Source organism: Nicotiana attenuata, chromosome 1 (genome assembly GCF_001879085.1).
Source record: "Nicotiana attenuata strain UT chromosome 1, NIATTr2, whole genome shotgun sequence".
Taxonomy (NCBI): domain Eukaryota; kingdom Viridiplantae; phylum Streptophyta; class Magnoliopsida; order Solanales; family Solanaceae; genus Nicotiana; species Nicotiana attenuata.
In genome coordinates, this window is record NC_031989.1 from 74,194,743 (window position 1) to 74,318,527 (window position 123,785).

Genomic DNA, 123,785 nt, shown 5'->3' on the forward strand with positions numbered 1-123,785 from the left:
TTGAGCTTGTTACATGAAGGGAATGGAGGTTTATGGCTGGAGTTTTTCTGGAGGTAAAAGAGGAGAGGAAATGGATGCGTTTTTTTTGTGCTTTAGAGTTGTAGGAATTGAAAAACTTGGGTAGGGTTTCTATAATTGGATAGTTTTATATGGAGGTGGGAAGGGATAATAGCTATTTGATTAGAAGGAAAATAGATGGCTAGGATTAAATCTTGCACTTAAATGGGCTAGTGGGTTGGGAAGAATGGGCTAAGGGTAATTGGGTTGGACCATGTCTTTTTGTGTCTCAATTTTGGGCTAAGAAGAATCCAAAAATTATTATTCAAAACCATAGCTAAATTCCTTTAATATAAGATAACTATACTACATGATGCAAAAATAAATTCTAATGAATTAAACTAAACTATATTAAAACATGAAACTATTATACACATATTTTTTTTTTGTATTTTCTAAGATTATATAAAGGTAAAAATAAGGTACTATTTTTGTATTTTTTTTTTTACTTGATGAAAGGTACATAAAATAACATATTTTTTGTAATTTTCATTTTCTTGTAATAAAATAACGTAAAAGAGTAAAATTTAGTTGAAATAGCTATATTAGGCCTAGATTAAATATTTACGTGCTAAAATATAAAAAATCTTGGGGAGGGTCAAAAATCACATGTCTACAGCAGACATGATAAAGGTACCTCCGAACGAGCTTAATGCAACAAGCTCACCGTGGCCGTTCGCCGCCTGGGGAATGGACGTTATTGGACCAATCGAGCCTGCCGCTTCGAACGGACACAGGTTCATCCTAGTGGCCATCGACTATTTCACCAAATGGGTCGAAGCAGCATCTTACAAAGCAGTGACTAAGAAAGTCGTGGCAGGCTTTGTCCGCGACCGCATTGTTTGTCGATTCGAAATTCCAGAGTCAATCATTACTGACAACGGTTCCAACCTCAACATCGACTTGATGAAAGCTATGTGCAAAACTTTCTAGATCAAACACAAGAATTCCACAGCCTACAGACCTCAGGTGAGTGGAGCTATAGAAGGCGCCAACAAGAATATCAAGAAGATATTGAGGAAAATGATAGAGAAGCATAGAAAGTGGCACGAGAAGTTATCATTTGCTCTACTGGGATATCGCACCACAGTCCACACATCAACCGGGGCAACCCCCTATATGCTGGTTTACGGTACAGAGGCTGTAATTCCTACTGAGGTAGAAATTCCTTCCCTAAGGATCATGCAAGAAGCTGAGCTCGACGACGCAGAGTGGGTAAAAAGTCGTTATGAGCAACTAGCCCTTATAGACGGAAAGAGAATGAATGCAGTATGCCATGGTCAACTCTATCAGAACAGAATGTCCAGAGCCTTCAACAAAAGAGTCAAGCCAAGACAGTTCACATCGGGGCAGCTGGTGTTGAAGAAAAATTTTCTGCATCAAGATGAAGCCAAAGGGAAGTTCTCTCCCAACTGGCAGGGTCCATACATGGTCCACCAGGTTTTGACAGGAGGAGCGCTCATACTTGCAAAAATGGACGGAGAAGTCTGGCCAAAGCCGATCAATTCAGATGCAGTCAAGCGTTACTATGTATAATCTTTATGCTTTCCTTATATGATGTAAATTGAACTATGCCTGACCTGATTCCCGTTTAAGAGGGGATACGTAGGTAGCCCTGTGGGTTTGGTCACAATTCAATAAAAAATTTCATTTCCCCCCGCAATTGGAAACTGGGGCAGAATTTTGAGGAGGACCCTCAAAATTCCAAAGTGATTTCAGTCGATCGCCGCACGAGCAACAGTCAGAAACATCAACCCATCAAACTGGGGCAGAATTTTGAGGTGGACCCTCAAATTCCATAGCAGGAGAGGTTGCAATGTCCTGAACTACGTCACAGTCGTTGGTTCATCTAAAAGCTATTTTAATTATACCTTTATGTCATATTTTTACAAAATCATGCATGTTTATTATTGAAATTACTTTGTTTAGCAATGCTACCCCAATGATACAAACGGTATCACCAGATCAAAGCTGAACGAGTCAAGCAAAGCCAGCGGGGATACGAACTAACCTCCCCCCTTATAAAACTCACAATTTTTCTTTGGATGCAGGTACTAGGATTGCGAAACCCTTAAACACACTGTACGTCCAGGGGACGAACATTGTTCTCAGAACCGTTGCACTTGTGGATATTTGCTATCAGCACACACCTGTAATGCCCCGTAGTCACAATGCTCCCAGTAATCACAATGCCGCGATCTGCTATCAGCTAAGAAAACTCTACTGTCATATGTTATTTTATTTCTTGCATAAGGCTACCGTTCTGCCTTACGAGACTAAACGCTGTCTCCATCTACATTTGCATTGCATAAGGCTACTATTCTGCCTTCAAACTTGCATAAGGCTACTATTCTGCCTTTCAATTTGCATAAGGCTACCATTCTGCCTTCCGAGACTAAACGCTGTCTCCATCTGCATCTGCATTGCATAAGGCTACTATTTTGCCTTCCGAGACTAAACGATGTCTCCATCTGCATCTGTATTGCATAAGGCTACTATTCTGCCTTCCGAGACTAAACGCTGTCTCCCTCTGCATCTGCATTGCATAAGGCTACCATTCTGCCTTCCAATTTGCATAAGGCTACCATTCTACCTTCCAATTTGCATAAGGCTACCATTCTGCCTTCCGAGACTAAACGTTGTCTCCCTCTGCATTGCATAAGGCTACTATTCTGCCTTCCAANTGAGCGGAAAAGCTGCTTCCATTGATCGTGCCATGCATTTTGGATTCCAGCCTAGTCTGTCCAACCAATCAATTATCAGTTACCGCATTTGGTTGTCTCATACTTTCATGCCCGACTCTCGCCAAACTCAAACCTTGCGTGTTTTGCCATGTTTCAAACAACCTTCAACCACAGACTTCTTTCATTTGCCCAACTGAAAGATCTCACTTTCGCCTTACAGTGCCCGTGAGGGTTTTCACCAATAAGACTCTCTCATTTTAATATCTCTCCAACTCACCTCGCCTTACGGTGCCCTTGAGGGTTTTCACCAATAAGACTCTCTCATTTCCATTTCTCTCAACTCACATCGCCCTATGGTGCCCGTGAGGGTTTTCACCGATAAGACTTTCTCATTTTATCATTTCCCTTCTGTCACCAGAGTGTTGTCTCTGACTTGGGTCGCCTTACTTGCCCGTATTGACATTTCTTGAGACTGATTAGAAGGTCTTTCTTTGGACCGTAATGTGGCTTTTGGATGGGTTTTAGAAAGAAAGGTATAAAAGCTCAAAATAATTCAAATGTGGGTTCAACATTACAACTTTTGGAATCATAACTCCTGCAACAACCATAACTTCTGCCCCAGTTTCTTTCTTGGGGATTCTTGGATTTTTCCTCTGTTGTGACTGAACCTCAGTGAGGCTGCCTACGTACCCTTTCGGGATCAAGTCAAACGTAGTTCAGGCCATAGAACTACTTTACTGTGGCGATCTTTCTTTCTTCTACTTTTCCCTTTCTTTCTTTTCATTTCTTTTCTTTTCCTTCTCTTTTCTTTTATTTTTCCCTTTTTTTTCTTTTCTTTTCTTTTCTCTCTTTTTTCTTTCCTTTTCCTTTTCTTCTCTTTTTCTTTTCTTTTCTTTTGGACTGTTTTTTCCTTGTTTCTCCGCTGACTTTCCCTGCTCGTGCTTTCGAGTTTTGTTATTGATTCCGAAAAAGGGATACGAAAGGAAATATAATAAAGCTCAAAGGGATAACAAAGGATAAAGTGTTTGGGTAGCAGAACAAAACGCCTTCATCGTTTCAATCTCAAAACATGCCAAATACAACCAGGTACACAAAGATAAAGAAAATCATACATAATATCTCTTGACTGCATCAGAATTGATGGCCATTTCTACACATTTTCCTTCCACGTCCGTTAGATATAGAGCGCCATTGGACAAAACTCTGGTCACAACAAATGGACTTTGCCAGTTTGGGGCGAACTTTCCTTTTGCCTCAGCCCAATGAGGTAAGATACGTCTCAGCACCAACTGTCCTACTTCGAACTTTCGCGGACGCACTTTCTTGTTATATGCTCTTGCCATTCTCTGTTGTTACAATTGACCGTGACACACTACTGCCAGTCGCTTCTCATCAATCAAACTTAGTTGTTCCAGGCAGGCTTTAACCCATTCATCATCATCAATTTCTGCCTCTGCGATGATTCGGAGGGATGGAATTTCAACCTCTGCGGGTATTACTGCTTCGGTTCCATACACCAATGAGTAGGGAGTCGCTCCTACTGAAGTGCGGACAGTAGTGCGATATCCTAACAAGGCAAAAGGTAACTTTTCATGCCATTGCCTTGACCCTTCTACCATTTTCCGAAGTATTTTCTTGATATTCTTGTTAGCGGCCTCGACTGCCCCATTTGCCTTAGGACGATATAGAGTGGAATTGCGGTGCATGATCTTAAACTGCTGACATGTCTCGGCCATCAAATGACTATTGAGATTGGCACCATTATCTGTGATGATTACCTTCGGGATCCCAAACCGGCACAGGATGTTTGAATGTACGAAATCGACAACTGCCTTCTTAGTCACGGATTTGAAGGTTTTTGCCTCCACCCATTTAGTGAAATAATCAATAGCTACCAAAATGAATCTATGCCCATTTGAGGCTGCTGGCTCAATCGGACCAATAACATCCATTCCCCAGGCAACAAACGGCCATGGTGCTGACATTGTATGCAATTCCGATGGTGGAGAATGAATCAAATCTCCGTGTATCTGACATTGATGACATTTGCGCACGAAGCTGATGCAGTCCCGTTCCATAGTAAGCCAATAATAACCTGCTCGGAGGATTTTCTTTGCCAATATGTATCCGCTCATATGAGGTCCACAAACTCCCGCATGTACCTCAGCCATGATAACTGTAGCCTGTTTGGCATCTATGCATCTCAATAACCCAAGGTCTGGAGTTCTTTTGTACAATACTCCTCCACTGAAGAAAAATCCGCTTGCCAAGCGTCGAATTGCTCTCTTTTGATCCCCTGTAGCTTGTGTCGGGTATACTCCCATCCGGAGGTATTCTTTTATATCATGGAACCATGGCTCACCATCAAACTCTTCCTCCACCACATTACAATAGGCATGCTGATCTCGAACCTGAATCTGTAACGGATCCACGTAAGCCTTGTCCGGGTGATGCAACATCGACGCCAAAGTGGCCAAAGCGTCGGCAACCTCATTGTGCATCCTTGGAATGTGTTTGAAATCTATTGATTGAAACCGTTGACGAAGTTCATGCAAACACTGCCGGTATGGTATGAGCTTCAAATCTCGTGTCTCCCACTCTCCCTGAATCTGGTGTACAAGAAGGTCCGAGTCACCCATGACCAAGATTTCCTGGACATCCATGTTTATGGCCAACCTCAATCCCAGGATACATGCTTCGTACTCAGCCATGTTGTTGGTGCAATAGAAACGAAGTTGAGCAGTGACGGGGTAATGTTGCCCTGTCTCAGAAATCAGTACTGCTCCTATTCCGACTCCCTTGGCATTGGCGGCGCCATCAAAGAAAAGTTTCCATCCAGGCTTCTCGACCTGTCCTAATTCTTCAACATGCATTATCTCCTTGTCCGGGAAGTATGTATTCAAAGGCTCATATTCATCATCAACGGGATTCTCAGCTAGATGATCAGCCAGCGCTTGTGCTTTCATTGCAGTCCGAGTCACGTAGACAATATCAAATTCTGTAAGCAGGATTTGCCATTTTGCTAGCCTCCCTGTGGGCATGGGCTTTTGAAAAATATACTTCAAGGGGTCCAATCGAGAGATGAGATAGGTAGTATATGCTGACAAGTAATGTTTTAACTTTTGCGCTACCCAAGTTAAAGCACAACACGTCCTCTCGAGTTGAGTGTATTTTACCTCATATGATGTGAACTTTTTGCTGAGGTAGTAAATCGCCTGCTCTTTCCTTCCTGTGATGTCATGNATACCCGACCCAAACCCTAAACCCGCCTACCCGACCCAAAAAATAATTAAATCATGGCGGTTGATCTGAGAGATCAACGGCTCGTATTAGCCCTTACCATTTTAATTCCAAACGACCCCTAACCCTAGCTCATTATTCAGAGACCGCCGCCTCTGTATTCTCTCATCTCCTCTCCTTTCTCAACCACTCAACCTAACCCTAGCTCCTTCAACCGTCGACCTATCTTCTCTCGTCTTCTCCGGTGATCTCCCTTCAACTCCTAAGCCTCCAATGGTTCCTCTAATGCTATGATTGCCTTCTCTAAGGTCTTCAAGGGCCCACGGCCACGCCGACTTGCATCTGGGTTTATTCATTTGTCTGTTCTTGGCTACTTCAGTATGATTTCGAGCGAAATCATGTTGTACTTGTTACGATCCTGAGATTCTAGACAGGTTCTTTCATCTCTCTTTGGGTTTCTTCTGAAACCCTGATTTCTACCTACATCTCCTAGATCTGTACAGTTTTAAAATGATTTGAGTTTGTTTCTTTGATGTCTTACACTATCCTTGAAACTCTTTACAAGAACCATGCGATTTTAAGCGTTTTCGTCTTCTTCTAAATTAGGGTTTTCGGAACTCTTTTTAAAACTTTGTTTAAACTGATTTTTATTGTTTAAACTTCTATTTCTTGCATATTTCGACTGATTCTATGAGTTTACTACCTCTTCAACTTGCCTATGTAGAAAGCCCTAATTTTTCTATGTTTCTTCGATTGATTCTGTGACTAGCCTGTTCTTGTTTGAGTTTTTGTAACGATCTCGCTTCGAATGTGTTTCTACTGAGTTTCTTATGCCTAACTTATATCACCTCTGTATGTTTGTGCTCATCTTGACTGGTCAACACTGGCCTCTTTGCTTCCTGTGTTTGGTTATTCCTATTTCACTCTTTTTATAGGCTAAAACTCTCTCTTTGATTGACTTTGAACTCCTTGTTTCTTGGCTTGATTTGAAAACTTCCCTGTAGACTTTCGGTTTTCCTGTTTTAACTTGTTTACTTGTTAGTCTCCTTAAAACAGTGATTTCGAATCCCTTGATTCCATGATTTACTATATGATGATTTTCGATTATTTCCATATTCTCCAACTTAATTTTGTTTTCTTACCTTATTTGGTTAACCGATATTTTACTAATTCTTCATTAGTTATTTCCTTAATTGAACCCCTATGTACTTGCCCCTAATTGTCTATTCTATACCTAATGCTCTACTTGATTTCTTTCCTTAAACATTTTCTGCCTATTACCGTTGGTTGATTACCCCTTAATTAAAGGGGTACTTGCATTGATTTGATTCTGATTAGTATTTGGTTCCATAATTACTATGCTACTATGATTATTGCCTTATTTTACCTAATTTCGAACTACTATATATACACACTCACTCATTAACACAAGCACACGAACACTTGGTTCAAAAACTATCTCTCACACTTAAAAGTTTCTGCTCTCTCCCTTGTGCTACTTGCTACTGCTCTAAGTTAGCCGGCTGCAAGCCAAGGCTAACCATTTGTGTTCTCTTGTTCTTTCATTCTGCTCACTATCCTCTTTACCGGTATGTCCTAGTTTCAATTCAAAGTTCTAACAACAATATGATTCTCTTTTTGTTTCAGTTCATCTTGTTTCTAGTTTGCTTCTATTTGTGGTTTTGTTGTAAAACTTGTAGTTGAGGGGTTACATTATTAGCATGTCTCCCCCTCCCTTTAGTTCAATATATTTCCCCTTCTGTTTGTTTTTGAGCATGTCTGCACCAATCATCACTTACTTGTTATATGCTTACCACTATGAAGTCCCCAAATCCCTATTCCCCTACATGTGAGTTTGTTCTTTGTGTCTGATTTTATGATTATGCCTAGTTAGCTGCTTATGGGCATGACTATACTAATTCCCAGGTCTTTGCTTAATTATGTGTCCTATGTATTCCCAAACTCCCTTGACCCCTGTATGTGACTACTAAGTTTACTTGGTTCTGTGAATTGTCTATGTGCAAACTTGCCCTAAGGTGTTTGGACTTTTGTTCATCTCTTCAGCCCTTTTCTTTAACCAGTCTCTATTTCTTTACTAAACTACTTTCAAACAAGCCCTCTTTTATATAGTTTTTCACTAAAATCATTTTCACTCTACTCTTAGTCAAATAAGTTCTGCCCCCTCTAGTATGTGTACTGCCTTGGGATCCTCTTGAGAACCGTCTGAACTCTGGCATACTGAGGCTTGCCCTTCCACACTGCACTTGTTCAATTTTGGTTACCAAGTCTAGGTTTAAGCACTGCCCAGGATCCTTGAGATCCTTAGGGAACTTTGATGCACCTAGACTATGTCATTGTCTATGCAATTGAGGCATATGAGGTCATTGGAGGCTTTGGGGAATCTGGGCCTAATTGAAGGCCCCCTATAGAATAGCTTCTTGATTTTTATTTGCTTATGTAATTAATTCATTAGTCTGTAATAACTTGTAAACAGATATTGGGGTATTTAGTGAAAAGGGTGAGTAGATACATGCTTTATGGGGTAATATGGGTAGAAAGCCTGCTCTTAGGATCTTATTTTTAAATCTGCCCACTTTGCGCAATAGAAAACATGCTCATAGGGATTTACTCTTTAAATCTGATTGCTTCGCCTAATAGAAACCATGCCTATAGGACTTAATTCAGATTCTGGTACAATGAGTATTTATGTATGTTTCCCCGCCGACAAACCGTTAAAATCAGTATTACACTTAGATATCATGCCTATAGGGAACCATATTCGAAATTCTGCTTTTCAATCTAGTTTAGTCTAAATAAGTCAACTTGATCACGCCTAGTTCATTTCTGAATTGGTTTTATTAAGTATTAAGTATTTTCTAAAACAAGTTCTTTCAAAATTGCATTAATCTCATTAGTAACCACGCTTATAGGTATTAAAAGAGTCTATTTCGAAAATCTGTTTGTTTCTGCATTACTATAGGCACGACATCTGCATATAGGCAAGCCTTAGGGCATCTTCAAAACTGCATTACCCTGAAGCTCTCTCTGTCGTTAACGTTTCTGATTCTGATAACTTTTAAAAGAGTCCCTAGGCAACTTCTAGGTTATAACTTCTGGGTATAAAATGTGGTCTATTTTTTTGCGTAGTCACTTAGAAATCCTGCTTTAGAACTTTGATTAATAAAGGCCTTAATTGTGTTCGAGTCGTGCTGCTTGTATGTTTATTTGAGGAGAAAAATTGAGCCTTTATCTACTCCTTCCTGTTCTTGTTTGCACAAAGTCCTAATTGTTTTGCTTGTCGCCTTAGAGTTTTCACCTTTAAAAACCTTAGGGGTACGTCTAGAACCACCTATAGGTAGAGGTCCTAACTTCCTCCAGAACCATTAAGAAGGGACGGGTAGCAGCACGCGATAAGAATCCGTGACCAACACTCGCTTTGCATGACCAATAAGGGGATGAGAAGGGTAGACATGGATATCATGACCGATGCGCTAATGCCACGTGTAGCCCCTTTTTAAGGAGTGATTACCGGGCATTGTACTGATGTGATCCTATAGGCTAACCAACCTAGGACACCCCTTTACATTCACAAATATGCTTAGATTATACTTCTTTTTTTTCAAAATCTAGCTTCTCATTAACTGTTTTTCGAACATCTCTGTATTTAAACTTAAATCCCTTATTATTTGAGCCATACTTGTTTATTTGCTAATTGTACAAATCCACAAAAAACTGTTTGGCCGGGAACCACACTAGTGGATCCGGAGGGGTGCCTAACACCTTCCCCTTAGGATAATTTCAAGCCCTTACCCTGTCTCTGGTTACCAAACGTAGTTATAAATGAACCCTCTAGGTGCCCTAACGCACCCTAAATCGTTAGGTGGCGACTCTTCAAAAATGCAAATCCCTTTCCCAAAAGGAACGAGTTGTCTCAACCAAAATGTCATAAATCCGATTTCGCGAGAAAAAGGGGGCGCGACAATCCCAGTGCTGGATCGTACTGACTGTAGATCGAGGTTGCCGCCTTCAGTCCAGAGGAGACCCTAGGTAGTCCTGCAGGCGTCCGCAGGCCTTGGCGTCCCCTTCTATCCTGCTTCTATTTTTGTTTTTTCTATTTCTGAGACATTTTTGCATTTCTTTGTTCAGACCACTATTTGTAGTATTCGTAGACAGTCTGTGAAATTGTGACACCATTTCTGGGTGGAGTTTTATTTCAGATTCGTACTTGTATAAAGATAATCTGTTAAGTTCTATTTTTCCGCATTTTGTTTTCCATTGGTATTCTTATATTAACTGATAAATCGCTAAAAGAAAAGGTAAAAGTGAAATAATCTGTAACGTTGGCTTGCCTAGCGAGTACAATGTTGGCGCCATCACGGTCTCGATGGAGGGAAATTCGGGTCGTGACATCAAATCTTTCATGGAATGCCTAGGGTCCCTGAGACTCCTTTGAACTCTGACACATTGGGGTGGTTTTCCAGTCTCATATGAATTCTGTGTTGAACGTGTGGTTCCACTGTGAGCATTGCCCTGGGTTCTTGAGGCTCTTTGCGAACTTTGACACACTAAAAGCCTAGTTTAAGGTGTTATGGATCCCTGCTATTGTTTCAAAGCTGTGGTTTTTGAAGTCCTGGCTCCCAGGTTTATATTGGGCCTTCTAAGGCTCCCTATAGTGTAATAGATACTGTTATTTATTCATTCTGGGTTGTAATAATCTTTGTAATAAACAGATCTGAGTTTATTAGTAAAAGCTTGGGGAGGGGGGGTTTCCTATATCTTTGTTTGAAACTCGGGTAGAAATCCTGCCTATAGGTTTATTGATGATTATGTGAATGTTACTACTTGTTTAGAGGTCATGCCTATAGGACTTTCTGATTGCTTTGTTCTGTACTTCACTCGCATGCTATAAATCTTGTCTATAGACCTTTGTATTAGAAATCCTGTCCATAGGATCCATGCACACATTTTAATTCACATGCATTAGTAACCATGTCTATAGGATCCTATCTATTTAAACAATAACCTTTATGGCAAGTTGTTTGAAATTCTGCCCACGTATGATTAATAGATATCATGCCTATAGGAGGTAAAAATCAGTTTCAAATTAGATACCATGCCTATAGGAGATAACAGATTAGTTTCGACATCTAGAAACCATGTCTATAGGGGTTAATTAATTCTGCAAATTAGAAAGCATGCCTATAGGATCTAAAGAGATAAAATCTGTTTTCATGAGTTAAAAATCAGTAATTCGCTTAGAAATCATGTTATAGGTCTTTAATCAACCTTTAGATATTATGCCTATAGGATTCTGTTCCAGTTATCAGTAGGAAAAACTGTAGGATTATTAAGAATCCTGGGAAAAAAAACTGTGATCTCGTACTGCTTGAAACATGCCCAGATTCAGAACTTAATCAAATCAGTAGGCAAGCCCGTAGGTCCCAATGTTCGTTTTAACAAGCTGCTTTCTTATATTCTTTCTTTGCTCATCTAGATATCCTGCCTATAGGATCCTAAATCGATAAAGTTGTCTATTTAATTGCGTGCATTTGTTGTCTATTTGTGGAGGTTAATATGAGCCCTTATCTGCTCCTTACATGATGTCCTATTTGAATTTTGTTTGTCGCCTAGCTTTTTATCATTTAAGCAACATAGGTCAGTCTAGAACCACCCTAAATAGAGGCCCTAAATACCTCCAGGACCATAGGAAAGGGACGGGTAGTGCACGCATAAGGCACGAGTTAGAAGCTACTAGAACGCTTAGGTAACAACTGAAAGATAGTAATTGTGTAGTAAAGGAAATGATGACCCGTGCGATAATGCCATGTGTAGCACCCCAACTTGGGGAAAGTTACCAAGTATTGCATGGAAATGATCCTATAGGCTAAAAAACCTAGGACCCCTCTAATTCTTGTTTTAAAGTAATATCTATTTGTCTAAATTATTTTATTATCCCATAAGACTAATTCGCTTGATTTAAGTTCGGTCGGGACCCACCGTTGTGGACCTCGAGGGGTGCCTAACACCTTCCCCTCAAGGTAATTTCGAGCCCTTACCCGATCTCTGGTAATGTAAACTGGTTATATGAGTTAATTGCTTTAGGTGCCCTAACACACCTTAATCCGTTAGGTGGCGACTCTTCAAATCCCTTACCCCATCCCAAAAGGAAAGGAGTTGTCCCAGAAATGTCGAAACTTAATTTTGCAAGAAAAAGGGGGCACCACAGTCCATGCGAAGTTGTTTTTCTTTTTGAGTAGGGAAAAGAAATGATGGCTCCGATCTGATGACCTCGAGATAAATCGGCCTAAGGCAGCTATCCGTCCGGTCAATCGTTGTACGACTTTCACATTGTTCACACGGTGATTTCCTCGGTGGCTTTGATTTTATCAGGGTTGATTCGATACCCCTGTTCGACACCATGAAGCCCAAGAACTTGCCCGAGCCGACTCCAAAAGCGCATTTTTCGGGGTTGAGCTTCATGTTGTACTTTCTTAGGATATCGAACGTCACCTGCAAATGGGTCAAATGGTCCTCTGCGAGCAAGGACTTAATTAGCATGTCATCAATATAAACTTCCATGGATTTGACTATCTGATGTTCAAACATCTTATTAACTAGGCGTTGATATGTGGATCCTGTATTTTTTAGCCTGAAGGGCATTATATTATAACAATACGTACCATACTTCGTGATGAACGAAGTCTTTTCTTGGTCCTCCGGGTTCATTTGAATTTGGTTGTACCCGGAGTAGGCATCGAGAAAAGTAAGGATCTCGTGGCCGGCCATAGCATCGATTAACGATCGATGTTGGTCAAGAGGAAGGAATCTTTAGGGCATGCTTTGTTCAAATCCTTGTAGTCTACACACATTCTAAGATTATTCCTCTTTTTAGGGACTGCCACTACGTTAGCTAGCCATTCAGGATATTTTACTTCCCTAATGGATCCTATCTTTAGAAGTTTGGTTACCTCTTCTTTGATGAATGTATGCTTTACCTCGGACTGAGGTCTCCTCTTTTGCTTTACCGGTTTGAACCTAGGATTGACACTTAGTCGATGGGTAGTTATCTCTAGTGGGATCCCTGTCATATCTAAGTGGGACCAAGCGAAGCAATCGATGTTATTGATAAGAAATTGAATAAGTTTTTTCCCGAGTTAGGGGGTTAACCCCGTCCCCAGGTATACCTTTCGTTCTGGAAGATGCTCAATCAATATGGCCTGCTCGAGTTCTTCGATCGTGGACTTCGTCGCATCCGATTCCTTAGGGGGAACAAAGGCTCGGGGGGGGTGGGGTGAGGAAATCTTCTTCTTCGTCCTTGATCACCTGTTCATCGCTCACCTGTCCCTCGGGTTCAACTGAAGGTATGGTCTGTAATTGCTATTTGGCCACCTGTTTGTCTTTTGACTTTTCTGATGCGGATGGTGTCGATACCGGTGTCAAGTCGTGTACTGCAAACATCTCCTTAGCTGCATGTTGTTCTCCATATACTGTTTTCACACCCTCCTTTGTTGGGAACTTCATGATTTGGTGAAGGGTCGACGGTACCGCCCTCATGCTATGGATCCACGGCCTTTCAAGCAAAGCATTGTACCTCATGTCACCCTCGATGACATGAAATTTGGTCTCCTGTATGGTTCCGGCCACGTTGACTGGGAGGATGATTTCCCCCTTCATCGTTTCGCTAGCCATGTTGAAGCCGTTCAAGACTCGAGGTGTTGGTATGATCTGATCGAGCAACCCGAGCTGCTCCATGACCCTTGACCTGATTATATTTGCAGAGCTACCTGGATCCACGAGAGCACGTTTAACTTGAACTTTATTTAAAAGGATAGAAATTACCAGAGCATCGTTGTGAAGCTGAGATAAGGCCTCGATATCTTCTTCGCTGAATGTGAGGGTATCCTCGGGCATGTAGTCCCGAGTCCCTTTCTCCCTTGTGATGGACACTTCGTTACGTTTGAATATCGCTCCCTGTGGGACGTCAACTCCACCGATGATCATGTGAATGACATGTTGAGGTTCTTCAGGTTCATTCTTCCTATTTGCATCTCTTTCTCGAAAATGGTTCTTGGCCCGGCCGCTGAGAAATTCGCAAAGATGCCCCTCGTTGAACAACCGGGCTACCTCCTCCCTAAGCTGCCTACAATCGTCGGTCTGATGCCCGTGAGTACCATGGTATTTTCACATCAAGTTGGGGTTCCTCTGGGAAGGATCAGTCTGTATAGGCTTGGGCCATCTAGTATCTCTAATTTTGCCAATGGCTGAGACGATACATGAGGCATCGACATTGAAGTTGTACTCCGATAGTCGGAGTGCTTCTACCGGTCCCAAGTGCCTATCAAACTCGATTTTGCTCATGCGTCCCCGGGAACTCTGAACTCGATCTTCTCTTCGATCGTTCCGAGGTATATTACGCCTTGAGACGTTCCTTCGATCCTCGACGTAAGGCTGATATCTTTCCTTATTCGTCCTTGACCTCCTGCCTGTATTTCCTGACTCCTTTGCTAGTAGCCTGCTTGGATAAACTGAGCCCGAGGGGGCTCCCAACTGGTCCTCGGCCCTAATTTTTGACCGGTACCTGTTATGCACATCTACCCAAGTTACGGCGGGATATTCGATCAAGTTCTGCTTGAGCTGCTTCGAAGCTATCGAACTTCGTTCATTTAGCCCCTGTGTGAAGGCGTACGGCCCAGTCATCGGAGACCGAGGGTAACTCCATTCGTTCTGACTGGAAGCGGGACACAAACTCCCTCAGCATCTCGTTCTCCCTTTGCTTTATCTTGAATACATCGGACTTCCTTGTTGCGACTTTTATGCACCAGCATGTGCCTTTACAAATGAGTCTGCCAACATGGCAAATGAATCAATAGAGTTCGGTGGTAAGTTATGGTACCAAATCATAACACCCTTAGACAGAGTTTCCCCAAACATTTTTAGCAAAACAGACTCAATCTCATCGTCTTCCAAATCATTTCCTTTGATGCCACAAGTATACGTGGTGATGTGCTCGTTGGGATCAGTGGTCCTGTTGTATTTTGGGATGTCTAGGATCCGAACTTCTTGGGGATGGGCTTCGGAGCCGCACTCTGGGGGAATGGTTTTTGCCCGAACTTCTTTGAGTCCAGTCCTTTCAAAATCGGAGGTGCTCCCGGTATTTGGTCGACCCTTGAGTTGTATGTTTCCACCTTTTTGTCATTGCCCTCAACCCTTTTTTTCTCCTGACTCGATCCTCTTCGTGAGTTCCTCGAGCATTTTCATGACGGTGGGGTCAGTTCCTGAGCCATCGTTGCTTGATCTTTCCGAGGTTGGCTCAACACGATGAGCGGTTTCTGGCCCAGCCATGCTCGGAGTCTTTTGATGACTTTGCAGCTGAGCGATAGCAACTTGTTGCGCTTGCAACATCTCAAAAATCACTTGTAGACTACCTTCTCTTTCTCCTTGAGCCTGTGTCCTTTGAGCGTCAGGTTGATCCCCTCCGCGTACACTTCCTTCGATATCAGTGTCCAAATCGACGTTCATGGCAATGTGTGAACCAACATCGACGGGGTTTGGCGCTGGTGCAACCCCAGGGTTTAGCGGTGGCACACCAGTCCCTGCAGTTGTGGCATTGTTTTCTCCATGAGATCCGAGATCGTCGTTTCCATGCACGGGTGCGTTTGCTGAGCTAGAATATCTTAGCCTGAAATCAAAGAATCTTTGACAAGAAAAAGTGTGAAGAATATCGTGTGTTATCAGAAAACTAGCACTAAAATAATCAATATATCTTTAGCCCCACGGTGGGCGCCAAACTGTTTACCTCGAAAATCGTGAGCAACAATTAAAGATAATTTGTGGTTTTAAAGATATGTGATTTATTCTTACACTAATGAATATACAAGTTATATTAAGTTAAAGTAGGAAGAATTGATGAACCAAACCAGTGTTGATAGAGCAACGGAGTCCTCGAGCTCGATTATCTCGGGGCCTCGAGGTGAGTTAAGGGCAAAATAAAGTATGAACAATAAAGTAAAGACAATAAAGCTGAAGAACAATTGTGGAGCACGGTAAACGAGAAAAGCAGAGTAGAATATTCTATTGCAGTGAATCAGGTAATTTTTACAAAGATTGGATCCCCTTTATATAGGAGGGGAAAACCCTAATATAATACATTTCCAATTATGACAAAGAATTCTATTGGTACAGCTGTATAACAACCTAGTACGGACTTGTACCATTTCGTACAAATCTTATCCTATAACTAATACCCTGACCCACGTGTCCTTGAGAAATTCCCGCTCTTTTTTGAGTGTCATCGAAATTATACTGCCCTCGAGGTAGATCATGATGGGTCTTCGATTTGCTCCCTCGAGGTGTGCACTTTCCAGTCAGACCTGGTCTTTACTTCGTGCTACCCCGAACATGAGCCTGGGGTTCCATTCAGACCTCGAAACCGAGCCCTTTGATTTCTGCCGTATACATATGTATTTTGCTAAAAGGAAAAGCAATATAACTCCATTTTTGCAAATTATTTGCACACCACCACCATTTTGGCAGTCTCGGGCTGAAATTGCCAACATGAGGTGTACAAACCGAGGAAAATACGCCGGCAAAGCTCCTATTCGGAACCAACAACGACAACCAATTATCCGCTCTTTCCACCTCACCCAACCTAATCAAAACTCCTTTCTGAGAAACAGAAAAAAGCAAAACCACAAAACCCAAAAACCACAAACCCCAGCTATTTCATTATTCCCATCTAAAACCCTTCCGCATACAATAAACAAATCCAATGGCTTCTTCAATATGGATTTCCTCAAAAAATCCAATCTTTGACTCTTCTTCACTCTCTTTCACTTCTCAACTCCTCAATTTCCCCATTCCCAATACTAACCTAACAAACGCAAATTCCCCTTACCAATTCTGGAAATTGCCCTCAATTCACTGCGGTAATATTCGTGGACTACGAGAAAGAATCGAAACTGTAAATAACACCCAGAAAGTAACAGAAGCAATGAAACTAGTAGCAGCAGCCAAGATTCGCAGAGCCCAAGAAGCAGTCATTAGCAGCAGACCCTTTGCTGAAACGCTCGTTGATATGTTGTACAACATAACCAAACAGGTTCAATTTGAAGATGATGTTGAAATTCCCTTAATGAATATTAGGCCTGTAAAGAAAGTTGCACTTGTTATTATTACTGGTGAAAGAGGCCTTTGTGGGGGTTTTAATAATGGAATACTAAAAAAAGCAGAGACACGTATTCAAGAATTGAAGAATCTTGGTATTGAATGTAGTGTGATTAGTGTTGGTAAAAAGGGTAATGCTTATTTTCGTCGAAGGAGGGATAAGTTTTTTGTTGATAGGTTTGTTGAAGGAGAGAGTTTTCCTACAACAAAAGAGGCTCAGGTTATAGCTGATGATGTTTTTTCATTGTTTGTGAGTGAAGAAGTTGATAAAGTAGAGCTTTTGTATACTAAATTTGTTTCATTGATTAAATCTGATCCAGTAATACATACTTTGCTTCCAATTTCGTCGAAAGGAGAGGTTCTTGATGTGAATGGGAAAAGTGTTGATGTAGATGAAGATGAGTTCTTTAGGTTGACTACTAAGGAAGGGAAATTGATAGTTGAAAGGGATCATTTGAGGGTGAAAAGGGGAAGTTATTTGTGTAATTTAGAGTTTGAGCAAGATCCTGCTCAGATTCTTGATGCTTTGATGCCACTCTATTTGAATAGCCAGATTTTGAGGGCACTTCAAGAGTCATTTGCGAGTGAGCTTGCTGCTAGGATGAATGCAATGAGTAATGCCACGGATAATGCAGTTGAGTTAAAGAGGAACCTTTCGATTGCTTATAACCGGGAAAGGCAGGCGAAGATCACTGGCGAGATATTGGAGATTGTTGCTGGAGCAGATGCACTTATGTAGCTCCACTGAATCTGGTATCTGGATTCCTCATTGTTTCGTAATTTGGATATCCTTATTTCATTTTCATTGACTCCTTCTATGAAGAGAACAAGCTCGTTAGAGGCTGATGGTATGAAAAGTGTCACACTAAGGATTCTCTTGAACCATAAAACGAGATGAATCTCTTCTTTCATGAACGATTAAGCTTTTTGACTCCCGTTTTCGCTCTGAATGACTCCTTTCTCAATTGACTGGAAGAAGATTCTTCACTAGCAACAAGTAATTCTCTCTTTTTCCCCTTTTCCAAGTTTTCTACTTTTACTTAGGGTGGTTTAGGCAAGCTTGTAAGTGTAGACATGAAGGTCACAGAAGTTAGCATATGAGTTCCCAAGAGTGGTAAACTTTTACTGGCTGTAGGCATAGATGCAGAAATTTCTTTGTGCAAGGAGTCGGTGCTCAAGTTTTGTCGGGGAGATTGTTTGCTAAGGCTTTGTCCTCTACCAGAGTTCCGCACGTGATTTGGTAGATTGTGATATTTGGAATTAAGATCATTCAGCTTATGCTATTGTTGGTGGAACTGTATCTCATTGCTTTGAGTCTGGAGAACTTCAGATTGATAATCCTACTTTCCGTGATGTAAAAAACAATGGTTTTAACTGTTGCCTTATTCGTTATATCGGATTCCATTCTCCTTTTGATTAAATCCTTTCCAGCCTGTCTTAAAGAAGAGTAGATGCTGCAACTTTATTTTTTCATCTCTGTCTATGTATTCTGTGCATTTCTACAAATTGAGTCTGCTTACTACTAATGCTTATATATATGTTAACAACAACAACAACAACAACCCAGTGGGGTCTGGGAGCTTATATATTTGTTAGTGAAAAGGAAATTATCATGAACAAGAATCTTTTTGGGTATGTATACTGCACTTTCCTTATTTGCTCCTCCTCTGTACTTGAATTATCAGTTTTCTTGAGCGCACTACTAATTATATCGAGGTTAATTAGTTGACTACTCAGTTCATTGCAAGCAACAAACTGTTTTCTGTTTCTGAGGTATCTACAATTTACTTAGGATTATCTTTGCGACTTGCGTTCTTTATAAGTGTAGTCTGTAGAGATGATGGTCAGAGAGATGAGCATTGGAGTCTCTGGGAGTAGTATACATTACTAGCTGTAGGCATATGGAAAATTTGAGAAGAAAGGTTCCCTAAATAAGCGAGTTTGTTTGATGCCAATTTACTCTATATCACATGATTCAGTGTATTTGATATTAAGAAAATGCAGCTTTTGTTGTTAGCTGTGGAATTATATTCATTGCCTTTAGTCTGGAGCAGTTTAGGTTAATAATCCTACTTTTTTGATGATGAAAACAATGTGTCAAGCTGTTACCTTATTGGTTATACTGAATCCCTTTGCTTAAATTATTACCAGTATCAGTATTTGGATGTCGTATTGGAACTATCTTTATTTCAACTTTTGGAATTGGATGCACTATTTCAATTTTTATGCTCAGAGCTTTTATCAATAGTGAGTAATGGTAGAGATTGGGACTGAGCAATTAATTATGTACAGAGATGTTTATTCAATATGAATTACTGTCCTCAAAATTTTTGGCAGATGATTTGAGGTACTTTGTCTCCTCAAGACTCAGATTTACAAATTCAATTCACTTAATTTTCAACTGTGAGGCAGCAAAGGCATTAATCATATATATATANATATATATATATATATATATATATATATATATATATATATATATATATATATTTCATTCACTTAATTATCAAGAGTGTGGCCTAGTGGTCAATGGAGTGGGTTGAGAATCACGAGGTATTAGATTCAAACCTTAGTAGGCGTTTGGACATAAAATTGTAATTTTTGAAAAAAACTAGTATTTGGAGTTAAGTTGAAAAATAATATTTGAAATTATGTTTGGACATGCATTTCACTTGAAAAATATTGCAGTTTTGTGAGTGGGAAAACAAAGGACCCGTTTGTCCTTAAAAAAATTTCCTTTTTTTCGATTTTTTTTCTTCAAAAATGTGTTTGTACATGAAATTTTGCAAGTTTTTGGGAAATTTTCGGAAATGGGTTTTCCAAAAAGATCACCTACAAAAAATTTTGGAAAATTTTGAAAAGTGGTCACTTTTTTTGTTTTTGAAAAACTCTTTCCGAATTTTTTTAAAAGCTTACAAAGTTTTATGAACAAACATAATTTTTTTTTAAAAAAATTCAAAAAAAAAAAAATCTATGGATACACGGGTCCTTAGTAAAGACAAGCCTTGGGGCTTGTTTGGTATGAGGGATAAGAAATAATTAATTTCAGGACTAAATTTAAGAAGAGTTTATCCCATGTTTGGTTGGTAGAATAGTGCAGTATAATTAATTCCGGGATTAGTTATTCCGGAATTGTAGTATCTTTTTATCCTCATAAAAGGATGAAATAACTAATTCCGAAATAACTAGTCCTGAGATAATTAGTTTGGGATGACTTCATTCCAACAAACGACCCCTTAGTGGACAAAGTAAGCCGTACCTGCTTCGACAAAAGTCATACCTTCAGTTTATGGACGCGTGGCGGAGATGCTCAGCCATTGTGGACGAAATATCCCTTCTTCTTCTTCTTCTTCTTCTCCTCACTTCTTTCTCTCCCTCCTGTTATCTTCTTGTTTTTCCTTTAAATATTTTGGCTAAATTCGTAAATAGTACTCCCTCTGTTCACATCTAGTTGTTAACTCTTGATTTTGTACTTCCTTTAAAAAAATTAAATAAAGTATATATTTTATAATTTTACCCAGGATAATGATAGTATTTTCAAGAATCTTGGGAAATGATTCGGGGAATGAGTACTTAATGATAAAGGTAAAACATAAAAAAAAGATTATTTTTTTCTTGACTTAGTATGGTGGACAAGTAAAAGTAAAAATATATTTTTAGTATTGTGGATAAGTAAAAGTGATCGGAGGGAGTATATAACTATATATATATGAAATAATTCTTGAAGATATGGAGAAAATAGTAAAAATAATTATATTGAAAAGAGAACGACTTATTATCTTCTCCAGCCTAACCCATCTGGCATCCTTACACAATCCCTTGCGCCAGGATTTTTGATTTGGTTAGGTACCTTTGCCAACCTAACACAACCCTTTTCACACTCCCCAAGGTATTGTCTATTCTTAAATGTCGTACTACCATGTATATTAGTAAAGAAGAAGCCAATCATATAGTAATCATATCTGTTAGAAAATACTTTAAAATAATATACAAGATCTTAGTCATGTTGGAGTATAATTTTCACATAAAAGACTTCACATTAATATGTGGGAGTGAAATTCATAAATTATAATTCTTGTATCTTATTATATTAGTCTCCACACAAGATATCATCAACTTTAATAACTACAGTAGCAATGGATATGAGGAAGAGGATTTGCTTGCTTCATATTTGATCCCTCCAGTGTCGTGTTGTGAAGTGAATTTTGGTGCTTTGTCCTTCTTGAACCAAGTTCCCTCAACCAGGGTGTACCCCATCATAGCAAAGGCAGTCTTGTAATATGTGATAGAGATGGTTTTAGGGGCATAGAAAGAAAATCTACTTTCATAACTTGCAAGATGTGAGAGATTAGTAGCTGTTAGCAGAAAAAGAGGCATCCCTGATGCTTTTAAGCATGTACTGACGCGCCCAAGCAAAGCAGTTAATAGCCTTCCCATTCACAAGACAGTACATGACAAACACATCTCTAAGAGACAGGGTGCTAAGAGAACCAGTACGGGGTAACAAAGTGGTAGCAATAATGTGGGCTGGTATACGATGCTCAAATTCAGATTTTTGGGACCAATATCAGGGAGGATTTCATACAACACACTTTTTGGTTCTTTAAACGACACTTCAAAACTTTCAGGCCAAGAATGTTGCACAAAGAAACTATACCCAACAAACCTAGTTGCAAAGATCTTTTTAAACTGATAAGAGTCAAGAATAATGCAAGTTCTCAAAACTATGGATTCTAAGTCATCTTTGTCATTCACAAACAAATTAGCATAAAACATATGCACAGGCTCTTCATAGACAATGTCACCCACAATTGCAAATAAGGAGAGAAGTTTTTGAGTTTCAAACACTGAGATAACATCACAGTGAGAGTTTTTCATAGATTTTCAAACTTACAGTATGACCATAGGCAATCGACTTCCCTTTGTAGGCAACAAATTTTGCTTTCACTATAAAAGTTCATCTTGTCTTCTGGCCCAAATTTTATGCTTTCTGTTTTCCCTCTCTTTTGCGAAGACTATTTGGGGATGGAATCCATTGGACGTTTTCCATCCCTCTTTTGAGCAATGAGAATTTCTTCTTGAGAATCACTGGACTCATCCTCGAATTGTTGATGATCTGTACTTTCTGGCGATTGAACATCCACCGGATTATCAATTTGATGATTTTTCTTGAAGCGACGACTTCTTCTAGCCATGGAGGAAGATGAAGAGGGTTTGGTTTTGGCCATGAGCAAGAGAGAGCAGAGAGAAGCTTTCTTTGTGATAGTGGGAGATATGAACGAGAAGAGGCCGGGGTTAAAAAGAGGGTGACTGATGATGAATGGACTCCTCGATTCTGGAGAGACGTGTGAAAGGCAACTGAAAAATTATCTTCTGCAAGCCCGCCACCAGTCAGGTAATTAATGCACATTCAGAGTAATCAAATACACTTAGAGATATTTTAGGCGAAAATCACGAAGAACACTTATGGAATATTTTCTAAAATAGGCAAATTTAGAGAAATTAAACAGGAATCAAACAAATACCAATTTTGTCACGAAGAAAACAAAATCTCTCTTCAAGCAGTGATTTGTGAAAATATTTGCTAACTGATTTTCAGTATTAATAAGTTCTAACACAATGACACCTTTTGCAACATGATCACGGATAAAATGATGTTTAAGCCCAATGTGCTTAGCCCTAGAATGACGCACAAAATTTTTTGAAAGACAAATAGCACTAGTACTGTCACACATAATTGGAACGCAATTAAGACGTAAATCATAGTCTAACAGTGGATGCATAATCCATAGGACTTGTGTGCAGCAGTTGCCTACAGCCATATATTCTGCTTCAGTAGTAGATAAGGCAACACAACTTTATTTCTTGTTGTGCCAAGATATAAGGGATTTTCCAAGTAATTGGCACGTTTTACTTGTGCTTTCCTGTCAATTTTATCACCTGCAAAATATGCATCTGAAAAGCCTTTGGGATCAAAGACATTTAATCATTCGTACCATAGTCCATAGTCGATTGTCCCTATCAAATATATGATAATACGTTTAACAACATTCAAGTGGGATTCTTTGGGAGCTGACTGATATCTTGCACATTTGCAAATACTAAACATAATATCATGTCGACTAGTTGTAAGATAGAGTAGAGATCCAATCATACCTCGATACATTGTTTCATCAACACTCTTACCATCTTTTTCTTGATCAAGGGTGGTTGATGGACTCATAGGAGTCTGTATGTCCTTAGCATTAGACATGCCAAACTTCTTGATAAGCTCTTTTGTATATTTTGTCTAACTAATGAAGTCCCTTTCTGTAATTGCTTGATTTGTAGCCCAAGGAAGAATGTTAATTCTCCCATCATACTCATTTCAAATTCCTCTTTCATGATGTTTGAAAAATCCTTGCATAACACTAGGTTAGTACTTCAAAAATAATATCATCCACATAGATTTGCACAATTAAATTACCTTCAGCTAATCGTTTGATAAATAGAGTAGTATCAATATTACCTTTATCAAACCCATGTTTGACTAGGAATGAACTTGGACTTTCGTACCAAGCTCTAGGAGCTTTCTTTAACCCGTACAAAGCTTTGGATAACTTTGTAGACATGATTTGGAAATGATTCATTTACAAATTCTGGGGGTTGCTTAACGAACACTTCCTCAGTGATGAAACCATTTAAGAGCGCGTTTTTCACGTCTAACTGGAATAGTCTAAACATTTGTAAGCAGCATAATCTAATAAGATACGAATAGATTCTAACCTGGCAACATGAGCGAAAGTTTCATCATAGTCAATTCCTTCTTGTTGTGAATAACCCTGAGTAACCAATCTAGCTTTATTTTGTACCACTTGTCCTGACTCGTTCAACTTATTTTTCTAAACCTATTTTGTTCCAACAATGGATGCATTTGGAGGTTTAGGATGAATTCCCATACTTTGTTCTTCTCAAATTGGTCAAGCTCCTCCTACATTGCAGTTATCCAGCTTTCGTCCCCAAGGGCCTCATCTACCTTTTTTGGTTTGAATTGGAGATATGAGGGCAACATTTGATGTCTGCTTTTGCGATCTTCTTATTTTCATGCCTTCCTATGGATTTCCAATGATGAACTTATGTGGATATCCTGGCTCACTTTTCCCTTTATTTGGAACAACTGATGCTGGCTCCTTTTCGATAGGACTTGATTGTTTAGCTGTAGGAGACTCCTGGTTTTCTATGTGACTATCAGTCGAATGATCATGCTAATTATTCACCTCATCACGAGTGTTATCACCTGTATTGACAGACGTTGGAACTATTGAAATTTTCTTATCTTCAGGAAGTTTTTATTCCTTGGGCGAGGGTTAGTGTCCACAAATACAACATGTAAGGATTGTTCAATAGATAAAGTACGTTTATCGAAAACTCTATATGCTCTACTTGAGGGAGAGTGTCCAAGAAAAATACCTTCATCGCTTTTTGGATCAAACTTACCAAGGTTGTCTTTTCCATTATTGTGGATGAAACATTTGTAGCCAAAAGGATAGAATTAACTGATGTTGGGTCTTTTACCTTTCCACAGTTCATATAAAGTCTTTTTGAGAATAGGTCGAATGAGGCATCTATTAATGATGTGACATGCGGTGCTTATAGCTTCTGCTCGGAAGTGGTGTGGGAGGGAATTTTCAACAATCATAATTCTTGCCATATCTTGCAAGGTTCTATTTTTGTGTTATACCTCTCCATTTTGTTGAGGTAATTTGGGGACGAGAAATTGTGAGAAATCATTTGATCATTGCAGAAAATTCCGAACGCTATGCCTTCAAATCTCCTCCATGACCACTCCTTATGGAAGATATATAGTATCCCTTTTTCCGTTATACCTTCTTGCAGAAGACTTCAAAATTCCTCAATGCTTCATCTTTATGACTCAGAAAAAATCATCTACTATAACAATGACATATTTTCTACCATCAATACTAGCAGTTCTAGTTGGACCAAAAAGATCCATATGCAAAATTTGAAGAAGTTTTGTAGTAAAGACTATGTCTTTAACTTTAAAAGAAGACCTGGTTTGTTTTCCTAACTGACATGCATCACATATCTGATCTTTTGAAAAATCTAGTTTTGGAAGACCAATGACAAGATCACGTTTGGAAAGTTTTTGAATAGTATGCGTGCTAGCATGACCAAGGTTTTTATCCAAACCCAAGGATTATCAATCATAGAGGATAGAAAGATTTGATTTTCTAGACTGTCTATATTACCGAGAGTGTAGACATTCCTATCTCTATTTTCAGATAGAATAATTTTACCTGGTTCGTCTTCATTAAACCAACCATGCTTTTTAAAACGAACCCCATAGTCATTGTCACATAGTTGACTGATACTGAGTAGATTGTAGCCAAGTTCATATACCAGGTATACTTCATTTACATCACATGATGAGCTGAGAGGGACTCTTCCAACTCCAATTACGTTTCCTTTTGATTTGTCTCCAAAAGTGACTGATCCACCATCTAGCTTAGTGACATTTTTGAATAGTTGTTTGTCACCTGTCATGTGTTTGGAACACGTGCTATCAAGATACTATTTCCCTTTTTGATTCTTCTTGCGGTGTTCCTGCAAAAATAAGTTATTTATTTTTAGGTACCCAAGTCTGCTTGGGTCCTGGGTGGTTAGTACTCTGAGTATTATCTTGACTAGAGGCCTTCGGTCGTCAAACCCATCTCCTGTTGTTCTTAAACCTGCAATGGTTAGATGCATGATCGGGTTTTCCACAATAAAATCAAGAAGGGTTATTGGAACTTTTATAGACTTTCTCTCTACTATTTCTAAACCTGCAATTGTTAGAGTTGTGACCATCTTTTCCACAATGAGTGCACGCAGAGTGATTTCTTGTCCTAGATGTGAAATTACAGGAAGTTGACTGGTTGGATTTGACGGAACTATGACTGGTGGATTTTCGCAATCCATTCAGGTGAGGTTGAAGTTCATTAACTTCATCTTGAAGCAAGTCTCTTTCAATTTCACATAATTTTAATTTCAGTGCCCAGTCTTTCTTTTCTCTTTGGATCTTTCGAAGTTCGTTTAGAACTTTCTCAATGTCTACACGAGCAATATCAATAAATTCTTGAAGTTCATTACATTTAGGACATATAGGAAGACGTACCTCACTTGTTCCTTCGTCTTCCATGAGACCAAGCTCGCATGAATCTTCATCATTATCTTCTTTGATGGCCATAAAGCACATGTTGGTAATTTCCTCATGATCATATTCTTCATCATCACTCCATGCTCTAAAAGATTTCTTCTTCTGGAAATTTCTGCTTAGTTTCTTTTACAGCTCAATGCATTCAACTTGAATGTGTCCATGTTTTCCACATTCATAGCATCTTCCATCATTTTTATTATTCTCATTATTCATCTTCCCCCTTCTGAAATTCAGTTTACCTTTCTGCTGTTTCTGTTTGTCCTCATCATGTTTGTTACAACTTTAGAGAGCATGGCTATATTCTCATCTTGTTTTCCTTCTTCTTCTTCAACTACGGTTGCTTTAAATGCAACTGTCTTTTTTTTTTCTTGCTAAACTTGCCTGTCTAAATGTGTTTTCTCAAACGCAATTAGATCACCTCTGAGTTCATCATAAGACATCTTGTCAAGACCAGACATTCTAGAGCAATGACTTTGGGTTGCCAAATAGTGGGAAGACTTCTTAGAATTTTCCTGACTTGTACTCCACTTCTGATTGGTCTACCAAATGATTTTAAGTCTGAAAGGATTTTGCTGAGTCGGGAGAACATTTCTTCCACTGATTCTCCATCTTTCATTTGAAACAATTCATAGTCACGAACTAGGAGATTGATCATTGTTTCATTCACTTTGTTTGTTTCTTCATATGTGACTTCTAACTTGTCCCACATTTCTTCTGTAGTTTCACAGCTTGATATCTTTTCATACTTTTCTCCGCTTATGGCATTATACAGGAGATTTTTTGCTTTGGCATTCACTTGGATAACAACCGCTTGTTCTTCAGAGTACTCATCTAAGTCGAGAGGATCAGATGGTACTATGATCTCACCATCTTTGTCCTTCTTTAGCGGAATCAGAAGATTTCCCTTTTTGATCATATGCAACACCTTATTCTCATATGACATAGTGTAGGTTTCCATACGCACTTTCCAGTGTGAGAAGAGCTGGCCATTGAAGTAAAGAGGTCGTACCTAAGAAATTCCTTCTTGGAATAGTGCTCCGACGATTGTGTTTGATGCCATGATCTTTTTCTCACTTGTTGTTAGGCAATATTTGTGAGTCCTCGCTCTTATACCAATTGAAAGTACAAGGGGGGGGGGGGGGATAAATTGTAACCGATTTTAAAACTTAGTTGGCTAAGATAGGAATTAGTCGACTAAACTTCACAGTAGGAACAATTGCAGCAGAAGTAAATTATGCAGAATAGAAAAGTAAAGGAGCCACATCAATTTTATACTGGTTCAGTATCGGTGTGGTTACTACGTCCAGTTCCCTTGGGTCACAAGGGTTCTCTTAGATCTTCAATTAGTCTTTGCAACAGTGATGGTTTTAGTACGTTCACCACCAACGATATTAAGCAACACTGCTTGTCTAACTATGACACAACTCTTGTTTTGTTTTCTAACTCTTCCTATCTTTTGCAACACTTGTAGACTCAAGAATACAGTGTTTGTACTAAGAACTGGAAAGGTATAGAAATAGATGTTAAGTTGCGTAAGATTCCTTGTCCTTCCACTTGTTCTTTAATAGTGCTCGATGAGGCTTCTGATTTCTCTTTTCTGGGATTGCAAAAGATCATTGATTGGAGGTCTTTCCTTGCGAGGCATAGTCTTCTGAGAGTAGGACCCAAGGGTAGCCTCATGAATTGTGACGACCCGGCCAGTCGTCTCATGAGTTACCGCTCCGTTTCCCCCATTTCTGCTTCTTTATGTTTTGTTTATCCGTGTTTTGAGGTATTGGGTTGGTCGGATTGAATCCGGATTGGTTTTGGTGAAGTTTGAGACACTTAGTCTCTTTTAAGAAGGCTTAAGTTGGAAAAGTCAACCGGATGTTGACTTATGTGTTAGAGGGATCAGATGTGAGTTCCGATGGTTCGGTTAGCTTCGGGAGGTGATTTGGGACTTAGGAGTGTGATCGGAATGGGTTTTGGAGAAGATTTAGGCTTGAATTGGCGAAGTTGATATTTTGGCGATTTTCGGTTGGTAGGCGAGATTTTGATATAGGGACCGAAATGGAATTCCGAGGGTTGCAGTAGCTTCATTGTGTTATTTGGGATGTGTGTGCAAAATTTCAGGTTATTCGGATGTGGTTTGGTTGGGTTTTTGATCAAAAGCGAAATTCAGAAGTTTTTAGAAACTTAGGCTTGAATCCGAGGTGTTTTGGTTGATTTGATGTTGTTTGAAGTGTTTTGATGATTGGAACAAGTTTGAATAAGGTATTAGGATATGTTTGTGCTTTTGGTTGAGGTCCCGGGGGCCTCGGGGTGATTTCGGGTGGTTAACAGAGAAGTTGAAATGTTATTGCAGCTGCTGAAGTTGCTGCTTCTGGTGTTTTCGCACCTGCGATTTGGGGACCGCAGGTGCGGCGCTGCACGTGTGGAAGAGGAGCCGCAGAAGCGGATTGTTGGGGATTTGCCAGGAACCGCAGATGTGGTGTTGGACCGCACCTGCGGAGTCGCAGGTGCGGATGGCTTATCGCAGATGCGATTTTGGGCTCTTAAGTGAATTCCACAAAAGTGGAGGATTTAACCGCAAATGCAGTACCACAGATGCGGTTGAAGTGCCGCTGATGCGGAAAGGACTGGGCAGAACATATAAGTTATTTCATTTCGCGAAATTGAGCTATTTCACCATTTTTGACTTCGGCTTGGGAACCTTTTGGACGATTTGGAAGAGGGATTTCAAGGGAACTTCATTGAGGTAAGGATTTTGGACCTAAAACTCGTTCCTATGCTATTATTTCATGGATTAGAGCTAGAATTTGTGGAAATTGAGGGTGAAATTGGGGGAAAGCTAGGGTTTAGGATTGGAGACTTAGGATTGAGGTTTTGATGGGCCATATGAGGTCGGATTTCTGAGTTTTTGGTATGTATGAACTCGTGGGAAGATAAGGAATCTATTGGTGTAAAAATTATCGAATTTCGAGACGTGGGCCCGGGGGTCGGGTTTTGGTAATTTTGGGATTTGTACTAATTGTTGATTATTTTTGCTTGGGCTTCGTTCCCTTAGCATATTTTGACGTCCTCGTTCTGATTTTGGATAGATTCGACGCGCGTGGAGGCCGATTCGAGGGGCAAAGGCGTTGCGAGCTAGAGATTTAGCCGATTCGAGGTGAGTAATGATTGTAAATGATGTTCTGAGGGTTTGAAACCCCGGATTGCACATCGTAGTGCTATGTTGAGGTGAGGCACACGCTAGATGACGAGCGTGGGGTCGTGCACTATTGGGGATTGTGACTTGGTCCGCCCCGATTGATGATTTTACCGCGTATTTGATTAAAAAACTATTTGCTATCATCATTATTTGGGCTGAATGCCATATTTGGGCATAGTGCCAACTATTTGAACCCTTCGGGGCTTTTCATTGATATTTCCTCACTGTTTTGACTTTATACTTAAACTTAGTCCTGTTATTTTACACCGTTTTCATACTCAGCCATGTGTACTCAGTTTTAAGACTTAAAATGATATTTTAAATGATGTTTGGGTTGAGAAATACTGTTTTATTATTGCCCGAGGGGCTTGTGAGGATTTTTGACTGAGTAAGGCCGAGGGCCTATGTTGTGAGGAAACACTGGTACTGATTTGAGGCCGAGGGCCTGAGATATGTACGCCACGAGGTGGCTTGATATTGATATGAGGCCGAGAGCCTGTTTATGATGCCACGAGATGGCTTGATATTGTGCTTGGGCCGTAAGGGGCCCCTCCAAGAGTCTGCACACCCCCAGTGAGCGGGGGTACCCATTGTGATGTGAGATTGAGCCCGAGGGGCTGGTATTGTTTCTGAGATGTTGCCCGAGGGGCGGATTTGTGGATACTGTGCCCGAGGGGCGAAATTCTATTTGTTTACTTTACCTTAACTGCCTGTCAGTTACCTGTTTATTTGTTGGAAAAGGATTTTACTTGACTCTTCACTGATTTACTGTTTTTTTAAAAGGTTTTACTGCTTCATTATAGTATGCCTTGTGCCTTACGTGTTTTCTTACTTTCAGTCGTTATTTACATTTGTTACTCACTGAGTTGGAGTACTCACTTTACTCCTTGTACCCTGTGTGCAGATTTAGGCGTAGCTGGTCCTGCTCCCGAGTGCTGATTCATTCCAGCTTTAGGCGGATCTCGAGGAGTCTTTAGGTAGCTGTTGGCGTTCGCAGCCCGGAGCTCCTCCCTATCTCTTTCCTTTTTATATTCTTAGTTCAGTATTAAACTCTGTAGTTACATTTGAGTATTCAGTATTGTTAGATGCTCGTGACTTGTGACACCCCGGTTAGGGCTGTGTTTGGTTGTACTTCCGCACTTTATTGATATTATCCGCTACTTAATATTATTAAAATATATATTAGACTGCTTTATGTTGTTTAACTGTTTAAAAAGGTAAATTGGGTTTAATTGGCTGGCCTTGTCTTCACGAGGCGTCATCACGACCGGATCCGGGGAATAGGGTCGTGACATGAATCTATCTTGAGAGGTATGGCCAGATTCATTCTCAGTTTGAAGTTTGGCTCCTCCAATTAACTTCTCGCAGATTTTCCTTGACTGACTCTCTTTCCTTCCTTGCATGCTCGAGAATCTTTTGCTCGTTTGATTGATTGTCTTTTCTTCCTTATTGCTTGTTTGATTGATTCTTTTTCCATCTTGGTATTCATTTGATATGGAGTTTGAATAACATTGCCGTTGGCTCCATCTGATATGCTTATATGATTTTCTTTCATTTCTTGCATTAGAGCTATTGTGAATCTGCACGCAAAGTGAAATGGCATTCGTCAAAGCGCTTTTGATTATTGATCATTATTAAAAATTCTAAACCTAACAAAAATATTGCTTTTCATTGAAATGTTATTAATGTCTCGTTAAGGATATTTAAGAAAAAGCAAAAATGCGTATAATACTAATCTAGCAAAATCCTATATACAGAGAGGGGAGGGGGAGGTGATGAGCACCAATAGTTCTATCCTCTTCACTTCCTTTCTCTTTGGGATTCTGATAAATTAAAGTTCTACATTTATATATTTCAAGCAGAATGTTTAGCACATTCTGCCATTAATCGTAATGGGCCAAATGAAATATGACAAGGAGGCGCAATAAAACAATCAATGGAGTAGACTATCTCAATTGATGATGGAAGTTCACTCGAGCGAAAAAAATTGAATAGTGAGAAAAATCTTATTTACATAATATTAGTGTCAAATCAATAAATATACCATATGTATTTGCGCATTAACTCTTACTTATTAGTTAGTAGCCACTGTTATCGTGCAAGTCTTTTCAATCATACAATTGGCCACCAAGTTGAAGGTGGCTTTTGTATTTGTAACGTTCACCGACCGACAAAGGCAGACGAAGGACATACTACGGTCAAGGACAAAAGAAAAGAGAAACATAAATGATAAAAAATGAAAAGAAAAAGAAGGGAAGGGAAGTGTATTCCACAAAACTGTCAATACCTTCTTCTTCTTCTTCTTCTACTTCACCCCTACTGCTCATTCTCAGTTAATAGTGCAGAAATATTTCCAATAAAACTGGCAAAAGAGACAATTCAAGGATCCATAAAAAAAAATTGTTAGTCACTTCTCTTCTGACATCTTGTTTAGTAAGAGAAAAGCTGTACTAATTGGGTTGACTTGAGAGTCTAAATGGATATTGCTAATTGAATTAGCTCTATTGAGTTGGTTAAGCAATGAAGAGTACAATGAACTGGAAAAATAAAAGAGCAGAATCAGCTTTAAAAGGCGTTGCTTCTCGAAATTTGACCATATTTCTCTGTATTGTCTGCTTCTGTGCTGGAATGCTCTTCACCCACAGGTTCTTTCTTTCATCTATATATGCATTTCATTTCTGTTTTTGATTGGATTATGATGCTTTTGAATTTTATTGAAGTATTTGTCTTCCTATCTCAATCTTGCAGTTTATTACCCTCTTTGTCTCATTTGTGTGGCTATGCATGCGGCTAAAATGAAAATAAAAGGTTTAAAGTTATATTATTTTCAAAATATAGAGAGGTGTTATTATTTTTTAGACAAATTAGAAATGAAAGTATGTCACGTAAAATGAAACAAATGAAGCTTTTTGGTGTCTGTGTTTGTTATAGTTTGCTGATATGGATTATAATGGGTCTTTAGACTTTGTCTATATAATTTAGGAAATTATAGGTTCCATTTAGGCTATTGGTTTTAAGTGTTGAGATGAATACTGTAGCAATGCTTGTAATGATTTAATCTTAAAGTAACTTTGTGACTTTGTAAAATGCAAGTCAGTTGTTACGTTTATGCTTTTGTCCTTTGCATGAGGTTGTAGTTTCCTACTTGCACATGAACCGACAAAGGAGCCGATTGTGTGTATTGAGAATGTCCAAAAACAAAATCTGTTCTATTGTACATCCATTGTCGATTTCTTCACCGTTCAATGAAGCCGATTGCGTGGTATTGAGACTGATTAGAACCTGAAATTGCTAAAATCCGTTTTCCTCCCATTGCTTGCAAAACCGTTCTTGTTGCTGTTGGTCTCATCGCTGGTGCATTAGAAGGTAAGCTTATTTCTTAATGGACATTTTCTCTTCCGTGGTCTGACTAGTTGGAGGTGAATGCTTTTCAAGTTCAAGAAAATTTACTGATATGGGTGTTTAAAAACACCACAGCTGTCATTGTCGTTAGCCTAGATTTTTTGCCTCGTAACAGAGACTTTTTATTCCTTGATTTGAATATTGTGATGTCGAAGTTAGAATATTTTTTCCAGCTGTGCGCTTCTCCGTTGCAACTCTGTCCAATTTATTCTTTATGCCATGAGCATATGTGCGTTCACTGTTAATTGCGTTATTATGGTTGTAGAATGTGGAAAGTGCCTGAAGCTAAAAGCATATCAAGGACAACACAGGTTGATGATCAAAAGGTAGGGTTAGTGCGTGCGGACTGTGATCCTACAACTGTGAATTTCATGCAAGAAAAGTGGACAGCAATGTAATCTTAGGTACTCTGATATTCAAGCTTATTGGGAATTAATGACTTTGGTCTTGTTGTTTCTAGTGGAAGGATGTAAAAAGTGAATCCAAGGATATTCTTGGGGAAGTTTCAAAGACGGATCATGCTATACAGTAAGTTTCTTATGCTTGTTATTCGTAAATTTTATGAGGATCATTTTTTTCGATATAAGTATTGAAAAAGTAAGAGCTGCTTATCACTTTTTTATTTAATAAAATGCAGAACCCTGGATAAAACAATCTCAAATCTGGAGATGGAATTAGCTGCAGCGAGGGCGTTGCAGGATTCTATAATGAGTGGTTCTCCAATAACTCAAGATTTGAAGATCCCTGAATTAACCAAGAAGAGAAAATATCTCATGGTCATAGGGATAAACACTGCCTTTAGCAGCCGGAAAAGAAGAGACTCAGTTCGTGCTACCTGGATGCCACAAGGTTCTTGACACTTCATTAACAGTGTGTTCTGACTTATGTGTGCACATGTACTACAACGAGGTGCCTACTGAAAATTCTGTTATCGACTTGCGGTTAAGCAGGTGATAAGCTAAAGAAGCTTGAGGAGGAAAAATGCATTGTCATTCGGTTTGTAATAGGACACAGGTATGTGACTCAATTAGGTCTGATGTCCTTCAGATGTAGTTACCAAGCTTCATGTTGTAGCTGGTATTGGCCAATAATTTTCATTTTTTCATTCTTCTATTTGTTCTTTATTAGGGAGAGGCTACTCAGTGAAAATATTACGGCAAATTTACTACAGAGGTTTCTTTAAGGCATGTGTTGATGATTAAAAATGTAGTTCATAATTTCTTGTACTGTTCAGAATTCTATAATAATCAAAGATGTTAGATGGATTATTTGTATGTTTCTCCTATCTATTGTCAGGTTCTTGGTCTTTTATATATTACTCATTTAATTATCATTTCACCAGTGCAACATCAGGTGGCATTCTTGATAGAGCAATTGAAGCAGAAGAAAAGATGCATGGAGATTTCCTGAGGCTGGTAACGTTAATGCTTTCTTGTCGACTCCTGCCCCTCTTAAAAACAATGAAAAAGAGGAGACAGTTTGTTCCTCAAAAGCTGACATGTCAATTGAACTCCATTAGGAACATGTTGAGGGATACCTTGAACTATCAGCCAAGACAAAGAGCTATTTTACTACTGCTATGTCTCTCTGGGATGCAAATTTCTATGTCAAAGTTGATGACGATGTGCATGTAAATATTGGTAAATGCAGCCCTTATTGATTCTAAATACCATGCTTCTATTTCTACACGTGAAGTGTCTTTGCTTTCACGATTAACCTGCATGTATTCAAAACTTCAGGAGCGCTCGCGGCAAGTCTAACTAGACATCGCTCAAAACCCAGGGTATATATTGGTTGCATGAAGTCTGGTCCTGTCCTTGCGCAGAAGTAAGCAGAGAGGGTTTACTAGAATTTGTCTGTAAATGCACGCTGATGAGATTTCCTATACTTATTCCATTTTTGTCCTCCTTTTACTTGTAGGGGAGTGAGATATCATGAACCTGAGCATTGGAAATTTGGTGAGGACGGAAACAGGTATTTCCGACATGCAACAGGCCAGCTGTATGCCATCTCAAAAGATCTGGCCACCTATATATCTATAAACCGGTAAGCGTTTGTTGTTTTCTTATGGGCTTGGATCGTTTGTTGTTAATTAAATAAAGTATCATTTTCTGATCTTTAATAAGTTACCTAGGCATATTCTACATAAGTATGCTAACGAGGATGTAACATTGGGATCATGGTTCATTGGATTGGATGTGGAACATATAGATGACCGTAAATTGTGTTGTGGAACTCCACCTGGTAACAACTTCCAACTCCCTATTTCTCAGATGCAGTCAGCCCTATGATTCATGAAAATTATGACTTCTTAATCTGCATCGAGCATTGATGATTGTCAATTCAAGTGTCATCTGCTTATATCTGTTATTTATCTTTAAGATCAATAAGAAAGGGAGAGTCTGTTGATGATTATTCTGTGTTCAAAAGGGGTTTTATCATCAGCCTTAAAGTCGATGTTTGATATACGAGTCAGATATTCTCCAATAACACTATTGTCCATGATTTTGTGTAAACGAAAAGGGTTTCTTATATTAGAGTTCCTATGCCTCTTTCTTTCTTTTTTTCCCCTTGATATAGAGGTCGAGTTATATTGAACGTGGACATTGGGATTATTTCTGAACATGGTTGCCTGCACTTCCTGCTAAGAAATGACTGAAACTGTATACAGAAGTCTTCCAAATATGTTGCTTATTAAATATATTTTGAGAAATCGCATTTACTGATTTAGCTTTGCTTTTTTAAGTAAGCATATCTGGCGGATTCTTGAGTTGCTTCTCTGAGTATATCTCTGACCTAAGTTCTGTTCATAAATCTCCTTATCACCCTATTTTATCCAAGTTGTGGAGTTGTTTACACTTGTTTGATTATCTATATATTAACAGATTGTGAGTTGAAAGCTCAAGCAGGCAACATCTGTGTTGCTTCCTTTGATTGGAGCTGCAGTGGTATTTGCAAGTCTGTAGAGAGGATTAAGGAGGTTCATCGCCGTTGTGGGGAAGGTGAGAATGCTTTGTGGAGCACCATCTTCTGATATTTCCACATTTCTCCAATCTCTGGAGCCTGCATGTAAATTTTAAGGACTCTTTAAAATGTCTATCTCCAAGAAGTTCTCAGTTTGTAAAGTATGAACTGTACATCCATCAACATGTAAAGTCAAGTGTAAACAACCATTCTTTGTAGATCTTAGGAAACTGATAAATGTATACAGCTATATATCAACGAGCCTTTGCTGTTTTCATATTGTAGTAAAACTTCCTTGGATGACTTTCTAATTCTTATTTGCAGTGATCGGACATGATTATGGCACTTCATCTTTTGCCCCCCGTTGCTTGTCTCTTCTTACTTTCAGTTTTTATAACATGATATCTTGGTGTGAAACTAATTATATTATGGCCCATTATTTCATTGCATCCTCATTCATGAGATTGAAGTTGTCACAACAATATTATTTCTGAAATACATGACCTGCAAAGGAATGGAGTATTTCTTTTCATTTTCCTTACGAAATTATACTAATAATATACGGCACACAAGGGACTTTGTATATGGTCAAAATCATATGCCTCTGATTTATAGGCTCGAGGGTCCGTCATAGGCCCGAGATCGGGGGAGGTCGAGTTTGAGACCAGTGGACTAGAATCGAGCTCAAAGACAGAGTGCAATGCCCGGAGATAGGAGTACGAGGGATACTGGGGCCAAGTATGCTCGACCCCGAAATAGTACTGTTAAGAATTTGTAACGGAATGAGCTAGATTCCTGCCACATCCCCAAATATCATGGTGCAAATCCCGGAATAGGATTGTACGATTAAGCGGTTAGACAGCTGTATCAAGAATATTTCTTACTGTAAATAGAAATATACCTTATTTAGGGATTCCCCTATTATATAAAGGGGACCCCAATCATTTGTAAAGACACATAATCACTGAGAAAAGAATATACTCTCTACTTTTTGCTTACTATTCATCAGCATTGTCCTTTAGCTCTATTGCTCTTGCTTTACTTGTCTTACTTTATTGCTATTAATTTGTCTCGAGGTCACCATCTCGAGGTCAGTACTGTCAAGTAATATTGGTTTGATTCACTTGTCTTTTTCACTTCTACTTCATATTTCTTGATTATTAATTGGTATTGAACTAAATCACATATCTTTAAAACCACAAATCAAATCTAATTGTTACTCGTATTTTCGAGGTAAACAGTTTGGCATCCACCGTGGGGCTAAAGATAATAGTGATTGTTTCTTTACTGATCCTTATTACACGCGTTATTTTTACACTTTTTCTTGTCAAGAATTTTTGATTCTTAGGCTGAAACATGTCTAGCTCACAGAATGCACCTATTCATGACAATGAAGTGGCAAAAACAACAATTTAGGGTTCGGTGTACCACCAGTAAACCTTGGGGAAGTGCCAAACATGGAACCAGTTGATGCTAGTTCTCATATTGCTCTTAACGCGGATTTAGGCATAGACCCCGGAGGGAGTGAACGCAGGGAAGCCCGACCTGGTGACCAAGGAACACTAGGCGTGGGTGATGGAGGAATCAGCCTCCAAGTGATATTCGAAATGTTGCAAGCTCAACAGATCGCCATTGCTCAACTTCAAAGTCAAAATAAGATTTCGAGTGTAGCTGAACATGAAAACAATCGACGTGCTGAGCCAGCGCTAGAAAGGCCCGATGAAAGCGGCTCGGGGACTGACCCCACGATTATGAAGATGCTCGAAGAGCTCACTAAGAGGATTGAGTCCGGAGAAAAGAAAATTGAAGATAACGATAAGAAGGTGGAGACTTATAACTCCCGTATAGACCAGATACCCGGGGCGCCTCCAGTTTTGAAAGGATTAGATGCCAAAAAGTTCATACAAAAACTGTTTCCCAAAGTGCGGCTCCGATGCCCATTACTAAAAAATTTCGCATGCCCGACATACCCACATATAACGGGACGACCGACCCTAACGAGCATATTACTTCGTACACTTGTGGGATCAAAGGAAATGATTTGAATGACGCCGAGATTGAATTAGTCTTGTTGAAAAATTTCGGAGAAACATTGTTGAAAGGAGACATGATTTGGTACCACAACTTACCTCCTAACTCTATTGACTCATTTGCTATGTTAGCAGATGCCGTTGTGAAAGCACATGCCGGGGCCATAAAGGTGGCCACGAGGAAATCAGACGTCTTCAAGATAAAACAAAGGGACGATGAGATGTTGAGGAGTTCGTGTCCAGGTTTCAGATGGAAAGAATGGAAATACCACCGGTCTCCGATGACTGGCAGTACAGGCCTTTATGCAAGGTTTGAACGAACGGAGCTCGATTGCCTTTTGACAATTGAAGCAGAACTTGATCGAGTATCCAGCTGTGACGTGGTCAGATGTGCACAACCGATACCAATCAAAAATCAGGGTCGAGGAGGACCAGTTGGGAGCCCCCGAGGGATACGAACATGGAATCGAGATCGAACAGGGAACGGTATCAGCCATATGCCGATCGAAGGAACCTCGGTTCAGGTCGAAACGCTCCTCGGAACGATCGGGGTCAAAGTTCTCGGGGACTCATGAGTAAAAATGGATTCGATAAGCATACCGATCCCGCGGAGGCACCTCGGTTATCGGAGTACAACTTCAGCGTAGATGCATCAGGGATTGTGTCAGTTATAGGAAAAATCAAAGACACCAAGTGGCTCAGGCCTATATAGACCGATCCTTCAAAGGAACCCAAACTTGATGTGCAAGTATCATGGCACACATGGTCATAGAACAAAATATTGCAGGCAGCTAAGGGAAGAAGTGGCTCGTCTGTTCAACGAGGCCACCTTCGAGAATTTCTAAGTGACCGGGCTAAGAATCACTTCAAGGAGAGAGATGCAAGGAGAAATGAGCAAGAAGAACCACATGTAATCCACATGATCATTGGCGGAGTCGATGTCCCTCAACAACCTGTATTCAAACGAACCAAAGTGTCAATCACAAGAGAAAAATGGACTCGGAGCTATGTGCCCGAGGATGTCCTATCATTCTGTGACGAGGAAGCAGAAGACATATCTCAGCCCCATAACGACGCCCTAGTAATCTCTATCCTTTTAAATAAAATTCAAGTTAAACGTATTTTAGTGGATCTAGGTAGCTCAGCGTACATAATCAGATCGAGCGTTGTGGAGCAACTCGGCCTACAAGATCGGATTGTACCTGCATCCCGGTTCCTTAATGGCTTCAACATGGCAAGCAAAACGACAAAAGGAGAGATTATCTTGCCAATAAACGTTGCCGGGACCATAAAAGACACCAAGTTCCATGTCATCGAAGGTGACATGAGGTACAACGCACTCCTCGGGAGACCATGGATACACAACATGAGGGCAGTACCTTCAACTCTTCACCAGATGATGAAGTTCCCGACGGAGGAAGGAGTAAAAATAGTCTACGGAGAGAAACATGATGCAAAAGAGAGGTTTGCGATCGAGGAAGCGGTGCCGATACCAGAGTCCTTGACCTCGGAGAAATCGAGCACCAAAGGTAAGCGGGCGGCTAAATAGCAATCGCAGCCCCCGGCTTCAACGGAGTTGGAACAATAGGTAATCGAGGACGAAGAAGAGGTCTTCCTTACTCCTCGAACTTTCATCGTTCCCGAAGAGTCCGATGCAACCAAGTCCACTGCCGAGGAACCGGAGCAGATCGTACTTATCGAATACTTGCCCGAGAAAAAGGTATACCTGGGAACGAGATTGACCCCAAACTCAGGAAAAAACTCATTCAGTTTCTTATTAATAATATGGATTGCTTTGCTTGGTCCCATTTATATATGACAGGGATTCTACCGGAAATCACCACGCATCGGCTGAGCACCGATCCCAGGTTCAAACCGATGAAGCAGAAGAGGAGGCCTCAGTTCGAGGTAAAACATGCCTTCATAAATGACGAGGTAACCAAACTCCTTAAAATAGGATCCATTCGGGAGGTGAAATACCCCGAGTGGTTAGCCAACGTAGTTGTAGTTCCGAAAAAAGGAAACAAACTTAGAATGTGTGTAGACTATAAGGACTCGAATAAGGCATGTCCAAAGGATTCTTTCCTATTGCCAGACATCGATCATATGATCTATGCCAAGGCCGGCCACGAGTCTTAACTTTTCTCGATGCCTACTCCGGGTACAATCAAATTCAGATGAACCCGGAGGGCCAGGAAAAGACTTCATTTATTATTAAATTTGGACTTATTGTTGCAACTTAATGCGCTTCGGGCTTAAAAATGTAGGAGCTACGTACCAACGCCTAATTAACAAAATGTTCGAAGAACAAATAGGTAAAACAATGGAAGCCTATATTAATGATATGTTGGTTAAGTCCTTGCGCGCAGAGGACCATTTAATTCATTTGCAGGGAACATTCAAAATTTTGAGGCATTACAACACGAAGCTTAACCCGGAGAAATGTGCCTTCGAAGTTAGCTCGGGTAAGTTCCTCCGCTTTGTGGTGTCAAATCGGGGTATCGAAATCAACCCCGATAGGATCAAGGCTATCGAAGGTATCGTGATCATGGATAGTGTGCAAAGCCTAACATGGCAAATAGATGCTTTGGGTCGATTCATTTTGAGGTCGTCGGATCGGAATCACCGGATCGGAATCACCGGTTTTTCTCCTTGCTCAAAAAGAAAAAGGACTTCGTGTGGACCCCGGAATGTCATCAAGAACTAAAGCAATATCTGTCGAGCCTGCCTTTGCTTCATACCCCGAAGGTAGATGAAAAACAAGAAGCAGCACTTGTTCGAATGGCCGCGCAAAAGCAAAGGATCGAAGATACTATAATAGAAGGACCAACCTCCGGCATTTTAGAGTCGGGGACTTAGTTCTACGGAAAGTTACCCTCAATACTCGAGACCCGAACGAAGGAAATCTAGGCCCGAACTGGGAAGGACCATACCGAGTCCTCGGAGTGGTCGGCAAAGGATCTTACAAACTTAGCACGATGGAAGCGAACAACTGCCAAACAATCGGAACATATCGTTACTCAAACGATACTACTGCTAAGGTATGGTTTTATCCTTTTTGTACATTTAAGTTTAAAACTAACTCATTGCAGATTTTCGATCGAAGCTATCTAAGATGCCCTATTCGCACGAAGGCCTTAGGTTTTAAAGTATGCGTTGCACTCTTTTTCCCTTATATCAGATTTTGTCCCACATGGGTTTTTTCAGGCAAAGTTTTTAATGAGGCAACAATTATATTCTACCTAAGGAGGACTCAACAGTGTCCAAGGCTTCTTTTCGATCAACCTCGAATACTGGGAGGCATCACCCTCAGAGGTCATATTTTCGAGGAAAATACTTCACGCCTGAGAGGGCCTCGATAGGAAATCTTTGTAATGGGTCAAACGGCCAGATGAACCGTGTCCATATAGAATAGTCGAGCCTCGATGGCAACATGTACACATGTATCAATTATTTGAAGAAGCTTCCTGTTTAAATCAAAAACACTTTATGTCTCAAAGAAGTCTACTATTATCGAGCTCTACACTTATAATCCTACGGGAAACGGCGCAAGAGCCAAAGCATAAAAGCACCCTCGAATACTCGGGGACTGTCATCAACAGTTAATATATCCGAGTCACCAAAAACTCAGACTCATAAGACCTCGAAGAGGCGTCCCCTCGAGACAAAGCCAAGGCTGATATACTTGGGGACTAACTTTTCGAACAAGTTCGTAAAGTTACCGGGAAACAAGTTGATGTTCTAAACGTCAATACCGCACAAGAGGGGGGGGGGTGATTTGTGTGGTACCCAATTTTTGCTCTAGAAGAACCTGGTTCTTCTAGGTATACTGACTACTACTGTTTGCGGAATAATAAGTACATAAAATAAAGAACACGGAGATTTTTGTGTGGAAAACACCTGGCTCAAAAGGTGAAAAAACCACGACCTACTACTCAGTAGGATTTTCCCAAACTTCCACTAAAATCACTGAGCCAAAACAACATTTACAAAACTCTTTGTAAATCTAAGGATTAACTCTAATCCCGTTGTGGAACACAGCCTCAACTGTTGCGACAACTTCAAGTTAGCATATAACTTGAACACTCTAAGTACCTAATACAATTGCTTCTATGAAAGCTGAAAGGTACAATTTTAAACCACCTACTACAATTGAACTAGAATAAAAGAAAGACTGGAACTGATTCTTCTATCTCGTTCAAGTAGCTTCAGGAGTGCACACTCAAATCTCACATAAATTGCTTGCAAAATCACCTTGCTCTTTTGCTCTCAATTTAGTTTAACTTCTGCGTATGTGCAATACCTGTAAAAGAGAACAATCACCATCTTTTAATAGGTTAGTAATCTGAGTTTGATTGGGACTCAATTGCTGATCTTCTATCGTAGTTGAGTCCTTGAAGATCTCAAACTCCAACACTATCTTTATCCGCATTATGTTCTCTTCATGTAAGGAGACTTTCTCCCCTTATCCAATATGCAATATTTTCGATCAAATCAGGAGATATTGCTGCTTGATCAGTAGGACTTATCTCCTTCACGTGCATCTCACATGTATAGGTTGATCATGACTATGCTTCACAAGATGGACCTGGTCCATGACTGAGTTCATTTGTCATTCTTCAAAACTTCACCTGTTCTTGGGCCAACAAATTCCCCCTTTTTGATGATGAGAAACTTTGTGTGTTTTACTGATTCGAAACCTGTAAGAACTCAGATTAACCATCAACACTAAATTTTGAAAATTCACTTATCATCAAGGACCAAGTTAATTAGGTTATAAACATCACTTATTTCAGAATATGTAAAGCACAATATCTCTTCCCCCTTTTGGCATCATGAAAAAGTTTCATACACAATGTGAATCCCAGATTTTAATAAATACTCATGGCCAACTGGGGCAACTGCAAGTGCAATCATGGTGCAATCATCAGTAATCAACAACATATTTAAACTATCTAGGTCAGAATAATCATTGAACAAGAGAAAACATCAGTTGTCATTGATTGAGATATGTTGCCACCAACAATCTATAAAAAGAAAGAAAACATTCAACCATGATAAAAAAAAAAATAGAAAAGTCCCTAATTTGGGTCACTAGGGGTACTAGACAAGTTCAGGAGACAAAGGCTAGGAGTCCTAAGGCTTGGAAGAGCTGGAGGGTTGGGTTTGGAGAAGATTAAGCATGTTTTGAAGAATTCCATCATTCTTCTCCTTTTCTTTGGCAAGCTCAATTCTAAGACCATCCCTCTCAGTTTCCACTTCAACCACACGAGCCTTGAGCCTAGCAATTTCAGCATCCTTAGCTGCACATTCCTGAACCAAAGTCCTAACTTTGCTGTTGATGGGTGTCTTTAGAGATGAACCATGTTCAACTGTGATGGCATGGACTGGATAGTCACAGGCAAGAAGAGTTTTGATGCCAAAGTGTTCCTTGATCGAGGCCATTTCCCATTTCTTCAGAGGCACATTTAGCCTGTCCAGAACTGTGGTCAGTATGAAGCCATATGGAGTAGCATGAGCCTTGGAGCCATTTATACCCTGTCTAGCAATTTGACAATGAGGGCAGGCCAATTGATTTGCTTTCCTCTCTCCAAGCACTCCATAAGAACCAGGTCCATGTAGTTAGCAGTGTGCCTTCTCTCCTGTCTGGGCAATAAGCACTTGTTGACAAACTCAAACACAACCTTGTGCTCAAGCCTCATCTCACTTTTCTGCATAGCCCTGGCTTCATTTACTTCCTCTGAATCACAGAACCTCCTGGTGATTTCAAGGGCAGTAGGGAGGGAGTCCAGGCATGGCCACCTTTGCCTAGTATAGTCATCAAACCCTTCAGAGGGTATGTCCAGAATCTCTCCTAGTTTCTCTGCATCAAACTGCACTGGGACTCCCTTTACCAGGTTACTAACAACTCTATCCTTAACAGTAGCATTTCCATAAATTCAATCAGCTCATTTCTGGCTAGCCTACCATCCATCTGAAGGACCATGTCCTTCCATCCTTGAGCAGCTAAAGAATCTACAATCTCATCATCCCTGGTTCCACCAGGTCCTTCAACAATCTACCTTTTAAAATCTTCCTTCTGCCAAAGATGGCAAACTTGTCCTGTTCCTTCTCAGAATCATTCTCTTCTTCTTCTCCACTCCATTCATCATCATCTGAAACTTTTGTTTGTTTAGCTTTCACTGCAGATCTTGTCCTCTTGGCTAGTGTTGGTTCAGCAGACACATGCGTGGAAGAAGACTTCTTGGAGGAAGCCTTGGGCTTTTTAGGCTTGGGTATAGGAACCTCTTCTGTTGTACCCCTTTCTTGATGGACCGGTTCCATCTCCTCTTCCTCAACAACCTCTGAGAACTCTGGAACCTTTCCCTTTCCCTTATCCATTTTCTTTTTCTTACTTTCTTCTAAGGCTTTTTGTAGATCAGCTTCACTCTATTTTACCCTGCTTCTTGTGGCTCTACCCCTAGGCACTGAAGAGGCAGTAGGTGTTGGGGATGAAGCTTTTCTTTTCTTGGAAGGCTTGGGATCAGTTGGGTTTTTTTTTGTGGAAGCTCTGCATTTCTTTGGATCATAGCTTGCCCCAACCTTTTTCAGTAGATCAGCCAAGGTTTCTTCATTAGATGAAATAGGTTCATCTCTTTGCTTGCTCAGATGAACCAACCCCTCAGCAGTTTCCCCAGAACCACTTCCCCCTGACTTCATGCCACTCTCTTCTAATCTCTCTTGTTCAACTCCACATATAGCAAGAACTGCTCCCTTCCCATTTCCCCTCTCTTCACCACATGCACACTCTCTCTCTTTTTCTTTTTCAAAATTCTTTTTACCTCCACTCCTACGTATCTCAGGCACTTCAACATCCCAAATGGAACCAACCAGACCAAACCTAGTCTCTGTGTTTTCAATCCCAGATGAACTTACCTCAGTAGGGGATTCTTGAGTCTTCTCAGAGTTAGAAGACTCATGTCCTTCACCCTCAGTCGCAGATTGAAAGGATTCAGACTCAGAGATGGAGTTGGAATTTTGAGCTGGGCTTTCTTTCACTTGACTTGCTTTCAACCTTTCACTTAAAACCTTCCTCAAAGCCCCAGATGCTACAGTTTTTCGAGCGAGCATTTTCTGCCTTCGTAGCCTAGGTTTTGGAAATACACTGGGGGGAGTAGATAAGGATGAATTTTAGGGAGATGGTGGTGGAAGAGTTCCAGGATTTTTTTGTGGGTTAGACATGATGGTCGATTTCTTGAAAGAATTTGGGAATTTTGGAGAAGATGGAAATTAGAAGTAAAGAAGAGTTTTTGACGGTTTAGGAATTATGATGAAGACTGAGAGATGGTGTTTATTTAAAGAGAATTTGACATTTAATAAGTAACGACAACTTTTTTAGGGGTCAAATAGAAGTCTAATCAAACTGAATTTCCAGACTTTTAATGATCAATTTGGCTTCCCTAGATATTAGGCAAAAATTACGGTTTAGAGTTCTAGATGGACGGAACTGGTTCAATGCCAACGGATAGAATTTTCTAGGATTTTGACAAGTATAGGACTTCTGCTCATGATTGAAACGATAATCTTTCTGATTGTGCAGAGTATAGAAAACATACCTGAGCTTTCATATGAGCCCATACTAATGAACCAGGTTCTTCATTTAGAACTCTCTTGAACATGCCTCAAATGCCATAATAGAGAAAATTTTGTAAAAGATCAGTGAGTCATATAAACACATGTCACAGGAGTATACTAATTAAAGTATGAAGCTGAGTAAGAATTATTCTAGCTATTTACACAAGTTCAGAATTCCTAGCCAAAAAATAATAATTTTTTTTGTGTGCATTCTGAACTGGACCTATTAGGTGATCTTAATCATCCCTAATTCCAACCTGTTCCTCTCATAGTTTTCTCTACTCAGTGCTTTAGTGAAAATATCAGCAATTTGTTTATCAGTAGCACAGAATTCTATGGAGATCAATCCTTTCTCATAGTTATCTCTTAAGAAGTGGTGCCTAACATCTATGTGCTTAGTCCTCTTATGATGAACAGGGTTCTTTGTCATACTTATAACACTAGTGTTATCACAGAATATAGGAATGCAACCAACTTCAATGCCAAAATCTACCTGCTGCTGTTTGATCCACAACAATTGAGCACAACAAGAAGCAACAGCAACATACTCAGCTTCAGCAGTAGATAAGGCCACTGAATTTTGCTTCTTAGTAGCCCATGACACATGACATGAACCAAGGAAGTGTGCCATACCTGAGGTGCTCTTCCTATCCACTAGGAAACCTGCATAATCAACATCAGCATATCCTACTAGATTGAAATTACTACCTTTGGGGTACCAAAGGCACAGATCAGTGGTGCCTTTCAAATATCTTAGTATCCTCTTGACAGTAGTCAAGTGAGACTCTTTTGGATTGGCCTGAAAACAAGCACACAGCCCTACACTGAAAACAATGTCAGGTCTACTGGCAGTAAGATACAAGAGTGAACCAGTCATACCCCTATACAACTTTTGATCAACTAATGAACCAGGTTCATCAATGTCTAATTTCGTGGCAGTTGTAATGGGTGTGTCTATTTATTTTGATTCTTCCATTTTAAACTTTTTGATTAGCTCTTTTGCATACTTCTGCTGATGGATCATGGTTCCATTAGGACTTTGTTTGATCTGCAAGCCTAAGAAGAAGTTAAGCTCACCCATCATACTCATTTCAAACTCACTCCCCATTAGTTTTGCAAAGTCCTTACTTAGCTTATCAGTGGTGGCCCCAAAGATTATGTCATCAACATATATTTGTACCACAAGGAGATCATTACCTTTTTCCCTTAAGAATAAGGTACAATCAATTTTACCTCTTTTATAACCATGTTCAAGCAGAAATTTGGACAGTCGTTCATACCATGCTCTTGGGGCCTACTTGAGTCCATAGAGAGCCTTGTCTAACTTGTACACATGCTCAGGACATTCCTTGCTCTCAAACCCTGGAGGTTGTTTAACAAACACTTCTTCTTTCAAGTAGCATTTAGGAAGGCACTTTTGACATCCATCTGATGAAGAGTGAATTCCATGTGTGCTGTAAAGGCTATGAGAAGTCTGATTGCCTCTAGTCTTGCAACTGGAGCAAAAGTCTCATCATAATCTGTGCCCTCCTCTTGGCTGTAGCCTTGGACCACCAGTCTTGCCTTGTTTCTTGTAACTGTTCCATCTTCATCAAGTTTGTTTCTAAAGACCCATTTTGTACCAATAACTGATCTATTTCTAAAGACCCATTTTGTACCAATAACTGATCTATCTTTGGGTCTTGGAACTAGATGCCAAACTTGACTTCTCTCAAACTGATTGAGTTCATCTTGCATTGCATTGACCCAATCTGCATCCTGCAAAGCCTCAACAACATTTTTAAGGTTCAATAAGAGATAAAAAGGCATCAAAAGCATACGGATTCTTTAGTTGTGATCTAGTTTTGACTCCAGATGTTGGATCAGTGATAATGTTCTCAATAGGATGAGAACTTTGATACTTGTGAGGTTTCATAACCAACTGGCTCCTACTTGATGCTTCTCCCATATTCTGTTGCTGAGGAACAGGGTCATGAACATGTTTTTTTAGGGGATTTATTTCAATTCCTCTTTGATTAGTTCTCCCTGTCAGGTTGCCCTGAATAGAAGAACCTGTTCCATCACCTGTTCCTTCTTTTGGTGCCACTTTGACTTGTGCTGAGGCTTCAGTCAAATCCTTTACTATTCCAATGGCTTCATCTTCATGTTCCTGTCTCTCAGAAAGAATGTTAGTTTCATCAAATACTACATGCACACTTTCTTCTACACACAAAGTTCTTTTATTGTACACTTTATATGCTTTGCTATGTGAAGAATATCCCAAGAATACTCCCTCATCACTTCTGGGATCAAACTTACCTAGGGAGTCTTTCCATTATTGTGCACAAAGCACTTACATCCAAATGCCCTAGATGGGATATATTTGGTTTTCTCCCTTTAAGTAACTCATAGGGAGTCTTCTCTACAAGAGGTCTAGTCATGCATCTATTGATAATGTAACATGCAGTGTTTACAGCCTCTGCCCAGAAGCTATGGGGCAGCTTACTAGAAAGAAGCATAGTCCTAGCCATGTCTTCAAGAGTCCTGTTCTTTCTTTCAAGTACTCCATTTTGTTGAGGAGTCCTAGGGGCATAGAAGTTATGATCTATACCATTTTCATCACATAATTCAGCAAACTTAGCATTTTCAAATTCAGTTCCATGATCAGACCTAATGGATGCAAGTTGATTTCCAAATTGTTTCTGAGTTTTTCTAACAAAGGCAGTAAACATGTCAAATGCTTCATCTTTAGATGTTAGAAATAGTACCCAAGTAAATCTAGAATAATCATCAACAAGTACCATTACATATTTCGTTCCACCTCTGCTCATGGTTCTCATTGGACCACAGAGATCCATATGGACTAGTTCTAATGACTTGGTTGTGCTTACCATTTTCTTGCTTTTGAAGGATGATCTTACCTGCTTCCCCCTTGCACAAGCCTCACAAACTTTGTCTTCCTTGAACTTGATGTTAGGTAACCCTATCATCAAGTCCTTGGAGACTAATTTGTTTACCTGATTCATACTGGCATGACCAAGTCTTTTGTGCCACAGGAGGGGATCATTATCCAGCACACTTAGGCAGGTTAGTTCATTTTCTGAAAGAGTAGACAAATCTACAATGTAAATATTGTTAACTCTTTTTCCCTGCAAAACAATCTTGTCAGTGGTAAGGTTAATCACAAAGCATTTTGTAGAGGTGAATGCTATAAGGTTACCTCTGTCACATAGTTGTGACACACTGATCAGGCTATATTTCAAGCCATCTATCAAGTAGACATTCTCAATGGAGTGAGAGTCTGTCTTACCTACCTTTCCAACCCCAATAATCTCACCTTTCTTCCCATTTCCAAAGGAGACATTACCTCCCTTTAAGTCCTCAAGTGAAAGGAACTGGTTCTTTCTTCCAGTCATATGTTTTGAGCAGCCACTATCCATGTACCATATTTGGCTACTTCCCTTCACTTGGACCTTCAAAAGGAATCAGGGGTTAGTCTTAGGAACCCAAACTAGTTTGGGCCCCTTTCTATAGGCAAAGGGATAAATCAGATTTCTTCTAGCTCACCCAGGCATCCAATTTTTTTCTTGAACAAAAGCTTTGTTCTTTTTACTGGCCTTTTCTTTTGCATTGCATTCATTTTTGTAATGGCCAGCCTTGCCACAGTGTGTGCAGATTTTGTTCTTAGGAAGAGTGAGGTACTTGCTTTTAGGATCCCACTTAGGTGCTTGAGTCCCATAACCAAGTCCTCTTTTGTTGATACTGTGATGTTCTTGTAGCCAGGAGAGTGCATCAGAAGCCTTGTTCCATTTGCAAGTTCTGTCTAGTTCATGTTTTACCTTCCCTAGATCTTCTTTTAATACTCTTCTGCTCATCCTTCCTGTACAGCTCATCCTTCATTTTTCCTAAGTTTTCTTCTAGGGTGAGATGTGTGTGATCAACTTTCATCTTTCCTGTTCCTAATTTCAGTTTTAAGTTCTCAGACCTAAGTTCTAGGACACTAGTGTCAAGTTCAAGAACCTGGTTCTTCAACTCAGCATTGTTACTTTCACTCTCATTAACCCTAGACTCTAGATTTTTGCACTTGGCTTTTAGGATCACACATTCCCTAGACAGTTCTTCCTTCTCATTGTTAATTATCTCAGATTCATCAATGAAGTCTAGCAGTAGCTCAGACAACCTTTCTTTAGACAGGAATTTAATCTTGTCTTTGAGATGAAGAATACTTACCTCTTGTTCATCGTCTGATTCTCCGATGGCCATAAGTGTTTGTTCATCTCTAGCTTCATCTTCTGAGTCCTCATCTGATGTTTCTCCACAGGCAGCAACCACAGCCTTTGTTGATCCTTTGTTTCTTTTTGGTTGAACCTGTTCTTTCTTCCTGTTCTTCTGAGTCCTCATCTGATGTTTCTCCACAGGCAGCAACCATAGCCTTTGTTGATCCTTTGTTTCTTTTTGGTTGAACCTGTTCTTTCTTCCTGTTCCTTCGTTCAGCCCTTTCATTCTTCCACTCAATTTCCCATTGAGGACAATTCTTGATCATGTGATCAGTCTTACCACATTTGTAGCAACCCTCATTGGTCTGTTTCTCAGGAGCCCTTGGTTTGTTGAAGGTTGTACCTCTTGAAGAACCATTTCCTCTCATCAGGCACTTTTTGAAATCTCTTGTGATAATAGCCATTTCCTCATCCTCCAGATCTGAAACTTCAGCAATTCTAAGAGCAGACTTCTTTCCGTCTTGGGTGTATCCATTTTCATGGTTTGCCTTCTCAGTTCATAGGCAGTAAGGTTTCCAATTAGTTCATCGAGCTTGAGGGTAGCAATATTCTTTGATTCTTGAATAGCACTGATTTTGCTTTCCCAAGAGACTGGCAGAACCCTTGTTAAAATCTTCTCAACTTTGTCTTCTTCAAGGATAATCCTTCCAAGAGACTTAAGTTCATTTGTCAGTGTGGTGAACCTTGTATACATCTTTTCGATGGTTTCTCCTTCTTTCATGGTAAAATTCTCATATTGAGAATACAACAGTGTTCCTCTAAACCTCTTCACTTGAGGTGTTCCTTCATGAGCCACTTGCAAATTGTCCCAGATTTCCTTAGCAGTGGCACAACTTTGAATTCTACTGTACTCATCTGAACCTAGTCCACACACAAGCCATTTCTTGGCCTTGGTATTTTTCTCCCACTTCTTTAGGTCTTCAGCAGTGCAGTCAGCTCTTGTCTTTGGCACATCCACTCCTTCAGCATTCTTCTTTGTAGTTGCTAGAGGACCATCAGTGACTATGTCCCAGAGTTCATAATCTTCTCCTATGATGTGATCCCTCATCCTGTTCTTCCACCAAGAATAGTACTGTCCATTGAAAAGTGGAGGCCTAGCAGTGGATTGCCCTTTCCAGTTTCCAGGTGATGCACTCATCTTGATCTTTTCCTAAGGTGTTAGCCTCTTCAAGGATAACCCGCTCTGATACCAATTGATGTTCTAAACGTCAATACCGCACAAGGGGGGGGGGGGTGATTTGTGTGGTACCCAATTTTTCCTCTAGAAGAAATTCTTCTAGGTATACTAACTACTACTGTTTACGGAATAATAAGTACATAAAATAAAGAACACAAAGATTTTTTCATGAAAAACACCTGGCTAAAAAGGTGAAAAAACCACGACCTACTACTCAGTAGGATTTTTCCAAACTTCCACTAAAATCACGGAGCCAAAATAACATTTACAGAACTCTTTGTAAACCTAAGGATTAACTCTAATCCCGTTGTGGCACACAACCTCAACTGTTGCAACAACTTCAAGTTAGCATATAACTTGAACACTCTAAGTACCTAATACAATTGCTTCTATGAAAGCTGAAAGGTACAATTTTAAACCACCTACTACAGTTGAACTAGAATAAAAGAAAGACACAATAGAACTGACTCTTCTATCTCGTTCAAGTAGCTTCAGGTGTGCACACTCAAATCTCACATAAATTGCTTGCAAAATCGCCTTGCTCTTTTGCTCTCAAATTAGTTTAACTTCTGCGTATGTGCAATACCTGTAAAAGAGAACAATCACTATCTTTTAATAGGTTAGTAATCAGAGTTTGATTGGGACTCAATTGCTAATCTTCTATCGTAGTTGAGTCCTTGAAGATCTCAAACTCCAACACTATCTTTATCCGGATTGTGTTCTCTTCATGTAAGGAGACTTTCTCCCCTTATTCAATATGCAACATTTTCGATCAAATCAGGGGATATTTCTGCTTGATCAGTAGGACTTATCTCCTTCACGTGCATCTCACATGTATAGGTTGATCATGACTATGCTTCACAAGATGGACCTGGTCCATGACTGAGTTCATTTGTCATTCTTGAAAACTTCACCTGTTCTTGGGCCAACACAAGTCCAAGTGACATACCCGAAGGCTACAGCCATATTAAAGACTACGGTCATGCAAAAAGGCTACGACCTAAATAACGCGGCTCGGAGACGTCCGACTTCCGCTATAAATCATAGGCCTTCAAATACTTTGTAAAAACTGGTTAAACCAGGCTACCCTCGGCAAAAGCAAAATATAACGGGCTTCGATAAATTCAGCCCTCGAATAATTTAAAGGCTTCGATAACATCAGCCCCCGATAAAACCTCAAAAAGTATTCGATTATCAGTACACAAACAAGGTCCTGATACGTTGAACCTTTGAAAAACCCAACGGGTACAGAAAATACACGCTAAGGCATAACTAAATTTTCACTAAGTCTTTTAGCCAAAAAGAGGGAAAAATTATATAGCCATTCTAGAGGCCGAATTGGCCCAACTTAAAGAGCCTAAGGGACAACTTAAAGAGCCTAAGGGCCGATATGTAAGGGCCTAAGGGCCAACTTCGAAAGGCTTAAGGGCCAAAAATATATAGTTCGAGACTCCATTCTCACTCGACTCGGACTCAAGAGTCACAATATCCCCTGCTCATATCGAATCGATTTAAACATAGCTCGAGGATTATTATATCTATCGATAAATACCCAAGGGTTTATTATGTCCCGAGTCCAAAGCAATTCTCGGGCAAACCATTCAAGTTATGAAATCGAAGTATTCTATAAATAAAGACAAAATGAAATCCAGCACAAGTCAAAAATGAGATAAACAGTTCCTCTTCTATTTCCAAAAGGTGATTACAAAAGATATCTACACAAGGGATACTTGCACAAAAATGCGAATAAGGAAACCTAAATCTACTTCGGGGCCATATCTTCGGCAGCTGCATCTTCAGGAGAAGTATCTTCGGGGGCCTCACCCTCGGGGACTCCATCTTCGTCTCGTCCACTCTCGGAGCCACTGGCTGAATCATCCTCATCGGAAAGCAAAGCAGCAGCCTCTTCTTCCAAGGTCTTCGCCTTTACAATATCGGCTGAGAGATCAAAGCCGCGAGCGTGCACCTCCTCGAGGGTTTGTCTCCGAGACTGTCGCCTAGCATGGTCGAATGCACATAATAACATAACTTTGGCCGTAGTGGAGATCTCCTTGGCCCGGGCATTAGCTGCTTCGGCGTCGGCTCGGTACGAGGACATAATTGCCTCAGCATCAGATTTGGCCTTAGCCAGCTCAACAGCAAATTTAGCCTTGAGCCCCTCGATTTTGCGGCCTCGAGCTCGGCCCTCCCCCTTCACACTTTGGAACTGACATTCAAGTGAAACCAGCTGCTCCTGAAGGGTTTCTTTCTCAGAGGCAAGATTGTCCACGCCTTGCCTCCAACCCAGGGTTTCGGCTCCTTCATCTTGAGCTCCTCTCGAAGCTGCTCCACCTGTTCGCCCTTTCGTTGAAACTGCACAATAAAATTGTTAGAAGACCAAACGAGTTGGTCCATGACAAAACTTCAGAGGGAATATTACCTTTTCGGTAAGCTCGGTTCGTTGTTGACAAGCCTTCGCCAATTCGGCTCGAAGTTCGCTAATTTCCTCCTCCTTCTTGACATAGAGGGTTTTAAGACTGTCCATCTCTTCCGAGATCTTCTTAAGCTCAGCCTCACATCGAGCAAGATCAGCTCGAGACTTGGAAAATACCCTTTTGTGGAGCACCACAGCCTTTATAAAAAGGGGGGAAAGTTAGATTCAGAATAACAAAAGCAAAGCGCAGGGGTAATTCTAAAGGACAGAAAGCTCACTTGTTTGAAGAGTCGACGAGCCTCATCAAAGATGAAAGAAGCATCTGGCTTGGGGCCATCTTCAATCCCTGCGAGGCATTCTCGAAAGATGTCATGCCCTTCGTGGCTCGCCCCCACTTTAGAAGATCTCATATTCCGAGCATCTCTGATCTGCCCCTCAGAGAACTCGGGACAAGGCGGTGAGTCATCCACATTGATTATCCCAAGTGATCCACTCGGGGCATTCTCTTTTATTTGAAAGGGCTCGGGTCGGGCCCCTCGCCCTCGCCCCCAAATGGCCTCCTAGGCGAGGTGCCTTTTTACTGCCCGATGGCTCAGGGACTTTGTTTGAACTCCCTCGAAGATCTCTTCGTCTCTGGAATGAACCACATCAACCATCACCAGCTCGACGGACTTAAAAGCACCGGTGTTTCCTCTTTTACGAGCTACCAACAGGCAGTTGTAATCTTCTTCTTCCTCCTGATCCCGAAGGTGTTGGGCCGTTTCCGGAGATAAGGCCACTATATCGGCCTTGGACTTTCGAGCCGCGCTTTTCTTAGGCTTCGAGGGATTTGTAGGTGACTCCCTTTTTCTTTTCTTTTCTTTAGAAGGCTTCGGGATCTCTTCTTCACCAGCCAGGGCTGGCCGCATAGCAACGGTGTCTTTGAGACCTGCACAAAACCGAAGTAAGTATTCCACTAAAGAAGTACAAGTAAACAAACAAGAGAACTCACCATGATTTTTGGCCTCCCATCGGCCCTTGGCTAAATCTTACCAGCGGAGCTCCGAATACGAGGAAGTGGAAGCCAGTTGTCGGACCCAGCCTTCAAGGTCCGGGACCGCACCAGGAAACCAAGCAGTAGCTACGCCAGCGGAAAGGGGTTAGACCAAGGGAAAAGATAAAGCCGAGAAAAAGAAGAGAAGGCAGGGTATAAAGTTACTATGCACTTAAGTTTCATGTTCCACTCCTCGGGGAACGACATCCAATCAGCAGGAATCAGGTCGGAGGTCCTGACTCGGACAAACTGACTCATCCACCCTCGGTCTTTGTCCTCATCGATACTGGAGAAGAGAGATTTCAAGGATCGGCATTGCAGTTTTATCAAGCCACCTCGGTAAAGTCGAGGACTGTACAGTCTGATCAGATGGTCTAGGGTGAAAGGCATCCCCTCGACCCGGCTCGAAAAGAATCTGATCAAATGAACGATTCGCCAGAATGAAGGGTAGATCTGGCCAAGCGTCACTTGGTATCGTCAGCAAAAGTCAAGAATGACCGAATCTATGGGACCCTGAGCTGGAATTGCAGGGGCCAGCGTGAATGGGTAGGTATACACGCTTAAGTACCCCGCTTTATATGTAGTGATGTCCTCCTCGGGGGAAGGGATCACTACGTCTTTTTTCTCCCACTTGCAGTCCTTCTTAACTTGCTGGAGCTCGTCCTCGGTTATCAAACAAATGTATCGAGACATGGGCTCACATCGGCCTGGTGTTGATATAGGTTTCTCGATCTTGAAATCGGATGTTATTTCACACGGCGGGGGAATGCACTCCTCAATACGAGGGGGCACTACTGCTTTACTGTTGGTCGGTCGAGAAGATGAAGAAGCTTTTTCTTTTTGGGGAACTGATTTAGATGTCTTAGCCATTATAATGCGAAAATTCAAGAAAATGGAGAATGTTGACAATGAAGTAAGAGCTAGTAGGAGAAAAGAGAGAATTCAGAGAAGTTGAAAGAGCTAATGAGACTTTGAGAACAATGTGAGAATAAAGTTTGCAAGATTGTGAAGTTGACCTATTTATAGGGGTCATTTACGCGTACTAAGAAAGCCAAAAAATAGACTGTCAGTCGCCTCCAATTAATGACTTTGGGAACCGCACGACAAGCAACCTTTCAGTCACTTCAGCCGCTGACATCACGAGATTGGCATCAGGATCAAGGCGTCGAAAATTAATTCGCTTCTTATCGACCTATTTCGAGTTCGAGCAAATGCTCACTCAACTACTAAGCCCAAGGGCTACCCGAATTTGGGAAAAATTTTCACTCGAGGATTGTCTACAAAGCCTAAGGGCTAACTTTATTTCAAATTCGAGACCTTGCCTCACTCAACTCGGATTCAGGATTCCCGATGTCCCGAGCTCGCATCAAATCAATTCGAGCTTAGCTCGAGGATTAACAAAAACCTTAAGGGATAGTATATTGATCGAACCTAAGGGTTTATATTTTGAGTCAGTTATTCGCACTAATCACTAAAGTTATACAATCAAATTTTTTCGCAAATAAAGACGGAATGGAATTCAACATGAGCCAAAAATGAGACAAAGAGATCCTTTTATATTCCAAGATATGGTTAAAAAATATATGTACAACATCCACGAAGTATCCTTACGCAGGAACAAAGGAGCAAAATACAAAAGTCAAGAACCTAATCTACTTTTAAGGCCACGTCCTCGAGAGCGGCATCTTGGGGAAACTCCTTCCCGGGGACCCCATTTTGATCTTTGAAAATGTTTATGTGCCTGAAGAAATTTAGGGCAGAGAACCCTCGATAAATGTAACTATGTTTCCAGCAGCGTGGATCGAGCATTCTTTTGAAATTTTGGGCCATAATCCGTTAAAAAAGAGCGGCAAAAGAAAAAGACCAGAAGGGAAGACAAGAAGATGTAGCTTCACCTTCTATCACAAGAAAACCCAAAAAAGGTTGCAAGATGCACGAGCAACGATCCAAGAATGCTCATCCTTAGGATGTTATACCGGTGTAGGATGCAAAGCTAGTAGATGATAGTACCACCTCACTCCGTGAAAAGCAAAAGGAAGGAAGTGCCACACCAGGTTGAAGTTAAGAGAGATGAGCGGCAGAATAAAGTTCACATATTTTTTTTGATGCGGGAAGGATTCTACGCCCTTCTCTCGTTGTTTCGAATCAAAGCTTTGAAAAGGAGAACCTTGGCGTAACTGGTAAAATTGCTGCCATGCGACCAGGATGTCGCAGGTTCAAACCATGAAAACAGATGATTAGAGAAAGGAATAACAAAGGGAAAGAATCAAAGTAAATGAAGCTGAAATGCGTACAGTTATTTGTTCAACGGAGTAGCCTCATATTTATAGAGAGGCAACGACGGTTCGGCGGCGCTAGTGGCCGACCAGTGCTGGCGCGCATTTGATGTTTTGGGGAAGCGTGCTGACGTGACATTTCTGATCATTTCAAGGCGCCTACGTCACGAACATGACGTCAGCATGAGAGGCTTGGAAAAATCGAGGTTCAAATCGTTTCTTATCATCTTATTCTAAGAAATGCGGGGACTATCTGTATACGGTCAAAATCATATGCCTCCGATTTATAGGCTCGAGGGTCCGTCATAGGCCCGAGTTCGGGGGAGGTCGAGTTTGAGACCAGTGGACCGGAATCGAGCTGAAAGACAGAGTGCAATGCCCGGAGATAGGAGTACGAGTAATACCGGGGCCAAGTATGCTCGACCCTGAAATAGTACCATTAAGAATTTGTAACGAAATGAGCTAGATTCCTGCCACGTCCGCAAAAATCATGGCGCAAATCCCGGAATAGGATTGTACGATTCCGTACTAGGCGGTTAGAGAGCTGTATATCAAGAATATTCCTTACTGTAAATAGAAATATACCTTATTTAGGGATTTCGCTATTATATAAAGGGACCCCAATCATTTGTAAAGACACATAATCACTGAGAAAAGAATATACTCTCTACTTTTTGCTTACTGTTCATCAGCATTGTCCTTTAGCTCTATTGCTCTTGCTTTACTTGTCTTACTTTATTGCTCTTTGTCCGTCTCGAGGTCACCATCTCGAGGTCACTACTGTCAAGTAATATTCGTTTGATTCACTTGTCTCTTTCACTTCTACTTCATAACTTGTACTGTGACCTTTCTTGCATTATAATTATCTGATTCTTTATACTTTTGGTTGCCAAGAATATGGCCATTAAAGTATAGGAAGGGGAACAGCAAGTGTAGCAGGGTTCAATCCCGTGGTTGTCTTGTGGTATCCTTGTACTTTCCGTCTTTCCCCCCTTTTGTTGTTTGCTTTTGTTATATTACCGCCACGTAGACTGGAAGGAATCTGCTTTTGCAACAGATATGTGACAGAATAATGACGCACATAATGATGTAATAAAAGCTATCTTTAAGAATTTCAAGGACTTGGACAAATTTGAAATTGAGGTATGACTTATGAGTAATTGAATGATAAAACATATTTTTATCGATGCATAGATGTAATAATAAATAGAAGTGTACTCTGTTACTATTTTTCAAAATAAATAAATGCATATACTTATTTAAATGTTTAAGACAATAAATAAAAAATCAAACAATATATTCATAAAATATCAGAGAAAATTTTAACTTATAAGGTATAAAAATAGTTTTTGATGAAGCATTCAAAAAAGTTAGTGAAGGTTATGGGTGGTGATGGTCGTGAATCGTGATTGATGAGTAGTTGTCGAACGATAGTTGTACAGTGGTGGCTGCTTATGTTATGCATTGGTAGCAAGAAGTGAAGGTGGTTGATAATAGTAGCCGGTGGTGGATATAGCTGGTGGCTTGCACTAGAAGTGATATTTGGTGGTGGAGATGTTTGGGAATAGTGGTTGTGGTAATAGTTGGTGATGAAGGTGATTGATAGTGGTGGTCCTGGTGGACATGTGGTGAAAGATGATGTCAGCTGATTAGTACGTTTTGTCGAGTTCTTTTTTAGTATATATGTATATACAGTAATAAGTAAATGGTAATATTGAGTAATAAGTATAAAGAAAATGATACTACTTGTCGTTATAATAATTTAAATATTTGTTCACTTATGTTAAATATGAATATCACTTACACAAATTCTACGTACACTACTATGTGTGATAAGTAATATTCCCCCGTTTCAATTTATGTGAATCTGTTTAACTAGGTACGAAATTTAAGAAAATATGAAGACTTTTTGAATTTGTAGTCCTAAACAAGTCAAAAAGGGGTTCAGAGTATTTGTATGATTATAAAAGTTTCTCATTAATGGCAGAATTGGAAGTTTAAGTTAAATTGTTTCCAAACTTAGAAAAGGATCATTCTTTTTTGAACGGACCAAAAAGGAAATAGGTTCACATTAATTAAAACGGAGGGAGGAGTAGTAGTAGATAGAATCCATTGGAGAGATGTATTATCTTAGTGATTTTTGTTTGACTCAAAAAATACTAGATACCTTATAAGTGAGAACAATCAAAGTGAATCAAGGATCAATCGTAATCGAAGATAATAAGATCTAGATATGCGTATTATATTTGTTATAGCTTCCAATAGATTGGATATTTAAGTGTGTGTGTGTGTGTGAGTGAGAGAGAGAGAGAGATAGAGAGCTTGTTCAATAATACATACCCCCTTTTTACAACATTGGGATCCTCCTTTATATAATAGGAGACCCTCCTTAAAATAATAAAATAATACAGAGATTGGTCGCGTTCCTTCGAGAGAGAGACGACGGAACCGATGATACACTTCACGCCGACATTCTTAGGTCGTGCCCTCACTTCGGTTAGCGTATATTCGTTGGTCGTTCCTACCAACGTGGAGACGTAATGGGCAAAATTTGACCCTATACAATTTTAAACCTCTATATAAATGAATCAGATCTATTCAGTGAAATAAATAATCGCAAAAGAAAAAATTACATTTAATAAATTAATATCTGAATAATTCATATATCAAATTTCCATCTAAGACAAAATCCAATAGCACGCATAGTCATCTTTCACGGGTCTGCATCCGAAAGCAAACAATATAACTCACCCCTCCCGGCGGTTATATCTTATCCCAAATGTGGGGACAAGTGTTTGAGAATTTTTTAGGAATAAAAGTAGGCATGCGTCTATACTATGTGGACAAAAGTCAAATTTGTCATTGCCTATGTTTGTGTTTTTTTTTTTTTCTTTTTTGGTAAATTATGTTTGTGGTTCTTTTCTTTTTTCTGGGTTGGTGATTTCCTTCCCCTTATGTTTGTGGTTAGAGGCAGAAAAGAAAGCCAAAGAGCCGTGTGAATTCATCAGAGAGATATCACCAACCCAACTCACTCACCCCTTGCCATGATTTCTCTTCTGAAAAAGCCAACCCACTTCTTCTCTTTCTTCCCACTATAGAGAAACTCGATAAGCTACCTGGCTTCTTCTCCATCATTTCATTTCTCTTTTTTCAAGTAAAGATATTAAAAAATACAGAGAACAACATATATGCACACACCCCATCTCTCCATACATATATGTATGTGATGAACGTTGTAATCAATTTCACTGCTATTATTTTCCTACATTTAGATGCTCGTTAACCATTTCAGGAGTTCTTGCTTAATTTACCTTAAATTTTGACTGCAAAAGAGATGGGGTTTCTTGGACATGATGCATCAAATCTTAAAGTCCTAGACTGTTTACTGAGGTTATTTGTCATTCCCTTAAGTGTCGCCTCCATATGGCTGTCTGTCTCCAACCAACAGGATAATAGCAGCTATGGGAGAATTGAATTCAGCAATATCTCAGGACTCAAGTGAGAAATTATTTATTTTTATCTTCATGTTTTTATTGTGTTTTTTCCCCTTTTGATGCATGTTGAAGTAACAATATAGTAATTTGGAACAGGTACATGGTTGGCATTAGTGCTGCATCAGGTGGATATGCTCTTCTTACAGCTATATCTTTGTGGGTCAGGAGTTTAGTCACTAAAGCATGGTTCTTCTTTCTTTCTGACCAGGTTTTCACTTCCCCCTTTTTCTACAGTTTGATACTTTGTTTTTTTCCTGAAGAAATTGTGTCTCAAAGTTTACTTGGGTCATTTTTACACTAATATAATTCTCCCATTTGAGCTTCTGTTCTTTCTGATGCCCTTTCCATATGGGTTTTGCACAGATTGTAGCATACTTAATGGTTACATCATTGGCTGCACTAACAGAAATTCTTTACTTAGCCTATAATGGTGATCAAAAGGTGACATGGAGTGAAGCCTGCAGTTCCTATGGGAAGTTCTGCAGTAGATTGAAGCTGGTTTTGGTTCTCCATAGCATCACATTTTGTTGTTTCCTTGTATTAGCTGTGATTTCAGCTTACAGGCTCTTTAGCAGATTTCAGCCTCCTTTAGTTCCTAGTAAAGAGAATGAAGAAGAAAATGAAACGCGTAAATGAACTCATTTGTGGTGTTAATAGTTTTGGTTACCAAAAATCACATACATGGATCAAGTCCAATTCAGTTGATCACATTATCTGATATTGTTGTTACCACTTGTGAGTGGGCAAAAGATTGAGGATTTTAATATAGTGTTTGATGAATAAAAGTTTTTGTCTTTAGATCTCTGTTTTACATGGTTGTTTGTTAGCATAATCCAAGATAACTTAGGGATGGCAATTGGGGGGCTGGGCAACCTTTGACCCACTAAGATTTTGACCTGCCCTGCCCCAGTCCCGTTTAGCCTTGTTCCAAAATTTTGCCCTGTCCTGCCCTATTAAGCCCTGTCCCGTTTAGATTTATTTTCATTTTTTTTCACTTTCCAGTAAATATTTTGTCTTGAAGATTTTTTCTTTTCGAGAAACATGTGATTACCTCTTCTTATTTATTTTTTTTCTCCAAAACCATTTAATATAACTTATACACACTAGCTATTTTTTAAACTATCAGTGTATAGCAGGTCACTTACTATATTTTTTTGGTTGTAAAATTAGAATAACTATAGACAATTAACTCCATTAAAAGTCATAATCTTAGCAAGATGGTGTAAAAACACTACTGCTATGAGACACCAAAAATAAATAAGTTGTATCTAGTAACTTGAGCATATGGATGGGATATCGGATGGCATGCACAATATGAGCTTTGGTACTTCTTACCGTAAAATTGACATGCCTGTTTAAAAAGGAAAGGTTTAAAAAAAAGATTCATCCTTTAAAGGTATTATCTCAAATTTGTGTCTGTTACATCCTCTAGCTACTTCAATATCAATTTATGAAAGAAAAGAAGACATGGACAATAAAGTAAGCAAGGGACTGACCTACAACCTATCCTGCCCCATTAAATTTTTTCAAAAATATAGTTTTGCCCCGCCCCGCCCTGCCCTGTCCCGTTTACTGTTTGCCCTGCCCCGCCCCGCCCCGCCATGCCCCATTTGCCATCCCTTAGATAACGTACCACCAGATAATTTGTGGCACACAAAATGGGAAAGGAAAAAAACGAATGATGAGAGGCTACAAGTATGAAACTACATGACAGAAAAAGGAGGAGAAATTGCCACTAGGAAGACAAAGTTGTGGTGAATCTGCCGATGATTAGAAATCTCTGTCTATGATATTAATTGTATTTTCAAGACTAGTAGATTATACCCCCGCAAAGGGCCCTCAGAAAAGGTTTACGTTATATTTTGCGTCGTAATATTATTTGTTTAAATATACCCTTTTTATGTTAAATTTATTCAAAGCGGACATTTAATTCTACGGGGCACTGTACATTTGATGAAATGGATGCTACGTGGCATGCCAGCGTCCCTAATACATATATAAAAGACTAAAATTTGAAATACAATATTTTTCATAGTAGCGGTAATGGTGACAATAGTGGTGCAGGGAAAAAAATTTTAGTAGTGGAAAAAAATAGAAGGGAGAGGTAAAATGTGTTAGGGGCACTCATGTGGCAAGCCATGTGACATCCACCTCATCAAATGTTAGTGTCACATATGATTGGATGTCCATATTGGACAAACTTAACGGAAGACGGGTATAATTGTGCCAATAATATTACGGCACAGATATATTTGGACCCAAAGTGTAACAAATGATATATTTAAACCTTTTTTGATAGTACAAGAATATTATTGGTTCTTTTTCGGATTATACCAAAAAACAGAACTTTTCGCCTTCTAGTAACACAAGTAAAAAGGAAAACTAAAGTGAAGCGGAATTATTTGAATGTGAAATTCCACTTACTAAAATTAGAGTTTTACAAATTTAGTCCTTGCTCTGAGTTAACATGCCAAATGCGTTTAAAATGGAAGAGCCAGTTGGAAATATTCGACCATAAACTGTGGAAAGTAATAAATCAAATTCTCATATTTTAAAGTAGGAGAAACAGTGATTTCAGTACTTTGTGGAAATTATTCCAATTGTAGCTGTATTTTTTATCGAGCATATTTGACCTTTAATTAGTCAAATGTACAGTTTTTATCCACGTAACTAATGGTGCTAAGCTGTGTTAAAATACTCAACGAAATAATTATTTAAATGATTAAAATAAAAGGTGAAGGAAATGCTATCTGTTTGACTCAAAAGTTATCGATATACTTTGCAAGCTTAAAAACAATTAAAAGTAAGAAAGGGTAAATCGTAATCAAATATAATAGACCTAGAGATGAAAAATGAAGTTGTTGTTGTAGATCTAATAGTGATAATATGAACTCAAGAGAAAGTATTCGTTAGAGATAGCGATAGAGAGAGAGTATGAGAAAATGAGAGAGTTGTATTATTTCAGAATCCTCCCTTTTTTACAATGCGAAGGTCTCCCTTATATAATAAGAGACCTTCCTCGAAATAATAAAAAAATTACAAAAATAGGTAATGTTTTCCTAGTGAAGACACTGAGTCTTAAACGATGTCGCTTTTGTCCCCACGTCCGAGTCGTACCCTTACGTTAGTCGGCATATACTCACTGGGCGTACCCATTGGCGTAGAGACGCTGACGGTCAAATTTGACCCTATACAGTTAGTCCCTCCGCTCGTTGGAGACGCATTCGGTGGGCGTCTTCAATGGGCGGAAATGCAAACCTCGGCTTAGGAGAATTTGACCTCGACCAGGGGCGGCAACATGAATGAGGTAAAATGTATGACGTTGTTGAGCCACTGACGCATGGCTTTCTTTTTGGAATGACGTCATCGCCTGTATGCATCATTAGTATATTTGCCCCCGAGGTGGTTCGGAGGATGATGTGACATTTTGGTTTCCCGCGCACGTTTTGAATCATGACTCTTCGATTTCTGCGCAACTTATCCCTATAAATAGGAGAGAGGTTCGATTCGATTTAACTTTCAAACCTTCGGAAAGCATTTTCTGATTTACTCCTTTGTCTTTCTTTCCTGTAACCGTTATTTCGTGTGGCATTCCTCCACTTCTTTTGGAGTCATATTTCTCGTCGTTAGTGCATTATTTCCCAGACAGAATCATCATGGTAAAAAGTAGTCAAGGTGGCAAAAAGACCAAGGACACTGACCCATCTAGGGATCCGCTTTCCTCTGGCGGTGAGGGGGAGGAAGTAAAAAAGACCCTCGTTCCCCTTTCTGTAGACAACGTCCTCCCAAAGGACATGCATATTTGAAGGGATTTTCAAACGAAAAGTCCAGCCCTTCCCTGGGAGCGTAGAGATTTACTGCAATCTCATCTAGACAACCTTCGAGCGACACACAACATTCCGGACCATGTGGAAATGGCTCCGGCTGGGATGGACTACGCCAATGTGCACAGGCCTGGGTACTGCACATTTTACGAGTACCCGTTATTGATCGGCTATAGTCTCCCGATCTTCCCTCTAGCGGAGGAGCTTTGCCGCTTTTACAATGTGTGCCCGGCTCAGCTTACTCCTTACACCTTGAAGGTGTGCAGGATTCTGACCACGTACGCGGCTAAGGCTGAGTGCGGCGTCTCAGTTCACCATCTCTTACAGTTATTCAGCCCTGGTTACCTGAGGGGTACCATGTTGCAATTGAAAAGCCGTGGTACGAAGGGTTTGGTAGTTAGGGCTGACGACAAGGCCAACCGCCTCTTCTGGCGTAGGTACTTCTACATCAGGACGGAGCACCTGGTGTCTAAGCCTGAAGGATTCCCGGAAAGGTGGAACCCAGATCGTGAGTACCTTTATTTGCAGGATTCATGACTGTTCGCGACCTTGACCATTTGACCACTGTGATTTCATTCTTTTTTTTTGTAGCGAGGGCTTCTCCACCCCAGTTTATTGATGATATTAAATCATGGGTGGAAAGATTACTACCTTATGCGGAGGAATGCCGTACCTGGGCTGCATTTCTTCAACAGTACGGCCCGTCAGGTAATTCTTCGGCCTTGGTTTGGAAACTCCCTTAGATTCTGTTACCTAACCTACTCGTGTTGGCAGGTCGGAGCGCCCCCAAGAAGAAGAAGGCTGTTGTTGCCTCGCCTAGGGCGGAGACCGACTCTGATGGCGAAGACATACCCTGCGGCTCGTTCGGCGATGGCGCTCCAGAGGTTCCTCAGCAGGAGGCTGCGCCTATGGAGGCGTCTGCAAGTGAAGCGACTCCTTCAGTGCCGTCCCCGCGGCTTACGGAGGAGACTTCCGAAGGTGAGGAGCCGCCAAAGAGAAAGAGGCGGCGGTTGAAACGGGAAAGGGGATAGCGGTTGAAGACGAGAGGGTAAGTGAACCTCGTCAAGTATCGAGGCCGATTTTCATAGCCGATGCTATCCGTTCTGGGAGGTCGGCTCCACAAAGGAGAGTTGTTGCCGATGCCAGCCCAGCCCGTGTTTCGGAGAGCGGTTCGTCGGCCGCTGTTGAAGAAGTGGGCGATGGTGTCGCGGGGGCGGATACTGAGGCCGCCCGTGGAGATGCAGATGGGTTGACGAGGGGTCCAGCCCGCGTGGAGATGACGGCGGGTAGGTTTAACCGCCGAATTATGATCCCAGGAGGGTATAACCTGTTGCAACACAGCGAGCAGGCTGCAGCGGATATGACCCTGTTATGTGCGGCCGCTGAGCGTGAAATGTTGGAGGGTGTTAGCGACGGGGACCTATCACGGAGGGTCGCTGGCGCGGCCTTGCAGGTAGCTTTCAGTTTTCTCTGTGTGCCGTAGGGCTAACTGTGATGCGTACTGACCTGCCTTTCCTCTTTTTCTTCTCCTTTCTAGACTCTCATTTTAGAGGTGTAGAGGAGGCGGCAGGCGCACAAGAAGGCAGCCACTTTCAACAAAATGGCGAAGAAATACCAACGGTGCCGCACCAAGCATCGGGCGCTGGCAGACCTGCTCAAGCAGGACCCGAAATTTCGGGTGTTTCGTGAGGGGCTCGAACAGTCGGAGGCCCAATTGAAACGGAGGGTGGCCGAGCTGGGGCAGGTCGACGAGCAGCTGATGACTGCTCTGGCTCGGAACATTGAGCTGGAGACTCTTCTCCAGTCTAAGGAAGAAGAGTTGGAGGTTGGCCGTGGGGTAGCGGCGGAAGCTGCTGATTTGCGGATCAAGGTCGCCGCTTTGATCGCCGAACTCGATGCCAAGGCGGCTGAGATTGAAGTCCTTAAGCGGACTGCTGCACCAAGGCCTGATGAGGATGCGCATCGTGAGGCGCATGATATGTGGGTGTACGCCGAGGCCAGATTGGTCGTATTCGAGGAGTTCTTAGCTGCGGGTCGAGCCACTGAGGCGGAGGTTCAGGAGCAACGGCGCATAGCCCGCGTCGCCCGTGAAACTTGTGGGTATAGTTCTGATTCCCCAGACCGGGCGGGCTATAACTCCGAAGACGTCAACCGTCTAGAATCCGGCTCTTGGATCTCTGCAACTTATCAACCCGGGGGCGGCGATGAACAAGATGTCGGTCAGGCGGGGGACGAAGAGCAGAATGGCGGTCACGCTGGGGGTGACGGGCGAAGCGGCGAAGCCTCTTAGGACTTGTATATATCTTATTTTGTTGTATTTTGGAATGTAAATGGGACCTTTTGTAAGGTCAGGTGTACATGCATTTTTTGAATGATAATGAAAGCCGTACTTTTGCTGCCATTCTTTTCCTTTTGTATCTTTTATTTTCGGTACCTCGTCTCCGCAGAGCGGATGCTCATTTGTAGGATTTTCAGTGTGTTTCTCGAACGTTGTCCGTGTGATCCGCTGATAGGATGCGGCTTTGACGCTAAATAGTGGTGGCTTTAGCTAATAATGGCATCACTTCAATTGTTAGTTGAGTGCCTTTCGTCGTAGCCGGACAGGATTGGCGACTGTTAGGTCCAATTGGCCTTAGCCATAATACTGTCGATGGCCTTAGCCATGTACGTAACTTCGACTGTCGTCGAATTACTTGTTTGTAGTGGTCGAGCTGGATCGATTTATTGACGACAATGGTCTTAGCCATAATACTGTCGATGGCCTTAGCCATGTACGTAACTTCGACTGTCGTCGAATTACTTGTTTGTCGTAGTCGAGCTGGGTCGACTTGTTGACGACGATGGCCTTAGCCATAATACTATCGATGGCCTTAGCCATGTACGTAACTTCGACTGTCGTTGAATTACTTGCTTGTCGTAGTCGAGCTGGGTCGACTTGTTGACGACGATGGCCTTAGCCATAATACTGTCGATGGCCTTAGCCATGTACGTAACTTCGACTGTCGTCGAATTACTTGTTTGTCGCAGTCGAGCTGGGTCGACTTGTTGACGACGATGGCCTTAGCCATAATATTGTCGATGGCCTTAGTCGTTCATACATTGGAGATGGCCTTAGCCGTTCATACATTGGAGATGGCCTTAGCCGTTTATACATTGGAGATGGCCTTAGCCGTTTATATATTGGAGATGGCCTTAGCCGTTTATACATTGGAGATGGCCTTAGCCGTTCATACATTGGAGATCATGCTAGTTCAGTCCCTTGTCATGTCAGTCAGGAGAGCGTATGGAGTGGCTGGTATGATAAACTTGTTCCGCAAATATCTCCGGGTGCCCCCTCTGCCGCCTCGTTAAAAACCTCCCCGAGAAAACCCAATTGGGACAAAACTCAGGTAAGGGAAAAAGAGTGTGACTCGGGAGACGCCTTTCAGAAATGGAAATACTTGAGGTGGGCGACATTCCAATTGTTTTGGAGCGTTTTTCCTTCCATTGTTTCCAATTGAAAAGCTCCTTTACTTGCTGCCGCTGTGATTTTGTAGGGTCCGTCCCAGTTGGTGCCTAGTTTTCCTTCGCTTGGGTCTTTTGATGCCAATGTTTTGGCTTTGAGGACGTAGTCTCCCACTTTGAGTGGTCTTATTTTGGCTCTCTTGTTGTAGTATCTTTCGACTTGTTGTTTCTGAGCCACCATGTCTTGAAGTCTGTTTATGTCATTTCTCTGCTCCGCTGGTATGTGAATACCTCAAGCTTGGTTCGCCGATTTCGACTGGTATGACCGCGTCGGTTCCGTAGACCAGTGAGTACGGTGTTTCTCCTGTGGAGGATTTTGGTGAGGTCCGGTGCGCCCACAGCACTTCCGGCAGTAGCTCGAGCCATAGCCCTTTGGCTTCCTCGAGTTTCTTCTTCAGAATGTTCAGTATGGTTTTATTGGAAGACTCTGCTTGGCCGTTGGCGGCGGGGTGATATGGCGTAGAGAGTATTCGCTTAATATGCCATTTGTCGAAGAACTCTGTTGTTTTCTGGCCGATGAACTTTCGCCCGTTGTCGCAGCTGATTTCCTTGGGGATGCCAAAACGGTAGATTATATTCTTCCATATGAAGGTGATGACTTCCTGTTCGCGTATTTGGGCGTACGCACCTGCTTCCACCCACTTGGAAAAATAGTTAGTTAAAACTAATAGAAATCGTACCTTTCCTCGTTCCGCTGGTAGTGGACCGACTATGTCCATTCCCCATTTGATGAAAGGCCATGGGGAAGTGACTGAGTGGAGTGGTTCTCCCGGTTGGTGTATCATGGGGGCATACTTTTGGCACTGTTCGCATCGGCGAACATATTCTGCTGCGTCTTTCTTCATAGTTGGCCAATAATAGCCGACCCGTATTATGCAGCGCACAAGGGCGCGGTTACCTGTGTGGGCGCTGCAGTGACCTTCGTGTACCTCTTCGAGCACTGGCCTCGTTTGGTGCGGCCCTAGGCACTTGTCCAGGGGTCCGCCAAATGTTCTTTTGTAGAGCTCGTGGTTTATCAGGCAATACCGGGCGGCCTGTACGCGGAGCTTCTTGGCTTCTTTTTTGTCGGGTGGCAGTGTTCCATCCTGCAGATAGGATACAAACTGGTTGCACCAGTCCCAAGTCAAATTTAAGGAGAGTACCTCAGGGTGATCAATGGCCGAATGGAGGAGGGTGACCACACTTTCTTTGTTGAAGTTTTTAGTGGCTGCGGCCAATTTTTCTAGACCGTCTGCTTCAACGTTCCGTTCCCTCGGAACTTGTTCGAAGCGGCACTCGTCGAACTCAGTCATTAATCTGTGGATTTCTGACTGGTATTTTTGCAATCTCTGCTCCTTGATTTGGTAAGTCCCAGTGACCTGGTTCACACCGAGTTGGAGTCGTAATGGAGAACGAGTCGTTGAGCTCCGTACTTGATGGCTAGTTTTATACCTGCAATAACAGCCTCGTACTCGGTCTCGTTGTTAGTCATCTCGGGGCATCGTATGGACTGGCGAATTATTTCGCCCGTGGGGACCTCGAGAACGAGTCCCAGTCCCGATCCTGAGGCATTAGCGGCGCCATCAGTGTAAAGAGTCCATAGGTCGGTGTTGGAGGGGGCACGACGTGCCTCTAGTTCCGCCTTTGGTAATATCTCTGCGCTGAAGTCGGCTATAAAGTCGGCAAGTACTTGCGACTTGATGGCGTTTCTTGGGTGATATGAGATATCGTGCTCGCTGAGCTCTATGGCCCATCTGGCGAGCCTGCCTGATAACTCAGGCTTATGTAGGATGCTTCTCAAGGGGAAGGTCGTCACTACTTTTATGGGGTGGCACTGAAAATAGGGTCGGAGCTTCCGTGAAGCTACGACCAATGCCAAAGCTAATTTTTCGAGGTGTGGATACCGTGTTTCGGCGTCCACTAAGGTTTTGCTAATATAGTAAATAGGAGATTGCGTACCTTAATTTTCACGAACCAAGACTGCGCTGACGGCGACCTCGGATACGGCCAAATATACCAGCAGGGGCTCGCCTGGAGTTGCTTTGGCCAGCAGTGGTGGCGAAGATAGGTATGCTTTCAATTTTCTCAAGGCTTCGACGCATTCCTCATTCCACTGTAACCCATTGCCCTTTCTCAGCACATTGAAAAATTTATGGCACCTGTCGGAGGATCGTGAGATGAACCTGGATAGGGCGGCTATTCGCCCCGTCAGCTTTTGCACCTGTTTTTTGCTGTTCAACATCTCAGGTATCGCGTCTATCGCCTTGATCTGATCTGGGTTGACCTCGATGCCTCGTTGTGATACGAGAAATCCTAAGAATTTTCCTGAGGTCACGCCGAAGGTGCATTTCTCGGGGTTCAGTTTCATACCGTACCTTCTTAATATCCCGAAGGCTTCTTTCAGATGGTCGATGTGGTCCTCTTTTCTTGTCGACTTCACAAACATATCGTTGATATAGACTTCCATAGTCTTACCAAGCTGTTTTTTGAACATTTTGGTGACCAGCCTTTGGTACGTAGCCCCTGCATTTTTGAGCCTGAAGGGCATTACCTTGTAGTAGTAAGTCCCTTGGTGGGTGATCAAAGTCGTCTTCTCCTGGTCCTCCTCGGCCATCATGATTTGATTGTAGCCGGAGTAGGCATCTAAGAAACTCAGCAGTTCATGTCCTGCGGTGGCGTCGATCAATTGGTCGATGTGGGGTAGTGGGAATGAATCCTTTGGGCATGCTTTGTTCAGATCGGTGAAATCCACACACATTCTCCACTTCCCGTTTTTCTTTTTGACCATGACGACATTGGCGACCCACTGGGGTACTTCGATTCTCTGATGGAGCCGTTGGCCAGTAACTTGTCTACTTCCTCATTGACTGCTTCATTGATAGCGGCGTTGAATTTCCTTCTCATCTGTCGCACGGGCGGATGTAATGGATCGACATTCAGTTTGTGGGTGGCGATGTCCCGCGGGATTCCCGGCATATCTGAATGGGAAAAAGCCAACAAATCTGCATGGTTAGTTAGGAATTCACGATACTTACTTGGGTTGGTGAGGCCGTGCCCGATGTAGGCTTTCTTCGTAAGGTCAGTGTCGTCCAATTGGACTGGGTCGAGATCTTCGACCGTTGCTTTACGGGCTTCCACGACGTCGGGATCTCTAACGGCGTCCGTTGTCGGGTTGACCTTAGTCCCCGACCCAGCTACTTGCTATGCCTCCGCGCTCGCCCCCCTCAGCTGTTGGGTGTGGGCACAATCTTGAGCTATTTTGTAGCATTCCTGTGCGGCGCGCGGCTCGCCTCGAATGTTGAATACTCCCCATGGGGTAGGGAATTTGATCACTTGGTAAAGGCTTGAAGGGACCGCTCGCATGGCGTGTATCCACGGGCGCCCTATGATGACATTGTACGCCGTTTCCTGGTTCATCACGTGGAAAGTTGTTTCCAGCGTGACTCCTCCTGCTAAAACGGGCAGTGATATTTCTCCGGATGTCCGTCCCACTGCATTGTTAAAACCAGTTAGTGTTATGCAACGCGGTATTATCTTATCCTCGAGTCCCATTTGTACGAGGACCCTCGGGTGGATAATACAGGTGCCACTTCCTTCGTCAATCATGATTCTTTTAACATCTGTATCAGCGATACGTAAAGTGATAACTAAAGCATCGTAATGAGGGAAAGACAAACCGTCGGCATCAGACTTAACGAAGGTGATACTATCTTCGAAGTCGTCATACCGTTCATAGGCGATAGTCCACTTTAGTTTGTGCGTGGTGGCGAACTTGACGTGATTGATCGCTAAGTCGTCGCCGCCTNTCATTGATAATAGCAGGTGTGACATAAATTGGGGCAATGCATTGAACAGTTAGGCCTAGAAGTGTGGTTTAGTTTGCTCGAGGACGAGCAAAGGTTTAAGTGTGGGGTGTTGATAATAGGTGAATTTGACTATAATCACACCTTAAATAATCACCTTCTTGTGTAGTTTTAATGCTAAAAGTGATAACAAAATGCTCTTATTAGTGCTTTTCATGATTTGCAGGTGATATATGTATAAGGAAGGCTAAGGAGCAGTTTTGGAGTCAAAAATTGGAGAAAAGAGGCCAAATGTGTAAATTCCCAATGAAGCTACGCCCTACCAGCCCTTAGGATTCAGAAAAATGGTTTGGCCGCGGTTCTACCGCGACCGCGGCAGAACCGCGGTGGAAGGCAGCTTCAGAACTTTAGAGATTCAGAGAGGGTGATTGGCCGCGGTTCTACTGCGACCGCGGCAGAACCGCGGCAGGCACAGAAAAATTTAGGGGTCAAAGTGTCAAATACGGGATTTTTTGACCTAAACCCTATTTAAAACATTAGACTTCGCCCAAGAGAATTATTATTGATTTTTAGGGTTTCTTAGCAAGGAAAACCATTGTGAGAGAATACTCCAAACATCTTTCTTCTTTACTTTTGATTTTTATGATGAATTCTATCTTAGTTTATTTTCCCATAGCCATGAGTAGCTAAATTCCTTGTCTAAGGTTTTGATGGAACCTATTGGGTGATGAACTTCCTTGTTTATGTGAATACAAATTGCTAGTTTAATCTCTATTTGTTCAACTTCGTGTTTGTTGTAGTTAATTGACAGGATCCTCAATTAGCTGTGCCTATTTAGTGTGCATAACTTGGAAAAGAGTGCATATTTAGGGTATTGTTGAACAACACCACTCCTAGATTATTAGAGAAATCTATAATTGCGGGTTTAAAGGCGGGATTAGGGATAACGAAGCCTTGGGTGTAATCTAAAGTGAATCGTGCTAAATAAAGTAAGCTAGTGTATCTCGGGAGAGTGCAATAGTAAATTACTGTGATTACTCGGGAGAGATTTACGGTAAGATTAGCGTTCATGATTAATAGAGATGTGTTGGTAAATTTGTATGAGCATAAACAGAAGGGATTCCATCAATAGGGGAAATCATTGCCTTAGCTTTTTATCATAATTGTTTACAACCTTATTAGCTTAGTTTACACCTATTTAGTTACTTGCAAGCGTAGTTGTTAAAGAACATTTAACTGAGATTTGAATATTTGGGAAGCTGGTTCTGAAGAATTAGTGGGTCTGAAGATAGTGGTTGATAGGTTAACTCTCTGTGGATTCGACCCTGGGCGTAATACTCGGGTTATATTTGCAACGTCCGCAGAGTCCTTTTTATAAGGCATAGTTGGGCGTGATCAATATTCGAAGGGATTTTCAAACGAAAAGTCCAGCCCTTCCCTGGGAGCGTAGCGATTTACTGAAATCTCATCTAGACGACCTTCGAGTGACACACAACATTCCGGACCATGTGGAAATGGCTCCGGCTGGGATGGACTACGCCAATGTGCACAGGCCTGGGTACTGCACATTTTACGAGTACCCATTTTTTATCGGCTATAGTCTCCCGATCTTCCCTCTAGCGGAGGAGCTTTGCCGCTTTTACAATGTGTGCCCGGCTCAGCTTACTCCTTACACCTTGAAGGTGTGCAGGATTCTGACCACGTACGCGGCTAAGGCTGAGTGCGGCGTCTCAGTTCACCATTTCTTACAGTTATTCAGCCCTGGTTATCTGAGGGTTACCATGTTGCAATTGAAAAGCCGTGGTACGAAGGGTTTGGTAGTTAGGGCTGACGACAAGGCCAACCGCCTCTTCTGGCGTAGGTACTTCTACATCAGGACGGAGCACCTGGTGTCTAAGCCTGAAGGATTCTCGGAAAGGTGGAACCCGGATCGCGAGTACCTTTATTTGCAGGATTCATGACTGTTCGCGACCTTGACTATTTGGCCACTGTGATTTCATTCTTTTCTCTTTTTTTTTTGTAGCGAGGGCTTCTCCACCACAGTTTATTGATGATATGAAAAGCCGTGGTACGAAGGGTTTGGTAGTTAGGGCTGACGACAAGGCCAACCGCCTCTTCTGGCTTAGGTACTTCTACATCAGGACGGAGCCCCTGGTGTCTAAGCCTGAAGGATTCTCGGAAAGATGGAACCCGGATCGCGAGTACCTTTATTTGCAGGATTCATGACTGTTCGCGACCTTGACTATTTGGCCACTGTGAGTTTCATTCGTTTTCTCGTTTTTTTTTGAGCAGGGCTTCTCCACCCCAGTTTATTGATGATATTAAATCATGGGTGGAAAGATTACTACCTTATGCGGAGGAATGCCGTACCTGGGCTGCATTTCTTCAACAGTACGGCCCGTCAGGTAATTCTTCGGCCTTGGTTTGGAAACTCCCTTAGATTCTGTTACCTAACTTACTCGTGTTGGCAGGTCGGAGCGCCCCCAAGAAGAAGAAGGCCGTTGTTGCCTCGCCTAGGGCGGAGACCGACTCTGATGGCGAAGACATACCCTGCGGCTCGTTCGGCGATGGCGCTCCAGAGGTTCCTCAGCAGGAGGCTGCGCCTATGGCGGCGTCTGCAAGTGAAGCGACTCCTTCAGTGCCGTCCCCGCGGCTTACAGAGGAGACTTCCGAAGGTGAGGAGCCGCCAGAGAGAAAGAGGCGGCGGTTGATAACGGGCAAGGGGATAGCGATTGAAGACGAGAGGGTAAGTGAACCTCGTCAAGTATCGAGGCCGATTTTTATGGCCGATGTTATCCGTTCTGGGAGGTCGGCTCCACAAAGGAGAGCTGTTGCCGATTCCAGCCCAGCCCGTGTTCCGGATAGCGGTTCGTCGGCCGCTGTTGAAGAAGTGGGCGATGGTGTCGGTCTTTGTTAGAGCGTGGGAGTTGTTCTCGCCGTCCTTCATTGCGTCGATCCCTCCTTGTTTCTGAGTGTATCGTTGTTAGCCGTTGGGTCGGCCCATTAAGATCATCCTCGTCTGCTCGTACCTCAGCGCAATAGGCGTTGTGGATTTCCTCCCATGTGGTAGGGGGATATTTCATGAAGCGGCTTAGTAGCTTCTTGGTTGCCCTCGAACCATTCCTGTTTAGCCCGTTCTGGAAAGCGGCGACTGCCATACCTTCCGATACGTTTGGTAGACTCATCCTTACCCTATTAAACCTGGCTAGGAAGTCCCTGAGTCCCTCCCCTGTGGTTTGCCTGACGGCGAAGATGTCGTTGACCCTTGCTTCTGCTTTCTTTGCACCTGCATGGGCGGTGACGAACTTATCCGCCATTTCCTCGAACGTTGATATCGCCTTATCTGGTAGCTGAGAGTACCACGTTAGGGCCCCTCCTGTCAACGTCTCACCAAACTTCTTCAGCAGCACCGATGGTACCTGTTCTTTTGATAGGTCGTTGCCCTTTACAGCAGTGACATAGTGGATTAAATGATCCTCGGGATCTGTGGTTCCGTCATATACCTTCAAGTAGGGTGGCATCTTGAAGGTTTTCGGGATAGGGTGAGGGGCAGCTTCTTCAGTGTATGGTTGTTCAACGAACCTCCCCACGTCGCGTTTTGGTAGCAACTTGGGAGCGCCGGGGATCTTGTCTACCCTCTCCTGATGTTCTTTCATTTGGTCGCGGAGTGCCTTGTTTTCATTCTCCATTTCTTCCATCTTCTTTAGGATGGCTGTTAGCGTGCCGTCGTTGGTCTGTGCCTCGATGGGTTTGTTATTTGCTCATGCAGCTTCAGGTTCACCCATGGCAGCAGTGGTACCTATCGTTGGTATACACCTGTCGTTACTTTGCGGTGACTTCTCAACCAAGCCACTTAGAGTGCTTGTTAGCCATTCTTCCAGTAGCTTCTTGACCACCGAGGGTGCTTCCTTAGCCGTAGATGTGGAAGCTCTTTTTTCATGCAAGATCGTCAGATCTTCGGATGGGGAAGATGAGATCTCTGCACCTGGCGTGATGCTAGGGGTTGCGTTCAAGATGCCCTCGTCACCGGCCCCGTTGAGAGGATCAAGGAGATTGGTTGTAACACCCACTATCGCTTTCATTCTGGTGTTATTTTCAGCCATCTTTTATTTTCGTGTGGTGTAGAGAATGGTAGTTGGTTGCTCTCTAGGTGGATACTATGATTTTGATTCTTGAAATCCCCACAGACGGCGCCAAATTGTTTTGCTCAAAAGTTATCGATATACTTTGCAAGCTTAAAAACAATCAAAAGTAAGAAAGGGTAAATCGTAATCAAATATAATAGACCTAGAGATGAAAAATGAAGTTGTTGTTGTAGATCTAATAGTGATAATATTAACTCAAGAGAAAATATTCGTTAGAGATAGCGATAGAGAGAGAGAGTATGAGAAAATGAGAGAGTTGTATTATTCCAGAATCATCCCCCCTCCTTACAATGTGAAGGTCTCCCTTATATAATAAGAGACCTTCCTCGAAATAATCAAAAAGTTATAAAAATAGGTAACGTTTTCCTAGTGAAGACACTGAGTCCTAAACGATGTCGCTTTTGTCCCCACGTCCGAGTCGTACCCTTACGTTAGTCGGCGTATACTCACTGGGCGTACCCATTGGCGTAGAGACACTGACGGTTAAATTTGACCCTATACAAAGCTAAATATTCTTATACGTTTAATAAATTTTTAGTATAAATACAGGGTCTAAGCAAAAGTTATTGAGTTCACGTGAACCCATAACCTTTGCACTAGATCCGTCCTTGTTAGGTGTGAATTTATTTCTCACCGTCAATCTTCCTTTCCTTTTCCCTAATCCCATAATAAAAAAGTTTAATAAATGAGTAAAATTATTCGTAATTGTGCTGGTGTAATCTATACCTTCCGTTTATTTTTAGTTGTTCACTTTTGACTTTGCACTTCCTTTAAGAAAAAATAAAAAAAAATATGTATTTTATAATTTTATTCATAAAAATGATAGCATTTCCAAAAGTTTTGAGAAATAATTTAGAAAATGACTAGTTAATGATAAAGGTAAAACAAGGGAAAAAAGATTATTTTTCTCTTGATTTAGTATAGTGGACTTGTAAAAGTAAAAATATGTATATATTTTTAGTATAAGTGACAAGTAAAAGTTAACGAGGGGAGTAACAAATACTAGTGAATAGTTGATGAGCAAAGTGACTCGAACACTACCATTTTGAAAAAAAATAAAGACAAAATTAAAAATTTTAAAGCAAAAAAGGGCAATCCGGATGCATTAAAATCCTGTTATGTGTGAGGTCCAGCCAGAGACGGATCCAGGATTTAAAGTTTATGGGTTCCTATAACGACCTTAAGTAAATATACAATAAGTAATTGGGTTCACAATCCAATATTTATGGATATTTAGTGAATTTTTTAATACATACAGAGGGTATATGCAAAACCTACTGGATTCACGGGAATCCACATTCAATAGGCTGGATCCGCCCCTAGATCCAGCCTTATCGTGTGCATAAAAATATTTTCATAGCTCCAACACGTAACATATTGGTCGCGTGACAACAATTTTATCGATCACCCGAAGCTTCATTTCAACTTTAAAGCAACTATTCATACTAAATTCTGTCTGGTTGTTTAAGCAACACGCCAGACCTTATCAACAGCTTTTGGCGTCCTCAAAAAAACCCCAACTGTTTTTTTTTTATTGGAGAAGAGTAGAAAGGGAGAATCTCAGAAAAAGAATGTCTAATTCTGCAGCATCTCTCTTCATTTCTCTTACGACGCCGACGCCGACGCCGACGCCGACGCCGTCCAAGTTGTTGGTACAATGTAGTAGCAGTCCACTTCCTTCTTCCACAAATCTTGGAAAATGGAGCTTCAGAATTCGAGCTTCCTCCTCCTCCTCAGCCGCTGCTCCTGGTGTTGATTTGTCCACCCTTCAAACCGCCATTTCTAAGGTTCATTTCCCTAAGCTTCATTCTTTTGTGGGCTTTTGTTCCTTGCTATTTTCTTACTCCATCTATTTCGTTTTATACTAGAAGTCTTTTGAGACATTTCAATCGTTTAACATCATTTCACTAATAATATAGCAGTTATATACTGTACAATTTAAATGTTAAAATTCAATTTTTTTTGGATATGATGTTTTCCATATATGGAATTAAATTATTTAGTCACCATAATAACTTCACTTTAGTACTGCTATTATAAATATATAATACACAAATCAAATTAATATCTTGAACTCCATATCTAGTTAAATATGACAGTGAAAGAGACCGAGTTGTAACAGAACTAAGAAGCTTCTAATGTCCCTAGATTATGTTGATATTTTGATCAATTTAGTGTTGGCACTTGGTACTAATAGTAAATGCCACTGGAACATTTTGGCAATCATTATTGTGATTGTTTCTATAGCGTGTGGGAAGATGTTTAGGGGTTAAATATTTGATTTTACTGTTTGTTTCCTTATTTATAATTTGTGGAAGGTTACTGAGTATTCTTTTGATTTCATTTAAGCAAGTTGAATTGTGATTTGTGAGCGGTCATAGTCTGAGTTGCTACAGATTTTCTGTTTTGTTCACGTCTTAAAGTATATAATAACGAACAGTAGATGAGAAAGTTTCATGTAAAGATCTGGAAATGTGTACATGCAATATTAAAGAAAAAAAAAAGGGTAGCCTGGTGCACTAAGCTCCCGCTATGCGCGGGGTTCAGGACAGGGCCGGACTACGAGGGTCTACTTTACGCAGCCTTATTCATGCTTTTTGGCTTTTTGCTAGTTTTTTCCCTTTGGCACTGATAACATACTAGTACATATAAAACTAAGGAGAATGTGTATTCTAAAGCTGTGGTCTGGTCATCTTTTCCTGCATTAATTTTTTTTTCTTATCATACTTTCTTCAATCTGAATTATGCGCCTATTTTCTTTACAGAAAGATAGTAATGCTGTCAAAGAGGCGCTTGATCAGCTAGTTGAAGTTGGTTGGGCCAGAAAGTGGAGTTCTCAACCATATGTGTCACGGCGCACGGTCAGTTTTCATCTGAAAATGTGATGTTTTTAGGAGGAGGTATCGAGATATTAGCCTCCTATAGTCTAAACATTCATGTCCCTAAGAAATATATTATTGTCTTTATTTTGCACACATTTTGCCCACAATTCTCTGTAGTTGTCTTAAAAATTTCTCTTGCAGACATCTCTTAGAGAGCTGACAACTCTCGGAATAAAGAACGCGGAGAACCTTGCAATCCCAAGTGTCAGAAATGATGTAAGTTTCTTGATGGAATTTTTGTTGTTATTGGATTGATGGCAGTAGCACCAGATTCAAAACCAGCTCTCAATATGGATATTATTCGGTATTCTGGGAAACATTTGAGTCAAAGTTGCAGTGTCAGGAGACATGTTGAACCCAATGAATGATATTCAATCTTGAACTACAATAGTCTCCAATTGTTATATCTTGAATAACTTGTATAAGTTTCTTAATAGACGTAGGCCTTCAGATTGAAGGGGTTAAATTATTGGCATGCATATAGTTTGATCTTATTCATACAGTGGAATGTTGACGTATGTCAGATCATTATAAATATCTGTCTAAAATCTATTATATTTATTTCCTTCAAGCACATTTCATGACTCTAGTTGTTGTTACTTGAAACACAAAAAGTGGTTCTATGTATGTAAACTAGAAGATCGTAGATGCATTTTCCTTTGAAGCATTGATTTTACATTTACGGATGTAGAATAACAGATGATTAATGTGGTTATGTCCTTTTCATTTAACTGTCCGGACTCAGTTCTTATATCTGTTTGATACTGATTTCATTCAGTGATACAGGCAGCTTTTCTTTTTACAGTGGTAGGCACAACAGGGTTCTTGGGTGTTCTTGCTGGCCAACTTCCTGGGGTAAGTTTTCTTACTACCCTACTTTTCTGCCATTAATTTTGTTCTCTTTTTTTGGAAAGTTCATTGTTGCATCTCAATAAATAGCTTTCCTCTTATGGAGAGAGCAGAAACAATCTGGTTTATAAAGCCTTTTTCGCACTGCTTGGTATGCCGATAAACACACTGGATAAGGGGGCCGAGTCTTTCATATGGTTCAAATGTTACCGTCACTCTAGATAACTATTCCTTGTTTGGTTTTGTGGGATAACAATCTATCGTTTATCATCCGGACTAAACCCCAGCTGGCAATCCTAAGAGTTGGTAGGCTGGGATTATAGTCCAACCCTCTTAGCCCGAGCTCTTCCCTAGCTACTCACCACTTGTGTAATAGTGTAAATCACCTCACTGGATAGATTATGTTGCTAAATAGATGAATTTTTATTTATTTATTAGTGATCAGCCTCATGCCCCGTACATGGCGCCTTAATTACTATTATTTGGTGACTTTATAAAAATATTATGGATGTATGTGGCGTCAACATGGAAATACTTTTGGGGTTATTTGCAAAAAATAACAGTCCAATTGTCAGATTGTTACGTCATGTTTAGCTTGGTGTTGCTCCAGCACCCAGATGTGCGTAAAGTACATTGATGCTACTGTGTATGTGTACACGTTGACAGATACTTGCAGGTCACATTGTTGATTCCTTCTTTATGTTTTCAGGATTGGGGTTTCTTTGTTCCGTACTTGATAGGAAGCATATCATTAGTAGTTTTGGGGATTGGAAGTACTTCCCCAGGGTAAGTCGTGAGTTTGGCATTCTTCTGATTCTCATAATGACTACTTCTTGAAACCTTAACAGTTAAGATATCCATCAAAAGAAGAAGATACATTCAGTTGAGCTTTTTTTCTACTGCATGCAGGTCGTTATGGCTCATTCTTTTATTCATTATGTAGGCTCCTTCAGGCTGCCATTGATGGATTTTCATCATTTTTTCCTGATTATCAGGAGAGAATTGCTAGACACGAAGCAGCTCATTTCTTAGGTGACATCCCGTTTCAAGTTTCAATATTATCGTTATAAAGTTTGACCAAATGATTGCAGTATCTGGAAGTTACATCAGTTCACTTACTAAGAGGCGCAGATAGTTTCTAAGTATATCTATCTATCTATTAAGGTGCATATGTATATATTTCACATTCAAAATGGAAGTGCTAGTTCATAACAATCTGTTGAAGGACAATGTTCAACACTATGAAAAAAATAGTCTGCTCTAAAGTAGCATGAGTAATGGCTGTTCTCATGATACAAAATTAATTCGGCAACAAAGTAATTGAGGAGAATTAGTATCCGGGAACTACTATTTACCATTTCAAGAAGTTTTATCGTTGAAGATGTCAGGGTCAAAATGAATCGATGAAAGTTGTAAATTTGGTGTCCGCACTTTTCTACATCTGATCATGTTATGCTGTTGATATGTGCATTTTTTTCTTAAGATCAACGCTTTGATCCTTATTGCTATTGCACATGTAATCATCCTATGCTCTCCATTCTTGATATCGTTGTGAATATGAAGCAGCTTTTTCACTTCCCTTCTTTTATGTATTATTTACTTCTGCTTCTACTCTGATACCAGCTTTCCACTATTAAGCTGGTGCTTGAAAAGCATAGATTTGACAAGTGTACAATGTCGGTTTCAGTTGCCTACCTAATTGGTCTTCCCATCCTTGGGTATTCACTGGATATTGGGAAAGAGCATGTCAATTTGATCGATGAAAGGCTGGAAAAGCTGATCTATAGTGGGCAGCTTGATTCAAAAGAGCTAGACAGGTATCGATCTTAAATCAAAGCTACTTATATATAATTTTCACAGTGATACACACACACACACACACACAAACGGTCCACTTGGTGTCATTTCGATGGATATGTGTATGATTAGGGGGATACACGTGTTCAACTGCACTTTGGTCCGTGCTTCCTAGGATTCAATGACTCTCATCTACAAAGATGTTTAAAATATAAAAAAAAGAGAAATGAGCTGGAAAAATGAAATTTTACGAATAGTTGCATTTGTCAGGCTGGCAGTGGTAGCGATGGCCGGGCTGGCAGCAGAAGGGCTGAAGTATGATAAAGTTATTGGTCAATCAGCTGACCTTTTCACTCTTCAGGTTTAGTTTAACGCTATTTGGGAGTTACATTGCCCTTTTTCTGGATCCATTTATCAAAAATAACTCTTGCTCTTTGTCTTCACAGAGATTTCTAAACAGGAGCAAGCCGTCACTTAGCAAAGACCAGCAACAGAACCTTACAAGATGGGCGGTGAGTCTAAAACCGGACACATATTGTGATAAACACACCCAAACATATACAAAATTCAAGACGCGCAAATAGAAAATTGTTTGGTTTGACACTTTTGAGCTACCCAAACATCTCAATTACTCCTACATTGTTTTATGTTGAAAGGGGATCCAAACACGAACATAACATTGTCAAAATATTGCAGGTTCTATTTGCCGGTTCACTACTGAAAAATAATAGCAAGCTTCATGAGGCCCTAATAACGGCAATGGCAAACAAGGCATCGGTCACAGAATGCATAGAAGCAATTGAGAAGGCAGCTTGACCTTGCACCAAAAATATAACTAGAGTCTTGCAGATGAAATTTAAAAATTGTGAAGTTTTTATCCTAAATTTGTAAAATATCGAGGAAAAGAAGAGGTATATATAAATACAAACAGAAGATTGTATTCTTCTGACATTCATGTCCAAGTCCAACATATGAAATGTTATGGGCAATATGAAATGAATCTGCTTCTGCTGCTCGTCAGCAACTCAATAGACTTTTTAATTCTTTGTGAAAGTTCTTTTGAATCAGTCAGTCATCTATTTCTTCACTGCAATTAGACAAGGCAGATTTGGACTCTATTTCTCAGTATATATCTGGTGTATGCTGGGTGATGCCCGGATGCGGGATCTTTAGTCTCACAATATGATGATCAAAGTGTTAAAAAGGGCAGTCCGATGCACAAAACATATGCAAGAGTCCGGGGAAGGGCCACACCTCAATGCGGTGTAATGTAAGTAGCCTACCCTGATGCATGCATCAGTGGCTGATTTCACGGCTCGAATCCGTGGCCTATATGTCACACGGAAATAACTTGACCATTGCTCCAAGGCTCCTTCAAAACGGAGACGAAGTATACCACCTCAAAATCTATTATAGATGATATTTCAGTACAAATAAGCCAAATTTAAAATAAAAAAGTTAGGGAACATGTTCAAATTTGCCCTTTGAACAAGGCAAAATGTCCTCAACTATTAACCGACGACAAATTATTTCAATATTTTTCTGCCAATATGCACTCATTGTGTTATAAATGTTTATAATTTAACATGTTATTATTTATTATAAATTTATATTAAAAAGTTATTTATAGAATTACTTGCAAATACTTTTTAACTGATTTAATTATATAATTTTTTACATATAGTAATATAAAGGCGAAATACATAAACAGCCCCTTCAAGTTGTCCTCAACGACCGGCTGAACACCTCAACTGATTCATTTATCATTTAGACACTTCAAGTAACTATTAATTGTATCAAGTAAACACCCGAGTGCTGAAGACTCTATGCGTGAGCTACACTTGTCAATGACGTGTCAAATGAGCCAATTAAAAAACGACACGTGTAAATTGGAATAAAAAATTGCCACATAATTAAAAAAAAGAAGAAAATACATTAATGATGAAATAGAAACCCTCACCAGCACTACCCCTCCCCCCTCCCCCTTCGCCCTCCTCGTTCCCCCCCTCCCTTTCATTCTTCTTTGCATCAGTCATGTCCTCCATCTCCTTTTCTTAAATCCCTTCCCCCCAACAAATTAATTTTCAAACCAATATGAAATAACAGAGAATAGCCAAATAGAGAATCCACCAAGGGATCATTAATTGACATTGCCGGATTATGCGACCTCCATTATCGAAAAATTATTCTCCAAGCAAATGAGATTGTTTGAATCTTTTTATTCTTGTATATGAGATTGTTTGATATGGTGAAGTACTACTTTTATTCTTGATTCTTTTTTCTGGCTCAAAAAACAAAAACTGGACCAGTGAAGGCTCTAGTTGGATGCCTGAACTTGAACACCTCTTCAAAATTTGTTTGAACACTGCTTGTGATAACTTCTTCAGCCATGAATAACCTTGAAGACCACTGGATTTGGCGTCACTTTTTAGTCTTCGGATTTTCGAGTTCTTGGTTTTTTCCATAATTAATAGAGGAGAAAAATAGAAGAAATAGAGGGAGAAAAAAATGGAGTAGTGGAGCCTTCACCGGAGCAGTGGCCGGAATGTTGGTCGGAATTTTGTTTCAGCACTGCTTATGAGGAAGAAGAAGATGCCTGAACTAGTTGGGTGAAAAAGGTTAGAGGAAAATATAATGATATAGTGTGGGACCCACAAACAAAATTTAATTTAATTTTGAAAACAAGAGAGAAAAAATATGATAAAAGTCTCACGCGCCCAAATTAAACTAAAATATACGTAACTTGCCATGTCAGCGTGAGGTGTTTACTTGATACACTTAATAGTCACTTGAAGTGTCTAAATGGTAAATGGATCAGTTGGGATGTTCAGCTGATCGTTGAGGACAACTTGAAGGGGCCGTTTATATATTTCGCCTAATATAAAATATTGAAGAAAAAAAAGAAGGAATTCCTCATCCCCATTTCCTTAAATTTCCACGTGTCTTTTTGGGAGAAAACAGTTTTGAAAGACCAATTTGCCCTTGCAAAGTTGCAGATTTCCTTCCTTTGTCTCAATTGTTTTTCTCCTCTCTATAGGCAAGAAGTTGTTCATTGCTTTTTTTCCGGCGCAGCCACTCGTCTTCTTTTGTGAGTTTTCATGTTTTCACTGGTTAATTTTGAGTAATTGACTGTACTTATGATATTTTTATTTCTTTTCATGTTCTTCTGTTAATTTTATATTGGGTGCTAAGTATTTTCTGTAAATTGTTTAGATTATTGGGTGTTGAGTATTTTCTGTAAATTGTTATTATTATAAACACTTTGTATTCTTTGAGCTTCAGGAAACAATTTTTAGCTTTGATTTTTGTGTCTAAATAATTGGGTATTAAGTATTTTCTGTATAGTATCAATTTGTATTCTTTGAGATTCAAGAAACAATATTTAGCTTTGGTTTTTGTGGTTAGCTCGGTCTGCTTATTTTCCTGTCCTTGTTGGACTAATTTTTTTATCTTAAAATTTGTCACCAAAAAAAAAAAAAAAAACTTACTGTTGGTCACATTTGTTAATTACTCAATTTTTGCTGCTATTTATGCTTGTTTGTCACGATTCTGGATATTGGAATGCAGTTGATCTTTTCTTGTCTTTGGGTTATGCTAATTGGTAACTAACTGAGTATTACGGATAATTTTTTGTATTTGCTACTTCCCATTATTCATTGAGATTAAGATAGTGCTTACTTACCCTCGGGCTTTGGTCTAGTGGTAAGGGTGCAACAAGTGATGTGTGTGTCAAGACACTTTACAAGTTCGAACTCTGCGGTAGACAAAAGCCTGGTATTTAAGTGGAGAAGGGTAGATAGCGGACCCATTATCCATTGAGTTTCGGACCATGCTGCTAGTTCTCATTATTCATTGAGATTAAAATAGTGCTCACTGACACAAGGCTTTTGTCCAGCAGTAAGGGCCAGCGCCTAATGTGTGGCTCAGGCGCAAGCTAGGGGTTCGAACCCTATCATATACAAAAGCCTGGTATTTAAGTAAAGAAGGGCGGAGGGGAGCCCATTATCCTTCGAGTTTCGAACCGTGACTTCCCTCGGAGATTTCTCTACTATCCAAAAAAAGGAAAATAGTGCTTGCCCGTGCACGAAGTGCTCCCCAACTAGTATGAGGGTATGGTGACTGGTGAGGGTGGGTGTGTATTGTAAACAGCCTTCCCCTTGCATTTCTCAAAAAGGCTGTTTCAAAATTCGTTAAGATTGAAGCAACACCTGTTAATTTGGGTATTCAAAGCATAAAGCAGGTATTTTTGATTTTTGAATATTTACGTCGGATTTGATTTTACTGTGTTGATACTCTTGGTAAACCAAATCATCTATTCCTCTTATAACCAATTTAGTGCTGTTTGTTTCTCTTGTCTAATCACCTATGTTGCTCGGACTCTCTGAAAATGCCACTGGATGCATGTCGAATCCTCCAAAAGTAGCGTATTTTCTGGATGATCCGACATTGGTGTGGCAGCAGCTTTGGAGAGTCCATGCAACATAACCACACATTCGTGCAAGCATTTTTGTATTGGTAAGTAGATGAGCAAATAAGACTTGCTTGTAAAGTACTCCAAAAGGGAACTTAAGTTATTCCCTTGTGATGATTTGGTGAGTTTAACTGTAATTACAAGTCACAATATAATCCATCTATAGTTAATAGTTGCAAGATATTGTCATTTTGCACTCTTGATGTGCTCTGTGATGTCTTACGAAGGAAAGGAACTTGTATGATGGAACAAAATACTCCTTAACCTTCATTTGCGGGGTATTTTCTCTTCAGCAAAATCTCCTCAAAGTTGTACTTGTCAGGTTGATGAACTAATGCATGCATGCACTTAAATAGTGTACTCTATAGAGGTTAATATTTGAATAACAATGCTGCATTCTGCATCAAAATTTTTCAGTACAATGTGTTGTCCTCTTGTTCATTAAGATTGATTTCTCCAAAAAAATATCCTGTCATATGTCAGATCATTTTTAAGAATTGCGCTTCACTTCAATGAAGCGTGCGCTTCGCTTCGCACTTCGCTTTTGAAGCGAGGCGAGCCCCTGTCGCTTTTTTGCGCTTCTCGCACTCAAAAACACTATTCAGATGCTTGAATGTTATCTCCCTTCATTTATCTCCATTTTGTTTTAAGGTTTCGAGATGGAGGATACATCTAAAGAAGAAGACAAGTTGTCTGATGGGGCTTCTGAAAATGCACCTCCGAAGGAACAAGAAACCCGTGAGGAGATGCTTTCAAGGCATAGGTACTTCTTAAGTCTCTCTCAAAATGGATTATCTTGGTAGTTGCTTCCACCCTCTTTATGTTATGGAAAACCTCTGTATATTTTGTACTCCTAATTTAGACCCAAGGAAGACAAATTGTCATGAATATTCATTTTATTGTGTCAATATCTGTAGCCACTTTGATTAGTCACATTTACGCTTATAGGAAAATTTGGTTCTCTTTCTGAGCAGATGGCTTATTCCTTGGATAAGATTATTTAACGGATCATCTATTATTCACTTTGACTGAACCTCAATGCGAACAGATGGCTGGCGATAGTGTTTGAGTTTATTGTGTCGGGGTGTTGACTTTTTAGCAGTCGCTCAATTTATCGTGTCAGATTAGTTACTTTCTGGAGAACTTCTAAGAATTTTATTGACGTCAAGAGAATCTATACAGGAAAGAGATTTCTCAGCTACAGGACAGAGAAATGGCAATGAAAAAGGCAGCAGCTAAGGGCAGCAAGGCTGAACAGAAAGCTAAGAAGAAACAAGTCGATGAAGAGGTGTCCAAACTTTCTGCTCAGCTCAAACAAAGGCACGCGGAGGAACTTGCTTCATTAGGCTACAGTGGTGGTAGTAGCAACGAAAAAGAAAAAGGAAATCTTGACACGTTGGTGAAGGCTATTGCTGGTGTTTCTGTCGGTGTTCAATCTGACAGTTCAAAACCGAGCAAGAGTGTTAAGAGGCGTGAGAAAAGAGCTCAACAAGAAGCAGCCAGAGAGCAGAGAATACAAGAAGAACAGAGTAACATTTTAAGCGATCGAGTTATTGAGAATGAAAAGTTAGAAAGAAAACTTGAACCCCTTGGATTAACCATTATTGAAATAAAGCCCGATGGACACTGTCTCTACCGAGCTGTCGAGAATCAGTTAGCGCTTCACTCTGGAGGTTTGTCGCCTTATACATATCTTGAACTCCGACATATGGCGGCAGGATACATGACGAAACACGCCACCGACTTTCTCCCCTTTTTCCTCTCTGAGAATATGAGTGAAGGAGAATCGGATGATTCTGTTGTGGAAAGGTTTGAGAATTACTGTAGAGAAGTGGAGACAACCGCAGCATGGGGTGGACAACTTGAACTCGGTGCTCTAACTCATGTCCTAAAGAAACATATCATGATTTTTTCGGGGTCCTTTCCTGATGTAGAGATGGGAAAAGAATACAAATCTGACAGCAGCACTAGCTCTTGTAATTTAAGTATAATGCTATCGTACCACAGACATGCATTTGGGCTTGGCGAACATTATAACTCGGTTGTCCGGAGTTTATCCTGAGAGGTATGTTCTATATCATGTGATCAAGTGCTTTTCTAGCAATATTTGTAAGCTTATGTTGTCCTCTTGGTTTACAACAATCTGCAGTTAACATACCATTTTCTGTACCAAATTATGTTAAGAGTAATGGTGTTTTTATGTGAGGTAGTGATTTCATTTTTGTAATTTAAGCAAATGTGATTTATTGTTCTTCTCATATATCAATGTGTTGCTCTCTGGTAACAGAAACTCAATTTTTCAGTTGGGACTTCTGATTTTATGAATACAAGAAAATTTTATCGCAGGCGACATCTATGTACATTATTGTGACAGTCATTTTTTGGATTTCTTGCATCTTGACTAACGAACTGGCATTTGTTAACATTCTATAATAGAAAGAACCATAGTACATATGTATTATACAATATGGTTTTATTATTATTATGGAGCCTCTATTTCAACTATATACTTATTCACTCAATTTTTGTGTTAAAAAGCTTAGTTTTAGTTGTTTCTAATCCTCAGCTGGAGAATTCATTTATGGGGCTAGTCATTTTCAAGGATGCTATTTAGAGATTAGTCGGTACTTATTTTGTCCTGAAATTTAAAAGTCTTAACTGTTGGACAATTCAGGATATTTTGTCCTAATTCAGGATGCACTGACTAATTCCTAAATAGCTGTCCCTTAGAGTGGCTACCTGATATCATTTCTACTTTATGAAGCCTTTTTCAACCCAATGCGTTCATCAAAACCTCTCTCGCACCCAGTAGCGGAGCTAAGGGGCACAAAAGGGTTCATTTGAATCCCCTTTGTCAAAAAATCATACTGTCAAAATTATTTTTAATACATATATTGTAGATATTGAATCTCCTTGACACAACCGAAGAGCTCGTTGTGTTTATTTCTTTATTTTTTACTCCTTTAGGAATCTACAGGATAAATCACAACTCATTCCCAAAAAAGCAACTCTAAACAATAGATTGAGTAAAATATTTTGTGTTTCTAGGTGTGAACTAGCAGATTGTGTTTCTGTTTGCAATCTATAAAAGTCTTGATCAGAAGATGAATGCATCTTCATGAACCTGCCATGAGCATTATCTTCATTTCTTTTGAAAAGGAGATGGGGGAAATGCAACTTGTGAAGGAATTCCCATTTTTAAGAGCATATAGGCATATTGCTTTTGAGACGCCAAGACTCCACATTGTAAAATTGTCATCACATATGCATAGTAGTATCAGACGGGGCCAGGTTGGGTCGGTTCGGGTCGGGTCGAATATAAACGGAGCAAAAATGGTAATGTAAAATGGATAAATTATCCGACTGGACTCATAGATAGTAAAAGGGTTAATCGGGCGGATAATATGGATATATATATTATTTATGGCTTCTTGAATATGATGACTTTTGGGAGAATTTCTAGTTTCCCAAACTTGAGGAACTCTAAATTGAGTTTTTGCAAATGTAAAAGTCAAACTCATTGGTGATTGGTTATCCAATTTTTAAGTGAAAAATATGAATCTTATCCATATTTGATTATTAAAAAAATTTATTATCCAACAATCACTTTATGATAAGGATGATGACACCAGAACCGTACCCTTTTTCTTTGACCTGTGATTTCAGTGCTTGTACTTTGTACTAGTACAATAGCATTTGTTCCAAATCCAGCTAACAAATTTGTAGATAATGAAGTGTAGAATCATCTGATTCCTCTTTACGAGTAACCCTATTATATTCCTCTTCTTATTATACAATTTGCTTGGATCTTTTTACAACATGAGGACATGCCAGAAGGCTTCCTTTCCCTATCAATGTTTAACAATTGATCGAAAAAGCTAAGAAATAGTAGTATTTGTTTAAAGATAAAACCACCTCGCTCGCATGGGCGGAGCTAGGGTGCAGAGACCGATCTAGAATTTCTAAATATGTGTAATGATCCGGTCGGTCGTTTTGAGAGTTATAGTCCCGATCCCCTATTTACTACTTTCCCCATATCTTTTTCTGCTTATGTGAGTTGCCAGGAGGTTTTGTTTTTGGTTTCGGAGTGTTTTGGGACACTTAGTCCTTAAAACGGAAGCTTAAACCTTAGGATTCTAACCGTAGTCGGAACTGTGTGAAGATGACTCCGGAATGGAGTTCCGTCGGTTTTGTTAGCTCCGTTGGGTGATTTTGGACTTAGGGGGCGTGTCCAAATTGTGTTTTGGAGGTCTGTAGCTGATTTAGACGTGAAATGGCGAAAGTCGAATTTTTTGAGATTTTGATCGGTAGTGGACTTTTTGATATCGGGTTCGGAATCCGATTTCGGAAGTTGGAGTAGGTCCGTAATGTTGAATATGACTTGTGTGCAAAATTTGAGGTCAATCGGACATGATTTGATAGGTTTCGGCATCGGTTGTAGAAATTTAAAGTTTCAAGTTCATTAACTTTGGATTGGAGGGTGATTCGTGTTTTTAGCGTTGTTTGATGTGCTTTGAGGGCTCGACTAAGTTCGTATGGTGTTTTAGGACTTGTTGGTATATTTGGTTGGGGTTTCGGGGGTCTCGGGTGTGTTTCGGATGCTCACCGGATCATTTTTTGACTTGAGAAAATTGCAGAAAATCTGGTGTTTCTGTTGCTGGTTTCCTTCATCGCGTTCGCGAGAGAGGTCTCGCGTTTGCATAAGGCATCTGGGAGGCCAGCTGAAGTTGTTTTTCGCGTTCGCGAAGTTTGGGCTACATTCGTGAAGGTTTGTTCAGTGGTGCATCGCAAACGCGTGAGGTGTATCGCATTCGCGTAGAGGAGGTTGAACGGCTGGGACCCCAGGGCATTTGTCTACGCGTTCGCATAGTAGGGGGTCGCATTCGCGAAGGAGCAGTCAGTGAAAGCTCCGCATTCGCGAGAGGTCACTCGCGTTCAGATAGGAGAAACTTGGTCAGTAAAATATTTGTTCAACGCCAATGCGAGGGTGAGGCCGCGTTCGCGAAGAAGGATTCACCTGGGCAGGATATAATATTTCAAAATCGAGAGTTTGGTCAGTTTTATCAAAACTTGAGTTTGGGAGCTCGGATTTGAACGAGATTTTGAGGTATTTTCAGAGACATCGATTGGATAATGATTCTACACTTGATTTTGGTTAAATCCCACTAATCTATCATTAATTCATCTTTTAATTTCGGATTTGGTTTGAAAATTTGGGAAATTGGGAAGAAGTTCTTCAACTAAAATTTTGGGTTTTGATTGAGATTTTGATATCAGATTTGGATAATTTTGGTACGAGTAAACTCGTGAGTGAATGTGTGTTCATATTTTATTACTTTTACCCGATTCCGAGACGTGGGCCCGGGTCGAATTTTGGGGCAATTTTCTAATTTCTTGCTTAAGCCTTGATTTCATTAATTAGATTAGTTTCTTATAGTTATATTTATGGTATGTATTTGCTTTTGTCTAGACTTGAGCCATTCAGAATCGGTTATTCGCGGAAAAGGCATTGTTACCGATTGATTGAGCTTGGTTCGAGGTAAGTGGCTTGCCTAACCTTGTGTGAGGGAAACTCCACTTAGGATTTGGTACTGTTTTGATATGTGAGCGCTGTGTACGTGAGGTGACAAGTGCGTATACGGGCTGTTTGTTGTCAAATCCGATTTTTTTCCCCGAGTAATAACTTGTTTCTTCTTATTTGAGTTATACCATCATGTGTAATTATTCTGTTTAGCCTAGAATAACATGTCTACGTGTCTTAAATGCTTATCTGAGCTATGTGCAACATGCTTAGTGGATATTCCTGCTTTTCTCTTGACTTGTACTTAGTCTAAACTGTAGGATCTCTGCTGCAACTGTTATTTTCATTGTTTGAGTTGTGTATTTACTTTGGAACTATGAAACTGTATTCCGGGAGATCCCCCTACATATTTATTTTGGGACTATGGGGCGGTACCCGGGAGATCCCCTAGATATTTACTTTGGGACTACGGGACGGTATCCCGGGAGATCCCCTTACATATTTACTTTGGGCCTCTTGCACTGTATTTCGGGAGACCCCCCTGAACATTTACGTTTGGGACTATGAGACGGTATCTCGGGAGATCCCCTGTTGCTATTTCTTTGTACTGTACTGTTATTTGTCTGTGATTTCCTTGTGGTTAAATTTCAGTCTTTATTTTACTGCGATATTTTGTTTCGTCTTATTTATTATCTATATACCAGTAGAGCCTTGACCTGACCTCATCACTACTCGATCGAGGTTAGGTTTGGCCATTTCTGGGTACCATTGTGATGTACTCATGCTACTCTTCTGCACATGTTTTCGTGTGCAGATCTAGGTACCTCCTACTAGCCTTGTAATTAGTTGCATACTTGTTGCTGCTCCGAAGACTTCAAGGTAGATCTGCCGCGTCCGTAGACCTCGGAGTCCCCTTCTATCTCTTCTTATGTTGTTCCTTTTTTACTTCTTCTAGATTTTGATGTATAGAACAGTTAGATAAATCTTAGAAGCTTGTGACTTACGATGTTCCGGGTCTTGGGAGACTTTGTATATATTTGAGAGTTGATTATTGTATATGCCGAGCGGCATCTCTATCATTCATTTAAATTATCTGTTGTTGTTAGTTGTTAAGGTTTTGTTTCATTGTTGGTTATTTCCGCAAATGTTCGGCTTACCTAGTCGTAGGGACTAGGTGCCGTCACGACATCTCACGGAGGGAGTTTTGGGTCGTGACATGTTGGTATTAGAGCTCTAAGTTCATAGGTATCATGAGTCACAAGCAGGTTCGTAGAGTCTCACAGATCGATACAGAGACGTCTGTACTTATCTTCGGGATGCTATGGAACTGTTAGGAAAATTTCACTTCTTTTGATTCATTGTCGTGCAAAATTGTTGACTTCAAAATTCTAAACTTCTGTCTTCTATTCTCTCACAGATGGTGAGGACACGTACGACCGGATCAGATTACCAGGCACCCACGCTCCCTGCTAGAGCTGCTAGAGGCCGGGGCCGGGGTAGAGGCCGAAGACGTCCACGGGGTGCAGCCAAAGCACCCGCACGAGCTGCCACAGAGGAGCCACCAGTAGCTCCAATCGGAGCGCAGGCACCTGAGACGCCTACTACTACACCAGCTCTTCAGGAGACCCTTGCACAATTCCTAAGCATGTTCGGTACGCTAGCTCAGGCAGGGTTGATTCCCCTTGCTCCTGCCACATCTCAGGCCGGGGGAGGAGCACAAACTCCCGCCGCCCGCACCCCAGAGCAGCGGGTTCAGGTCGATTAGATTCTAGAGGTTATACCGGTGTCACCTGTAGCCCCAGTTCATCCCGAGGGTAGGGGTAGCAGTTTCTGAGGAGGAGCAGTGTAGGCTCGAGAGGTACAAGAAGTACCACCCTCCTACTTTTAGTGGTTTGGCGATAGAGGATGCTCAGGGTTTTCTTGAGGAGTGCTACCGTATACTCCGTACTATGGGCATAGCGGAGTCAAGTGGGGTTTCTTTCAGTGCGTTTCAACTTTGAGGAGCAGCCTATCAGTGGTGGCATGCTTATGAGTTGGACAGTCCGGCTGAGGCAGCTTCACTTGCATGGACTCCGTTCTCGGATATGTTTTTGAGGGGGTATGTTCCCTAGAGCCTCAAGATGCATGGCGCGCCGAGTTGGAGTAGTTGCGCCAGGGTGTTATGAATGTGTCAGAGTATGCAGTTCATTTTAGTGATTTGGCTAGACATGCACCAGCCTTGGTTTCTACAGTTCGAGAGAGGGTCCGTTGGTTTATTGAGGGGCTTCATCCAAGCATTTGGATTAGCATGGCCCGGGAGTTGGAGATGGATATCTCGTATCAGCAGGTCGTGGGTATTGCTAGGAGAGTGGAGGGCATGCTTGCTCGGTAGAGGGAGGAGAGACTGGCTCTTATTTTGGTGCTCGTACCCCAGCTGCAGTTTGCCATGGTATGGTCTATGTGAGTCGCCCTGTTCATTCAGCACTTTCAGCCGTCAGTGGTATTCCGGCTACAGTCTTATTATGCACCGCTTGTATCTAGTGTGCCTCCTGCACGGGGTGTTTCCAGCGTTCAGTCCATTGAAGCTGGCCCGAGCCAGCCACAACAGCCACGCCCTCCTAGAGCTTGTTTGAGTGTGGCGACATTCATCATATGGTGAGGGATTGCCCCAGACTTAGGAGTGGTGCACCTCCACAGACTTCTCAAGCACTGCGCGCTCCACCGGGTCCTCAGGCTATGATTCCAACACTAGCTACTACTCCATCTGCTCAGCCAGCTCGAGGTGGAGGTCGGGGAGGTAAAGGTCGCCCTAGAGGGGGAGGCCAGGCCAGATACTATGCTCTCCCTGCTTGTGCAGAGGTAGTTGCTTTCGACTCTGTCATTACAGGTATTGTTCCGGTCTGTCATAGAGATGCGTCGGTTTTATTGATTCAGGCTCCACTTATTGCTATGTGTCATCTTATTTTGCCATGTATTTGGGCGTATCCCGTGATTCTATGAGTTCTCCTGTTCATGTGTCTACACCCGTGGGAGATTTTATTGTTGTTGACCGCGTGTATCAGTCGTGTTTGATTGTTATTAGTGGTTTTGAGACCAGAGCCGATTTATTATTGCTCAGTATGGTAGGTTTTGATATTATCTTGGGCATGGACTGCTTGTCTCCCCATTATGTTATTCTTGATTGTCACACCAAGACCGTGACGCTGGCTATGCCAGGCTCACCGCGGTTAGAGTGGAGGGGTACCTTAGATTACACTCCCAGTAGAGTTATTTCATTTCTTAAAGCTTAGCGAATGGTTGAGAAGGGGTGTGATGCGTATCTATCTTATGTGAGAGGTGTCAGTATTGATACCCCTACAGTTGATTCAGTCCCAGTAGTGAGGGATTTCCCTGATGTGTTTCCAGTTGATCTTCTGGCATGCCGCTCGACAGAGATATCGATTTTGGCATTGATTTGTTGCCGGGCACTCAGCCCATCTCTATTCCTCCTTATCGTATGGCCCCTCCTGAGTTGAAGGAATTGAAGGAGCAGTTATAGGAATTGCTTGATAAGGGCTTCATTCGGCCCAGTGTGTCACCTTGTGGTGCTCCTGTTTTGCTTGTGAAGAAAAGGATGGTTCTATGTGTATGTGCATATGCATTGATTATCGCCATTTGAACAAAGTCACAGTGAAGAACATGTATCATTTGCCTCGTATTGATGACCTATTTGATCAGTTACAGGATGCCAGGGTGTTTTCCAAGATTGACTTGCGTTAGGTTATCATTAGTTGAAGATTCGGGAGCCAGATATCCCGAAGACTGCTTTCAGGACTTGTAAGGTCATTACGAGTTTCTTGTCATGTCATTTGGGCTGACCAACGCCCCAGTAGTATTTATGCATTTGATGCACAGTGTATTTTGGCCCTATCTTAACTCTTTCGTCATTGTCTCTATTGACGACATTCTGGTGTACTCCCGGAGTCGGGAGGATCATGAGCAACACCTGAGAACTATGCTTCAGACCTTGAGAGAAAAGAAATTATATGAAAAATTCTCAAAATGTGAGTTCTGGTTAGATTCCGTGGCATTTTTGGGTCATGTAGTGTCGAGTGAGGGGATTAAGGTGGATCAAAAGAAGGTGGAAGTAGTTCAGAGTTGGCCCAGACCGTCCTCAGCTACAGAGATCCGGAGTTTCCTTGGTTTGGCTGGGTATTACCGTCGATTTGTTGAGGGATTCTAATCTATTGCTGCACCTATGACCAGGCTGACCCAGAAGGGTGCTCCGTTCAGGTGGACAGAGGAGTGTGAGGAGAGCTTTCAAAAGCTCAAGACAGCTTTGACTACAACCACAGTATTGGTATTGCCTACAGGTTCGGGGTCTTATACTGTTTATTGTGATACATCGCGGATTTGTCTCGGCGTGGTGTAGATGCAGGACCGTAGGGTGATTGCCTACGCGTCCAGACAGCTGAAGGTGCATGAAAAGAACTATCTTGTCCACGACTTTGAGTTAGCAGCTATTGTTCATGCCTTGAAGATTTGGCGGCACTATTTGTACGGTGTCCCTTGTGAGATCTACACTGATCACCGGAGGTTGCAGCATCTGTTCAAGCAGAAGGATCTCAACTTCCATCAGCGGAGGTGGTTATAGCTACTTAAGGATTATGATATCACCATTTTATACCATCCCGGGAAGGCGAATGTGGTGGAGGATGCCTTGAGTCACAGGGCGGAGAGTTTGGGGAGTTAGCATATTTACCAGCCGTAGAGAGGCCATTGGCATTGGATGTTCAGGCCTTGGCCAATCAGTTTGTTAGATTGGATATTTCTGAGCCGAGTCGAGTTTTGGCTTGTGTGGTCTCCCAGTCTTCTCTTTATGATCGTATTAGGGAGCTTTAGTATGATGACCCCCATCTGCTTGTCCTTAAGGATACGGTTTAGCACGGTGATGCTAAGGAGGTCACTATTGGAGATGATGGTGCATTGAGGATGTAGGGCAGGCTTTGTGTGCCCAATGTAGACGGATTGCGCGAGTTGATTCTTCAGGAGGCTCACAGCTCACAGTACTCCATTCATCCGGGTGCCGTGAAGATGTATCAAGACTTGAGGTAGCATTACTGGTAGAGGAGAATGAAGAAGGACATAGTGGAATATGTAGCCCGGTGTCTAAATTGCCAGCAGGTGAAGTATGAGTATCATCGACCAGGTGGATTGCTTCAAAAGTTAGAGATTCCGGAGTGGAAATGAGAGCATATCACTATGGATTTCGTTGTTGGACTCCCACGGACTCAGCGGAAGTTGGATGCAGTTTAGGTGATTGTGGATAGGCTGACCAAGTCATCCCATTTCATTTCTGTGATGACTACTTATTCTTCCGAGCAGTTAGCTCAAGTTTATATTCGCGAGATTGTCAGGCTTCATCGCGTGCCGGTATCTATCATCTCTGACCGGGGTACGCAGTTTACATCACGGTTTTGGAGGGCCGTAAAACAAGAGTTAGGTACTCGGGTTGAGTTAAGCACAACATTTCACCCTTAGACGGACGGACAATCCGAGCGCACTATTCAGATACGAGAGGATATGCTCCGTGCCTGTGTGATGAAGTTTGGAGGTTCTTGGGATCAGTTCTTGCCACTTGCGGAGTTTGCCTACAACAACAGTTATCAGTTGAGCATTGAGATGGCACCGTATGAGGCTCTGTAGGGTAGGTGATGTCGGTCTCCAGTGGGTTGGTTCGAGCCGGGCGAGGCTAGGTTATTGGGTACAGACTTGGTGCAGAATGCGTTGGAGAAGGTAAAAGTAATTCAGGATCGACTTCGCACAGCCCAGCCCAAACAGAAGAGTTATGTGGATCGGAAGGTTCGCGATGTTGTATTCATGGTTGGAGAGCGGGTCTTGCTCTGGGTTTCGCCTATGAAGGGCGTTATGAGGCTAGGGAAGAAGGGCAAGCTGAGCCCAAGGTTCATTGGTCCATTTTAGGTGTTGCGGCGAGTTGGGGAGGTTGCTTATGAGCTTGCCTTACCTCCCAGTCTAGCGGGAGTTCATCCAGTATTCCATATTTCTATGCTCCGGAAGTATCACGGTGATCCGTCTCACATGTTGGATTTCAGCTCAGTCCAGTTGGATAAGGATCTATCTTATGTTGAGGAGCCGGTGGCTATTTTGTACAGGCAGGTTCGAAAGCTGAGGTCAAAGAACATTGCTTCAGTGAAAGTTCAGTGGAGGGGTCAGCCGGTCGAGGAGGCAACTTGGGAGGCCGAGCATGATATGCGTAGCCGTTATCCTCAGCTTTTCACCACTTCAGGTATGTCTCTATGCTCGTTCGAGGACGAACGATTGTCTTAAGAGGGGGAGGATGTAACGACTCGGCCGGTCATTTTGAGAGTTATAGCCCCGATCCCCTATTTACAGCTCCCCCCGTATCTTTTTCTGCTTATGTGACTTGCCGGGAGGTTTTGTTTTTGGTTTAGGAGTATTTTGGGACACTTAGTCCCTAAAATGAAAGTTTAAGCCTTATGATTTTGGCCATAGTCGGAAATGTGTGAAGACGACTCCGGAATGGAGTTCCGTTATCTACGTTGGGTGATTATGGACTTAGGGGCGTGTCCGGACTGTGTTTTGGAGGTCTGTAGCTGATTTAGCTTGAAATGGCGAAAGTTGAATTTGTGAAGATTTTGACCGGTAGTGGACTTTTTGATATCAGAGTTGGAATCCGATTCCGGAAGTTGGAGTAGCTCCGTAATGTTGAATATGACTTGTGTGCAAAATCTGAGGTCAATCAGACGTGGTTTGACAGGTTTCAGCATCGGTTGTAGAAATTTGAAGTTTCAAGTTCACTAAGTTTAGATTGGAGGGTGATTCGTGTTTTTAGGGTTGTTTGATGTGATTTGAGGGCTTGACTAAGTTCGTATGATGTTTTAGGACTTGTTGGTATGTTTGGTTGGGGTCCCGGGGGCCTCAGGTGTGTTTCGGATGCTCACAGATCATTTTTGGACTTGAGAAAATTGTAGAAAATCTAGTGTTTCTGTTGCTGGTTTCGTCCATCGCGTTCGCGAGAGAAGTCTCGCGTTCGCGTAAGGCATCTGGGAGGCCAGCTGAAGTAGTTCTTTGCGCTCGCGAAGTTTGGCCGCATTCGTGAAGGTTTGTTCAGTGGTGCATCATGAACACGTGAGGTGTATCGCGTTTGTGTAGAGGGGGTTGAACGGCTGGGACCCCAGGGCATTTGTTCTACGTGTTCGCATAGTAGGGGGTCGCGTTCACGAAGGAGTAGCCAGTGAAAGCTCCGCATTTGCGAGAGGTCAATCGCGTTCGCGTAGGAGATACTTGGTCAGTAAAATATTTGTTCAACGTAAATGCGAGGGTTAGGCCGCGTTCGTGAAGAAGGATTTACCTGGGCAAAATATAATATTTCAAAATCGAGGGTTTGGCTATTTTTATCAAAGCTTGAGTTTGGGAGCTCGGATTTGGACGAGATTTTGAGGGATTTTCAGAGACATCGACTGGGTAATGATTCTACACTTGATTTTGGTTATATCCCAATCTATCATTATTTCCATCTTTTAATTTCGGATTTGGGTTGAAAATTTGGGAAAATTGGGAAGAAGTTCTTCAACTAAGATTTTGGGTTTTTATTGAGATTTTGATATCGGATTTGGATAATTATGGTACGAGTAAACTCGTGAGTGAATGTGTGTTCATATTTTATGACTTTTATCCGATTCCGAGACGTGGGCTCGGGTCGACTTTTGGGATGATTTTCTAATTACTTGCTTAAGCCTTGATTTCATTAATTAGATTAGTTTCTTATAGTTATATTTATGTTATGTAATTGCTTTTGGCTAGATTTTGGCCATTGGGAGTCGGATATCCGTGAAAAAGGCATTGTTACCGATTGATTTAGCTTGGTTTGAGTTAAGTGGCTTGCCTAACCTTGTGTGAGGGAAACTCCACTTAGGATTTGGTACTGTTTTGATATGTGAGCGTCGTGTACGTGAGGTGATGAGTGCGTACATGGGCTATTTGTTGTAAAATCTGATTTTTTTCAAGTAATAATCTGTTTCTTCTTATTTGGGTTATACCAACATGTGTAATTATCCTGTTTAGCCTAGAATAACATGTCTACGTGTCATAAATGCTTATCTGAACTCTGTGCAGCATGTGCTTAGTGGATTTTCCTGCTTTTCTCTTGACTTGTACTTAGTCTAAACTATAGGATCTCTGTTGTAACTGTTATTTTCATTGTTTGAGTTGCGTATTTACTTTGGGACTACAGAACGGTATTCCGGGGGATCCCCCTGCATATTTATTTTTGGACAACGTACGGGGCGGTATCCCGGGAGATCCCCCTGCATATTTACTTTGGGACTACGGGTCAGTATCCTGGGAAATCCCCCTGCATATTTACTTTGGGACTACAGAACGGTATTCCGGGAGATCCCCCTGCACATTTACGTTTGGTACTACGAGTCGGTATCTCGGGAGATCCCCTGTTGTTATTTATGTGTACTGTACTGTTATCCGTCTGTGATTTCCTTTTAGTTAAATTTCAGTCTTTATTTTACTGCGATATTTTGTTTCGTCTTATTATTATATATATATATATATATATATATATATATATATATATCAGTAAGGCCCTGAGCTGACCTCATCAGTTCTTGACCAAGATTAGGCTTGACACTTACTGGGTACCGTTGTGGTGTACTCATACTACTCTTCTGCACATGTTTTCGTGTGTAGATCCAGGTACCTCCTACCAGCCTCGTCATTAGTTGCATACTCGTTGCTGCTCCGGAGACTTCAAGGTACATCTGCCGCGTCCGCAGACCTCGGAGTCCCCTTCTATCCCTTTTTATGTTGCTCCTCTTTTACTTCTTCTAGATTTTGATATATAGAACAGTTAGATAAATCTTAGAAGCTTGTGACTTACGATGTTCCGGGTCTTGGGAGACTTTGTGTATATTTGAGAGTTGATTATTGTATATGCCGAGCGGCATCTCTATCATTCATTTAAACTATCTGTTGCTGTTAGTTGTTAAGGTTTTGTTTCATTGTTGGTTATTTCCGCAAATGTTAGGCTTACCTAGTCGTAGGGACTAGGTGCCTTCATGACATCTTACCGATGGAGTTTTGGGTCGTGACAATATAGGCGCACCACTAAAAAAATGAGGAAAAAGAAATTTAAAGTGGGAATTGCTCTCTTGTCCGTTGGGTAAATAATTAAGTATTGAGCAAAGTACACTATTTAACCTTTATGGAGGATGAGTGCCAATACATAATATATAGTAGGCCAATTCTAAAAAATACATACATAAAATACCTAGTCCATGGGTCCATATGTCCCATAATTTAGGCTATAGATCCGCCCCTACCAGGGTGACGGAAGGGGGTTCATCACCGAAAAATTACACTGTGTATATGAGGTTAAAATTTTTTTTTATGTGTATATATCAGCGGTTCAAACCCCTTAGATTTTTTTCATGTGCTTAATCTTTTTTAATTTTTGAATCCCTATGATAAAAATCATGCTTTCGCGACTGGTCGCTGGTTGCTGGCTATGGTTAGCAAACACTACTTGATATTAAGATTCAAAAAGTAAAGCATGTAGTAGGGAACATATAATGTATTCAATTCCTTATAGACAAGGAACCTTATTTAATATGGGTGGACGAAGCTTTAATTAAATTAAGTAAATAAAAAAATTATTGATTTTTTTTGGTTCTTTTCCTTTTCATATTTCGATTAGTTTTGATTAATAAACCAGTAGTCGTTTTTATCAACTTCCTTTTCAGTCCCTTATCAATTACTTCTTGGTCGATTATAATCGTATTGTCAATAATCATCATGTCATGGTTGTTATCAACCTATGATCGTTAATCAACCTCCTGGTCGATGGAGATAAGTTTTTAACCTAATTCTTTGTCGTTTATCGACCCAAGGTTGCGAATCAACATCCTTCTTGGTTGATGGAGGCCATTTTATTAATTTCAAACTTTGGAGAAGAAAACAATAACAACAAAAACAAACTCAATAGTTTTTCATAAGTGGGGTCTCGAGAGGGTAAGAAGTACGCAACCTTATCCCTAGGTTGTTTCCGATTGACCCTCGGCTAGCAAACGACGGCAAAAGAAAAAGTAATTGCAATAAGTAGGAGTAACAACAAGATGAAATAACATCAAATTCAAGAATGCAGTCAAACTCTAGGTAGTAATAGTCATCTATAAATAAAAGATATCATACTAACACTAATGCTAGCGAACTAAGTAAGACAAAGAGAAACGCTCGACTACCTACGAACCTTCTACCCTAATCTTTAACCTCCACACCTTTTGTATAGGGTCATGTCCTCAGTCAGCTCCAGCTGTGCCATGTCCCGCCTAATAACTCTCCCCAAAACTTCTTAGGCCTATCTCTACCTCTCCTGCTGCCCATCGGGAAACCGCTTGCACCTTCTAACTGGGGCTACCCTAATCTTTGACCTCCACCTCTTCTGTCTAGGAGAAGAAAAAAAATGAAAAAAAAAATGAAAATCATTTCCTTAATTCAAGAATATGGCCTTTCGAAGTAGCAATCGACCCTTCTTGCTTGAGGTCATTTTTCTCTTCGCAAGAATCACTCAATGTGATAAGAACAAGTAGGACATGCAGTGCCCTTTTTACTACACCATGTGATGCACTGTTTGGAATATTTCCAAAGCAATTGGTCCAAATCAGCAAAATTTCGTAAACAAAAAGTTGGAAAGTTATCTACATCTTCCTCATCTTTTTGTACGGAATATATTATTGAGAGGAAAGAGATTATGTCAATATATCCTATACTTGTTATGTTCTTATGAACAATATGGGGTGTAAAACATAAGCTAATATAGTCACATACACTTCGGGTCGTTTGGTTGATTGTGTGGTATAACTAACGTCAGCATAAAATCCCGCCTAATATAATACTATATATGTTTCGTTAGTCGTATAAGAAAAAATAATTGCAACATTATTTAATTCATCATTTCTAGTTGGCGATATAAAAAGATATCCACATTAATTTACCCACAAATTTATATATTCTTTTGTGTGGGATAAAATGTGAAATAAGAATACGAGAATTAAACAATTTAAAGACAAAGACGTCGTTAGAATAAGTAATTTTGGAGTAACAACAATTACTTTATTATAAATCATCATACCGCATAACAATTCCTTCATTATTAATTATCATCCCATAACAATCCCTTCAACATTAATTAATCATATTACATAAACAATTACTGCATTATAATCACAAACACATATCTAGTATCTGAACCAAACGACCCCTTATGGTAATGTAAATCAAAATAGTTTTATGGAGCAAACTAAGAATGGTATGTAACTTGTTGCAATATGGGAAGCTTAGTCATTTTGTCCACGTTACATATAAAGTGCTAGAGAATATAATTGGGAGAATATTTAAAAGGTAGCTATATTCTCTTCCCATTTTCAAGATTGTAGAATGTGATGCAGCTGCATTTATCATACAAATGATGTAAAAAATAGTTTTGGATATTCAACCACTTGCCCTTTTGAGAAAAATTCCATACTTTTCTATTCAACCACTTTAAGCCTTATATATAGTTCACTCCAATTCAGGTTACCATATCAAATAAAGAAACTCAAAACACAAAGCTTTTTCGTTTCTAGTAGTCTTCACAAATTCTTCTTTCAACACAAATCTTTAACCAAATATTTAAACATTATGGATATGGTGATGAAGTTGGGTGCACAAAGTCCAGTTGTGATTTTTAGCAGAAGTACTTGTTGCATGTCTCACACTATCGAAACGTTAATTCGAAATTTCGGAGCAAATCCTACAGTTTATGAGCTTGATAGACTTCAGAATGGGAGGGAATTGGAAAGGGCATTGATTGAATTAGGGTGTCAACCAAGTTTTCCTGCTGTGTTCATAGGAAATGAATTGGTTGGTGGTTCTAATGAAATCATGAGTCTCAACATTAGAGGCAAACTCAAGCAATTGCTCATTAGGGCTAATGCAATTTGGGTATAGAAATATATACTTTAAATTTCTAGCTAAAAAGTGTAGGGCTTGATGTCATTTTTGGGCAGCAATGTACCTAGCTATTGAGGTTTTTTTTTCTCATCTCCAATTTTGTGGTTGATGTATTAATAAAGCAATATTCTGGCCATAATCAATTACTAGTTCATATCCATATCCTAAAGTTGCTTTTGCAAAATTTCTTAATTAGTTCTGTGTTTATGGTATCGGATGGTTTAGTCAAGTCCTTAAATATATGATTAAGAAGAAATAGCTTGTGAAGGTTCATATGAACCTTACAAATATAGAGAATGATTGTTAATTAATTTGGTTATATAAAGAGCGAGTTTATGATTCGACTATCGAGACACTTATTGGATTAAAATCTAGAAGGAGAAAGCCATACGGCTCTAAAGAATGAGTTGGAACGACAATACCGTGACAGTTATGCCTGACCGCAACAATTACACCCCATATTAAAAAATGTTGAGATTTTAAAAGTAAACGTCGAAACAACGATCACACAGGAAAATAGAAGACGATACACGAGCAGTGGCGGAGGCGGGATCTCTGCGAAGGAAGTTTAAAAAGAAAAAAATTTAAAAAGATTGTAGCTAGTGGGAATTGAACCTATGACCTTACAAAAGTTTTGAACCCCCTTGACCACTAAGTTACACTTTTAGGCTATGTTAAGAGGGTTCAAAACTTAATATATAGAGATAAAAAACAGATTTTGCCTTATATATACAGTGTAATTTTTCGGCGAAAGGGGTTCAGGTGAACCCCCTTCTGCCCCCTAAATCAGCCCCAGTACACGAGCACCGAATAGAAAAAGAATCCTCTAAGGAGATAAGAGTTGGACAAAAATATATTCATCTTCTAAACAACGGTAACTTGTTCATTAACTCTCACATTATTCAACTCAAGTTAGTCCATTCTTATTTCTCGAAGGAATGACAACATATAAACCATAATTGATTTTTCCTTTTATAAAAAGAAAATATAATTCTTATTTTGTTTTGGAGGAAAAGATTTTGGACTTCTATAAATTGAGGATATTTTCTTCTCATTTAGTAGCGACCACAATGTAGCCATAAGAGGTTTGAGAGTCTTGTTTAGGAGAAGAATTCCCTTTTGGACGTTGGTCGATTGACCGAACCATGTTAAACGTTTGTGTCTCTTTTGGTATATTTCTCTTTTGCTATCTGATTTATTGTCGTTCAAAGTTTGCTTTACTAACTTCCGCATGACATCTGATTATTTAGATCAAACTGGAAAAAGATATGTCTATGCCGTCGTTTCGAAATGTGTTAAAAACTAATTCCCTAATTAGTCGTTACATTCTACTCCCTCTATTCTAGTTTGGTGTATTATCTCTTTTAGCCCGCGCCAGAAACTATTTACATCTGGTAGCCGAAAAAAGTGTATAAAATTTGTATATTTTTTTTATATAACATACAGAATGTATATATATACAAAAAGTATATAAATTTTATATATTTTTTCGGCTATTATTTTTACTGTGGCTATACAATGTCATTTTTCCTTCTATTTTATATAGCACATTTTTTTTTTCAGTATCTAAAAAAAGAACAATATCTTTTTTAAATTTAAAAATAATTTAACTTTAAACTTTCTGTATACCCTTAAGGTTCGTTTGGTTATCTACCAAAATTAAGATTAAAATCTCGATATAGAATTTGGATTGTATTTATCCCATATTTTTTTATGGATATTATTAGTTAATATATACTAGTACAAATTTTATACCAAAATGGTTATATTAACTATTCCATATTGGATATGGGGTTAACAACCCCAAAATTATAATCCTAGGATTGTTAATTAATCCCTGGATATCTCATTTTACAACCAAATGACCCTTTAATGACATGATTTTAAAGTGACATAATTGCCATTATACGTTTAAAACCTCAAGTTCAAAACTTTTTCTTTTATTTTTTATAGAATTTTATGTTCATTCAAATACCTTCACATGAAAAGGAACCTAGGGGACAAGACGGGGAAAATAAGAAAACTATAATGATATGTGACCTTTCGTGGTAGTAAGGGAGTTTTTTTTTTTTCTGGATGAGAATATATGAATCACTTCATGATAAATATGACACACACTACTACATTCCCTTTCTTGACCAAACTTTATTCCAAAAAAAGGAATTTGAACCAAGTTAGTCATGTATCAACCAAGGAATTTCTCTGTTGTATTATTCGTACCACCTCCTTTTCAGTACGGATATTAATATGGACTTGATTTTTTTTTGTTTTTTTGGTGAACTAGATAATTATATAAATATAGCAAAATAGTTACATCATTGTTTGGGAGCTACTGCTCTAGAGTTGCATTAAAATTGTCTTGCATTACAAAGGGATTCCCCCTGATTTTACGTATAAAAACAGTTCCTAGGATGTTTGCCCACAAGGCCTTGTTTACAAACACCGGAGAAACTTTAAAATTTCTGTCCTATCCAATAACTTCATTTCTGCTCCTTCCTTTGCGAGGAGGTCCGCCACGTGATTTAGCTCTCTGAAATTATGTGTACATCTATGAGGACATATTATATTCTGAAAAAAGATTCAATTTTTCTCAAATCAAAGTAAAATGCTGATATCTTTATTAGTTGTATGGGAAAAGATCACTCCAGCTTGATAACTTTCTTTTTCCACGTTATATTGTAACTTGTTGTAATACAGGAACCTTATTCATTTCATCCACGTTACATTACATATATAAAGTGCTCAAGATCGTTTGGGGAATATTTAAAGGTAGTTATATTCTCTTTGCATTATCAAGATTGTAGAATGTGATGCAGCTGCATTTATCATACAAATAATCAGAAAAAATTAATACCTTGGATATTATTCACCCACTTGCCCTTTTGGGAAAATTGTCATCTTTTTCAATCTAACCACTTTAAGCCTTATATATATAGTTTCCCTCCAATTCAGGTTACCGTATAAAATCAAGAAACTAAATACACAAAGCTTTCTATTTTCTAGCTAGTTGCCTACACCTATTTTATCAAATACAAATCTTTCACCAAAGAATTAAACATTATGGATATGGTGATGAAGTTGGGAGCACAAAGTCCTGTGGTGATATTTAGCAGAAGTACTTGTTGCATGTCTCATACTATCGAAATATTAATCCGAAATTTCGGAGCAAATCCTACAATTTATGAGCTTGATAGACTTCAGAATGGGACACTACTAGAATTCCTGCAAAAAGCGACCAATCTTTAGCGACCAACGTTGGTCTGTCAAGAAAAGCGATCAAAGTTGGTCGCTAAACTGGTGAAAATAATAAAATAAAGATTTTAAATAAATTAGCGACCAACGTTGGTCGCCACTTGGTCGAAAATTTTGTCAAACTGTTGACCGGACTGGTCAGACTTGCTTGGTCAAAGAATTACTCAGATTAGCGACCAACGTTGGTCGCTTCATGGGACCCACCTACTAAATTTTAATAATTATAATATTATTTTTAAAAAATAATAAAATATAAATAAATAAAATTTAATATTAGCGACCAAAGTTGGTCGCTATATAAAGAGTAAACAGATTGAGACCAACTTTGGTCGCTAATTTGGGACCCAGTTATAAAATTTTAATAATTATAATTTTGTTTAAAAAAAATTATAAAATATAAATAAATATAATTCAACTTTAGCGACCAATGTTGGTCGCTCAGTATAATATAGACCAACTTTGGTCGCTAACCTGGGACCCAGTTAATATTTTAAAAATTATATGAAAGATAAATAAATCTGATTTAAATTTAGCGTCCAACTTGGGTTGCTAATTTAAAATTATGTATGTTTAGCGACCAAAGTTGGTCGCTATTTAGGTCACCATTGGTCAAAATTAAAAATTACTTTTGTATTTACTAAATAAATAATATAAATGTTAGCCGTTAACACTTTTGTAATACAAGGGATGAATAGTACTACGAAGCGTGCGTGTGTGTCTATATATATATATATATATAAATTAAAATGAATTAAAATCCTAAATTTATACTACATATGTACATAATTTTAAATTGAACTAAAAATAATTTATTTTTGTTTATATAGACCAAATTTGGTCGCCATTTTGGTCAAACGGTCAAAATGTGGCGACCAACTTTGGTCGCTATTTTGGTCAAAATAGTCAATACTTATTGGCTACCAAATATAGCAACCAAAGCTGGTTGCTATTGTTAAATCCAGAGTCAAAATCGGGTTAGCCCTCCCAATGTCTTATTTTCTTACCAAAAATTTTCCAAACTCTCTCTCAACATAATCTCCTCCCTTCTCTATTACCCTTACACAAATCAATCCCCCCACCCCTAGCCACTGTCGCCGGAGCCGCTACCGCCGCTACCACTATCGCCGCTACCACTGTCGCCGGAGCCACCGCTACCACTGTCGCCGGAGCCGCTGTCCCCCACCCCTTTCCACCACTGCTTTTTAATCCTCCTTTAATCTACCAACCTATTGCAAAGAATTCTACACCAACGTAGCCTCCACCAAAAAGAACTCCACTGTGACCAAAGTGAGGGACAAGAATGTTGTATTTTCGGGTAAAGCTTTTAATGATTATTTGGGTTTCAAGGATGAAGACGAGACCCAATACTTGGAGAAATTGGCAATGAAGGAGGAGGTTCGCCCATGGTTGGCCGAGTTNCGCTATTTTGGTCAAAATAGTCAATACTTATTGGCTATCAAGTATAGCGACCAAAGTTGGTTGCTATTTTTAAATCCAGAGTCAAAATCGGGTTAGCCCTCCCAATGTCTTATTTTCTTACCAAAAATTTCCCAAACTCTCTCTCAACATAATCTCCTCCCCTTCTCTGTTTCCCTTACACAAATCAATCCGCTCACCCCTTGCCACTGTCGCCGGAGCCGCTACCGCCGCTACCACTGTCGCCGGAGCCGCTGTCCCCCACCCCTTTCCACCACTGCTTTTTAATCCCCCTTTAATCTACCAAGGTTAGTAATCTACCTTCTTAGCTTTTTAATTTTTAATTTTTGCTATATAATTTTATGTAATTTTTCAGAATTTTTGTCTATTTAGTCTTAGGGTTTTTGGTTTGAACTACATTAGGTTTATGAAATTAAGGTAGAAATTATGATCTTTTAGTTCTTGTATTAATTTATATTGAGTTAAATTGTGAAAAAAAACAATTCATACATTAGCAATACCTAAATAAGAGTACTTGTAAATACATTGTCCTAAATAAGAATACATTATAAATACTTGAATTAACTAAATTAATTTGTTCTTGCTTTATTTATATAGATGGAACATCGTACTTGGATGTACAATAGAAATTATCCTAATCGGCGGAGATTGCGGGAGGATTTTGTAGAAGAGGTTGATGAATTTATTAGACATGCAATGTCACTTCCGCCATACATAAATGAAGGAGTAATTAGGTGCCCTTGTGTTAGGTGCGACTGTATGAAGTTTGGAAAATCGGAGGAAGTTAAGGTTCATCTTTATAGTAAGGGGTTTATAGCGAATTACTTTGTGTGGACTAGTCATGGAGAGATCGATGGTAGCCATGGGATAACATGGTTGTGGGTGAAAGTAGTAGGTCGGTGGAGAATACAAATCGTGATTCTAGAATTCATGATATGGTTGCGGATGCTTTTGGGATGCACTTTGGGGGTGAGCCCAATGAAAATGTTGAACAAACTCCTAATGATGATGCAAAACGTTTTTATGAAGCTTTAGAGGAAGCTAGTCGTCCACTACGTAACGGAAGTCCGCACTCTGAGTTGTCTGTTGCAGTTAGATTACTATGTATGAAATCTGATTGGAATATTTCTCAAGGAGCCATGGACTCTTTCATTGACCTTATGCGTGAACTAGTTGACCCTGATATCGAATTACCTGGTGATTTCTACAAGGCAAAGAGATTAGTTTCTAAGTTAGGACTTTCGTCAATGAGAATTGATTGTTGTGAAGATGGTTGCATGTTATATTATAAAGATGATGCAGGTTTGGACAGTTGTAAATTTTGCCGTTTCAAGAGGCTTTCCAGTGGGAATATGGTCGCTATCAAGTCGATGCATTATTTACCTCTTATACCTAGGTTAAAGAGGTTATATGCGTCGATGAGTTCTGCTCCTCATATGAGATGGCACTTTGAAAATAGAATACCACCTAGTGTTATGTGTCATCCTTCAGATGGAGAAGCTTGGAAGCACTTTGATAGGACATATCCAGATTTTGCTAGTGAACCAAGGAATGTTCGATTAGGTCTGTGTGCGGATGGCTTCACGCCTTTTTCTGTATCTGCCACACCATATTCAAGTATTATATTTCCATATAATACTTGACTTTTGAAATACAGAGCAAGTGTGTATGGGAACACCGCTATAACGCGGAAGTGGTTGCAAATTTCCATCTAAAAGCTCGAAAGCGGTTGTCCCATTGTTTCTCCAAAGCTAGGCGGTTGAACCAGAAGCCTGGCTGGTTGCTTCAGAATTTATGAGATGATTTGCAAAGGCAATGGCTTACCGCAGAGTTCTTACAGAAGAGCGAAAAAGGAAAGAAAGCCCGGGCATCTGAGAAGGGAGGATCCTTGCACACTGGAGATGCGATCAGCCTAGGGACGATAAAACGAAGAATGGTACGTAATTGCTTAACTTATCTTAATTTTCAAAGTATATGTATTCTGTTTATTAACTAAAATTTATGAGTTTTCAGGAAAAAAAGTTGGGGCGTCCGATGAACCAAGATGAGCTCTTCAAGGAGACTCATATTGTAAAGAAGAAGAAAGAGACGAACCAAGAAAGGTGGGTCGAGGGCCGAGCCTCGACTGTACATGTAAGTTTTCACTTTTTATTAAAAATTTTGATTTACTTTTATATAAATTTTGAAATAGTAATTCGATGTAATTTTTCTTATAGGGTCTCTTCACAGCTGAAGTGGAGCAGTCAGCCACCTAATGAGTCGGGCGCGCCAATCCAACTATCGGACGAGGATGTTGAGAGAATGTGGACGCAGGCTGCTGGCGGTCCAAAATGGGGGAAGGTATACGGGCTTCCTAATAAGAAGTTCCATCGCTATAAGTGTGGAATGCAAGGAATAGGGACTTCCTCCCAAGCCGAGCAACTTGATGGGGAGAGCCTCTCCTCTATGCGGGAGACTGTACAAAAGCTCACATCCGAGCTAGAAGCCGCCAAGGAGAGAGGAAGGCTTAGAGATATGCAGTACTCTGGCATGCAAGCTCAGTACAAGGGCACGCAAGAGAAGATCAAATCTCTCCTAGCTTCTGGCAGTTTTCCGATTCCCCGGTCTCGTGAGTCATTGCCAGAGGTTCGCATTCCCAGTGCTCGTTCCTCCCGTCCTCCCCGTGATCGTTCTTCCCATCCTCCACAAATAGCCGATTCTGGATACCGTCATGGTGAGTAAAGTTTATCAGACGGTGATGATAATGATGTACAGAACAATCTTTGAACTTATTAGTTTATACTAGACAAATACAATCGGTTTTCGAATGGTTTTGTAATAACAGTTAACTTATTAGTTTGGTTAGCTTAAAGTATAAAGTTCTATTGAACTTTATACTTTGTTCGTTATAATGTTGTTATTGTGTTGTTGTTGTTGTTGTTGTTGTTGTTTAGTTGTTGTTGTTGGCATAAAATGCCTATTTAGGAATTTTGGTAAGCTGGCAGGTGGTGTAGCTGCCAAAACAGGCAGTTCCTGCCAGCAATATACCAAAAAAAGCGACCAACTTTGGTCGCTATTTGGTCGTTTTTCTATTAAAAAAAACAATTTTCTGGGAAATAGTGACCAAAGTTGGTCGCTATATAACCCAGATTTCAGAAAAAGCGACCAACTTTGGTCGCTATATCTCAGAAAATTAACAATTTCTGGAAATATAGCGACCAAAGTTGGTCGCTTAATACTAAAAAAAAAAAAAATTAATTCATGAAATTAGCGACCAACTTTGGTCGATTATTTAAAAAAAAATTAAAAATATTTATAGTATAGCGACCAACTTTGGTCTCTATTTTCCAGATTTTAAAATATAATATTTTTCTTTAAAGACCAAAGTTGGTCGCTATTTTATGATTAATAATAAATAAAAAAAATGTAATTTACATAAAGAGACCAACTTTGGTCGCCAAAGTTATATTATTAAAATAATAGAGCGACCAAAGTTGGTCGCTATAGTCAATACCCGAAATATTTGGTCCTTTTACCTTAGGGACCAGCAATATAGCGACCAGGCATGTTTGGTCGCTTTTTGGTCGCTTTTAGGCCTATAAGCGACCAACTTTGGTCGCTTTTTGTGATCGTTTTTTACCGGATTTCTAGTAGTGGGAGGGAATTGGAGAGGGCATTGATTGAATTAGGATGTCAACCAAGTTTTCCTGCTGTGTTCATTGGAAATGAATTGGTTGGTGGTTCTAATGAAATCATGAGTCTCAACATCAGAGGCAAACTCAAGCAATTGCTCATTAGGGCTAATGCAATTTGGGTATAGAAATACTAATTCTTTTATGGGCTGAAAAGTCTAGGTCTTGATGTCATTTTTGGGCAGTGATATACCTAGCTATTGAGTTTTTTTTTTCTTTCTTTCTAATAATATGCAAACGTTTTTTTTTGTTTTTCCATTTCTCCAATTTTGTAGTTGATGTAATCATAAAGGTGTCTTATGGCATAATTATCATTTTCTACATCACTAGTTCACATCCTTATGCAAAAATTCTAGCAATTTTCACATGTGCTCATGGAAGTAATTAATAACATAAGTATGGGATGGTATAATTAAGTCCTTAAATATATGATCATAAAGAAAGAGCTTGTGAATGTTCATGACTTTAAACTTCTTTAGGTGATGAGGTCATCGAGAAGATTAATTAATGAGTGGCCGCTAAACGAGCACACTAATGTGGCCCGACTGTGGCCACACTAGTGAAATTACATCAACGTCCTTAGTCCTATTTCTCCCTACAATTTTTCCTTCAAAATTGAATATTAAATATGGAGAGCTTCTTCCTATTCCCAAACATTGAGCAACGTGAAATCATCCATGTTCACATGCGGAACTCATCTTGTTCACATACGGAGGAAGCTGAAAAGTCTTTACATTCATAGTATTTCATGCGTAAAGGCAAATTATTGTATTTTAAAAAAATTTGGTATACGATCACATTAATGGCTATAATCCTTCCCTTTTATCTTCCTTAATCTAAAAATCAATTCAAAGCAAGAAAATTTGGCGGTGCAAGAAAATTTGATCCAAACGAACATAACACAAATACAACAACTATGAATATGAACCAAGATAATGGGTTTGATCGAGTTAGGGACGAGTTGTATAGATCTTAAGGGATGACATCAAACGACGGTTTGTTGAATGAATACAATTGGGTCGATGTTTATTCTCGGGGCATTTTCAACAATGATGTGCACTTAGATGATGATGATGAAGAACTCAATGGAAAATATTATGGAGAAGCTGATGATGATGAGGAGCAGTTTTTAGGAAATGAGTTAGAATTATATGATGTTGATCGAAAAATGGAGAATGATTTCACTGAAGAGGGTGTGGTTGTAGGTCCAATCTCCGGAATGCCATATAGAGATAAAGTTTCTTCGTTTATTCTACAAAGAACATGCACGATTCAAAGGATTCTCCTTTGTCAAAAGAAATTCCAACAAGAAGGGTGGTGACACTGCTAGGTACATAACTTACTGTTGTGATAGGGCTAGGATTCACAAAACTAAGTTTACCACCAAGAGTAACAATTTGTAAAGCTAAGCTCACTGCTGTTTTGGGTGATTCTGATTATTGGTGTGTCTCTAAGGTCGTTCACGATCACAATCATGATTTGCTCCCTTCTATCGCGCCTGATGGCTGGAGATAGGTCCATTTGTGATTCTTTGAAGAGGGATCTTGTAGCTCATGATCGATCTGGAGTTAGACTCTCCATGAATATTAGAGTTGCTGAGGTTCAACGTGGTGGACCGCAAAATTTGGGTTGCACTCCAAAAGATTATAGAAATTTAATATTAAGGAGTAGGAATTTTAAAATATAAGAAGGGGACGCACAGTCATTTATCAACTTTTTTCGTGAAATGCATGTAAAGGATAGGGAATTTTTCTATTCAATAGATGTTGATAATATTAGTAGGCTGACCAGAGCAGATTTACTTTAGAAATGAGAAGGGTGTTGATTGAATAAAGAGTAACATATGAGTGGAAGCCTTCTATATGCTCTAGTTGTACCAAATATAGGCATACAGAAGATATTTGTAGGAAAAACAAGGCAACAATGGAAGTCAAGGTACAGGAAGGAACCTAGCAACCAGAGATGGCTACTCAACACAATGCCGACAATGAGGTGAATACTGTGAAAGAATAGGAGGATTATGGGGTCAAAGAAATAAGGAAGGAGGATATGTAGGGTAGGTGGCAAAGACAGAATCCTAGGAGGGGGCATTAGGGATGGGTGCAGCCTTATAAATTAACCAATGTGGTCAAGCAGACACATTCAGTGGTGCCTGTGGCTAATACATTTCAGAACCTGGAGAAGGATAAGGCAGAAACAAATACTACTAATGGAGGAGTTAAAGGAGGGAGTGGTACCATCTTCCCTATAGGGACTGTTTAAGCTATTGAGTTAGAATACAAGAGGCCTTAATAGCCTCAGTAAGCAGAAAGAGGTTAAACTCTTCTGCAATGATTAGAATGTTGGATTAGTTGGGCTACTAGAAACTAGACTAAAAAGTAATAAGGTGGAGAATATTATTAATTCTATATTTGTAGGGTGTCAATACTACAATAACCATATCTCACATTATAATGGTAGAATTGTGGTAGTGTGAAAACCAGAATGGTATGAGGTGAGGGTCATTAATGAAATTGCACAGGCAATATCTTGCCAAGTAAAGTATATTCCTATACAAGTCACATTCATGATCACATTTGTGTATGCACATAATCTCATAGATGAGAGGAAAGCATTGCGGGACTATGTACACCAGATGAGTGTAGGCTGCCAGCTTCCATGGATAATCATGGGTGACTTCAATGCATTACTACAACAGGAAAACAAAATTGGAGGGAACCAAGTAGCACTTAGTGAGTTGGTTGACTTTCAGGACTGTATTGATAAATGCATACTTATGGAGTTACCAAATAATGGATACAAGTACTCATGGAATGACAAGCAGGGGGCTAATAGAATCTTCTCAAAAATAGATTGGGTATTTGTTAATGGAAAATGGATATATACAATGCAACAATATAAAACTCATGCACTTCCAGAAGAGGTGAGAGACCGCTGTCCATTAGTAGTAGAGATGATCCAGACACAGGCAAGAAAGGGGAAAGCTTTCAGATACTGCAATATATAGAGCAAACACCCTGACTTTATACGCATTATTGAAGAGGGATGGGCAATGCAAGTTGAGGGGTGTAAGATGTATCAGATAGTAAAGAAGTCAAAGGCTTTGAAACAGAAACTTAGAACATTACACAAGAGAAACTTTAGCAATATCATAAATGAAGCTAATAAAGATAGGGAGGAAGTGTAGAAATTGCAAGCTATGCTACATGAAACACCACTAGATCATAACCTTCAACAGAAGGAGAAATATGCAAGGGATAAGTTCAGAGAGTCATCACTTATGGTAGAAAATTTCTTGATGCAAATAAGTAAGGTCACATGGATTAGACTTGGGGATGATAATACCAAGTATTTATTCTCCATTATTAGATAGAGAAGATTAGTGAAATCAGTGACTCAAATCAATGATGAGTGGAATCAATTGCAAACAGATCTTGAGAAGATTGCTGATGTGTTAGTCAGCTACTATAAGAAGCTATTGGGTACTAATGGAGGAACTAGGAGAAAGGCATGGCATGAGTTCTTACAACAAGGACATATATTGTCTATATAATAGCAGCTAGTTGATAAAGGGTGTAACTGCACAAGAGGTCAAGAAAGCAATATTCGGTATCAATTTCAATAAGAGTCCTGGTCCTGATGGGTATGGAGCAGGGTTCTATAAAGATGCATGGAGAATGGTTCGCAAAGATATCACTGGTGCTGTTATAGAATTCTTCAGCAATGGACAAATGCTCAATCAACTTAATGCAACTATGATAACTTTCATACCTAAGGTGACATCTACCAAAAGCTAGCCAATTTTGGCCTATATCTGGTTGTAATGTGCTCTACAAGTGTATATCAAGGTTTTGTGTAACAGGCTTACTGAGGTGCTTCCGACCATAGTAAGTGAAAATCAAGTAGCATTTGTGAAGGGAATGTCATTAGTTCATAATGTTCTTATGTGCAGTGACTTACTAAGACACTACAATAGGAAAACTATACCCAGATGTCTAATGAAGATTGCCTTAAGGAAGGCGTATGATATGATACAATGGGAGTTCATTGAAGAGATGTTAAAGGGTTATGGCTTTCCTCCAAAGTTTATTCAGTTGATCATGGCGTGTAACAATAACAAAGTTCCCAGTGAAGGTTAATGGAGAGGGGTATGGATATTTTAAGGGGAAGAGGGGTCTAAGATAAGGGGATCCAATATCCCCATTGCTATTTGTTATGGTGATGGAATATCTATCTAGGATTCTAAAGAGGATGAGCCAGCTGCCAGATTTTAGATACCACCCAATGTGCAAGGAACAACAACTCACTCACCTGACATTTGCAGATGATTTAATGCTATTTTGCAAAGGGAATGGAGAAACTGTAAGGAGAATAATGGAAGCACTTAGGCACTTCTCAGAGACTACAGGTCTGGAGGCAAATACAGAAAAGTAGAGCATGTATATTGCAGGAGTGGATGATGAGCTAAAACAGAAATTGTTGGACATCACAGGCTACTCGAGTGGCACATTTCCTATGATATATCTTGGTCTCCCCTTATCTCCAAAGAGCTGGAGTAAAGTGTATTGTCACCAACTATGTGTGAAGATCACTGAAAAGTTGAACACAATATCAAATAGGCACATTTCTTATTCAGGGAGGCTATAGGTGGTTGTGTCTGTCCTATTCTCTCTGCATAATTTTTTGGGGGGAAGTGTTCATCCTTCCACAACGTATGCTGAAGGAAGTAGATAAGAAATGTAGGGACTTCTTATGGTGAAACACTACAGAGAAGAAGAGGATACCTTTAGTAGCCTGGGAGAAAGTGTGTTGACCTAAGAACCAAGGTGGGCTGAATATCAAGAACTGCAAACTGTGGAACATAGCTTCTATTGGAAAGTTAGTATGGCTATTGATTAACAAAGGAAATACTATAGGTGAAATGGATACATAACATTTACGTGAGAGAAAATGATGATTTTTGGACACATCAACCAACACAGGATATCAACTGGTATTGGAGGAAGCTACATGGTATAAAACAACAGATGAAAGGGTGGTACATAAATGGTAGCTACTGTCTCACTAGTAATGGGAGGTAGTCGATCTCAATGGGGTATAACCAACTAGTAGGAGAAAGCCTAAAGTGGAATGTTGCTGATTTGATTTGGAACAGAATCATGCAGCCCAAGCACATGTTTATACTATGGCTGGCAGTGCAAAATAAGCTATTAACAAAGGATGGAACCATTAGCATGGGAATTCCGTGTGCGGATGGAGCATGTGGACTAAATTCCGTGTGCGGATGGAGCATGTGGACTATGTGAGCTGAATAGTCTTGAAGATGTGCATCACTTGCTCTTACAGTGTACATCGGCAAAAAGGGTGTGGGAAGAAGTGAAGGAATGGACTGGAGTGCACATTACACAGCATGATCTCACAGTAACGACCCGAGCGGTCGTTTTGCCTTTTAGAACCCTGTTTCTCTAAATAAAGCCTCCCGTACTTGCTTTAACTAATCTACGACTTGCGGGGGCGGTCGGTTCGGGAGTTAGAAGAGTTTTGAGTGAAAATGCCTAATTGTTTCTTTAAGAATTCCTTAAAAGGCCAAGTTTGACTTCGGTCAACTTTCTTGGGAAACGGACCCGGATTTGTGATTTGGCAATTTCTGAGGGTCCGTGAAAAAATGTGGGACCTGGGCGTATACCCGGAATCGAATTCCGAGGTCCCTAGACCGAGTAATGAATTTTTGTTTAAAATTGTTTAATTGAAGCTTTAAAGAACTAAAGAAACTAAGAAATCATTGATTCCCTAGGTATCGGGATCGGATTTTGGTTCCGAAGCTTGGTACAGGTCCGTAATGTCGCTTAAGACTTGCCCGTAAAATTTGGTGTCAATCCGAGTAGTTTAAGGGCGTTTTGACCCGTTAGAGGAGAACTAAGAACTTGAAGATTCAATTGTTTGATTCATTTGGTTTTAGGGGGTGATTCCAAGACTTAGCGTTGTTTTGAGTGATCCGAGGGTTCGAGTAGGTCCGCCTCGTGATTTTAGACTTGTCGGTATGTTCGGGCGGGGTTCGGGAGCCCCGAGCGTCAAACGGGCGAGGTTCGAGCGAAGTAGAAAAACTTAGGAAGAGCTGAAGATTTTGCTGCTTCTATCATAACCGCATCTGCGATCAGGCCATCGCAGAAGCGAAAAGGGCAGGCCAAGGGGAAAATCACAGAAACGGTCCAGGGACCGCAGAAGCGGTTCCGCTTATGCGACCCCCAGACCGCAGATGTGGTCCAGTTACTTTAGGCCCAAGCCGCAGAAGCGGTTCCGCATATGCGGGCCTCAGACCACAGAAGCAGTCCAATCCCCTCTTGCCCAGTTCCGCAGATGCGGCCCCATCTTCGCAGATGCGGGACCGCAGATGCGGTCCCCTAACCGCAGAAGCGAAAATCGCTGGGCAGTGGCCTTCATTTAATTCGAACTCAAACACCATTTTTCATTTTACACTCCACACTTAGGCGATTTGGGGGCTTCCAAAGAGAGGGTTTCAACATAGCACTTCCAGGTAAGTTACTCCCATTCATTATTAGTTTAAATACATGTATATTAGGTAGATTAAACACTAAAAATTAGATAAAATCAAAGGGTTAGAGCTAGACCTAGGGTTTTGATAGAATTAAGATTTAAGCATGGAATTTGTTATGAAATGGACTAGAATTTATATATTATTGATCCTTAGGTTGTAGAGAACATTTTCCTTAAAAAAATATCGGAATCTGGGCACGTGGGCTCGGGGTCGGAATTTAGGAAACTTGTGGAAAAGGTTGGGAAATTACTTAAATAGTTAGAATTCGACCTTTTAAGCCTTTATTGACTAGTTCTTACCTATTTTAACTAGTTTGTGATCGTTCGGCTTCGGATTAAGAGCTTGGGCTTGATCTCGATATTGGGAGCGCGCTTTGGAGCGAGGTGAGTCTCCTTTCTAACCTTGTAAGACGGAATTGTCCCCATAGGTGTAATAACTGAATAATTGTTGCTAAATGCGAGGGCTACGTACGTACTAGGTGACGAGAGTCCGTGCGTAGCTACTGTGATATTAATTGTATGGGTAGTTTAGGACCCACATCATCCTATTTTGAAAGTATCTCTTGTTTAACTTGCCACTATGATCATTCATGATATGCTACAGACTTAAAGGAAATATGAAGTGAACGTATGAACTTGCTAAGCCTTGGTAAGAGCTTCCTGATATATGTATGAATCTTCGTGTGCATTCTTGATGTTTTTCTTGATATTATGGATCGGGCTGATCGCCTAGGTGAGAATAGATGCATCTATTGTTCGTGCCGTTCGACCCTCGGCAGTGCAAATTTTAATTCTGTTGGAGCGGGCGTCGACCTCGGTGTGATTGCATATGATATATATATATATATATATATATATATATATGCTAATACTTGAACATAACATGCCTACTTGCTTAGAAATTGAAAATGAAAAATGGAAACTGAAATAAGGACAAGAACATGATTATTGCTCTTTGTTATAACTTGTTGAATATTGGTGACTCTCATGCTTAGAATAGCATAATTATATTATATTATCTTGACCCTAGTGAGTATCAAGTCGACCTCTCGTCTCTACTTCTTCGAGATTAGGCGGGATACTCACTAGGTACATATTGTTTATGTACTCATGCTACGCTTCTGTACTTAAATGTACAGGGTCTGAGGCAGGTGGATCCGGTTATTTCTCTGGTGCGCATTCGTGAGCAGGATTGGGACTTTTACGGTGAGCTGCTTTCCTTCCATGTCGATCCGCAGCCGAAGAAGTCTTTCTTTTGTATTGTTATTTTCTGTCTATTCNNNTATATATATATATATATATATATATATATATATATATATATATATATATATATATACTATGATCATTCATGATATGCTACAGACTTAAAGGAAATATGAAGTGAACGTATGAACTTGCTAAGCCTTGGTAAGAGCTTCCTGGTATATGTATGAACCTTCGNTTTATTCAAGCAGAGGGATCTCAATTTGAGACAGCGCAGGTGGCTTGAGCTGCTGAAGGATTATGACATTACCATTCTTTATCATCCGGGCAAGGCGAATGTGGTCGCGGATGCCTTGAGCAGAAAGGCGGAGAGTATGGGTAGCTTGGCATTCATTCCAGCAGAGGAGAGGCCCCTAGCTCTGGACATCCAGTCCTTGGCTAACAGACTTGTGAGGTTGGACATTTCAAAGTCCAGCCGAGTTCTAGCATGTGTGGTTGCTCAGTCCTCGCTATTGGGGGAGATTAAGGCCCGACAGCTTGATGATCCACATTTGGCGGTTCTCAGAGAGACGATACTTCAGGGAGGTACCAAGGAGGTTTCTATTGGCATGGATGGCATTTTGCAACTCCAGGGTCGTCTATGTGTCCCTAATGTTGATGGTCTGAGGGAGAGGATCCTAGAGGAGGCACACAGTTCGCGGTATTCTATCCACCCGGGGGTTACGAAGATGTATCGTGATTTGAGGCAGCATTACTGGTGGCGGGGGATGAAGAAGGACATAGTGAAGTATGTGACTAAGCGTTTGAATTGCCAGCAGGTCAAGTATGAACATCAGAGACCAGGCAGCCTACTTAAGCGGATGCCTATACCAGCATGGAAGTGGGAGTGCATTACCATGGATTTTGTAGTTGGGTTGCCGCGGACTTTGCGGAAGGTTGATTCAGTGTGGGTCATTGTGGATAGGTTGACCAAGTCGGCCCATTTCATTCCAGTGGCGACTATTTATACAGTAGAGAGGTATGCTCAGATCTATATTCGGGAGATAGTTCGATTGCATGGTGTGCCGGTTTCCATCATATCAGACCGAGGCCCTCAGTTCACTTCCCATTTCTGGAGAGTCGTGCAGAGTGAGTTGGGGACTCGTGTAGAGCTTAGCACAGCATTCCATCCTCAGACCGACGGATAGTCGGAGCGGACGGTGTAGATTTTGGAGGATATGCTTAGAGCATGTGAGATTGATTTTGGAGGGCAGTGGGACTAGTTCTTGCCCTTAGTGGAATTTGCGTACAATAACAGCTACCAGTCCAGCATAGAGATGGCCCCGTATGAAGCTTTATATGGTCGACGTTATCGTTCTCCTATCGGGTGGTTTGATCCTGGCGAGGCTAAGTTACTTGGTACAGATTTGGTGCAAGATGCCTTGGATAAGGTAAAGTTGATTCAGGAGAGGCTCCGCACAGCTCAGTCCAGACAGAAGAGTTACGCGGATCAGAAGGCGCGTGATGTATCATTCATGATTGGCGAGAAGGTTCTCTTGAAGGTCTCGCCAATGAAGGGCATTATGAGGTTCGGGAAGAAGGGCAAGCTAAGCCCCAGGTTTATTGGGCCCTTCGAGGTGTTGAGACGAGTTGGGGAGGTTGCCTATGAGCTTGCTTTACCCCCCAGTTTATCGGGAGTTCATCCAGTTTTCCATGTTTCGATGCTTCGGAAGTACCATGCCGACCTATCACACGTGTTGGACTTCAATACCATCCAGCTAGATGAGAGTTTGGGATATGAGGAGGAGCCAGTTGCCATTATTGATAGACAGGATCGCCAGTTGAGATCCAAGAGGATTTCTGCAGTGAGGGTCCAGTGGAGGGGCTAACCGGTCGAGGAGGCGACCTGGGAGTCCGAGGAGGATATGCGGAGTAGATATCCCCACCTATTCAGCAGTCCAGGTACTTTTCTATGCCCGTTCGAGGACGAACGTTTGTTTAAGAGGTGGAGAATGTAACGACCCGACTGGTCGTTTTGCGTTTTAGAACCCCGTTCCCCTAAATAAAGCCTCCCGTACTTGCTTTAACTAATTTACGACTTGCGGGGGCGATTGGTTCGGGAGTTGGAAGAGTTTTGAGTAAAAATATGTCCATTTGCTTCTTTAAGATTTTCTTAAAAGACCAAGTTTGACTTCGGTCAACATTTCGGGAAAACGGACCCGGATTCGTGATTTGATAATTTCTGAGGGTCCGTGGGCCCGGTATCGGAATTTAGGAAACTCGTGAAAAGGGTTGGGAAATGGCTTAAATAGCTAGAATTCGATCTTGTAAACTTATATTGACTAGTTCTTACTTCCTTTAACTAGTTTGTGATCGTTTGGCTCAGACTTGAGGGCTTGGACTTGTTTTTGATATTGGAAGTGCGCTTTGGAGCGAGGTGAGTCTTCTTTCTAACCTTGTAAGATGGAATTGTCCCCATCGGTGTAATAACTGAATAATTGTTGCTAAATGCGGGGGCTACGTATGTACTAGGTGACGAGAGTCCGTGCATAGCTACTATGATATTAATTGTATGGGTAGTTAAGGACCCGCAACATGCCTAATTTGAGAGTATCTCTTATTTAAATTGCCACTATGATCATTCATGATATGCTATAGACTTAAAGGAAATATGAAGTGAACGTATGAACTTGTTAAGCCTTGGTAAGAGCTTCCTGGTATATGTATGAACCTTCGTGTGCATGCTTGATGTTTTCTTGATATTTATGGATCGGGCCGATTGCCTCGGTGAGAATAGATGCATCTATGGTTCGTGCCGTTTGACCCTCGGCAGTGCACATTTCAATTCTGTTGGAGCGGGCCGTCGACCTCGGTGTGACTGCGTATGATATATGTATATGCTGATACTTGAACATGACATGCCTACTTGCTTAGAAATTGAAAATGTTAAATGGAAACTGAAATAAGGACAAGAATATGATTATTGCTCTTTGTTATAACTTGTTGAATATTGGTGACTCTCATGCTTAGAATAGCATAATTATATTATATTATCTTGACCCTAGTGAGTATCAAGTCGACCTCTCGTCTCTACTTCTTCGAGATTAGGCGGGATACTCACTAGGTACATATTGTTTATGTACTCATGCTACGCTTCTATACTTAAATGTATAGGGTTTGGGTAGGTGGATCCGGTTACTTCTCTGGTGCGCATTCGTGAGCAGGCTTGGGACTTCTACGGTGAGCTGCTTTCCTTCCATGTCGATCCGCAGCCAAAGAAGTCTTTCTTTTGTATTGTTATTTTCTGTCTATTCGGATCCAGACAGTAGGGTAGTGTGGTATTCTTTTGGATGTATATTCTACTAGTTGCCCGTAGCTTGTGACACCAGGTTCTGGCACACACTTTAGTAGACGATCATTTTTGGGTTGTGTAGTCATATTATTACAGTATTCAGTTCTTCTGGTTTAAATTCCGCTTTGAGTGTTTATTTCACTTATTTTTAATTAAGAGCAACATAAGTATTTTGAAATGTTTCCGCAAATGGCTTGCCTGACAAGGGTGTCAGGCGCCCTCATGACCTATTGTGAAAATGGATCGTCACAACATGGTATCAGAGCACTAGGTTCACATAGGTCTCATGAGTTATGGGCAAACCTGATAGAGTCTTGTTGATCGATACGGAGACGTCTGTATTTATCTTCGAGAGACTATAGGGTATTAGGAAGGACTACTCTTTATTCATTTCCTGTCGTGCAGTGCTTAGAGTACTAAATTTCCCTCTTCTATTCTCTCACAGATGGTGAGAACTCGTACCGCCGATGTTCCGGACCCGGGAGGAGTTGCTCCCCCCGTTGCGAGAGGCCGAGGTAGAGGCCGGGGGAGGGCACCGACCCGTGGTAGGGAACGAGGGCGTCCCAGAGCCGTTCCAGTTGCACCACCAGCGGATCCTGTGGAGGACGCTATCATTGAGGAGAAGGACGAGGTGCTCGCGGCTGAGCCTACCCCGGCGGATTTTATGACAACACCAGGATTTCAGGAGGTCATGGGCCGCATGCTACGGTTCATGGACACTATGACTCAGGCTGGTTTATTTCCAGCATACCAAGCCATTTCACAGGCAGGAGGGGGAGCCCAGACCCCTACTGCTCATGCTCCAGGCCATGCAGCTGCAATATATCAGACTCCGAGTGCACTACCCGCAGATGGGGCTCAGCCAGTTACTGTAGCGGCACCCCAGCCCAGGCCAGCTGTGGATGGTGATCCACAGAAGCTATTAGATAGATGGACCAGGCTTCATCCTCCAGTCTTCGAGGGTGAGCGTCATGAGGATGATCAGGACTTCATAGACAGGTGCAGGGACAGGCTGCACAACATGAGGATATTGGAGTCGCATGGAGTTGACTTCACTACTTTTCAGCTTGAGGGCAGAGCACGTAGATGGTGGCAGTCCTATGTACTTGGCAGGCCAGCAGGTTCTCCTCCCCTCACTTGGGGTCATTTCACTCAGTTATTCTTGGATCGATGCATTCCGCCCTCAGAGAAGGAAGAGCTGCGGTATCTGTTTGAGCTCCTAGAGCAGGGTCAGATGTCAGTGACCTACGAGGCGAGGTTCTCTGAGTTGCGCGCCATGCACTTATGATACTTCCCATAGAGGCAAAGAGAGTGCGGAGGTTTGTTGCGGGATTACATCCCACCATCCGGTCTGGTATGGCTCCCGCGG

General features: G+C 40.7%; 8 protein-coding genes across 13 annotated transcripts; all 8 read left to right on the plus strand.

The window, feature by feature from the left end:
• Nucleotides 16,470-18,617, plus strand: LOC109228876 (ATP synthase gamma chain, chloroplastic-like). Its single transcript, XM_019394120.1, has one exon. The coding sequence runs from the start codon at nucleotides 16,750-16,752 to the stop codon at nucleotides 17,881-17,883; it is 1,134 nt and encodes a 377-aa protein (XP_019249665.1). The 5' UTR covers nucleotides 16,470-16,749; the 3' UTR covers nucleotides 17,884-18,617.
• On the plus strand, nucleotides 31,773-36,625 carry LOC109228884 (probable beta-1,3-galactosyltransferase 4). Of its 3 annotated transcripts, none has more exons than XM_019394132.1 (12): nucleotides 31,773-32,175; nucleotides 33,198-33,258; nucleotides 33,393-33,460; nucleotides 33,570-33,781; nucleotides 33,883-33,946; nucleotides 34,275-34,347; nucleotides 34,452-34,572; nucleotides 34,672-34,759; nucleotides 34,853-34,978; nucleotides 35,067-35,176; nucleotides 35,818-35,934; nucleotides 36,512-36,625. In XM_019394132.1, exons 1-12 carry the CDS (start codon nucleotides 32,051-32,053, stop codon nucleotides 36,556-36,558), a joined length of 1,212 nt encoding a protein of 403 aa, XP_019249677.1. In that variant the 5' UTR covers nucleotides 31,773-32,050; the 3' UTR covers nucleotides 36,559-36,625. The 3 variants fall into 3 exon arrangements, with proteins under 3 accessions (XP_019249677.1, XP_019249686.1, XP_019249694.1); XM_019394149.1 differs by lacking the exon at nucleotides 31,773-32,175 and adding an exon at nucleotides 32,381-32,896; XM_019394141.1 differs by lacking the exon at nucleotides 36,512-36,625 and having other exon boundaries at nucleotides 31,775-32,175; nucleotides 35,818-36,170.
• On the plus strand, nucleotides 59,615-60,995 carry LOC109228904 (CASP-like protein 2D1). The gene is made up of 3 exons (XM_019394161.1): nucleotides 59,615-60,193; nucleotides 60,286-60,397; nucleotides 60,553-60,995. The coding sequence occupies exons 1-3, from the start codon at nucleotides 60,030-60,032 to the stop codon at nucleotides 60,823-60,825; spliced, it is 549 nt and encodes a 182-aa protein (XP_019249706.1). The 5' UTR covers nucleotides 59,615-60,029; the 3' UTR covers nucleotides 60,826-60,995.
• LOC109228912 lies at nucleotides 76,893-82,039 on the plus strand. Its single transcript, XM_019394175.1, has 10 exons — nucleotides 76,893-77,231; nucleotides 78,210-78,305; nucleotides 78,468-78,542; nucleotides 79,113-79,181; nucleotides 79,885-79,961; nucleotides 80,119-80,207; nucleotides 80,863-80,992; nucleotides 81,243-81,333; nucleotides 81,419-81,484; nucleotides 81,669-82,039. The coding sequence occupies exons 1-10, from the start codon at nucleotides 77,016-77,018 to the stop codon at nucleotides 81,786-81,788; spliced, it is 1,029 nt and encodes a 342-aa protein (XP_019249720.1). The 5' UTR covers nucleotides 76,893-77,015; the 3' UTR covers nucleotides 81,789-82,039.
• Nucleotides 83,948-87,788, plus strand: LOC109228920 (OTU domain-containing protein 6B-like). Of its 4 annotated transcripts, XM_019394184.1 has the most exons (4): nucleotides 84,097-85,212; nucleotides 85,393-85,487; nucleotides 86,095-86,206; nucleotides 86,626-87,788. In XM_019394184.1, the coding sequence occupies exons 3-4, from the start codon at nucleotides 86,103-86,105 to the stop codon at nucleotides 87,503-87,505; spliced, it is 984 nt and encodes a 327-aa protein (XP_019249729.1). In that variant the 5' UTR covers nucleotides 84,097-85,212; nucleotides 85,393-85,487; nucleotides 86,095-86,102; the 3' UTR covers nucleotides 87,506-87,788. The 4 variants fall into 4 exon arrangements, with proteins under 4 accessions (XP_019249753.1, XP_019249729.1, XP_019249738.1 ...); XM_019394208.1 differs by lacking the exons at nucleotides 84,097-85,212; nucleotides 85,393-85,487 and adding an exon at nucleotides 83,948-84,060; XM_019394193.1 differs by lacking the exon at nucleotides 85,393-85,487.
• LOC109241372 (monothiol glutaredoxin-S2-like) lies at nucleotides 102,561-103,124 on the plus strand. Its single transcript, XM_019408113.1, has one exon. It carries the CDS (start codon nucleotides 102,653-102,655, stop codon nucleotides 102,959-102,961), a length of 309 nt encoding a protein of 102 aa, XP_019263658.1. The 5' UTR covers nucleotides 102,561-102,652; the 3' UTR covers nucleotides 102,962-103,124.
• LOC109241379 (monothiol glutaredoxin-S2-like) lies at nucleotides 106,025-111,462 on the plus strand. Its single transcript, XM_019408119.1, has 2 exons — nucleotides 106,025-106,161; nucleotides 111,281-111,462. Exons 1-2 carry the CDS (start codon nucleotides 106,025-106,027, stop codon nucleotides 111,450-111,452), a joined length of 309 nt encoding a protein of 102 aa, XP_019263664.1. The 3' UTR covers nucleotides 111,453-111,462.
• Nucleotides 113,993-115,463, plus strand: LOC109237434. Its single transcript, XM_019403744.1, has 3 exons — nucleotides 113,993-114,292; nucleotides 114,897-115,100; nucleotides 115,173-115,463. The coding sequence occupies exons 1-3, from the start codon at nucleotides 113,993-113,995 to the stop codon at nucleotides 115,461-115,463; spliced, it is 795 nt and encodes a 264-aa protein (XP_019259289.1).

Excerpts from the sequence above, each read along its gene's own strand:
- LOC109228904 (XM_019394161.1), top strand. The coding sequence starts at position 60,030 with ATGGGGTTTCTTGGACATGATGCATCAAATCTTAAAGTCCTAGACTGT. Across the intron at positions 60,194-60,285 it reads AGCAATATCTCAGGACTCAA|GTACATGGTTGGCATTAGTG; the intron begins GTGAGAAATTAT and ends AATTTGGAACAG. Across the intron at positions 60,398-60,552 it reads TCTTCTTTCTTTCTGACCAG|ATTGTAGCATACTTAATGGT; the intron begins GTTTTCACTTCC and ends GGTTTTGCACAG.
- LOC109228912 (XM_019394175.1), top strand. The coding sequence starts at position 77,016 with ATGTCTAATTCTGCAGCATCTCTCTTCATTTCTCTTACGACGCCGACG. Across the intron at positions 78,306-78,467 it reads CATATGTGTCACGGCGCACG|ACATCTCTTAGAGAGCTGAC; the intron begins GTCAGTTTTCAT and ends TTTCTCTTGCAG. Across the intron at positions 79,962-80,118 it reads ATTGGAAGTACTTCCCCAGG|GCTCCTTCAGGCTGCCATTG; the intron begins GTAAGTCGTGAG and ends TTCATTATGTAG.
- LOC109228876 (XM_019394120.1), top strand. The coding sequence starts at position 16,750 with ATGGCTTCTTCAATATGGATTTCCTCAAAAAATCCAATCTTTGACTCT.
- LOC109241379 (XM_019408119.1), top strand. The coding sequence starts at position 106,025 with ATGGATATGGTGATGAAGTTGGGAGCACAAAGTCCTGTGGTGATATTT. Across the intron at positions 106,162-111,280 it reads ATTTATGAGCTTGATAGACT|TAGTAGTGGGAGGGAATTGG; the intron begins TCAGAATGGGAC and ends TTACCGGATTTC.
- LOC109237434 (XM_019403744.1), top strand. The coding sequence starts at position 113,993 with ATGGGTGACTTCAATGCATTACTACAACAGGAAAACAAAATTGGAGGG. Across the intron at positions 114,293-114,896 it reads TAGAGATGATCCAGACACAG|GGTGTAACTGCACAAGAGGT; the intron begins GCAAGAAAGGGG and ends TAGTTGATAAAG. Across the intron at positions 115,101-115,172 it reads TGATAACTTTCATACCTAAG|GTTTTGTGTAACAGGCTTAC; the intron begins GTGACATCTACC and ends GTGTATATCAAG.
- LOC109228920 (XM_019394208.1), top strand. The coding sequence starts at position 86,103 with ATGGAGGATACATCTAAAGAAGAAGACAAGTTGTCTGATGGGGCTTCT. Across the intron at positions 86,207-86,625 it reads GAGATGCTTTCAAGGCATAG|GAAAGAGATTTCTCAGCTAC; the intron begins GTACTTCTTAAG and ends GAATCTATACAG.
- LOC109228884 (XM_019394132.1), top strand. The coding sequence starts at position 32,051 with ATGAAGAGTACAATGAACTGGAAAAATAAAAGAGCAGAATCAGCTTTA. Across the intron at positions 32,176-33,197 it reads GGAATGCTCTTCACCCACAG|AATGTGGAAAGTGCCTGAAG; the intron begins GTTCTTTCTTTC and ends TTATGGTTGTAG. Across the intron at positions 33,782-33,882 it reads TGCTACCTGGATGCCACAAG|GTGATAAGCTAAAGAAGCTT; the intron begins GTTCTTGACACT and ends GCGGTTAAGCAG.
- LOC109241372 (XM_019408113.1), top strand. The coding sequence starts at position 102,653 with ATGGATATGGTGATGAAGTTGGGTGCACAAAGTCCAGTTGTGATTTTT.